The sequence below is a fragment of the Copadichromis virginalis genome, linkage group LG15 (genome assembly GCF_057382275.1).
Source record: "Copadichromis virginalis isolate Kocher_CV1m ecotype Utaka linkage group LG15, C_Virginalis_male_GT1.1, whole genome shotgun sequence".
NCBI classification, from domain to species: domain Eukaryota; kingdom Metazoa; phylum Chordata; class Actinopteri; order Cichliformes; family Cichlidae; genus Copadichromis; species Copadichromis virginalis.
The window spans coordinates 31,094,715-31,238,893 of NC_140632.1; the positions used below are offsets into that span (position 1 = coordinate 31,094,715).

The following is a 144,179-nucleotide window of genomic DNA, read 5'->3' on the forward strand; positions in this document are numbered from 1 at the left end:
CTTTTGAGTCTCCTACATCATCAGTGTGATTTTTTCCCCCCAGATATTGCAAATATTTTACAAATTTAAACTCACATATTTAGTCATTTTTTTGTCAGGAGATTCAACAGCCAATCAATTTGGGGGAAAAAAAAGAATGTTCTGATTAAACTTACTATTTGAATATATATCCACGTTTTTCTTGCAGTTTACAGCAGCTCTGGTTTGGGGCTTTTCGTTCAGCCACAGTTCATTAGGTCCTCTTAAAGCTTCTCTTCCTGCGGCCCCTCCTCATTCGCCAGCATGACGCTGGCTCCGCACTCACACATACCTCCCTCCTCTCTCTGTGTTTCCTCTTGAAAAAAAGGGATTATTAAATTCTGCCTTTCAGCCGTATCAATCATCTTTTTGAAACCTGCTGCTGTGAGATGACAGCTGGAAGAAGTGACATACGGATTGTGAGCGCCTCTTCTGACAGGTAACGACTCTCCCCCCCACACACATTTGAGAGGTCCTTAAATCTTTTTGGTGGGCTACGCACGAACAAGGCGACTTTGTGCGTGGCTCTGGATTATCAGTACCACCGAAAACGAATATTTCCGCGAGTGTCGGTGCTATTGTGTTGATGGGGGGTGTTTCCTGAAAGCACAGCTGCTTGTGTCGGCTGGTTTTGGGGTTTAATGAAACGCAGAAACTCTTTGAGCGAGAAGTTAGCTTAAAAATTTTAACGTTACTTTTACCGTACCTTATTACCTTACAAACATGAACCAGAGGAGGCAGCTCAGCTTCATACCTGAGCGTGACCGTGGAAAAATACGGAATAAAAGTTATGACTGTTTTCTAATAATTTATTAAACAGCACGTCATTCTTGGCGTACTTCACACTGGAATTAGCTAGTGTTGATAACGAGCTAACGTCCAGGACTTTGTCTTATTACGGCTGTAAAGATGTGCTAAGGTAACATAAAAACAAACCCGAAAAAAAACCAACGTAATAAATATGAGAAAATGCCAAAGGTATCAGCCGGTGGAAAATTACTGAGCGGAGTAAAATGCTGCCAAAATACAAATGTGAGCAATTACATGAGAAGTACAAGCCCAACACTCAGGCCATGCCTAGTTTTCCTGTAAATTGGGGAAATTGTTAATAACACTGGAAAATATCTGTTAAGATGAAAGGTCTGGTATAATTTAAAAAACCTTCTTACTTTTCTTAAAATAGATCACTGTTACCTGGCTAGGTTTTTAATATGATCAGTGCAAATTCAGCTATATAACTTAGTTATATAACTTAACCTTTAAATAAGTCAATAAAAAATCTAAAATTATATTTATATTTTCGGTTGGAGACACCACAGGTGGCACTTCCTTTTGGCTTTACTCAGCCCTGGTGCTCTTCTGTTAGATGAACCTAGCCAATTCAGATGGCTTTAAAGCAGTGAAGCCTTCAGTTCAGAGCTCAGATTCATTTCATATATTCAGGTATTATCACCTGATTTATCCATTGTTTTCTTAATGGAGAAATGTTTTTCTTAATTAAGTAAATCTACAGTAGTGATGTGTCGGTCGCGAACGAAATGGCTCTTTCGAGCCTGTGTTGTGCCAAAAAGTGATTGTCTGCCAAAAACTGAGTCCCAGTGTTTCTGTGTATTTTTTATGTGTAATATCTTTAGGTATGTTCGTAAATAGACTTCGGTGAACAGGGTTTACAAAGGGGTTATATAGAGAATTAAAAAATTATCAGTTTTTCAAGTATCTTTACAACTCTGTGTTATTGTACTTACATTATAACCAATCCGGTCCTTTATCCCCACTTAAAATATTTTTACAGAACTATTGTAATATTTGCTGCCATTTCTGCTGTCCTCTTGGCCAACTTACTCTTACAAAAGACTTTTTAATGTTAATGAGATTTTTTTTAACTGCATAAATAAAGGTTATATAAAAGTCACTGCCAAAAACTGATTGCGGCTTCTACCTTGTTACACGAATGTTGTTTGTGGCTTAAGATGACTTTGTCATCCATAAGGGATGCATTTGACATATGTTTCACATAGTATAGCCCAACAAGTTACTTATAGCAGTTTAAATACGAGCAATCAGTTTTTGGCAAATACCGGAAATCACTTTTTGGCACAACACCGGCTCCTTATCTTTTTTTCACTTCACTCCGCACTGGGGCCGTGTGCTTGCGCTGGGAAGAGTGGGGAGGGCCGGTAGTTACACTCAGTAGTACAGGAACAGAGCAGGAGGGAGAGACAGAGAAAGAGAGCCAGGGACAACAACGTCACATTAGAAAGGTATAGTAGTCATCCGCAACAGAAAGTAGTTGTGGATGATTAAAGGATACAGAAAGTTTATTCATGCAGGCCTATATGACAGAGAATATGCATGTTCTTTTTGTTTTCATATTTTAATTTATATTTAATTGTGTTGTGGTTTGCAGTGTTTTGTGTTGTTTCACTTTAAATTTGTTTAAAAGGAAAAAGCTGAAAAATTAAATAGTTAAAAGTTGAAATGTGAATAGTTTGTTTTTGTATTATATGATTTATTTATTACATTTTATGTGGAGTGAATAAATAAAAGTATATTTACGGTGGACCTAGAAACAAAGCATGTACAAACATGTACAAACTCCAAGCAAGTACCAACGACCGGATTTGGTGTGTGATAGTAACAGGTAAATGAACAATTTTAAAAAAATTATTTGAATATATATGAGTGCTTGTGTATAAATACACAAACAATACACATATGCTTTCAATTGTGTAATTTAAGTGATCTAGGTAGCTCTGTTTTGGAAGTTCAGTTAACGCTAGAAATGTGTTTTGGAGTTTGTAGTGCTTTGTCTCTAGGGGCCACTGCATATATTTATATATAAACATATATAAATAAAAACACATTTTTTACATTAGTAATTCCTTTTGTGCATAATTTTATATTGTTGTTAATAATAAATTAATTAAAGCAACAAAACAACCTGAAGAGCCGGTTCGGAGCCGAAAGAGCCGGTTCTCTAAAAAGAGCTGGAAATCCCATCACTAATCTACAGTGATGTTAAATGGAGAGGGAAGGCAATCATCTCTGAAAAGCTGCAACCATGACATACACACCCCTCACCAAGGAATGATTATCCGTTAAAACAGAGGAAATAAAATATCTTAATCACTGTGTTCAATACACATTTTGCAGATTATGTTTTTACATTCAGTTACAGTAGGATATCTTAACTATCACATGCTTTTTATCCTTTTACAAAATAAAAAAAAAGTCATGTTGTAAAGCAGTGATAAAACATAGAAGTCAGAGCTCAGCTGCAGTCCCAGCCAATCAGCTCGTTTCATTCTAAGGTCATCCCGTACTAGTCGATGGCTCGGCTCATACTTTTCTACACATTCAATTGGCAAATATCATACGGGGCACGCTAGTTAACCTGCTCTAGACTGTACACATCAGCTGAGCAAGCCGCTTTGCAACCCACCTCTGCCCTCCTCTTTTCATCCTTTTTTTGACCTAATTTATATGAGAACTGTTGTCACTGATGCCAGCTGTGCTCTGTGCTTTGCTGCTGCCAAAAAGAAATAGACAGAAATAGCAGTGTTTAAACCTTAAATATCAACATAAAAGCATTATCATAACTATGTAATATTTTTTTTGTATAATATGCCAATTGTAAACAAACATATAAAAGAATCTGCCAAATAACAATATAAATAATATTATTATCATTTTTTATTCTGGTAGCTGAATTTAATGAAAACCATAAGATAGAGAGCTTAAGAAAAAAAAAAGTTTTCTGTTCTGCTTGGTCCTTGGTATAAATCTTCCACCTTCGTGTTCACCACAGAGGAATGTGACGCCTCCTGAGGTCAAATGTCAGAATTAATTCCAGGAGGAGACTCAGTTTTACATTCCGGCTTGAATTTTCTTTCTTTATAAGATGCACGTCCACTTTCAGCCTGTTAGAACGGACTCCAGTCTAGACGTCTTTTAAATCACTACCAAATGCTTTTCCACTGGGGCTTTGCCAAAAGCTCCTCTAAGGTCATGGAATTTACGCTCATGTTTGGAGCACAGTCTCACTGTAAAGCACACCATTTTGGTTTAAAGCGTGTTTCAGTGAACCAGACTAATGTTACTGCAGTAATGGGCCATTTATGACCTCTAGGGCCTGCTCCTCTGGCCTGGCCTGGGTGTGCATGGCAAGACTTGTCTGACAATAGCAACGCCGACTTAAATCCTGTGGGTTTAAGAGAAGGTAAGGCGGTGTTTCATGGAAATTTTAGGCTATTCTTAAATTCTTGGAAACGATAAAGTCCTACTCTATCAGACAGTGCTGATCGTTTCTAAACACTGCTGCCTCTCCATCAGTATGGAAAGGCCGGATCATCAGGCCTACAGCTGTATCTAATTATTCAAGGAATGCAGGGCTTTTGCGAGAAAAAAAACTCTGCAGAATATGGGCCGGCTTTCTCAAATCTTTCTCCCCCTTCCCCTTCTCAGCTGAGCTCCTTCGGCAATGCCACAGCCCAGTCTCCGATGAGAGGATGAGAACCTACACCCGCGGGGCGCCCACTGTCTTCTTCATAAGTCTTCTGTGGCCCCTGCTCTCTCTGGCAGCTGTAGCCGAGGTGGACCCCAGCGGAGGAATCCCCTTCATGGGGGGCAACTACAATGGTCATCCCATGCTGTACTTCAGCCGTGGGGATGTGGAACAGCTGCAGTACGCAGCTGCAGGGACTCACCAAGAGATGGCGAGACGAATCCGTGAGGCCGGGGAGACCATGCTAGAGCACCCCGAGGAGTACCTGCCCCCCTGGAGCCCGGCCGAGTTCAGCGCCCGCTGGAATGAGGTTTATGGAAACAACCTGGGCGTCCTGTCCATGTTCTGCCTGCTGTACCCACACAGGGCCGGGGCCCTCGATCTGGTCAAGGACTACATGGAGAGGATGGCAGCCCAGCCTAGTTGGTATATTTTCTGTTGTTTTTTACTTGTGACTGTGACTGTGACTGAAACTTTTTGTTTACAGTTTACAGATGTTACTCGATATCTCTGCCCCACCCCTACATCTTCATCAATGCAGCTTTAATGCTAAACCACTGCTGTCAGTGGCTTTTTAGTCAGTCCCCTCTCTGGAGTGTTCCGGTCCTTCTCTGTGGGAAGACTCGTGGTAAAGATGCATTGTGGGCCGATAAGTCTGTAGTCCAGGAAATATGTTTAGCAGCTGTTTGCCCAAACAACCCCCACCCTCACCCCAAGTGAGAGGAAATGAAATATTCAGATGTGGGCTGAATAGTTCAGGCCTGGGTTGTGACTGAAGCTCAGGGTCCAGGTGACCTGACAGGGACTGCCTCTAGTTGTGGTTAGTTCTCCTCTGTATTGCATATCATCAGGCTAAGCTACAGTCATTTCCCTAACCAATCTTTCTTGTATTTCCCATGTTTTCAACTTGGTAATCCAGCTGTGGGAGCTCTTGCTTTAGTATGATGTACACTTCATCCTAGAGAATATGTTTCCATCATATGTTTGCTTCAGTTTACACAAGGCTAAGTAATTCTCAGGGAGTTTTGACACGACATTTGCCACCTTTGTATGGAACTTATGATTGTGTGGTTATGACATATGCAACCTCAGTGTTTGAGTGGCTGAACAGAGCTGCAGAGTATACACAATCAGTGCCATAGGGCTCATTATTATCGTTGGTTTGAACATGGCAGAGGGATTTTAGCTTTGCTGCATATCAGCACTTTGATGTCAAATTAGGTAAGAATGTATGATGATGACTATTTTGGATGTGCAAAGGAAACCACAGCAATGAGCTGTTTATATCAACTCTGAACACAGCATATATTATCTTAGGTGACGATAGGTTGCTACGTTCTTCAGGCTTTGAAGTTTCTCTAAGTATCAATTCAGTGCTTTTCACAGAGTTACATTCTGTTTGTTGCAGGAGCATTTTGTTTGAGGGTGAACAAAGCCAAATTCATCCATACTTCCCCAAACTAATAATTAAATATACATATTACTGTCAGTTTTTCAGGTAGAGGTATCCAGGTAGAGTTGAATAGCATTTTTCCCTTAATAAATAAAAAACGACATTTCATATTTACTCTAAGATCATCAACAAAGACAACTAAACGAGTGTGGCAAATTGCAAAAAATGAGAAACTAGGAGAGGGGAAATACTTTTCCACAGCAGTGTATCTGTGTTAATTTAATTCAGGAAGAAAACAAACAGAAACTATTTGGTCACAAACAGTTTTTAAGAATGATAACACAGCTAAATGGAAAAAGTACTCAAAACCTCTAAAATCCAGTCATCTGAATTTAGGCTTTAAATGGTTTTCTTAGCAAACTTAACTGTTTACTGCAGTCAGCATCTTCTTTGGACACTCCACTGCCTTCCTGCTACTGATAAACTATGTGACTGGGTCATAGCATTTATTTTTTATTCATTCGTATTATGATTCAACAGAAAGTGTGTGGGTTTTTTTTAAAAATGTCCTGTCACTCACCCTAAACCTGTTGTGGCAGATGGCTGCCTCTACCTGAGCCTTGATCTGTCAGAGGCTTCCTTCCTTCTCACTGTCACCAAGTACTTGCTCAGAGAGGGTCGCATGATTGTTGGAGTTTCTTCTGTGTCTGCTTTCTAATTTACAGTATTATCCGGCTCAAGCTCGAGGTGGTTGCTGTTGTGATTTAGCGCTATATAAACAAATTTTAACTAAATTGAACTTAATTTAAAATGTGAAAACAAAGTGATCTAAACTAATGTTCTGCTTAGTCCCAAAGTCGTTGTACAAAGCTATATTTCTTTAGCTCCAAAACCTCTTTCAAGTTTAATTATAACAGTCAAGACTTATTGGCAACCAAAATTCTCAGGGGTAAATTTAGACTAGCCACTCGGAAATGTGTCAGTCTAAAATCGAAATGATATAAACACATGCATGTCTATGTTTTTATTTTCCACCTCGCCACATTTCCTACTGTGAGAAAAACATTAGCAAGTCAGCTGAATTCATCCATTCAGCCAATGCCTGGACAATCCTCAGGCTTTTCACAGTCAGCCATGACTGAACTTCATGCCAGTAGCCGTGCTTCCTTATTTCCCTAACAATTCGATTGAGTTCAATGGCCATCAGTTCTGGCTGGCAAATGCAAAAAGGCTGAAAAGTGGATTAAAGTCATTCACCGCTTCCAATTCTACACACATTCTGTTTGAAAGACTAAAACCAATCAGAAGTGGTGCTTAAATACTTTCATATATGGAAATAGTGGCTTCACAATCTTGCAGGAGTCAGGCTCTCTACCTGTATAATATTTGTTAATCATCACCATCTCAGTGCTTGCTTCTCTTACATTTTCAAACAGTTTGCTCAACCTCTGCAGTTTTTGACTATTAATGGTGTAAACAGTGTTAATAAGCAAGATTTAAATCAGCAGGTCCTGCAGGAATGTTGGGAAATTCTTGTGTATAGTTTGAGTTTCCTTTTTTTTTACCAGTGGTTGGGGCGTGTCAAGTTATGTATTTCGGTAAACCAAAGAAGCTGGGGAAAAAGAAGACTTAGACTCGTTTTTCAGAGCCAATTAAATTGTTTGTAATGTTGCTGCAGATCACTTTGTCGATACTTGTGAGATAGTCCTCAGTAAATATAGGGTGAATGGAATAGAACCATGTACTTTTTTTTCTAGGGTTTTTAATTTATTCTAATGTATTCTAATTAGCCAAAAAGGTTTAGCAGGACTTAGACATGCAAAAGTTAGCAAAAGAGCACAGTTAAATCAAAGTCTCCTCTACTGGTGATTTTTATGTTATCGTACTGTGTCACCGTGCCAGTTAAAATGCCCTCTCTGGATCATCATTAGGATGGAAACAGACACCATAGATGTTTTACACCTGGTTCACTTCACAAACAATACATTTGCAATAAAAAGTTTTCCAAATTAATATTATACAAATACAAAACAAGCTATAGCAATATTGCAAGTCCTAGTGACCGACGAGTGTTTTTTGACTGCTCCAGTTTCTTAGAAATTTCAAAGCAGGTTTTGTGCACCACCCATGATTTTCTTCCCTGCATCATTTCCTCCCCAAAGGACTTCAGATGTGGAGAATAAGTCCATATTTCTAAGCCTAATTTGTCTTTCTTTTTCATTTATTGAAAGCAGCATTCAATATTAAAGATGTCAAAATTGATAAATGTGATAATTAACTGTCTTCATCGCGCTACTATACAAACGCTGCTCAAGATTCTTGGCAGTACATGTTCCCAGTGGTGGAACATCATTATCTGTTGTGTCACTCACAGCAGAATTATGTTTCTCCCTTATCTAAACTTGTCAGTTTGTGTGTTATAAAGCATTCCTGTTGTTTCATAGGTGCTCAGTTTTACAAGAACAGAAAGAGAATCTCAGGTGAATTCTTCTTTAAAGGGACAGTTTAATCCTTCTTATTCCACTGCACGGTTGCCATGTTCCCTCCAACCACTGAACAGGGCCAGGGGGATTTTCCAGATTGGCATTAGTGCAATTTACAGGGCATTTTTCACAACATTAGGATGTGTGCCACAGTGCAGAAAAGAAAAGCCACTGAGCATGTGTTTTCACGTCTTAAGAGCACACTGTGAGTTTTCTACTTGGCCGCACTTTTATTGTGGTCACTGAACCTCTCGGGGCCTCTGCAGAGTGGCTCCAGGAATCAGTCAGCTGTGGTATTCATGACCTTCAATTACGCCTGCAACAACCATGTTCCAATGAAGAGCTTCTACTTTGTGGCAGAATGGTGCCTGCCTCTCTGGTGCGTGTGTGTGTGTTTTTTTTTTTTTATTGTCATTGTACATGTGTGCCGGAATAAAATAAAAATAGTGGAATAAAAAGCAAACAAGAGAAATATATAAAATCAAAACTAGTGTGTTTTGGCATAATTTAATATCAAGTCCAACTCTAAGTTTGCAGTAACTTTTATTCTCTTTTCTTTTTTGTCCTTTGGCCAGATTTCAAAAATAAAAAAAGCTCTGATTTTCAAATGAATGAATATAAATTTAAGGATCCAGCTGAAGGAAGAATACCATTAATGCATTTTATCAAGTGTGTAATTGGGGCAGCTGGGGGTTTCTGCGAAGGCTCAATAGTGTGTGTCCATAGACCACAAAGCAGAGCTACCTATACATACATAACCACAAAGTTTAGAAGTTTTAATGGGAATTTTTGATCATTTTTGCACAAGTGCATTTCTGAGGTTAGAGACTACCGGTAATGTGAAGGCCTGGATCGAAGTCTCTGCTCTAGTTGATCCCAGTGGTGTTCTGTCAGGGTTGAGGTAAGGACTCTGTGCAGGCCAGTCAAGTTTTCCACACCAAACTCACTCATTCATGTATGTATGGACTTTACTTTGGTGCACAGTGATGTTGGAACAGGAAGTGGCCATCCCCAAACTGTTTCCCCAAAGTTGGTACTCTTATGCTGAAGCATTAAGAGCACTATGCACCTCAGCAGCTGCTGACTGATTTTATGTGGCCTACCACATAAAATCAGTCGCTTTCACTTTGTTATGACGCCACCAACAGTTGACTGTGGAATATTTAATAGTGAGGAGATTTCACAACTGGACTTGTTGCACAGGTGGCATTTTATCACTGTACCACACTGGAATTCCCAGTGATTTTATACACTTTTGTCCATGGAAGTGATTGGAAAACCTCAATTCAGTATAGCAATATAGTGTGTTACGATAGTAGTGAAATTGTCTAATGCACAACGGGCTGCAGGACAGGGGATACCCCACTACTCATGTGCCATTTTCAGTCAATGCAAAGAAAAGTATGCTTTCATGGCGTGCACTTGCAGCAGATTGGACTCTTTGTAGCCTGGTTGCTGACGTTGCTCCAACTAGTACTGGATGTTTTTGTAGACTGCAGATGCCAAAGCTTGAAAAATGAAATTATAGCAGCATTATAAATTTCTGTGAAAGGTAGTACAACTACAGTGAAAGTCAACAAACTAGGCTTGATGGTTAGTCAAATTACCCAAAATGACAGTATTTAGGATGCTACACCCTGTGCTTACTTTGTGTTGCACTGAAGTGGAATGCTGCCTACTGTCCTCTTTTGACCCACTCTCTACAACAGAGGTGCAAACTGATTCTTAGTTACCACAATTCAAATTTACACAGGAGGTTTTTTCAGTTGAGATGAACAGATTTCTATTATTTGTTGTTGTTGTTGCTTTAGTGTTTAGTGATTTATCCTTGCAGCTAGACTGGAGGTGATAACAGGACTCTAGTCCGGTTTAGATCTTAAGACAGCCTTTGTGTAGATCTCAGCACAATCCATGATGTCAATTATTGGCTGTTAAAATGCAGTCCACACATCTGTAGTTCAGTTCCCTTTAATTAACCTGAACAGAATGGTTGCTTTCACTTTTTTTCTCAAAAGTAACACTTTGCAGTTCACACGTCAGCAGTCTTAGATCCAACCTGGAGAGAATCTACCCACGCTGCATTTCTAATGTCTCGTTTTGTTGGTACACTTGTAATTTTGCTGATAAATCCTATTTAGCGTCTTTATTTTGCTTTCAAAGAGACCAGCCCTTTTACAGCTGCTATGTTAATTAAAAGCCTTTGCAAAGGAAGGCTTTCTCGTTCATTAGAAGCCATTTGCCAGGATTTCGTTGAAAAGAGTGAAAATTTCATACTTGCAATTTCTTTCCACTTGCTGATGCTTTCCCTTCTGTTTGTCTGATCTATGTATTGCAGGCTTGTTAAAGACGCTCCCTGGGATGAAGTTCCTCTTGCACACTCTTTAGTTGGATTTGCCACTGCCTACGACTTCCTGTATGAGTACTTGAACAAGGGCCAGCAGGAACGTTTCCTGCAGGTGATCGGCAACGCATCACGCCTGATGTATGAGAAGTCCTACGTCCGAGGGTGGGGGTTTCAGTACCTACACAACCATCAGCCTACCAACTGTGTGGCTCTGCTCACAGGAAGTCTGGTTTACATGATGCAGGGTAAGTGTGTGATGGTTACGTTTCTGGCTTCGCAGATCCGTTTCTTGAGTTTGTTGCTGTATGTTATTCTCAGTCTGCTGTGCCAGCACACCACAGAATCATAAAACATTGAGATATTAAAGAACTTCTCAGGAAAAATAAATCGTTTGGGGTTTTTTAGGCCTTCTGTGTTTTGTCCAGTTTATTGTCAGTGTTCAGACCAAGGTATTTATAATCCTCCACTGTGTCCACACAGACCCCATGAATGGGTTTTTTTGCCATGTTCACATGCAAGTTTTTCTGTCCATGGTGTAAAAGGTGGAGACAAACAGGGAGAAACAGCTCCTGAAGAAACACACTAACAATAAATGGTCTATAGCAAACATTTATCTACAGTCTTCTGCCGAATTGTGTGATTAAAACACACATTATCTTGATTCCTTTTCTCCTTCGTAACACAGACGATGCCTCTGAAGCGTGTTTCAGTGCAATCCTTGGTGTGTTTTGGTTTCTGTTACTTCCACAGTTGTTCCATCACATTAGTTTCTCCCCAAAATATTTCTGTTGTGTTTTGTATGATTTTTGTATTTCCGTTGGTGCTTTGTGTGCTTTTGCAGCCTTTTCTCTAATCGCTGGTGTTTTCTGCACACATTCACCACAGAAAGTTCGCACTAATTAACAGATTTAGGTAGAATCTATTTACTGAACACCAATGATGCTGTCCATTTGTACTTTATTGCTCACACTGGTGATCATTTTGAATTGTGGAAAAAGCCACAAAAAATTCTGTTTTGTTTTCTGTTTGTGTGCCTCAAATGTTTTTATGAAGAAATATTTTTCCACAAATAGTTTGGAAGTTGGAGAGAAATCCTGGAAACAAAGCAAAATGCAGCCTGACTAGACGATTATCATTTGTCTGGATTTCGTTGAAGGGATTTAGTTAAACATGGTCCAAAGTCTGATTCCGGGAATTCTTTAGGGGGATGGGTTACACTAACACATGATCAATTGTTTTGTTTTTTTACACGACTGTGAGATATTGAGACATTTCATGCTGTCATGTCTTCAACTTAATCTGCTTCCATGATGTTTTTCTCTCAGTCTGAGCCTCTGATCATGTAGGTAAACTTCACTTCCACCGTCTTGGAAGGCAGATGGAAAATGTATGCATTGAATTCTTGTTCTGCACAACTTTGTAGTAGCACATAAAGCAGTACTAGACCTGCTGCAGGTTCCTGTTAGAGTAGAAGGACTGCCATATAGTCAGAGTCAATGTGGAATCTATCCAGCAGCTGGACAAAATCACCTTTGGGTAAGCAACTGAATGACATGCACAACCCTAACCTGACTGGGTGGTAGGGAGAACACAAGACTGAAAGCAGCATACTAGCTAGTTAGCTCCTGCTGACTGTTCAAAATATGAGTGAGGGGATTGCCCTCAAGTAAAATTATTGTTTTTGCTAAAACAGTGTCAGAATCTGTAGTTTTAGTTTTGGTTTTACACTTTATATGTTAGACAGCTGCCCCTTTTCTGGTTTCCTCCTCAGACTTTGGACACCGTGTTTTTAAGTTTCTCCAGTTTTGCTTTTTCCTTTCTTTCTGTCCTAGCAGTACAGGATTCTCTCTTACGACATTGTCGCCACTTTCTCCACTTAAACCCCGCATGAGCAAGTGCTTGGTGAGAGTGGGAAGGCAAAGCTCACTTTCAACAAGAAGAAACTTCTGGCAGAACCAGGCTCAATAAGCGGAAGATAGGATAAAGACACACTGTGGAAGAGACCCAGTGATTAAGAGATTAATAATTACTAATGATTATATGCAGAGAGGTGCATAAACACATAGTGAGTGAAACCTCACTATGTGTTGTAATGTAAAAGGAATTGTTCCTCGCACAGAATCCTGTGGAATTCCATATTTAACCTAAGTTTACATTTACAACAACAAACTGGATTCTGTTAGATAGGTATGATTCAAACCACCGCACTGCAGTACCTTTAACACCTACGGCATGCTGTAATCGCTCTAATAAAATATTATAGCTTATAATTAACTAAGAAAGCTGGGTCAAGTGATGGCTTTTCATGTAAGAATTTAACTACTAATTTAACTGCCAGCTTGAAGGCCTGTGGTACATAGCCGATACATTGAAGCATTAATTAATGGTAGAACTTCTCAGAGCAGTCTTGTAGGAATAGGGTCTAAAAGACATGTTGATGGTTTGGAGGAAGAACTACTGAAGTCAACTCAGAAAGATCAATTGAAGAGAAAGAGTCTCCAACCGATCAATGCTACTGAAAGTAGCTGTAGATAATGTTACGTATGTGAGATGGTTATGAGTAACTTCTTATCTAGTGGTTTAAATTTTAGCTTTGAAGAGATTCACGGTTCATTAGTTCATTAGTTCAGGTTAAAGGGATACTTGGCCCAACTATTTTTTTATCGGCCTGGCTACAGTGCTGCAGAGAAACCTAGGGTTCTTTTTATTTTCTTCAGTGCAAATGTACACTGAACAAAAATATAAACGCAACACTTTTGTTACTGCTCCCATTCCCCATGGGATGGACGTAGAGACCTAAAATTCATTCCAGATACACAATATAACCATCCCTCCCAAACAGTGGTCACAAATCAGTCCAAATGTGTGGTAGTGGGCACATCTGCTATATTGAGATAATCCATCCCACCTCACAGGTGTGCCACATCAGGATGCTGATCTGACATCATGAGTAGTGCACAGGTGTACCTCAGACTGCCCACAACAAAAGGCCACCCTGGAATGTGCATTTTTTTGCGCTATTGGGGGTCTGGGGACCCAGAACCGGTCAGTATCTGGTGTGACCACCATTTGCCTCATGCAGTGCAACACATCGTCGCATGGAGTCTATCAGATTGTCAATTGTGGCCTGTGGAATGTTGGTCCACTCCACTTCAATGGCTGTGCGAGGTTGTTGGATAGTCGTGGGAACTGATACACGCTGTCGTATACGCCGGTCAAGCACATCCCGAACATGCTCAATGGGTGACATGTCCGGTGAGTATGCTGGCCATGCAAGAACTGGGACATTCTCAGCTGCCATCTGCCCTGAACAATGTGAACCATGATTCATCCGTGAAGCGCACACCTCTCCAACGTGCCAGACGCCATCGAATGTGAGCATTTGCCCACACAAGTCTGTTACGGCGACGAGCTGGAGTCAGGTCAAGACCCCGATGAGGACGACGGGCATGCAGTTGAGCGTCCCTGAGACGGTTTCTGACAGTTTGTGCAGAAATTGTTTGGTTGTGCAAACCAATTGTTCCAGCAGCTGTCTGGGTGGCTGGTCTCAGACGATCTTGGAGGTGAACCTGCTGGATGTGGAGGTCCTGGGCTGGTGTGGTTACACGAGGTCTGCGGTTGTGAGGCCGGTTGGATGTGCTGCCATATTCTCTGAAACGCCTGTGGAGACGGCTTATGGTTGAGAAATGAACATTCAATGCACGGGCGACAGATCTGGTTGACATTCCTGCTGTCAGCATGCCAATTGCACGCTCCCTCATTGCTTGTGGCATCTGTGGCATTTTGCTGTGAGACAAAACTGCACATTCCAGGGTGGCCTTTTGTTGTGGGCAGTCTGAGGTACACCTGTGCACTACTCATGATGTCAGATCAGCATCCTGATGTGGCACACCTGTGAGGTGGGATGGATTATCTCAATATAGCAGATGTGCCCACTACCACACATTTGGACTGATTTGTGACCACTGTTTGGGAGGGATGGTTATATTGTGTATCTGGAATGAATTTTAGGTCTCTGCGTCCATCCCATGGGGAATGGGAGCAAAAACAAAAGTGTTGCGTTTATATTTTTGTTCAGTGTATTTCCTTTTATAGCTATCCTTTTTAGAGAAATGGGCTGTGGTTGATTTGGAATGAGTCCTGTTCCCTATCATACGCAAATCATACAGTAAGAACACACTTGTCCTGTGTGTTTGTGTCATACATCTGATGGTGATTTTGCGTAAACTCTTTGCGCAGTTCTTTTGTGTTGCACATGTTAGTAAATGGGGCCCGCTATCTTGAGCATGTCCTTTGCAGAATCTGCCATGATTACTCCAGTTCACTATCTCAACACCATCGACTAAATATGTATGTGAAGCAGAAGAGGAAGGAAATCAAGATGTTCTCAAATTGTTTTCTGGCGTTTAAGATTTAGTACTGATGTAAACTAAATTTAAGCTCAATTGCCGAGAACCACTGTGGTCACAGTGGTTTTATTTCTGCTCATTTTTCATAAAGGTTACCAACAAGCACACAGTTCTGTGACATCTCAGGAAAGTTGCAACCTGACCTTGTCTTGCTTGGTTTCATTTTACTCCCCAAAAATGACTTTGCTCCTGCTCTGCATTACTGAGGAAATACACTGTGTTTTCCTCAGCTTGGTTGCTTTGTTTATGACATATTTATTTTTGCTTAAATGGTAAATGGTCTGTATTTGTATAGCGCTTTACTTGGTCCTAAGAACCCCAAAGCGCTTTACACTATACACAATCATCCACCCATTCACACACACATTCACACACTCAAGTGTGATTTACAAGCAACCTCATGCAAAGAGGTGAGTTTAAAAACTAACTAGGGTGAAGAACTTTGCTTCCTAATAGTTTGGCAACACATGATCGATTTTAAGTGATCCAAAAAACAAAAATCTGCTTTATTTAAGATTCTTTTTTAGCAGCTTCATTCAGGCGTCATGTCTAACGCTGCGCTTAATTCAAGCTTAATTTAGGCATGGCATTAAATTCAGTCCTGGCTCTGAATAACTGAAAGCTTTCCATTTATCGCTGCCAAAAACTACGTACTATATTTTTTCTTCATAGGTTATCTGACAAAAGCTTTTTGCACACTGCTGCCAGTTTGAGAATGAGTTAAAGATGTTTTCATCGTAGCAGTGTACGCCCATTCCTACAGGTCAGATGTCAAAACTGGCCAAAAGTCATTTTATTATTTATTTGACACACAGGGTCAAAGAATTTTAATCAGTATAACAAGAGGCAGATCTGCTTACATAGACATTTTTTCAAAATAAACATGTAACAACAGAAGAGTGGCTTGAGTTATACTGAGTTTATTTATAGACATTTGAGCTTTTATGTGAAAAACATGGAACAATAATCTCTTCTTTGCTTAAACTTTGTTTAAGGACTGGAACTACTTCATTTGTTCAGTAGCTACACAGCTCTGTTAAAAAACTGCAACCAAATCAATTTTATTTTCATTCAAGTGTCGCAGCTTAAAGGCTGAGTTATGTTTATTTTTTTGTCTTCTGAACGTTGATGCATGAAGTGATGCACTCAAGATTGTGAGCGATAATCACCTACACACAAATATTTGATAGTGTTACTGTAAGTGCTAATGTCTGCCTTTTTGATCTTTAAGGGGATTTTTCTCGTGTTTCTTCCACTTCCCTCTTCAGATTCAAAAAAGCCACCAGGCTGAAAAAAAGAAAAGCGTTGCTACGAGGCGACTACCATTCTGTCGCTTGCTTTTAGACGAGTATTTATTGATCCATCCGTTCAAAAAGAACATGTCCTTGTGACATCTCACATATTGTTGTCAGGGATAAGATCGTTTTTGTGTCAAGATGTTAATTTTGGTCCGTATTGCCTGAAACTAACCGGCTGTCCAGACAGACTGAAGGATTGCTCGGCGAGTCCAGGAGCATTAGTGGAAAGTTGCTGTTTCACATTCCTCTGGAGTGCAGAGTGAAAGTGCTCTGAAGGCTGAGCTGGCAGTTGTGGTTCCTAGCACTTAGAGCTTCGTGCCCTCTGTCGGTCAGCTGTCCACAGCGTTAGACTCTGTGATAACAGCTACTCTATGTACATGCGTATGAGCTCACATGCTCATAGAGCCTTTTTTCCCTTTTTGTAAATGTTGGTGTACGAGTACAGTGACTTGTGTGGTGTGCCATCTTTTCGATTTCTGGATGTTCTGTGGACAACATTTAACTGTCACATCATACATGAATGGTGATTATTAATACCTCTGTACCTCACTGTAGTAAAAAGAAGCCTGATTCTTCCCTGAGAAGTTGGGGTGGAAGTAGGTTGCAAAACAGAATACAGATGTACAGTGACTGTTGGAAAACTTAAGCGGCTTAAACTCTGTTTCCTGTATGAAATTTGCCAACTGGATGTGTAGAAGGATATCAGCTGATGTGGGATGGGACAGACATCAGCTGATCTGCCAGGATTGTGGTAGAGTCTGACTTAATGGCTTGCCTGAACTAACGCTATATATTTTTTCTTTCTTTCTTCATTTCACAGCAAAATCAAATCAAAAATGTATCTATGTTCTTTTCTATATCGCAGTTTCCTTTTAAATGTGTGAAATGACGGGATGTGGACATTAATTATATTAAAGTGACAGACAGCTCTGAAGTTGGCTCCTGGACTTTTGTAAGCACTGTTTAAGCCCTGTTTGTGTAAATGTAGTCTTTGTGTCTCTGTTTGATGACTTGTAAATACCTGCTCTGTGCACAAAAGCCAACCAAACCAAACCCATTCAGGGATGGCTCCAGTGGGTGGACCATGTCTCAGAGAAGGGGGGTGTTGTGGGGAGCGTGTCAACCAGAGTTTGCTGACAGCCCGTGATTCCTCAGTGAACTGTGGCTACAGTGTTTATGTGGCTGCATGTTCTCATAGTAGATTCTGTGTGTGTGATCTGGTCTGTGTTTATGTCTAAAGGAGTATATATAGTACAGTGTAGCATAGCTGTGTGATGTAGCCACAGCTAAATATGGAAGCTTTCTTTAGATGGCACCCTCAGATCCATCAACAGGCAGAGTCAACTCTGAAATTGTTTCATGAACTGAAATTTAGATTTAGTTTTGGATTTTTTTGACACCATCTGAACTTCCTGTGTTCCAGGTTACCTTCAGGAGGCCTACCTGTGGACCAAGCAAGTCCTGTCCATCATGGAGAAGTCCATGGTTCTCCTGCAGGATGTGACCGACGGTTCCCTGTATGAAGGAGTAGCATATGGGACTTACACCACCCGCTCTCTCTTCCAGTACATGTTCCTGGTGCAACGCCACTTTGCCATCGGCCACTTCGACCACTCTTGGCTACTTAAACACTTTGCCTTTCTGTACAGGACCATCCTGCCCGGTAAAAGTGACACCACATACTGCCAGCAAAATTAATTATGTGATTTTTTTGTATTTTTTACTGTAATGGTTATATTTAGGCAAGCACATAAAAAGTCAGTAACCTGTGAGGAAGTGTTTATTCAGCTATGAGTGGCCTAGACATCTGGCTTATGCCTACTAGAACGCTTCCAGCCAAAGGCCTCATTATGTTAGCTTAGGCATGAAAATTACCTCAGGCTGCCCCACTGGAGAGCACCCTCTCCTCTGAACTGATATGGGGCATGCATGCGTGTAGTTATTACCTTTCTGGATGTCTGACAAAGCTGTGCTGAAGCATGCGGGGATCTGTGGTGTCCTGGGGGTTTGTCTGGAGGTCAGGGCGAGGGTAGCAGTGGGAGGAGGGGCCCCCAGGTCAAACTCAGGCATTTTGCAGCCAATTGCTGACAGTTTCTATATTGTAGCTGAGCAGCAATTCTGCACCCAGAAAGCACCTCTAATTGCACTGACCAGGAGAGCCTGAGCTTCAGAGCCACAATAGCAGCTTTCTCCTCCTACCAGACAGGAAGACAAGGCCAGATTATCCCAAACTGGCCTCGGAGCACCCTGAATGATCGCTGTCCACTAACTGTCTGTGTTTTTCTTTTGGGATCTTGTGAGATCTTAATGAAATAATAAGAGGTTTAATGTTACTTAATTGTTCACTGTTTTTAATGTTGTGTTCTGTTGTTGGTGTGTATTGGAACAATAGCTCAAGCTGAAGCTTCACAGTTTAAAGAAGCTAAAGTGTCAGAAGACAGCTGGAAAAAAGGAAGTAACTGTCAGTTTAAGTTCCAGTATTAGTCTGAGTCTTGAATGCAAATGAAGAGATGCCAAGTGCTGTAATGTAAATTGCATGTCCATATGCTATTTTATATAAATGGCAGATTTACTTACCAAAGCTACTTTTCCAGACAGATTTTGAAATAGATAACAACCTTCTAATAAGTCAGTAGCATTTTGACATGTAATTTAATGACATGCGATTTTTAAATGACTAAATCCAAAATTTCAGAGTAGTGTTTTTTTGTCTTTCCTCTCATTAACTCATATGACGTATAAGATTTATGTGATCACACTTAAATCCAGGTTGGAGATGGTTGGTGTGGGTAGTTTTGCGTAGTATATTACCATGTTGTATGGAGATGCAGTGTTTATGTTATTTAATCAGGTTTTTTTTATCATGTGTTGCATGAAAATGCCACCAGAGCACAGAGTCTACTGGTGGATGAGAGCAGCTGAGCTCAGAGAGCTATTAAAAAAAGCTCTAAATAGTAACTTTTTGGGCTGTTGAGTTTCCATATATCTATGACAGGCATTATCCAAGGAGATGATTTTTGTGACATCATGCCATATATTCCAGTTACCTGGATTGATACTTGTGTAAAACCTCTGTGTTTACCTGAGCACTCGAAACGCTTACTGTAGTGTACACACGCTTTCATCCCTTTAAGCCCTGTCCATCACACCTACTCCAATGCATGCATTTGGCATTGCCAGGGATTGACCCATGCTATCTCCTGAGTTGGGATAGACCTTCTTATCATCCTGACAAACATGACATTATGAGTTGTCTGTGTCAAGAAAGTGTGAGTGCACCTAAAAACAGATGCCACCCAAGCAAAATGAAGGCTAGGCTGAAGTACAAGCTGGAGGGTGAATAATGAAAAAAGGTGGAAGGTCAGTTGTAGTGGGTGTTGCTGAAAGACTATGGAGGATTGTTGTGTATCTTTGTATTTTGTATGGTTGCTTGTATGTTCTAAAACTGTTGACAGGATTAGAGAGTCAGTCAGTTGAAATATAAATGACCAACGTTCTCATAGATGTTATTGTCAGTTCATTTGCAGTGTTTACTTAAAGTTAAATGAAGAAAGGTTAATTTCTATACAGATACAAGAAATATAATTCTACCCATGGTCCAATGTAAAACTAATCTAAGTACTGCTGTGCAAAGGATAAAATGAAGACATTAACTTTGGTTTCAGTGTAGATTACACTGAAAGCAGGGGCTTTATAAGTCTGAAGAGACTTACCTTGACAGTGTTTGTGCTATAAGTTCCCGAGTGTTTGGGTTTGACAAATGATTTACTGTGATAACATGTTGTAGTTACTATAACGGGTTTCTAAGAATCCTCTCAACAACAGAGAGCAAGAGTTTCCTTATGTAATTATAGACAACAAAACTGTGTGAACAATTTGCACTTAGTGTGGAGCTGAGCTGGGCCACAGAGGTTTAAGATGGGGAATGCTCTTTTGTTACACATTTGTGATCACAAGCCAGATCCTTTCATAATGAGTTTTGCATGGTTGAGTTTTGTAATTTGCAAAGAATTCATAGTGTTTAAAGTGCTATTTTTGCACATTTTTTGGCTCTACAAACCTCAAACTCACTCAGTACAACATTTTATTTGTCATGTGTACCCTTTACAAATGAAATATGGTGTTTTTATCTTCTTTGTGTTTTCACCATCTCACCAGGATTTCAGCGAACTGTAGCAATTGCAGATTCCAACTATAACTGGTTCTACGGGCCAGAGAGCCAGCTGGTATTTTTGGACCGCTATGTGTTGCGTAATGGCAGTGGAAACTGGCTGGCAGATCTAATTCATCAAAACAGGGTAATGGAAGGGCCGGGGCAAGCTGGAAAAGGCCAGCGATGGTGTACTCTCCATACAGAGTTCATTTGGTAAGCTGCTCAGGTTAATTTCATCGTTTTTTTGTTAGTGACAGTACTTTAACATACACTTCTGCACATCTTGTCAGGGGTCACTTTTTGGTCATTTGGTCAATTTTTCATGTAAATTTAAATGGATAATATGATAAATTGTTGCCTTTTTTTACACTTGCCAATGTTGGGCTGGAAGATCATCCATTTAACAGGACAGATGGCCATGAGAGTCTCTTGGCAATGAGCATGAGACAGGCACCCACTAATTATTCTTGCACCAACTGCGGCTGCATGGCATTAGCTGAGAGAAATGCAAGGCAGCACTCGATCCTGACATCCTGATTGTCAAAGTTTTGCTGTCAGCTGTTTCTCACTGCAACGTTTCAGCTACTGGAAGGCCTTGGTCACCGACCTTTGGGTGCTAACCAACACCTAACAAGTGTATTGAGGCTTTCTCCCTTGAAAGCAGAGGCTTGCAGATTTTTCTATACTTGGATAATTAGTTGACATGCGGCCCTACTCAGATGCAGACTGTCTTAGACATAAAAACTCTTCTTGTGTTTGTTCAGTTGCTGGGGAAACTGACAGAAGTCGTGGAAGCCACTGGGGCTTCTTTCTTGGGGCCCCCTGCAGGTTTGTATCAACAGCTTGGGCCTTGACCCCCAGAAGGACCAAAACAGGCCAGTGGTAGTGTTGAAGTATTGCCTTCAGTCTCTGGACACCTGGAGGAACTGGACTTTTTTTGACCCGTGGTATTCCTTTGGATCATTTCCCTTCCACGGGGAAGTGGTGGTTATAGATTCCTCCCTCTAAGGCTGTAGTGCTGTGTGAGACCACAAGATAACATGTATCATGATAACCAATGGGGCACCAGATCAGGTCAGTTCCTGGAGGCTCAGCAGCTCTTAACATGAGCTTCTCCTCACCTTGTGAGAATGAGTCAGACATCATTTCTGACTAAAAGTCCCCTGGTGTATGAGAGGAGGCTGAAGCCAGTGGTAGATCTAGCAAAGGCATGGCCCCAAGAAGGGATGGGTATTGATAAGATTTTCACGATTCCGATTCCATTTTCGATTCTGTTTAGCGATTCGATTCTTTATCGATTCTCTTATCGATTCTTTTTAAAAAAGGAGAACACTAAGGTCGAATAGCTTAGAACTTTGTTTTATATCTTCTCTTTGAACAAGATAGAAATTTAGGAGTAACATGGCCTTACAAACCCAACAGTGAGATCTCAAGAGATCCAGCCTACGGCTCTTCAATGGGGTGTCACAGGGTCCCCAGGAAAAAAAATTGTAAATGTAAAATAATAAAATAAATATTCTTCTGTAGCAATAACAAAGTATAACATAAATTATTCTGTAGCAATTACACAAGAATATCCAGTAATGTCCCTGCCTACAATTAAACACATTCACTTACCAAAAATTGGGGGCATCTGCTGTGGCAAATGGGTGCAAGCCTTTTACCACAAACTGAGTCACTGCTCGGTGACATTCGTCTATCCTGGCCTGAAAGGAGACGCTACCGGTAGATTGCAGTGAGAACTGCCAGCATCTGAGCCAGACTCTGTCTGTCTCTCTCATCATGGTCACCTAAATGCACAGTAATGGCAGGTTTTGTAATAAGGCAGATCGCGCTAACATAATATGCACTGTTAGTTGATTATTTACCTGCGGCATTAACGGGAGAGGACGTGCAAACGTTACCGCTGCTGCTGGGTTGAGATTCACGAGTCTGGAGCGGAATTAAAAACACGACATTCATTTAAGGTTATCGCGTGTTTTGTGAGCAAATGCTTTTGCATATTCGTAGTGTTTCCTCCCTTAAATGAAATATCCACTTTGCAAGTATTACCATACCATACCAACTTTATTTCTAAAGCACTTTAACATAAAACCAGAGTTTCACAAAGTGCTGTACATGTTAATAGCATACGTAAAGAAAATTAAAATGAGATACGATAAAATAAATAAATACAATAAATTGAAACATGTTAAAACAAATTGAGTCAACCCCTCTAATCAATGCCAAAGGCTTCAGCGAATAAATATGTTTTAAGAAGACTTTTAAATTCAGAGAGAGAAGAGGCCTGCCTAACATGCAAGGGCAGATCATTCCACAACTTTGCAGTGTTTACTGCAAAGTTGCAAAGATGACAACAGGCAAGTTGCCCTGTTGTCATCCGTTCTCGTAAAGTATAACCAAACTTTTGAGCGTTTGAGCCGCTTACGCGCTGTGTAAATGACGCTCCGCAATGTGGTGACATCCTTCAGGGCGACTGGAATCGATAAGGGAATCGTTTACAAAAATGGCAAACAATTCCAAGGAATTGAAACAGTGGGAACCGGTTCTCAACAAGAACCAGTTTTCGATACCCATCCCTAGCGGCAAGTGATCTGTTTGCTTTGGAAACATCAACGCACTCACATACTTGACATACTTTGCCCTGTTCAGGCTCTAAGACATTGACATGACTCCTGGCTTCTGTAAGATAGATGCAGTCTTGGTCTATCATGAGAGGCACAAACAGAGGCTTTTAAACTGGGTTGTTGATACCATTTCAGAAGTGTAGAGACTTCAGGGCCTCCAAGTTCCACCTGTGAAATGTCCTTCCACCAGGAGTGGAGCTGTGGAGAGATGTTTCCCTCAGTGACATCTGTGCCACAGTTCTTGAGCTTCTTCCTGTACCTTTGCCTGCTTCTGCAGGGTTAATGTGGTCAACCCTCATCCTGTGGTGACAGCAGTTGTGCAGGGCCCTTTGGTCTGCGACTGAGTTGTAGTCTGAATCTCTTGTGACTTTGTTGGCGTGAGTCATCCAGGTACTTAATGTCTTCTCTGGCGGTCAGCATTAAGTAGAACAGTGCCAGTCTCTGCATTTACATGTGCTCAATTAACCTTGATTAACATTTTAATACTATTAATTAATATTTTAATATTTTTTTAAAATAAAAATGACTGCTCTAGGATAATAACACCAGCAACAGCCCAGTCCATGATGGTTCTTTTAAATGGTGTAATGAGTCTGATACTCAGTTAAACATATTTAAGATGAAATATAGACATAGTCATTGATTTTAGAAAATCCACTCATATACATAATGGATGTGGTTTCGCATTGTCTTGCTCAAATTTTCAGACAATTTCTTTTTCCTTGAAAGGTTTGAAAATTTGCAAATATTTTTCCTGATTTCAGGAAATATTTTTCCTGAATTGGTACATTTATTTACATTTTAGATAGCATCCCAACGTTTTGGATTTGGGGTCAATAATATCTGTCCTCTGGTTCTGCAGGTATGACCCAGGCCTGGTCCCCAAACCCCCATCAGATTTTGGAACACCCAAGCTCCACTACTTTGAGGACTGGGGCGTGGTAACATATGGAAGCGCTTTACCCGTCAAAGCCAACAGCTCTTTTCTGTCCTTCAAGTCAGGGAAGCTGGGGGGACGTGCCATCTTCGACATTGTTCATAAGAACAAGTACAAAGAGTGGATTAAAGGGTGGAGGAACTTTAATGCCGGCCACGAACACCCTGATCAGAACTCTTTCACGTTTGCGCCCAACGGTGTCCCGTTCGTCACTGAGGCACTCTATGGACCAAAGTATACCTTGTTGAACAATGCGGTTTTGTTTAGCTCAGCCTTCTCAGGGAGTTGCTTTAAGCCATGGGCTGGACAGGTTACAGAAGCCTGTGATTCCAAGTGGTTAAAGTACAAGGTGGGGCCAGCTGCTGATGCTCAGGGGAGAGTGGAAGCTGCTATAGAGAGGAAGGGCATGATCTTTATCCGAGGAGAAGGACGTTCTGCTTACAATCCAGAACTGAAGATCAGGAATGTCCAGAGGAACCTGCTCCTTCTTCATCCACAGCTCCTGCTTGTTGTCGACCACATCCACCTGGATCCTGACAGCCCTGTCCGTGCCATGAGTGCCTTCTTTCACAACACAGAGCTGCCATTCCAAGGTACAAAGGTAGATGGTGTTCATGGAGCGTTTATATCACACGGGGAGGATAAATATAAGATGTTCTGGATGGATGACACAAACTACAGTAACAAAGGGGTGGTAGGCTACTGGAATTACCCTCGAGGATACCCTTATAATGGCTCCAACTATGTGAATGTCACAATGCCATTGAGGTACCCTCACACTAGGATGGCCTACATTTTCTTTGGACCAGGTGTGGATGTGCAGAGCTTTAGCCTGCGTGGGGATAATGAGAGGGTCGATATCTACCTGGCCACCAAGAAACACATCTACACAATTTACCTGTTGACTGCAGAGGTCACCAGCAAGGCACTTTTTGCCATGGTGCTATTGGACAACAAGAAGATCGTATTTGAGAAGGAAGCAGCTGAGGTTAGCAGCTTTCCGGAGGAAGTGGAGGAATATGTCAGCCTAATGGAGGACAACCTCCAACACGTCAAGCCCGTCTTCCAGCAGATGGAGAGGCACATCCTTGGACGGGTCCTCAACACCGTCAGCTTCCGAAAGACAGCAGAGCGCCTCCTCCAGTTCACTGACAAGAAGAAGACGGAGGAAGCCATTGAGAAGATGTTCGCTATGTCCAGAAAACAGAGCAAAGGTAAGGGGGGGAAGAGAGTGAACCTCGGAGATAAGCTCTCAGAGACTCTACCTGACATTTTTGCACAGATTGAGGTGAACGAAAAGAAAGCGAGACAGAGAACTTCAAAGCGCACATATGATGACAGTCCAGAAGAGGGCGATGCAGATACGCGGGCCTTTGTGGATTACGCAGACAGCCGCAAGAACAGAAAGGGGGGCTTTTTCAAGGGTCGCAAATTCAAGGAAGTTCACATGGTCGCCACAGCAGGAAGCGACAGTTTACCCAGCACGGCTTCCTACATACGCCTGTTCCTCCTCCTGAACATGGCCACCTTCTTTTCACTGCTGGCTGTACTGCTGACTCGCTTTAAGAGGGGTCGGAGTCTGTACACACAGAGATGTTTCTACAGCATCCTTCTGATCGACTGCTTCATCCTGCTGTACCTGTACTCCTCCTGCTCTCACACGCAGTGCTGACATCACGAGTGTACTGAGCACGCCAGCTGATCCGTGTGCAGTTTGAATGACCTCACACCTCACTCTGAGCCAGGTCTTATGACAGGATAGTAAGGCCACTGTTCCATAAAACAGAACTGAGATTTCAAGAAAAAAATGGGAAAAAGGTGGAAGGTTCAAAGATTAATTTTACAAGAAAAGTGTTGATGGTGTGAGACAAAGTTAAATCACAAATCCAGCTTCCATCACATAGTATGAGCATCTTGTAACATTACAGATGGTATCAGTCAGGCAAGTTTTGCTCCTAATCTCATGATTTGTAGCGCATCTTATTATCACCTGTATTGTTGTAATATCACAACTTTTGCTTTTATTCTCACGGGTGTGTAATAATTCCAAAGCCAAGAATGAAATCATGGTACAAACATTGACCATAACATCTTCTCGTACTGCGATACCCACATGGAGCTGTAAACGCCAAGTTAAAGAGTGCTAGGCTGATGAAAGCTGTAATGATGTCAGACTGCTCAGGTAAATAATGAACTTGAAATACAGAATCAGAATAATAGAGAGTTTGTTTGTGGTGTGTTTATTTTTCATTTCAAGCACAAAGAGGAAGCAGCATATATGTGCCAGTGGGAGGGCACTAAAGGTATCCACGGTGTACTTTCAGCTCCTCCCTTATTTCCGCAGTGGATGGATCCATGTTTTGATTAGGCACAGAATTTATACCAGATTTTACTCTTATTTTCTAATTGTTATATGTATAAAAAACAGTAAATGGTAATGTTAGATAATTAATTTGCATGAGCTAATTTAATGTTTGTTGCTTTTGTCTGAGAAACATTCCCTGACTCAGGATTGGCAGAGAGTCAGCTTTGTGAAACACTGGCAGAAACTTTAAACCCCGCCCCCACCCACATATACTTCTAATAATTTGTTTTATTTGAATAAAAACAACTTTTTAGCATTTGAAGATTTTTATTTGAACTTTTTTGTGTACAAAACAATCTTGGAATGTTGACTTTAATATTGTGATATAAATTTTAAAGTTCTGTACTGCCCAAAATCACACACTTACCTCAGGGCTACTTATTGATTACTGATCTATAGATCAGGACTGCATTCTGGTAATGAGTGTACACTTATGGGAAAAAACAGTAGTCTTTTTTTGTCATCTCACAGAAAAATCATAGTATGAGACATGCAGTATACATAAACATTTACTGTAAGAGTTTTGTCTTTTCCATGTGGGTATTCTTGAAGTCTCTGGCTGTTTCTAACAGTGGCTTTAATTCTGTGGGATGTAATGAGTGTCTGTTTAGGAAAAGCAGTGATTCCAAGTAGGAATGTTTGAATTGCCAAGATAAGAGGAGACCACCTCTAATGTAATAAGCTTCTGTGGAGCTTTAGAGATCTGTGTGAAGGTGTTCTCAACTACAATGCCATCTCCACATTTGTACTTGAGATTTGTCTTGCTCTACAGAATTGATAGCAACACTTGTAAATGTATATATTTTATGTTAAAGCGAAAATATATTTTTTGGTCTCTCTTTTTTTTTTACCATTTGTAAATAAAGTTAGAACATGCAGAAGTTTCAATTCGCTGTGTGTTGTGTCCTGTAAGCGTGTTACAGTATGAGCAGTACTATGGCCACTGCGCCATTACAGCTGTGGAATCAAATGCTGATCAACACTTCAGTGTGTTACATCACTTATTTTTTCATGTACTGTTGGCTGACAGGGTTGTAATTTGGTGTAACATTAGAGTTTGGCCCAGTGAAGTGACCATACACAGTGCTAAGTTCTCAACTAACACATCATAGCTTAGCTAGCAAAGCTGTATTTATAAACTATACAGATGTAATGCACAGACACATTCATCTGATAATTATTGTTAGGTAACAGACTTCTTGGACCATCTCTAGCACACAATGCACAATATTATTTGTCAGATAGTCCTATTAAAAGTTTATTTTCCAAAAGATACTAAAAGTACAAACAGTCTGTGTGGTCTAATTCAGGGATGCTAGTTAGTAGAGGTGTGGACTAACATGTCAATAAAGCAGCCACACCCCTAACCTTGAGCCTTTCCTGAAAATATACAGTTGCTATGAAAGGAGAAATTAACCACAAAGGCCAAAACTGATGTTTTCTATCAGGCTGTGAAATGTTTGTGTGTTTAAAAATGGGTGGTTGACTTTCTTTTTTGGACATTAGAGGAACTGCTGTTTTTTGGCACCTTGTTTGCGTTATTGTTCAGCTCCAGATGAACACATGTGGAATGACCCCGGCACCCCCTGAAATATGCCTGTTCTGCCTCATTCGTAGTCTCCACAATGCCATTCCATTGCACACATCATGAGCGCAGCTTGTCTCTAAACACTGTAGCAGAAAGTGGTGGAGGAGGAAATATTTGGAGTTGTCACATTATCTGCTGAGTCCACACAGACAACAATGATAAGCAGTCTTCAGCAGCTCTCATATTCCAGCTGCACTGTTTTGTTGTTGTTTTGGAATAAAACCTACCTCAAGACAGTAGCTGATGTAACTGAAACATCACTGGCTGGCCTTTTATTGACTTCCATCAGCTCCCAGTTTGGGAGCTGATTCCTCCACTCCTCACAAAAATACTGTGAGCTGTTTCTTTATGATTGAGTAGATAATTACCTCCAGATGTGTTCCCAGCATCTTGCCTTACATGAAGACCGGCTTCTGTTGACCTGTTTAAATGCTTATTTATTTCCTTTACTTCAATAACAAATAAAGCCTCCCTGTGCCAGGCCTGACGGGTCAGTTCAGTTCATGTTTGAAAAACATGTCTGATGAGCTTGAACCTCAAAAAGAGGCCAGCCATATAACCCCACTTAGAATGTGATAGAGTATTAAATGCTGCCCTCTGCTGGACATTTTAGGGTTATAACTGATCTATACAAAGTGATCAATGACACCATAAGCTCAGGCTGTCTGAAGCTTTTTTCTTACTAAATCTCCTAGATCCTTTCTTGGGTTTACTCTGCTGTGTATATAAAGATGGATAGTTTTGGGAATTAAATAGTGGAAAAGAAAAGTGTCTGGAAACAGAAGATTCTTTCATGGCCATATGGAAAACCACCCTTGGATCTCGACCTCAATAAACACTGTCCTAGTGAGTTTATTGTTTTGAATTTTAATGAGTACAAAGTGAGATAAGTTTATCTTATTGGATAAAACAAAGTTTAGGACACCCCAACTGGTCGCAGCAGATGGCCGCTCCTCCCTGAGCCTGGTTCTGCCGGAGGTTTCTTCCTGTTAAAAGGGAGTTTTTCCTTCCCACTGTTGCCAAAGTGCTTGCTCATAGGGGGTCATATGATTGTTGGGTTTTTCTCTGTATCTATGAAGCGCCTTGAGGCGACTTATGTTGTGATTTGGCGCTATATAAATAAAATGGAATTGAATTGAATATGGCCTTGCATCTTCAGTAGGGCTCCTTGGAGACATAGCTGGCTTCTCACCCTAATTGTTAAGTATGTTTTGTAACAAACAAACATACACATACACTTACGCTGTGTCCTTTGTATTTAGATTTTCTCCTATTTATTTTTCTTTCTCTCTTCTTTCTTCTCTCTGTCACTCTCCTTTCTTCTGTTTTACACTGACTGTTAAACAGCACAAATGGTAATGTGAACAATTCTTTTTTAAAATAATACAATAACTCTTAAAAGGAGCCTATAAAGAGTTTATCACGTGGCAAAGCAAGTGTGTTTGACACAACAGTGCATTCAGATCACGATTCTTCTTGTTAAAACTGGCAGTCAGGTTTTTACAACAAAACAAAAAGATATGTTTTATTAAAAACACTCAATTAAATTATGAGACTAATTATTTATTTCTTAATTTATTGAGTTAACTAAGACCTGTATCCAGCATCCTTACGTTTGGCAATTGAAAAAAAGACACGGGGAACAATAAACTCATCCAACCACACGGTGTCGCTGCTGCTTCCTCTGCGCTTTTCACATTTCCGCCTGTAAAAAGAACCTTCTCGCTCGCCGTCGGCAGTTTGAATCAACTTTATTCATAGCGGGCTTTGACAATTTGTTAAACATGGGTGCACGGGTTACGCGTGTGTTCAGGAATTACAACTTGGAAAACCGAGTGCACCGAGAACTTTCCAAGGACAAGCCGCGAGCGGCGCCCCGGCACTCGGTTAAGCTTCCACCGACAGCCTCCAGCCCGCAGGGTAAGTGAGTGAGTGCTAGCTGGCTTGTGTAACAGTTAACCCGGGGTCATGGTAGGCTCACCGTTCATCCGTGTGTCCTCAGAAAGCTCGGGGACGATTCTCACGTCGGTTTGTGTTTTTCAGAAGTGGATTCGTTGAACCAGAATAACGCGCCGCTGCTGGACCACCTCAGGTCCGTGTACGTGGAGTCCAGAGATCCAGCACCGGCTGCAGCAGAGGTCAGACTGACACTGCCTGAGTGTTTGAATGCTGTTACATCAGCTCTGCTCAATCATTCATTGTTTGTCAGTGTTTTTGCTCTCAGTTTGGGTCATTCAGACGTTTACAGGTCGAATCTTTGCAAAGTTGAGACATTCATGTATTCTATGTTATGAAGAATAAAGAAAGACATTATTGATTAACACTGGCTGTTAAAAGGGAACTATCATTATCATCGCCAGCTACATATGTTTCATGCTTGGACTCTGCTTTGCATGAACACAGTTCAAAAATAGTCTTTGCTCTGTTCAGCTGCTGTCTGGAAACAAGCTGCCTAATCTCCTGCTGCTCCCTTTAAGACTGTTTTCTTCTAATTGGCTGGTCCTCGTAAACAATAGGTCGAGCTTTTGTGCTCACAAGTAAAAAAAAATAATTTTTTTTAAATTGTTTTAGAATTATCCATCAAAGTCTTTGTAATCAGGTGACAGAAATTTAAAAACCTAATCAACACTCATCAAACAAACCATGTTGATGGTAGTGAGCCACCAGTGATAAATCACCTGCAGCTCCCATGATTCTAGGCTTGGCTGTGTTGTAATGAATCAGTTTTATTCTCAGTTTTTAATTTTTAATTTGAAAAAGAAGAGTTGAATCCTCTGTAGCTCTGCCAGACCAATTTATAGCACCATGGCTGTCCATAGCTGGATGATGGCAGGAGGACAGCTGTGACTGTGCTTCTATTTCTTAATCAGAATAGTCAAATATTCATGTGCATCCACATTACTTGAATTTGACCTTTTATCTGTTCATAGCTGTTCATATCTCATCCATATGTGGTCCAGAGGACAAGACATTTCAAAGGGAACAACTGAATATGTAGATTCATGTTAGGCATGCACTAATCCAGTTTTGTCCAGTTATGTTAAAGTTCCAATAAGAGTGTTAGAATAATAAGCTTAATATTGCTGACGCTGAGACTGGAAGTCATTTTTTTTCATATTTAAGATAGCATCAGAGAGTACATATTCTTTCCTGACTCTGTAAAATAAAATCTAACTAATGCATGCATCTAAGAGTATAAATGATGGACTCAGTATCTGTTAGATTAATAATTAAAAAAATCTGTTAGCATTATTTGTTACATTTATGATTGCAAATGTAATTATGTTACCTTTATGCCACAAATTATCATAAAGGTAAGGTGGACGTCCTTGCTGTGTTGCGATAGGGGACTTTTTGAACTTGTGAATGACAGATTGGCTAATTTCCTAACTTCAAACCTGACTTTCCTGTGTGGGATTTGCATGTGCACTGGCCAAAAGTTTTTAAATGTTGATTTTTGTTATTCATAATAGTTATTCTTCACTGCTTGTTCTTCCCTCAGGTATCGAAGGACGTGACGGCGGGGAGAGAACAGCGACGACTTCTTAAGTTCAGTGTCCCAGCATCTCCGTTGGGCCTGGTGGAGCTCACAGATGTTCCCATTGGTAAACTGACCATTGCCGAAGCTCTGAAGGCTGTGGGCAGCCACCAGCATCAGCCTCAGACGTGGAGTCCCGAAAAGATCGCACAAGAGTATTCTCTGGACTTGAAAGAAACAAAAGCTCTTTTAGATTTCTTTGTCCCCTTCAAGGTTGAGATCATACCACCCAAGACTAAAAAGACCAAGCAGATAAAGGCTTCGTAGGACTAGAGTCTCTGACATCTCTGTGGAAAATGACAGCGTATTTAATTTATTTATGCTTTTCAGTGTTTGTCACTGCAAGAATGAGCTGATTGAAAGCTTGGACATTACATATTGCTGACATGGAGATGAGATCATAGGAAATTTCATGGGACATACTGCGAGATACAAAACACCCCTACAATAAACATGAGAATAATTGTAGATATTTAATCTTCTTTGCAATCCTATTGGTTAGTTATCTGATGAAAATAAAACAATCTAAAACTGGGTGATGTCATTATGCAGGTGGATACATCAAAAGGAGTCATTCAGCTCATTCAGTTTGGAAAGTATATTTACTAGATTTTCTTCATAGAGTGACATTCAGATGGACAGGCTCATATTTGAGTTATATGAGAGTCAGGATGTGATTAGCCTAGTTTAGCATAAAGACAGTAAGCAAATGGAAAAGGCTAGCACAGTTAGCGCTGGGATTCCCATAACTTGCATAACTATAAGTCCCCTGGGCATCTCAGTCAGGAAACCTGATCCAAAGATACAATTAGCAGGAGGAACTTCTCTAATTAGCATCTCTTCCTGTGACCTGGGGGGTGCACCAAAAGCCCAGCTTGACGTAACCAAGCTTGCCTGACAAAAGCCTTGGCAAAACCAAGAACTTCAGGGATAAATGCTGTTTTGTGTGTGGTTATCAGCTTTCTTTGTTAATCCAGTTTTATGTTTTGTTTTTTTTTTGTCCTTGTGTCATCATCAGTCAGTATTGAAGTTCATGTGATTACAGTTTTACAGTTACCTGCTTCTGGTGCACAGCTGAACTTGTTAAGGTATATAGAACTCCTCTCCTGGGTAGAAAACACATGTCACTTTTATAGAAAATTAGTAATTCTGTGACATTTTTAACATCAATACTGAGCGTCATTGAAAACAGACGTTAGCCTTAACAGACCTCGTTAACAAAACTGGGTGTAGCCAACTGTGATGTTGCCAGTTGATAGTAAAGTCATGTTTTGAACCCTTGAATATTTTAGCAAACACCATCTTGATGTTGTCAAATACATATTGAGTGAGGGGTGGATTTGTATGTGAGTCAAACATGAACTAAAGTCTGATGTTCTTAGTAAAAAAGTAACCATAATTTATGAGGAAATAGGTCAAGGGAGCTAAAAAGTCTTTTTTCTCATATTTTGCTAATCAGATACAGAATTTATTTTTGACTTCAGCTTCCATCTTTTATATATAGTCTGTGGAGGCATTGAACTAAATCGCATATCTAAACGCAGGTCAGTAGTAGATGAAAATACAAAAGATCATAGGTCAGGTTTTATTTTTCAACAATGCAGATCACATGATAAAACGGTGCAAATTTAGTGTTATTATTGTTTTAAGCTAATGGCTAACTCCACCTCTATACCTCTGCATACAATTCACTATCTGTGGTAATAAATACATATTTCTATTTTAGACCACTTTAAGATTCTACTGTTTAACTTTTGACTTGAGTTCACATAAGGAGTCAAATGTAGCTCTAGTTTGTCCTGTTTCAGAGTTATTATCCAATAATGAAAGCTATAACCTTGGAATGAAAGTGCAGTTCCTCTAATACTGTCACTTGTAGTAGTTAAAGACCTGTTTGCTGATACTGTGCTTGTATACAGGCTTGTATGATGAGAGTAATTCCACTGTACAAACCACACACAAAAGACAACAAACAGCAGCAGTCTGTTTCTAACTTGCTGAAATGTTCTTTTAAAGATGTCAGACAGTGTCGTGTCTAAAACGTAGCTGTTTATTACTACATATGAACTCACTGACATTTGTTCTGTTTACTTTTTTTTTGACTCCGTCCACCCCATCCACCACTGTCACAGATCTGGATTACTCAGCATTCCAGGTAAGACAGTGATGCTCGGAAATGTTGTTTTGCTGACAAAGGAGATGAGTGTTGTCTAACACGTGGGTCCAAAGTTCCATGGATGGGGCTGTTTTTAATGCATTTTAATGTAGAATTCATGGAGCCACATCATGGAGTATATTTATGAGTGAAAACAATCCTGTGCCATTTATACCATCTGCTGCATATACGCACAATTTTTCAAATAAAAGGAAAAAAAAATCTTCAAATAATTGAATTTCTTGTACCGTCCAGCCACACTGCACAATATCCTGAAAACACCGTGATTACTTTAGAGCTAATGTACTGTCTTTGTTATCTTTACCACCCACTGCATGCATCCGCACATGCCCCAAAAAGCACTTCCGCTAAAACAAGCCACGCCCCACTTGCACAGTCTATCTTTTAGGAATATCCACTTTTGCCCATGACATTCTGTGTATGTCAGTTATCAAGGAACGCAAACCTTACCGGAAACTGTGTAGCCTTATCTTCAAAATAATGCAGATAATTGATTTATAAATCAAAAATGCAGAAACAACAATTTAGCCATACGCCATGAAATTTATTTTTGAGTTAAAGCTTAGCTATTTATTTTTCAACACAATCTTTAAAAAAAACCCTATTCATTTAATTTTTTTAAAGATATGTGACAAAATTTGCAATTACAAATAAAGTGGGACTTTTACAAGAAAAACTTGTTTTTGAAAAATCCTCATCAGATGATTTTCAGCGCGAGGCAGCAAACTGTTTATACCATGCGGAAGGTTGAGGTGGGACAACTGCAACAGCATTTAAGAGCTTTTTGTACTGTTTATAACATAAACCACATGAAAACAACCAAAATCAACTTTACATCCACTCAAAAACACTATTTAAAAAAACACAACTAGTTCTTTATTTTGAAAGGCAATATAGGAAGTAGTGGGTGTCTGCGCCTTCCCGCAGGCAGCAGCCAGTGAGAGTAGTTTAGAACCGTATGAGGAAAATCTGGGCTCCGTACAGTAGACGCTCACATACAGTGACACTGGTACATTTGTCAGTGGAGGATGGGCCGTTCACACCTCACATATGGACGAAGGAAAACAAAGATTCGAGCAGGAAACCTTCCGTTTTCCCGCCGCGGATAAGCAGCTGTTGCTGGAAACAAAGCCGTTCTGACCAAACACAGATTTCACTTTTTTTTTCTTCTGAGGCTTCATTTGTGGAGGAGGTGGCATCACCGGCCGTCGCGCTGTTGCCAATATATATATATATATATATATTTAAAAAAAAAAAAAAAAGCTAAAACAGGGTTTTTCTCGGGCACATCAGCAGTTATGTGTCTTTCTCTACACCGACGACCATGAAGATTTTTGGAGGTGAGATGCTCCATTTTCCGGACTGAGCTTCTGTACTTGAGCTGCTCCTGAGCTCTAGCATGGGAGAATGAAGCAGGTAATAATATTAGCGAGTATACTTTAAATCCGACCAGCGGCGGTGTAATAATGACATTCATGTTTTGTGTTAAAACATGAATTAGGCCGTTTGTTCAGAACACCCACTGTTCTCGTCGCTTACAGTAATGTGAAGTGTCTGTTTATTTTCTCGGTCTCTGAGCTTGAGTGGATGGCTCCAAATCACCGAATCCTGTCGAAACAAGCGGTTTCATGCTCTGTGAAACAGCGTTCGGCGAGCTGCTTCGGCCTGGCGTAAATAGCTGTGAGTTGGGGTGGATGAAGGGAAGGCCTGGTCTGTACTAGGCACTAATATTCCATTAAGGTCGTTGTTCATCTGTCTTTGAGGGGTATCTACCGGTGCCAAGTACCAATCCAGTACCAGTGTTCAATAAGCTTCAGTCAGTGCGTGGAAGAGACTGGAAGCCATCCAGGGAACATCAGCCTTCACTGAAACATTCTTTTTCTGAGTTTATAAAATAAATGTAGCAAGTAAATGCATACAGCAATCTAATTTTACAGTTTTTTTTTTAAATTAATACATTTTATTTTACAAAAGGCTAACAGTGAAACAAATTAAAGTAGGTATTCAGTAGGGGTGGTGGAAAAAATCGATACTGTGTAGTATCGTGATATTTTGTTTGCTAATAATGTATCGATAACAGGGACAGCAGAAATCGATATTTTGTTACAAAAAACGTTTTTGTGGACTGGAACTCTGACTTCAGAGCATGTTGATCAGCTCCTTTTTCTGAGCAAGAATCCTGACATTCCTTCACTGTCCAAATGTGTTTAACTTTTTTTTTTGGTAGCAATAAACATGACAGTTTACGTATTTTAATTTAAGACATGTTTTATTTTAATTAAGTTTAAAACTTTTTTTATTTAATGTAAAATTATATTTTGTTTTAATTAACTTTCAAATTCTTCAGTTGCTGAATGGGCTGCATAGTTTTCATAAATTGCATAGTTCAGAATAGCTATAATTGTACCAGATGGTTGCATTCAGTTAAGTTGGACTAGACTGTAATACAAACCGTTCAGTTTGTCAACAATAAAACTGACTGAAATGAGAGAAAGACTGAGTGCGAGACTTTGATATTAGATAAAATGAATATTGATAAAGTTTACCTTTATGTACAGAATCTGAATATCGCAAAATATTTTTAAAAAATCGCAATAATATCGTATCGTGCGTTAAGTATTGTGATAATATCGTATCGTGGGATGTATCGTGATTCCCACCTCTAATATTCAGTGTAATTTCAGCTTGGTGTGAGGGTTGTATGGTTAAGCATAAAGTGGTTGAACCAGTTAGTAAAGTTGGAGCAACCCTCACCAACCCTGACTTGATAATCTGGCTGTAATGCACGAAAAAGCAGTAAAACTGTTAAACTTGCTGCAACATCTGACTTGTGAGGCAAATATAACGCAACAGTATACTGCTGTCATTTACAGTTGCATTTCTTCCACTCAGTCTGACAGTGAAATTATACTTTGTTAAAACTAGGTTATAGGTACAGCGTAGCCACAAACCCTTCTGAACCCCTTTGCTGTAACTGATGCTGTAGCCTAACATGCACTGCCCCCAAAATGTAACTACATGATGGATGATGCGGTCTGCAGCGGTTGTGATAGGCTGTTCAGTGGTGTTCATTTCTTCCATGTCTATATTTTGCTACGTTTTCTGCGGCTGCTATTTTTCAAAATGTCTGGAAGAGAAAGGATTAACTCAATCAGTTGACAAGAGGCAGGTAAAACCTATTATTGTTAGGCCAGTATTATGGTCTCCAGTTATGGCAGATGGCCACCCCGGTTCTGCTGGAAGTTTCTTCCTGTTAAAAGGGAGTTTTTCCTTCCCACTGTCGCCAAAGTGCTTGCATCTTGAGGCTATTGTTGTTGTGATTTGGCGCTGTATAAATAAAATAAAATTGAATTGAATTGAATATTACTGACTTCAGTTGTGGTCAGAAGTTTACATTCACTCATCATGTATTTTTGGGGGGATTTCATGTAATCCTCACAGGTTAAAAAGTATACATACAGTGTCAAACATAATCTTTTAATAGATGGTGCAGTATGTTTTAACTTGACACGGTCTGTTGTTGATTAGCGATCATGATTGACTACTCTTTCGTAATTTCTCTGTGACAGCATTCATTGCAGTGACCCACACTCAGAATAATGGGAAAATCAAGTAAACTTAGTGAAGTTCTAAGGAGAATTGGGAATTTATACAAGTTAATAATTCTTAATAGGAACATCATCCCATGTACACATCAAAACTGGTGTTGGAATTGATAAAACCTTTGGAATAGCTTTCCTAACAATCCAACCCCAGACCTGTTAAAAATCTGTGGAATAGTTTTAAAAACCCCATGCCAATCATTTAAATTGAACGCTTAATATTCTGCCAAGAAAAGTGGTCAAATATCCATCCAGAATTATGTCAGACTTTTCTTTATGGCTACCAGAAGTGTCCAGTCAATTTGTAACATCCAAAGGGACATTCAACCAAATCTTATATCGTATATTTATACTTTTAGCGCTGTGTGGATGAAAGAAAATCCAAAACAAATGTGAATTTTCTTTTTGTTTTCTTTAATAAGTCATTAAAGATGTATGCACAATGATTCCACCCTGGGAAAAGAACAGCTCAATAAAATAAGTGGATGCTAACGTCTAACTGAAACTGTATTGGCATAGGATTCATTTGACTTCTTGACCCCCAGCTTGCAGTAGGGCTGCTGAGTGTAAAGCGAATTGGCACCTCCAAATCTGAGATCATAGACCCACAAACTCTGTGTAGTGACAACAAGATTGAGGTTGTGGATAATCTTTCTTCACCCTTAAAGATAAGGTGAGGAGCGCGATTATTTGGAAAGAGCTTGAAGTAGAGCTGTTACTCTTCATCTACATCAAAAGGAGCCTGTTGATGTGGTTTGAACATTTGACAAGGATACCTCCCAGACACCACCTATATAGGGTGTTTCATGTCCCACCAGTAGGACTACCTGGTGAAGATCCAAGACACACTAGAGAGATTATATCTCTTGGCTGGCTTGGGAATGCGTTAAAGTCTCCCAGAATAAACTGAATGGAAGAAGCAGCTGGGTAGATGTAAATCTGGGCATCTTTGCTTAGACTTGAATCTGGATGGATGAACGAAACTCATCTTTTTTTATATCAGATAAATGAACATTTTAAAAAGTAAAGAAGAGATTGGAACAACCTTCAACACCATTCAGCCTTGTTGCTGGTGTTCCAAATGCATTTTTTTAAGAAAACCAGAAACAATAAACGGCTGCTCTAGGTATAGTCAGGCAGTGCATAAATGTGTAATTAAAATAACTACACATAGTAAATCATAGGGAAATGTGTTTTTTCACCGATATATCAGAACATCCCATTTTTTAGATCGCCAGAAATCGGTATTAGCATTGCTAACTAATGCTAAATAAACACGAGCAAAACCAACCAAATCTTTATTCTTCCAGAACATTTGAATGCAGACAATAAGGACACTCGGATAAGATAAGATAAGATAAAACTTTATTAATCCCTCAGGTGGGTTCCTCTGGGAAATTCGGTTTCCAAAAGCACAGCACCGACAGAAGTTAGAGTTACAGAATATTATATATACACACACACACACACACACACACACACACACACACACACACACACACACATAAATAAATACAGAGACATATATAAATAAAATATACGAAGGGGATAAATAGAATAAATAGGAATAAAAATACAAGTGAATTGCACATTTCAAGTATTGAGGTCTATTGCACCATTGACTATTGACAACATTGATATCTTGTGAATCACAACATCTCTGCTAGATCCTCGGAAAACTAATGTACTAAATGGATCTGTGGTAACATTCCTTCCACTTGTGCTTTCACTACTGTGCAAGAGCTCTTTAAGTTAGAGTCCCTGCTCTCCACAGTCTGTAGTTTTTATTTTAAAAGTAATATCTCATACGACTACTTTAAAGTGCTCCCTGTAACCGTTTCACACCGTTGTGTACAATCTGCTGCAAAGTCTATGCTTAGTTACAAATAAGCAAAGGTAGATGGTATGGGAAATTAAAGCCATGAGTCATTTGTATCAAGGCATGATATCACTGGGAAAAAATCAGTGTGAAATGTTCAAAGGTACCTAAAAACAAGGTTATACACGAGAGCCCTGGGTCGCAGGTTTCTGTCTACCCTCCTCTCTGTAGCTGCTTCATTTCAAGGACATCGGAGCAACATTTATAAGACTGCAGAGATTACCAACTGTTAGAGTACAGGCAGGAGGGAAGCATGACACAGGGAAGGGCAGGAGCTAACTGGCAAGCAGCAACTGAACTTTGAAATAATAGCAAGGGATTGTCCTCTACTTAATCCAGCACACGTTGCATTATCTCTAGATTTGAATTTTTAAGTAACTCTTCAAACATACACGGGTGGGTGATCGTATAACTCAGCAGCCTGTCCAAATAATGCTATGTGAGGGGAAACACTGGTATTTCTCTCACAGACACACCAGTGTTTAACAGTCTATTTGAAATAAACACGGTATTTGAACTAGCTATTATTGCGTTAAAACTGGCACCTCCCAGTAACATCACGAGCACCATCGTGAGCTCACTGGGCAGCTTCCCAACAAATCTTTTTCCCTCTGAGCGATTCAAGGTTACAAGATGTGTGAAAAGCTGTAAGCATATTCTCATTACATAATTGCAGGGCCTCTGCAGTTATTTAAACATTTCCCTGTCGTTCAGAACACCAAGTACCTGATCATTCATTTCCTATGCAGGATCACTTGACTGCTGGGAGACTGGAGTGGCTCTTTTAACATTGTAGGTCATTGCACCCAAAAGCAGCGAACACTACCCTACCTGTTGAGGCCGACATGCTGCAGGCTACCTCACTGAATGCAGAGTTAATGAAGTGGGAACTGGGCCAAGAAGACTAAACCGGCTGCTCCTTGCTCTCCTTGTGGAAATTGTGGTAGACAATAAGCTTGTCATCAGCATATGAACAAAGCAAACTCTGCCCGATTTCACTGCCGTTTATTTTTGCATTGTAGGTTTTTGTCCCCTCCGGTGTGCTGAAGAGATGGCGCTATCTGTCAAATGGCTGCATATCCTAGTATCACAGCAGCACAGCTAAAGTACAGATCCCTCTAACAGGCTTAAATGCAGTGTTGTCACAGTAATTGCTCATAATTACACTGGTTTGATATTTATTTATTTTTTTACACCCACACAGGACTAAAATACTAAAAAGCTTAATTTGTGTGGAAAGTTATCCTATTAACAAATGGACTCTCTGGTGCTGCCCATTTATTATATCTGAAATTTGCTGCCTATTGTAATAATACCAGCTGGCCTGCCTGCAATGCCTCCAGTGTTTATACTAGTGATAAGGGTTTTTATTGCAGTATTTGCCTTGTGTCCGGTTGAGCACTAGCTTTCTGTCACTCTCAGGGGTAAAAAAAAAAAATTCGAATAGGATTTCTTATCACAGCTTAGCCAAACACACCAGACAATGTGTTTCTGTTTGGAGACAGATTTGTCTTTCTGTATTCCACTTTTAAATGTGGCTTAATTCTGTATACTGAAAAATAAACTTTATGCTATTTATTTCAAAGATGTAATTAGTTTAATAGGTATATGGTTGGGGGCAAGATACAATCAGACACACTTAACAAAATGATGAAAAAGAAAACAGTTGCTCATTGAATTTTATTTTTGTCTAGTAAACTTTGACATTTTAGTTTCAGTTTTGTAAAAAGGTCTTTGTGAGAAATTCATCCTCTGTTTTGTAAAGATTTCCGTCATGGTGTTGGTCTGTTGTTCTAAAACAGTAAGGCTCTGTGTTTTTGATTGCTTAAAAAAACTGAAATGAGTCATATTTTATTCAGGCACCAATCTTTTGGCAGAAACATCCTATTTTATTACCCCAATTTACAATATCATGAAATCTTTCGGGACTCTGTGTTCTTGGAGCTTTGTTCAAATTTTTCATATTATTTCAAAATACTTTTGGATTTTTCAGCTTGTTCAAACTATGTGGGAGCACTTGCCATTAATTTTTTACAGCCAAATTTTGTCCACTTCCTTAAACTTGTAAAAGTGTGTAACTCATACACACTTATACCCACGAGTCCTGCTCAACTTTTTAATTATTTGTTGCTGGAAATCAATGCATTTGTCCACCCCACGCCTCAGTTGATTGTAGTTTTCCAGTCGTGAAGGATCATTATCGTACCAAACATGGCAACCTTGTTTCTGTTTCAGCGTCCTTTCTGACACATCATACATTGACGGAAGTGTTGTTAAGTGTGTTTTTAAATAGAAAATGAATAGGCGTCTCGTGCTAAGACAGAATAGTTATATCCTGTACCTTTATGGTGTAATATGCAAATAGGAAAATTGGTGTTCTCTAAACCATTGACCCTCTGCATCGGTCAAGTTGTGTTTAGTCTGGTAGTGACAACTCAAATTGTTATCCTTAAACACGGAAATCTGCTCTACACAAACTGATTGTAAGGTAGACCCTACAATAATACATAATGGAATTCTAACATATTTTTATTTTTGTCTTAGGGTCTTGCTACCATGAAGATGGTGCTGTGTGGCCTTGGGGAGATGATATCCGCATGTCTGCCATCAGATTTTATGTGAACTCTCCTGCAATGATGCCTGCTCACCCTGGAGAAGCATGGTTCTCTCCACTACTGTTCCCCTCCTGGATACAGGGGACATTAACAGCCGTTTCTGCTGCGTCGTTACGAGGTTGCTGAACCTTTCTGAGAGGCTACCAATGGAAGACCTCTCTGTGGCAAACATTTCCCTGGGCTCCGGGTCTCCCTCGGAGTCGGTCACCCCAACAGCAAATGCTCTGGAAATCCAGCAAGGCATTGGCCTACCTCTGCAGATCTTCTTCTGCTTTGTCATGGCAGCCATCCTTTTAGTGGCGCTGTCAGGAAACATAGTGGTGTGCCTGATGGTGTACCAGAGATCTGCCATGCGTTCAGCCATCAACATTCTGCTGGCTAGTCTGGCATTTGCGGACATGATGCTGGCCATCTTGAACATGCCCTTTGCTCTGGTTACTGTGGTGACCACCAACTGGATTTTTGGAGATGTTTTCTGTCGCGTTTCCGCCATGCTCTTTTGGTTTTTTGTTATGGAAGGAGCAGCTGTACTGCTTATAATAAGCATTGATCGTTTTCTTATTATTGTCCAGAAGCAAGATAAGCTGAGCCCACAGAGAGCCAAGCTGCTCATAGTGGTCACATGGGGACTCTCGTTCATTTTCACTTTCCCTCTAGCTGTTGGCTCACCTCCCTTACAGATCCCACCCAGAGCTCCTCAGTGTATATTTGGCTACAGCAGTGATCCTGGTTACCACGCCTATGTGTTGATATTAACACTAGTTTTTTTCTTCTTGCCTTTCACAGTCATGCTATACACATTCATGGGCATCCTCAACACCATCCGCCACAATGCCATTCGCATCCGTAGCCACACAGACAGCGTCTGTCTGAGCCAGGCCAGCAAACTGGGCCTCCTCAGCCTTCAGAAGCCCTTCAAGATGAACATAGACATGAGCTTCAAGACCCGTGCCTTCACCACCATCCTCATCCTCTTCTCCGTGTTTACAGCGTGCTGGGCACCCTTCACTGCCTTCAGCTTGGTAACTACCTTCAGTGACAGGTTCTACCGCAAAGACAGCTTTTTTCAAATCAGCACATGGGTCTTGTGGTTGTGCTACCTCAAGTCAGCCCTCAACCCTCTTATTTACTACTGGCGGATCAAGAAGTTCCGCGACGCCTGCCTCGATCTGATGCCCAAATATTTCAAGTTTCTTCCTCAGCTGCCAGGCAACACAAAGAGGCGCATACAGCCGAGCGCTGTGTATATATGTGGAGAGCATCGCTCTGTGGTATAAGGCATAACTCCTCTCTGAAACACTGTTAAAATGCATCTTATCTCACTAGGGTTTTCTCATGGTTTACTTCTCTTAGCAGGCTATAAGACTGAGGTTAGCACTGCATTAAAAATATAAGGGGGCTGAGGTGGAATGGGTTATTGCTACAGTAGCCAGACTGAAGATCCAATCCGGGAGGTACACGGTGAGTCCAACATGCCAGAGATTTAAAGGTTGTCAGGTGAGAAATCGCAAAATTTCCAATATAAGACCTGACTGTTAGTACTGAAACTGTACTTTATAAGTTTTATTTTTAAAACATCATATGTGAATGTGAGGATTCTTCATCAACAAAGATTTGGTTGAGCTTTAGTTTCCACAAGAAGTAGCAACAGTCAGTCATGAACAGACAGAATGGCATTTGCATTTAGTGGTTAGAAGTTACGCATGTTGGGCAGGAAATTCAGAGTGAGGTGATCCTTTTGAAAGGCAAAAAGGTCATTTGTGCACCATGGCTTAAGTCAGGGGTGTCCAACTCGGCTGGTGTCCGGCAGGTTTTAGATGTGTCCTTGATCCAACACAGTAGATTTAAATGGCTAAATTACCTCCTCAGCATGTCTTGAAGATATCCAGAGGCCTGGCTGGTAATAAACTAATCATTTGATTCGGGTGTGTTGGCCCAGGCTGATATCTAAAACCTGCAGGACACCTGCCCTCAAGGCCTGGAGTTGGATGCCCGTGGCTTAAGTAAACATAAATAGCCATTCAGGATGACCTCTTGTGGCAACAGTTAGTAGACATACCTTTAGAATCATTGCTGGCTTCACAGCAGCTTGCTTTGTGCATATGCATACACTTAAGGATTGTTGTGGTAGTTTTTCTGGTTAATGTAGTCTAGTATTAAACACAATGCTACTTAATGGGCTTCTTTGTCATTCCTAAGACTCAAACCACTTAAAAACAAAAAACAAGAAAAAGAGACTTGATGTAAGGATCAAATCAAAGATTGACCAACAGTGAGCCCACAATTCATTCCATCTGTTTGCTTTTACATTAGAAAAGAAAGAAATTTCATCTAAAAGCAAATAATAAATACCTGGGGGGCTTTTAACTAAACTGGGTAGAGTTCAGGGATTATTGGGTGATCTAAGCTCAGGACCTGTCATTTGACGTGCTGTCTATATGATGGCGACCGTAGAACAGGAGGTTGGGAAGTGCATCTGTAACCGGAAGGTCACCGGTTCGATCCCCGGGCTCTCTGTCCTGGTCGTTGTGTCCTTGGGCAAGACACTTCACCTGCCACCTACTGGTATTGGCCAGAGGGGCCGATGGCGCAATATGGCAGCCTCGCTTCTGTCAGTCTGCCCCAGGGCAGCTGTGGCTACAACTGTAGCCACTGTAAAATTGTTTTATTTGTTTGCACTTTAGGATACGCTCAAAATATTTGATGACAAATTTGTGGTCCAAAGATTAAAAATTTTACAAGACTCAGTAGATTCAATATCAGCTTCTGATACTTGATAGTTCAAGTATCAGTAGTAGTAGTTGGTGGAATATAACAGGCTCGACTGAGACCCTGTACCCAACAACCCAGAACAAACATTTTAAATAAGCACGATTCTGTTGCTGATAGTCAAGAATGACCTACCGGTGTGCGTGCAGTCTACCTGCTCAGTCTGTCCAGTGTGTTGGGATATGATGTTCTATTGTTGGCAAATGTTGGGTTGGATCAACTGGATGTGTTTGCAGTATCAGCCTCAAACCCCCACAGTGGTTCAATGCAGTGTTAATGTCAGTCTGACTTTAAATGGTCAGGGAGTGTATGAAGGTTCTCAGAAAGTTGTGAGGCTTCCAACAGGTCGATGGCAACTGGACTACCATACCAAACCCTACAATTTGACCTATACAACAGGTAATGGGAATCTTTAGGTTCTGTGTTCATCTTTATATACAATATATATATCTTTATATTCAAATCTATATCTGCTGTATCTGCCAAATTTGAATCTTGAGCACATCTTTTGAAACACACTGGAAGTCCATTTGGCATTTGAGCCTGTAGAGCAGGGGTGTCAAACTTCAGTCCTCGAGGGCCAGTATCTTGCTTGTTTTTGAGGTATCCCTGCCCTACCTGCTGCTGATTACCTGGATCAGGTGTGCTTTGCCAATAAGAAGCTACGCACGATCTGATATCCTCGTGTTGGTGTTGTTCCCACATCATCATAATAAATGTTGTTCCAGGTTCAACATTGCAAGTGACCAATCACATTGGTGTGATGTCATACTTTTGCAACTTTGGAAAAAAACGCCTTAAAAAAATCTACTTAACTTGCGAGAAACCGCCTCTGTCCGCCAATCCAGCAATTTGAATTTGTTGCATTTCAGGATACTGTTCTTTAATAAACGGTAAGCACTATACATATTGTCCTTGCAACATTCGAATTTCATAAATGAATGAATGGCTTGGCTTGCAAAAGTATTACGTCACAACAATGTGATTGCTCACTTGCAATGTTGAACCTGGAACAACATTTATTATGATGATGTGGGAACAACACCGACACGATATCAGATCATCCAAGAAGGCACAAGGGCAGGTTAGTTGGAAAACAAACAGGACAGCAGCCCTCAAGGCCTGGAGTTCGACACCTGTGCTGTGAGTCTCGACCATTCAGGAAATAACAAGTGAAATGCAAAAAGTTTTGTTTTGTCAAAAATAATAAGATAAGAGACCAAAAAAAGGTACATTTGTTTTTGACAAGTGGCTGCACATTACAGGTGAAGACACTGATCTCCACCTGCAGCAGCTTCAGAGTCTAAGCTAGTTCTAGGTCAGCTCAGGCAGTTTACAGCTGGGATTTCACCTCACTTTTTAGTGCCAAAGTTCTCTGTTTTTTTTTTTTTTTTGTCTTTTTTTGTGCTTAAAATCAGCCTACATTTGGCAAAAATATCACCTGAAATCAAGAAGTAATATCATATAAACCTCGCCGTACTTCAGAGACCAGCTCATCCAAAACCGCAGCATTAGATAAACCTGCTCAAAAGCCATCACTGCTGCATTTACTGAGCCCACAATCACCCATTCCTCCAAAGGTGAGACAGTGTCATTCAGGTTTTTTTAAATTAATTAATTTTTCTTTTAAAGACATTATCTTAAGTGAAGAAGTTGTCTGAAGGAAACCATAAAAATACACGAAAAGGCTTTATAACTCCTGAAATGCACTGATTGGCACATGTTGTGCAAGAGAAAAGATTTTTTGTTGTTGTTTCTTTTGTGTTATTTTGAGAAGATAATCTGGGCTTGGCCTGACCTTACATGTTTTGTTGCCACTGGAGTTGCAGGTAGAAGACAGTGTGTTTAGCTGTATAGAATTTGTTTTACCAGGCATGTACATTAACAGCTAAGTGGAATCTGTGTGTGGTCAGAAAATGGCCATGACACATTTGAACGTGTGTATTTGTATTTAAATGTCTTGATTGTGCCTAATAATTAGTCCATTTGCCAGTCAGAATGCTGCTATATCTGGTGAAAATGTGCAATTTCAGTGTACTGTACTGTTGAATGTAATAAAGAAATAGACATTTCTTACCTTGGTAAACTGTCTTAAGTGGAGTTTTAATTTAAAGCGTAGTTTTGGACCCATGATGGTAGAGTGGCAGGATGTAGCCAACAAGCTTCTTTGCCACAGAGGTGAGAAACCAGGGACCCAACATATAAGACTGCAGTCCCTCTAATTGCCACTTGAGGCTAGCTTGCATGTTAAAATGTCTTCCACCTCTCACCCCCACCGGTCGCCGCAGATGGCTGCCCCTCCATTAGCCTGGTTCTGCTGCAGGTTTCTTTCTGCTTAAAGGGAGTTTTTCCTTCCCACTGTCGCCAAAGTGCTCATAGGGGGTCACATGATTGTTGGGTTTTTCTCTGTATGTGTTATTGTAGGGTCTACCTTACAATATAAAGCACCTTGTTTACAGCCTCATAAAATAACTGAATATGGTTTTGGTCTCTATAACCAATTCACCTTTCAGGATAACTTTATGTGGAGTAATGTATCACATAGCCTACTCTGTGACCTGACGCGCACCTCCCTAGAAATGTAATTACACGTCATCTCTGTGAAGCTTACACACACACATGAGTGTGTGGCTGCTGATACCGTTTGATACTGAAAATGCAGCTGTATTATTAATTCTTTTATTCATCTTTCTCTTTCGAACGCTGTATGTTTAAGGCATCACATATGGGAACCATGTGTTTATGTGACGATGCCTGTTTGCAAACTCTGCCTTCATTACCCTCCTTCCGATGCGTCATCTGTGTCTTCTCTTTCCACCCAGGGACTCCACTTCCTGTCATCATCTCCACTGAGTGCTTATTCATCCAGTACTCCTCATATACTCCTCATATGTGGCCCATTTAGATAAAAGTATGCATCATTTTCTCAGTAACGTTTTCTGATATACCAAGTCCTACATCATGGTCAAATTCACCAACACCAACATCTCTTTCCTGAAATGGTGTCCTTGTTGCTGTGTGTGTCAGCTCTGTGCATAATTCATGCATTGATGAGATATAGTCTACTCCTTTTCACCAGGTTCACGTCTGAACCAGGAACTCTGCTTTAGTGACTGTTCAGTTCATTGAGTTTGACTCTTCGATATATTCTTGTTTACCTTGTATAATTACTCAGAAAGCTAACTGAGTAACTACCACCCCCATATGCCCTTTGCAAAAATGACATCACAATCTACTTTTAATAACTGTGAAGAGCATCTTCATTAGCAAGTATCACAAGGTTAAAACGGCAAATGTGATCACTTCTGTCAAGTGTTTTAACTTTATTTTTCCTGCTACCGCTACATGTGTAATATCAATCTTTTTCTGTGAGAATCATCAACATGAAGTTTAACCCTACCTTGAATTTGGGCAAAACCCTAACCCCAAAACTGGACCAGTGAGTGAAATAATAAATATGAAAGAAACATCAAAAGAATCACTGAGTAAGTCGGCACGAGACACATGCCAGCCTCCTGGCTGTTAAACCTGTAGCTATTGCCACCACCGCTCTAAACTCCAGATGTGGAAGTTGTAGGCCTGGGACTGGCTACAGAGAAGACTTGACAGACAGCCCCAGGATGAGAATGTGTTGGTTGACTGCTCTACGCCTGATGCTTTCATCCTGAGACTGAAGCATAGTGGTGGTAGCATCATGCTGTTTGGGTTCTCTGCAGGGTGAATGACTGTAACTAAGGGAGTTCATATACAATACAGTGAAGAGGGCTAAAAGTGAAGGATTTTCAAAGGTTGTTATGATGTTGTGGAAAGTCATCCTTTGGTTTGTGTGTGTGTGTGTGTGTGTGTGTGTGTGTGTGTGTGTGTGTGTGTATCCTGTGACTGTAAAATAAAAATAAATGACACCTGCTGTCTGATAACGTCCCATATCACAGTGAGTATGAACTACATATGGATGTTAGTAATCTGAATTTTTTTTCAGAACAGTCCGCCTTTAATGTCAGCCCAAAGTACATATCAAAGACAAATGTATCTGTGCAGACTGTGAGACATGAAAGCCAGGCAAATGAGATCCTGGCTGCTTGTAGCATCATGCAGAGAACACCAACCATCCACAAAAAGGTCAGCAGGTTGTTTTTCTTAGATTGCTGACTGGCCATTTCTCTAGTGACCTCATTGACCTGCTACGGATGGATGAGGCACAGATAGACCGAACACTAAGACAAATTTGATCCCCACCACACTCTTGATTACAAAGGATGCTGTTCTTAATCATCTTCCTCCCAGGGATTCATTATGCAGGCTGCTGTGAGTAATGAGTGTGTCCAGAGCTTTGAAGCTCACTTTAATCATAGCACTGAAGACTATTACTAAGCAACAGGAACCTGCAGATGTCTCATGAGGAGGCATGGTGACAGCGGATGGATGTAGACGGGGATGTTCACCTAAGCAGATGAGAAGTCAAGGGGCCACTTGTGAATATCCTTCTGTGTGTACTGCTCTGGCATTATTTCAGCTGAGTGTCACTCTGTTGACGAACTAAACAGACTCCAGTTAAGTTGTGTGTTTTTTTGCATTGAGGCAACTGTCATTGTGATTTGGCACTTTATAAATAAAATTGAATAAATTGTTTGTTAATCATTAAATAAAATCCTATTTCCAAACAAAGGGGAATGCCAGAGTGCAGTCTTCTGCTTATTTCCATCTGGCAACCTCAAGAACTGTGACTGTAAAGAATAAAGCTGCAGTTCCTCTAAAATACACATGAGGCATATTAAGTCCTCAGGGACTCGCAGGTTCATTGAAACAGCATTAAAAAGCATCTCTATGGTATCTATACATGATATGCATATATATCAGGAAAACAAGCTGCGAATAATGATAAAATTGTAATGTTTTTTTCTAGAGAAAATGGCTCAAATTGACACAACTTGAATATAATTTGACAAATATGCAATGCTATTAAATTCGAGTTTTACATAGCAAATGCATATTTAAAAACTGTTGCAATTAAAAAAAATGAAACTTATCAGTAATTCCGTAGATATCAGTAAACATCTGCTGTGTTTGCAGTGCAACATCAACCACAGCTAGGCTAGCTTTCAAATCTGCAAGGATGTAGGAAGAAAACAGACTGTAGATGGAGAGGCCATTGTGGAGTCTAGATACTATTAAGGGAGCAGTGTGGAACTTTCAACACCAAAGACTTTTATCAAGCAGCTAGCTCCATAAGAAAAATTTAGGGAAGGAAAATGGACAATTTATAAGATAAGCAATGCGGATGCAAGAACATTCTGAAACTGTTATGTTATGTTTTCTTGATAATGTTTATATGCCATGGTGCACTTCAACAGTACAATACAAGATTTTTTTTTTTAAATTACATGGTAAAACCCATATTACAATTACTATAATCAAAAATTAGGATTTTGTTGTAATTATAAAGTCTGTTACTAGTTGTACAACAAGATTTTGACTTTCTTAAATGGCTGGTATTTAATCATATTAAATATTAGAAAAATCACATCAAGTTGTTTTTACACATGTACTTATGCTACCTAACTTTTCATTTAGCATAAAGAATCTGTAAAAATGTATGAAATCTCAGGTGAATTAAAGTTACAAAACTATATTTTAATTATGGAGAAATTCTGTATTTTTATGTGATGTATTCTATTATTTTACAGCATTTATCTGGTGGCACAGCTACTAGGTTGTTGTATATTAATAGTTATTATTATTATTTTTACACATTTCATTCTTTCTTTTGTTTCTTTTTCTTTTTTTCTAAAACTGTGTCAGCAACCTGCTAATCAAATTTGCAGGCGTTAGCTCTTATGATATTATCTTTTCAGGGGTCAAAGTGCATATAATGAGGCATTAAAATGTGGTCCAAAAACAGCTGGAATGACTGATGTTCAATTTTTTATATACAGTCTATGATTTTTTTTTTTTAACAATCACAAGTTTATTAATAGTTGAAATGTTGCATTTCTTCATTTTGTGTGTTTACATAAAGGCTATTGATTGAATTGGAAAGTGAATTTGAAAGTGACCCAAGCTCCTTTCTCACAGCCAATGTAAATACTTTAACATAAGGTAAAGCTGCTAATGGCTGTTGCTCACACCCACTAGTGTCCTATGAATCCTATTGGGAAAACGCCCTGAGATTATCTTCTGGGAATCCTTTGCATGCTATATCCTCTTTGAAACACTGACACCTTAAATTAAAAATTCAGCGTTGGAAGGCTCAAGTCCTTCTCTTGTTGCCCTTGGTGACAGTCATGCAGCAAATCATCCTGCAAAGGCAGAGCTGAAAGTTTATAAAAATAAAAGCCTGAACTGCTTAAGCAGTGATCTGTCAGCTCATGAATCAATATGTTAACTGAGATTGGTCGGTTGTATATTTGCTTGTGCATTGCTTTAGCAAACAGTTGTTGCTATGCACTGTCAGAGCTGCCTAGTGTTATAATCATCAGCACACGATGTACAAAGGTGTATTTGAGAGAGGCTTTTAGGGCTTTATGTAAACAACAACATTGATTTTATTGACAAGATAAACATGGATTACATGGACACTACGAGCAATTTACCCTATGAAACTGTGTGGGACTAACTGCTGTCATTTGAGGCAGTCCCACTGGGGCCAAATGTGATTAAAATTGATGCATTATGTTATTTTAAAAAATATTGAATTTTGCATTTACACGAATCACCTCCATGAATCACTGTCTTATTGTGGAGAAGTTTTGTTGTTTAGGTTTTTGCCCATGACAGGATCTCCCAAAGCAAGGTTGTCCTAGTTGATGGGCCAGATTAACTGCAACTGGGAAGACCCGTATCATAGAACTACTGATGCCATCTTGCCAAGATTGGGGTTACTGGGGCAAGGCTCCAGAGAGGAGCACATTTTTAAATTCAGTTCTTTTTCAGTTCAATGTAATTTTATTTATATAGCACCAAAGTGTCATACAGCTCATATGTAAGGAATGTGGCAGGAGATATGCTAAATATAATGCCAAGTATGAAGTGTGAGCAACTCATTCATTCACATTCTCAACCAATTATCCAACTAGGGTTGCAGGAGTGGCTTGACTTGGCTTCGCTATGAAGCGCCTTGAGGCAGTTGTTAATGTGATTTGGTGCTATATAGATAAAACTAAAAAAAAAATTGAATTGAATTAACCTCTTTTCACTTCCAATGAGTTTATACACAACTCTTACTATTAATCTCTGGCTCTCTTCCACAGTTTGTATTTTGTCTTGTTTCTAACTAACTAACTTGTTTCTAACTATTAAAGGGAGTTTTTCCCTCCCATTGTCACTGACTCTTTGCTCATAGGTGTTCGCCTGATGGTTGGGGGTTTCTCTCTATTATTATTTTGTCTTTACCTTCCAATATAAAATGTTGCTTTGATTTTGTGCTATATATTGAATTGAATTGTTTGGCTCATATCAGTCTTCATTAAAGCTCACCTTTTCTTAGTATCTGTGGTGACTGAATTTTAACAGTTATATGCAGCCACTAATTGTTAATGGGATCCATTCATTGTCTATTTGGTCATTTAGTAACATTTGTTTACATTAAAAGTATAGTAAGGAAAGCATGAAATGGAAAAGATGTCTTTCCCTTCAATGAAACATAAACACCTGATTATTTTTCTATTTAATTGGCTAATTAAGCATGAATACACAATCCATCCACCTATTAAGCCATCTTAGAAAGGGGTTGGATAGCGTGGGATTCTCTTATTTTAGAATAAAATTCCTCACTTGACATCTCTCCCTTGCCAAGCCCAGAGGCCTCCTTTCTCAGAAGATGTGTTTCCATGGCAATGTGGAGCATGTGCTTGTGTGTATGATGAGCTCACACATCCATGTCCTGCTCAGCAAACTCTTCTTCTGGCAAAACGGTGTGTCTGCCTCCACAAACTACAGATGGTGCAGCCACATGCCAGGCTTCCACTTTTTCTGTGGTGTTGCAAACATGAGAAAGTCAACAGCTCCACCTTTATGAGGATAAGCATCATCCCAACCTCCATATTGTCTTTAAATAGAGAGGAACGTTTTTTACATAAACTAGATTGAAAGAAAAAGAAATGCTCATCATATACAACAGGCAGACACTAGATGCCTTTCTTGATGTAATCCAGAAGGGGATTTGGATCTCTGGCTGGATTGAAAATCAGGCAGAATCAGGCTTAGGGAGGTGTAGCTGTTCACCACAACTAGTTGGTGGTGAGGGGAAAGAGAAGAGAGCGGAGAGCTCACCTTAATCTTAGACTTGGAGGCACTATTTTTTTTATCCCTTCTGCTTTGCAACTGGGTGCAAACTGCTGCAGTGTGACTCAAAAGTCACCCCTAGATGCATGCATGATCACAAGATCACTGAATCAGAAACCTCTTGCCTGGCTACACTAATAATGATATAAAAATTCACAAATTAGTGACAGAAGTCAGCCCTGGCGTAATACAATGCTATCCAGTACAGACTCTGATTTAGAAGCAGATTTATGAAGCATGCTCTGTTGTATAGTGACCAAAAAGAGACTATAACTCCTTATAGTCTTATAGTCAACATAGCCTTAACATTTAAGGAAAGCTCTTTTGATAACTGGGTGAAGGATGTGGAGTGGTGTGAACACATATGTTCAGCTTTTTTATGGTCTGGGTTAGTAATGGTTCTAATAAATTTCACTTCAGTTTTATTTCAATGGTGCCAAATCAAACCACCTGTCACCTCAAGGTGGGATGAAGGGAAAAAACATGTATATGCTGATTTTTTTTACACTGAAAAAAAAAGAGCAGATTTGTTCAACCTCAAGTACAAAGGGAGCTCCAGGAAACTGCTTTATGTGTTTGGCCTGCAGAGAGCTCTGACCTTAACACCTCTGAGATGAAGTAGAATATAAGAAGCAAATGCCAGCAAGCAGATTTAAAATCCTGGGGTTAAGCTTGAAACCACTGGGATGGAGACTGTGACATCTGTGTGTGTAGTGTACTCAGTTTGGTTCCTGCAGTGCTCTTCCTTTCTTTTATAACTGCATCAATATCACTCAAACGACTGTTTGCTGTTGGTGCCCCCAAGTGTTGAAACGCAGTATCATGCACTTTAGTGTAAGTTCACATAATGGTCACAAGACGGAGACAAACACACCTAATGCATCACTCTCAGACTCATCATGCAGACGTGGTACTGTCTTCATTGGCCAGTTATGCCCACATGTAATTTAAGCAGTTCAAAGCTCAGTTATGTTACATTTATGAAGCATGAAGAATGAGAACCAGGAATTTGCAGTACACGAGTACAAGCATTTAGTTCATTTACACCACTGTATTATCTGATGTTAAAAAAGGTCAGTAATAAAGTGTGAAGCCGAATGTTCTGCATTTGTGCTGATCACAGAAGAAGCAACTCACTTGAGGAGGAGAGCATTTAATACGCAAGTTAATCAGAACCTCACTGAGGACAATTGTGTTAAATTCATCATACACAGTGATTTCCTTCAATAATTTAAAATGATGCCCACATAGAGAAATCATAGAAAAATACAGCTGATCTAGAAGCAGCACAGGTCTTTAACCCTGTGACATTCCTTCCTCTTTATTCAACTGTTCAGTCAGTCCTCATTAACAGACGTCTTCCTCTGAGACAGCACCAGGTCCTTCACCTGAGGTGTAAGGGTCTGGACCTGAGCACGTGCGCTCCTCGCCTCCTCGTCCTGCTCCTCGTCATCCTCCTGCTTCTTGCTCTGGCTCACCAGCTGCTTCACCACCAGGCTCTGGTAGGTAGACAGCAGCTGCTGCTGCTCCTGCAACAAAATGCACACATTTCAGCTGCTTCACTCTCCTTGCAGCAGATGGAGACCACCGACAGCTGCTTCGCCTCAACACTACTTCAAGCGATCCTGAGATGAAGCTTTCAGACAGCACAATCACACGACGGGCATCGTAAAGCTAAACATTTACAGTGTTAATGGATTATGCACCTGTTTCTATATCCAATGAGAATCATATCAACTCCGGGAGGGATGGCTGTGTAACATAATATAACTGGACTGTGTTTCCCCTACACCAGGGGTCAGCAACCTTTAACACCCAAAGAGCCATTTGGACCCGGTTTCCACGCAAAAGAAAACACTGGGAGCCGCGAATACTTTTTGACATCTAAAATGAAGATAACACTGTATATATTGTTTTTTACCTTGATGCTTTGTGTGAACAACTAAGGTGTGTTGCTTATGAAATCCATGAAGTGCTACAGAGAAAATTACATTTTATTTATGTAATTAACACATTTTGAACTCTTAAAGAAACATAACAAAAGGACAGACACCAACCTGAACTAAAGTGATCCATGTAGCAAACAGAAACTGTTGTGAGCCGCCACTCTTATATCGCCTTTGGGCTTTTGAAGCCTTGACCTGACTTTTAAAAAAAATAATTGGAAAAAAGCACTATGCTGCTGAAAAATAGATATTTACAAAATTCTGCCTAAATATGTATTTTACCAGGTTAATGTGTGTGGCGGGGCGTGGTCTGCAGCACTGCTGCAGGGGAGGCGGACGCACCTGAGCGGCACCCGTAATCACGCCTCGCCGCCTTAACGTCTGCGCCATCTATGCTGTTGTTGGTATGTGTCGGGCTGTGAGCTGAAAAGCTACAGCCGGCTGTATACGTACAGCAACCGTGTGTGAAAAGTGGTCAATAAAGAGATGCTGAAAAGCGTGTTCATGGAAACATCGTCGGGTCTGCTGTGATATGTTTACAATGGGACTTCTGCTCCTGAACCTCTGCGCACAGCGTCTGCAAATCGGGGCTTTATGAAGTCACTTTCATCTTTATGCAGGACTGTAAGCTGTCATCTGTGAGGCGCGAGCGGTGTTTGTTTTTAACATAGTTCACGGTGGAGAATAGCTGCTGACATAATGTGGATCCGAAGATCCATAACTGGCCTACCTGGGGTTGAAAGTCTCGATAAATACACAGCGTTTCGGCGGGTACACCGACTTCTGCGAGTGTGACGCTTATTTTGAGCAATGAAAAAAATAATAGAATATAATTTTATTTTTATATTTCAATATTACAATAATCTTCCAATTTAGAACTACAAGTTAAAAAAAATAACTAACATAAATAAAATACACTTCAGCTAAATACTACTAATTTATTTTCTCAAACCGCACGGAGCCGCACTATAAGGACTAAAGAGCCGCAGGTTGCCGACCTCTACCCTACACAGACGTGATGAAGGAGTGAGCAGACTGGTATATCTGATGATCCAGTTTATCATTTTTTAAAACTGATGGATTGTGATGCAACACTTTTCCTTCCCATTCAAATCACGTTCAATCAGCTGTACATACTGCAGATATTCTCCCCGTGAGTGTGCTGATGATCTGAGGCACACAGCGGCCCGGGGCGTGCAGCATACAGTGCGTGCTGGCCTGAAACAGCAGCACGCTGGTCAGGTGGAGGACCAGAGCGGGATCCTCGGTGTCCTTCAGCTGCTCAGTCAGGGCCTGGCGGTGCAGGAACAGGGCTTGTCTGCAAGACACGCATTCACACACTTCTAGACTCCATAAGTGGATCAGGGTGAAAGGTTTTGTGGCTCGAATGTGCTTCCACTACCTCTCTTTTTTCTTGTCTCCTTTCTTTAGCATGAATCCACAAACCTCAGCACAGGTATCCAAGTTAGTCACAAAGTCTTCAATGGACTGTAAACACAGAAAGCAAATCCACCTTACTTAAAATGTTATCCCTCAACCTTTCCCCAGATTAGCGATTTTTAAATTTCAAGGTATTAGCTGTCATTTTGCAGTCACCCACAGTGCAACACTATTTTAGACAGGCATACTACTTACTTTGCCGTTCAGGGAGTTGTGCAGCTTCAAAAGAGGCCCTTTGGTCTCCTCTGACAGTTTGCCTAAAATCTTTAGTCTGACCTGCAGTACCAAATCGCATATTCAGTGTGAACCATTGAATTCAGCTCCACAGATAATCGTAACACAGTTTGAGTTTCAGGTTGCCGAGAGGAGCGACAGACACAGACCTCGTTGGTGATGGTGCTGGGATTCTCCACGGACATCATCAGGTCAGCAGCCAGGAAGTTAACCAGGATGTTACTGACATCAGTGCACACGGTCTTCAGGATGTGCTTAGCGATGTGGGCCTGGGTATCATCTGCATGCATAAAAAACAAACATACAAATATTGCATGTAAAGCCTTTGAAATTTTGGATGATTCTACTCAGCCCTCACCATTTTTACAGTCATTTTCACCATGATACACACGTTTTATAGCCTAATCTCTCCAGTGAATTATGTCGGAGAGCTCCAACTTTAGCAGTTGTTCAGCTGCTTCTATTTTCTTTGCATTTAAGTGCACAATTCTCAATAAATAACTCACTACTCTTGCTGGGTGTAAAGCAAGGTCAATACACAAAACCTGTTATATTTCTTTTATGTTCCTCTAGAAATCCTGGAGATTTGGACAGTTTTGGATTGAAGTTCCCTTACATACTTAAATGTATTGGCTCTATTTTGAAGTAACAGATGAGTGTGTCATCACGTTTTCACATTCTAATTAAATTACCCCGATGTTGTGGCTGCCACTTAGTTTTGGATGTTTGTTCTTGTTTTTCATCTGTTAATATCACAATATTGTGTCTCACTATGAGGTTTTTATCAGAGCTTTACTAAAAAACAACATTTGCTCATTTGTCACTGTTTAATCCAAAAGTGGAAATTCAACCCAATATGTGTGATGTTCAAAGAGGAGGTAATATCTGGTATTAGTTACAGGGTTTAATACTACAATGCCAGATATTTTTTTCAAAATAATCCTTATGTATCTTACATTGGGCCTCGGTGCCGCTTTTGACTTCACTCTCTTCTAACCTTTAACATCCACTAGCCCATCTGTGGTCTGTTGTGGGTTTAGGGCTGGTGCTTTTAGCCACACACTATATAAACTGACTTTGAGAAACTAGAAGATATTGTTTGTGTTGTAACTTAGCCATTACAATTTTTCTCTTAAAAGCTTTTTGACAGCTTAGCTGTTGATGCAGCAACGAGCTCCTTCTTCTGAAGGACTGCCCTCCAGGTGGGTGGAGCTTCTGTGCTCACAGTCAGAGCTGTGCTCCTGAGACTTTCACATCATCACTTTCTTTGGCATCACAGAGCCAAGAGTACAAAAACTGTCTCTGAGCATTGGGTACGCTCTGAAGCCTAATGCTCGTTTCCCTCGACATATATACGAAAATAAAGCAAAGGATGCTAGCTTTCCCGAGTATGACTTGTCTTTCACGGCTAAACATTTGATTCATACAGAAGAACAAATATCAGAACATGAACCCTGACATGATCAGTTAATCCAGTGTAACAGATCTATTACAAATACAGTGATCTGCCAAACAGTAAGGGTAAAATCTGGACCTTGTGAACCCCGCCTCCTCTCTCGTCTCCTGTCAGGATGCGAGAGATGAAGATGGTCCTGCTTCTGATTTCCAATACATGGAACATGACTTACCTGAGAAGAACTTGGTGCCTTTTTCAAATAGTCGGATATTGTTGTACAGGTTGGTGATCTCTTCCTGCAGATCCTTCATGCTCTTCTTCTTGTTGGCCCCTGATGGAGAGCTGGTGGAGGACATGAACACTGTCCGCAGCACCTCCTGGTAGGCTTTAGTCAGAGGCCTGTAGGGACATTAACAGAAGGTGAATGAAGGGATTGTTGGCAGCTCTGAGAAAAGGGAACTTCAGAAAGAGATGTGTCTGTTACCTGACTAACTGCTCTGCCAACTCAGACAGGATTTCTTCAGGGCAGTCACTCACTCGTTCCTCTAAAACGGCTACGATCGCCTCCTGGGCCATAAAGGGGGTTTCAGTCTGTCTGCTGCGATCTTGGCAAAGGTAAAACACAAGCTAATTAGTCTCCCTGGAATCCTACAGTTACCTTTGTCTTCCATGTAGAAAAAAAAAAAAAAAAAAGAAGCTTAATGACCCAGGAGATTCCTCGTAAAGCAGCCATTAAGCTCTTATTACAGTAAAAAGCCTCAGTGAGCAGGCTTAATGTGCAGATGGAGACCATATTTCCCTGAGAACATAAAATGTCTTTGTGACGGCTGACATACTTTGTTGAGAAGGTCCAGTTTCCTCATCGCTGTCTTCATCTTTCCGCCCTTTCTTCTTGGTTTTACGAATCCGGATCTCTCTGGCATTGCCTCCTCCACCTGCTTTCACACTGCCACTGCCCTCTGGAAGACAAACAGTTAACAGATCCCAGTCAGTCTGAGAAAACTCAACTTCTTAAAGTCAGCAAACACTGACTTGCCACATTGCAGATGTCTTTATTTTCACTGCTCTAGTATCACTTTAAGATAACCAGTCTATTATTTTTCCTGTCTTTGTCCTACGGGTCATTGTAGGGTAGATGTTGGCAGGTGGCGATGCCGTCTACTCCAAACGTTACAGAGCTGGTATAAAAATAGCACAAGCAACATTTGCATAAAGCTGTGTTGGACAACAAAACACACATTGGGCCTCATTCATTAATATGCATGCAGAAATGATCCTGCTCGCTACCTACAATCTGCAATCTGCCACACCCCCATTTCACTGGGACATGTTTTATTGGTGAGGATGTTCTAAGAGAGACAACTGCAATACAAAAGCAAACATCAGGAGAATCTCTATAAGAATGACGGTTAACTGTGACACAAATCTTTCAAGTAAAAAAAACAAAACAAAAAACATATACGTCACATTTTAGATTTCAGAATTTCAGATGAACAAACAAAGATTAACATTAGACAAAACCTGCGTAAACGGAAACTACAGGTTTTTACTGATGACGTCATTCATTAAGAAGCTATCCACACCTGCTTGTCCCTGTGTGAAAAACTGCTGCCTTAGACTAATAACTGGTTGTACCATCCTTGGCAGCAAGATCTGCAATCGAGTGTTTGTAATAACTGGCAATGAGTCTCTCGCATCGCTGTGGAGGAAATTTGGCCCACTCTTCTTTGCAGAATTATTTCAATTCAGTTCCACTGAAGGGGTTTTGAGCATGAGCAGCCGTTTAAGGTCATGGCAAAGCATCTCAATCAGTTCTGGGTCCACTCCAAAAAATAATCTGATGATATTTGATGATTGTTTAAGTCCAAGTTTGTAAAAAAAAGAAAAAAGAAAAAGAAATATTGGTGAGTTTTCTTGTAGATTTATTACTACGGGCACCTTATTGAATCCCTCTCGTCTCATCGTTCTGGTTTCTGGAAGCAGCTCTGACTGCTTTACATAAATAAAGGAGTCGCTTTACTCTTTGCTGCGCCGTCATTACACAAGAAGCCACTGACAGTATTGTCCTAAACAATAGGTGACACGGCAACCATAAAAATGGCCTAAAACCCACATCTCTGAGCTTTGGGCCATTCTAATTGTTGCAAAGGCAAAGTGAAAAAAGTCTTTACTTGATCAAAAGAAATGAACAGATATTCCTCTCATTCAATATCCATTTACCCACTTTCAGCTTTTTGCAAACAGAAACTGAAACATTTTTCTGCAAATTAAAACAGAAAAAATGATTTCATGTAAGACATCACTCATTAGACTCACTCATACATCATTACCTTAGAGAGCTTTGAGGACACATGTTGGACACTAAGAACCAAAATAAAATCCTGGGATTTCTCACCATTGTCAGTCTCCCTCACAAAATGCCAAAGGGACTAAAAACTATATGAATAAAAATAATAAAACAAAAACAGTGGGAGTTTGTGAGATAGGTTTCACAAACCTGCTGCCTTCTTCCTGCGCTCCGCTTCTCTCTTCTCCTTCTTAGAAGGTGCGGTGCTCTCAGTCAGGATAGATGCTTGCTTCAGATCCTCTTCAGTTATCAAAAACACTGGATTGCTCTTAACTTCCTGAAAAGCACACAAAATCTAGTTCCACCCTTTGGACAGAGCATATACATATACATGTAAAACCGGGTGTCAAAGGAATCTCTACCTTCTGAGCTTTCTGCTGCATGGCCTCATCAAATAAAGAGAGGCAGTTGCTGATGAACTTCTCACTGACAACCACGGTGCCCCCCAAGATTCTGGCAGACGATTGGATGTTAGTGTTTCTCATAGCTTGGTTAATCAGTATCCCAATGTCCTCAGTCGACAGGCAGCTGGGCAGAACTGGCTAAAGCAGCCCAGACAGAAGAGGATAAGAAACAGAAATCTAAAAACAAAAAAAACAAACAAAAACGATGCAACTCCTCTAATATCATCAATTTAAAGGTTAAAGAGCTGACCTGGAGGTCAGTCCAAGTGGCGGAATTGACAGCTTCCTCCACAGAGGCCTCCACCTGGTCGACCAGAGCTTGGCCCACACAGGCCGCTCTGAGGAACAGCAGCTTATTAGACTTGAAGCGCTTCTTTATGTAGCTGGATGGGTCGGGAATCCCCAGTCTAACCAATGCATCAAACTCTGTGGGATAACGATGTCATCAGTTCATATAGTATAGCAGTTTATTTAATAACCCTGAGCGTAGGGCTGCTCGATTATGGCAAAAATGAGAATCACGATTATTTTCACTGAAATTGAGATCTCGATTATTTGACGATATTTATTTAACCCTTACGACCTACTATAGAACCAAGTCCGCCAGAGCTTATATTATTTTTTTTATATGTTGTAGTGCCATTTGTGGGAGCATTTCAAGTTGCTATACAACTGTTATAGCCCATATTTTAATAATATGTGTGCATTAAGTCCATAGTAACTACATTAATTGCAAAAAAGTGCAATAAACTACAAAACAATTGAAAATCGTTTTTTTACATATACTTCTACTTGGATAAATTTAAGAGGTTTATCCCTCGAAATTTATTTTGAAATTATGAAATGTTCATAAAGATGATTTTTCTATGGTTGATGTCATCTCTTCTGCTTAGGTTTCTACAAAACTCACAGCATGTGACTGATGTAAAGTAACTGAAATCAGCTGAACCCCAAAAATATAGTAAAATGCAACATAAACATGAATGCAGCAGGAATGTTAATCGAGACCACAGTCCCATATCTGTAACACTCTGACTTGGGAAAGTAATTTTTTACTGTTCCCTTTAGCAGTTACCACACCAACCCTCTACATGTCCACCACTGTTTATTCTTAGTTAACCCCCTTTGCCATGTGTGGGTAGCAGCTCTGCTTGCCTTTCTGTAACAGTTCTTGCATGCCACTGCTGCAAAGTGCCAGGTGTCGCTGAAAAGCAAATGTTACTACCTTTTCATGATTACTGAGGGCACAAATGGGAACCTCAGTGTCCTATTTCACAGTTTTGCATGATGCGGATCTGCACCAAAACACGACTGCGTCTTCCTTTACCCATGGTCCACTGAGGCACTGAGTTCTTTGAAATTCATTGTTTTTTTTCCTCCTTGTTTTTAGAAATGTAACCTTGCTTACAAAATGACAGAACCGACAAACACATTGATCACCTGCCTCTACAATGGCTCTTGCCTCAGAGGAAAAATTGAGTTTTTAATCATTGTCATTTTTCATCTAGTACACACAAGATAATAACTTCTGTGCCCAAGATAAAAGAAAATATTTTTGAGACAGTCACAGCTCAGTATAACTGCTTATCTCAAGTCCCCAAAGTAGGAAGTAGGAGAAACTAACAACAGTAATAAAGAAAATTTAAAAACAAACACAAAACACATCTCACTGTTTTTAGGGTAATAACTGTGCAACGACCAAATAACCAACAACTCCCTAAAATTTTTAAACTGAAAGAGTTTCAAATATTTCAGCCCTGCTGTCAAAGAGCCTCAAAAACTCAGTCTTACACTGAATCTCTTGCCATTTTTAACAAACATAGGAAATACTGTCTTTCCCCTCAATCCCCAACCATCTGCATAGACGGCTACTACTCTCTGAGCCTGGGTCTGCTGAATGATCTACCTGTTAAAGGGCACTCCTGCCAATCCATCACCAAGTGTTTGCTTGCAGGGACTGCCTGATTCTTTGAGTTCTCTCTCTAACATTGTAGAGTCTAAACCTTACCGCAGAATGTGCTTCGAGGTAATTGTTATTGTGAATGGATGCCAGTAACACTGAAACCGAAACTGGAGTTGATCTGAGGTTTTAGGAATTTAAAAAAATAAATCATTTTTCTAGTCATCTTCTCATGAGTGATCAAAGTAGTCTTGTGGGTATACCTCTACTCCAAGTATGGCTGACAGGACTTTGAAATTAGACGGCAAAACAGCCACTTTTTTTTTTCTTCTTTTCTTTCTTGTGGATCAGAAGATAAAAAAGCTCAAACATTCTGAATGAGACAGCTAGCTAACTAGAAAAAGCCTTAGGGTATTTTTGATCACCGACATCAAGTTTAACAACACCTACCTAAATATCCATTTTGCTGGAGAAAAGAATCCACCCAGGCATTTTGTGTTTTGGTGTAGATATCAGGGATATACACAGCCTTGTCCTGCCGCCCCCCAACCACGCTTCCTTTCAGGCGCCCGATATTCACCAACTCCTCCAAGACAGCTGAACCACAAAAAATACAATATCATAATACGCCCTCTAAAGTATTAAACAATGACAATAGAGGACTGTTTGTCTAATGTTTAACATTAGACAAAGTTGAAAACGATTAAAAACAAACATAAATATCATACAAGTTTTAAAAAAAAAGAAGAAAAAAAAAAAGAAGACTAGTACACACATGAAACCAAAGAGCTTAACAGGTTAACTTAAATGATGTAGCAGCTGGTCCTTACAGTACAGAAGGTGTTCCTGAAATCCAAATGCTCCAATCATACTGCTGACAGGTGTTGGCCTATAGAAAAAGCAAAACAGCAGGAATTATAAGAAAGTGCCAACGAATGCAGCTGTTGAAGACAGCGGGGTCTCATGTGAGAACATTTATTTTTTCACATCTGTTAGACGTGAAGACCAGTTATTATTAATCTTTGACTTTCTCTTATGTATGTCTTTTATCACGTCTCCCTACACCTTACCTCCAACCGGTCACAGCAGATAGCTGCCCCTCCCTGAGCCTGATTCTGGTGGAGGTTTCTTCCTGTTAAATGGGAGTTTTTCATTCCCACTGTCGTCAGGTGCTTAGCAGGTGGTCTAATTGATGGCGTTTTCTCTCTATTAACATAGGGTCTTTACTTTACAATATAAAGCACCAGTACTGAGGTGACAGTACTTGTAATTTACACTGAATATAGTTATATGGTAGCACTTATATCCTTAAACAGCCATATAGGCTAGCTTTATGGCTCTCTCTGTGGCAAACACTAGCTTCCAAAAATGCTAAAAACCTGTAGCAGAGAACAAAACACTGAACAGTGAAAGTGTTTTTACTAAATCACAGATGGCTTTCACAGTTCCATGAAAGTCATGGAGATTGTTAAAGCCAATGTGGTATTACAGAGTCAGGGTGTTCACTTTGTGTTCCTTGCTCTTTTAAAGTACATGTTCATCCTTCTCACACAATCTGCTGTTATCTGTCCTCGTTTCTCTCCATAGCAACACAAGTAGCCTACACCTCATCACCTCTGTTTCCTTCACCTACATGTCTATGGGGACATTCTCTATCACTTCATCCAACCCAATCAAGAATTCCTCTCCCTTTTCTATCTGATGCCCAACCTGTGGGGATGCACTGACAACATTCAGCACCATGCCTTTAGTCTTTATTAGCTTTAGATTAGCGAATGTAGTAAAATTAGGAAAACTTCACGCGTTTTAATTTCTCAGCTATATTGCACTGGTGCAGCCTTATGGGTTTCATATCTGCCTGATTATATATCATCATTAGAAACACAACTGTTGTAGATGCTGCTTGTGACCAATAGGTTACACAGTAATTTAAATGAGAAAAATAATCATAGTGTGCATAAAATATTTGCACTATTGCACAGTGAGGAGTCTCTAACAAGGTTAAATGTATGTATATTTGATTTTATGAACTTCTCAAATGTTCATGGGATATTTTGCCTCGGTACCCTGTTCTCTGGATTGCCCATTAATCTTTAAATTTAACCGAAGGGCTTCGTTTAAGAACCAAGCAGTGAAAGAGAAACAGATACCATTTTCTTAATACTATTCATGTAAAGTCTTACTTTAACAACAAACTGAACATTACTATGAATTCACTCACTATCACCAACACTGGAATGATCTTTAAAGCAGCTACCCACTCACTGCATTTTTTGGTGTCAAAGCTTCACTAAGTATACACAGGGGAACCATAATGTAAAAAAACTCAATATGACAGAACATGCAAAACATTTTAGCTACCATCTGTCAACCTGCTGGGATGCTGCAACACAAACACAGCTCAAAATAATGTCCTGCAGACAGAAATCCTTCATAGCATCTTGAGCTATCCCACACAAACAGCTTAACCTTGCTTAGCATCAAAGAACTGTTTCTATAGTTTCTTTAATAACCTTGTTTCATTTAGTTACATTTTTTAACTGACTTGCTTTTCGATACACACAAGAAATGTTGAGACAGGTATGGACATATCAAAATCTGTACATCTGCAGAAGAAAAACAAAAAACAAGCCATAATAAATATTTAGCCTTTTTGCAATATTTACCTTGTGACTGCACTGAAGAGCCCTTGTATTCTAGCTTTGTGGCGAGCAACAAAAGCCGGGGTAAATATGACACCTCTGTTGTACTGGTCCATTTCTCCTTGGATAATCTTCCCAAGACGCTTCGACAACTCCTAAAATATGGATCAGAAACCCACGGGGTTTTTTTTACTAACAAAGAAACAACGTGTCAAAACAAGCTGAGACCACAAAGAAGACTAAACCATTTAAAAACACAGACGGCACAACACATTGCTTAATTTAATGACCAGATTTCTTATTGGATTAAAAGGCACGTAAAAACTGGCTCACCTCAGTTAAGAAATCTCCTGGGAGGTCATAGCTTTTACACAGCTCTGCAATACTGATCATACCAGCCTCCTGCAGTTTGTCATTCACCTCCTCGGCCAAATGGTCCAGGTATGTGCTGCAGATGACAAAACATGAGCAGTATAATCACAACACCTCACTCTCATTTAACCTGTTCAGACTTGACCCTTATATACTATACTTTTGTAAATACTTCTGTGCAGAAATGAGACTTAACTAAACCTTTAATGTGGAAAAAAATATATTTAATTTATTGAATAAGACTTTGAATAGAATATAAAATTTAATAAGATAAAAATTTTACCCTCTTTGAAGTCATATAAGGAGTTTCCCTTCAAATCTGATTGATTTGCTTTTATGTAGAAATGAACTAAGAATGAAATTTGGTGACAGGCAATATTTCATTATTTATGGGCCCTATGTTCCTACAGGGATACAAATGAATTAGAATAGAATAGAATAGAATTCAACTTTATTGTCATTGCACATGCACAGGTACAGGGCAACGAAATGCAGTTTGCATCCATCCAGAAGTGCTTAGTGATTAGAGCTGGGCGATAGAACGATAACGATATGTATCGCGATATAACTTTTACTCGATAGAGAAATTAAGCTATCGCGATAGACCTCGCTGCTCTTGTCCTCTTAAAATAAAATAAAATAAAAAAAAGGTCAGCCAATCCAAACTAAGTAGCGCAGAGCCGAACCAATCACAGCCGCAGCGTCACGTCGCGTGACTTGTTACGTACAGCACAAGTGCCAAGCCGCACGTGTGTTTGTTTGCGAAGCAGCCAGCGGGTAATGGAGCCAGCGCGTAATGGAGGAAATGAGTGTGCCGACTAGAAAAATCAACCGAGCGTGACCGAAGAGAAAACAGATGATGGTTCCAATGCCGGAGAGATTGTCGAACGGAAGAGCCAAAGAAGTTCCGTAGTGTGACGGTATTTCGGCTATTTCAAGTCTGACAAAAAACAGAGTAGCGTGCACTGTAAATTGTGCGGAAAGCAAGTCTGGAAATACAATAAACTGGTGCATGCGTCACACTGTGCACCACGTTATTGTTTCGGTGAAATGAATTTCTACAATACTGTTAATTCTACTCTCTGCAGTGTTTAAATGCTTACATATACACACAGTTACTGTCCGTCCATACATACGACTCGGTTCTGCTTCTATGCCCCAGCTTTGTTTACTTTTTCCCACCGAGGCTTCTAGACTTCTGATTGGCCAACATTTCGGCACGGTTAGGAATCTAGCGCCACCTGCTGCTTTGGCATGTTCATAGCAGCGTTTTCCTTCATTTCTGCCTTTATGTGTGGACGGGATTATTTTTTAAAACGAAAACGGAAAATCTCAGTTTTCAAAAATACCCGTGTACGTGTGGACGTAGCCTCAGTCTCTGACTGGAAGCGCTAATTCGTCATTCGGCTTTTGTCAGACTAAAGTAACTGTTAAAACTGTTTGAAAAGCTAAGCTATACAACAAGGAGAGATTGAGAATTTCCTTTTAGTTCTCAGTTTATTTGATATTGACAAAAGTTAGTCAGTTTTGTCTGTTCTTCTGTAAAACAAACTAAGATTTATTTTTAGAATTAATATTTTGTTTCTAAGTGGAATTGACAATTTAGTCTGTTTCGTTTGTTCTATTTTGAAACTTAAACGCTTTAGCGGCTGCCTTTTGTGTAGTTTGCAATATTTGCCTTTATTTATCTGAAAAAGTCTCATGTTCCTTAAGTACATCTACCCTGTTGAACTTATTATGGGAAATAAATATTTAAATAAAAACAAGCTGCTGATTATTTCACATTTTACTTGTGAGCAACGGCACATTTAAATCTTACAAATATAGTTATTTGGCTTATATCGTGATAGATATCGTTATCGCCTGAAATGAAAAAAACATATCGTGATATGAAAAAATCTCATATCGCCCAGCTCTATTAGTGATATAGATATATTACAATATATATTAGCAATAATATAGATATGTAAGTATATTACAGAAATGGGTCTATAATGTTATAATGTACACGGTATGAAGTATGTTGTGAATATTCTATAACTATAAGTATGTACAGGCTGTAGTGAGTACAAGCTATGTACAGGATATGGACAGGATATAAATATGAAAAACTATACAGAATATGAAATAAATAACTTTACAGGAATCTGAGATATACAGCTATACAGAAATGGGAACTATGCAAGTTGTAAACAGTTGTAGGGTTAAAAATTATCGTATGTACAGAATGATTGTTTACACAGGGCTATACAGTAGTGCAGTTAAGGTAAGTGAGGGTGTGGATAATTTCTACAGAGGCTATATAAAGTGCTAGTGGTTGTGAGTGGTGGTTCAGTCCATGTTATTATTGTGTGTTTGAGGGTACAGTTGTCCATTGTGTGTGTGTGTGTGTGTGTGTGTGTGTGTGTGTGTGTGTGTGTGTGTGTATGTTCAGTCCATGAGTTAACGTGGGTCAGATGTCAGGAGGCAGAGTTCAGGAGTCTGACAGCTGTGGGGAAGAAGCTGTTCCGGTACCTGGTGGTCTTAGTCCGGAGGCTCCTGTAGCGCCTCCCAGAGGGCAGGAGGGTGAAAATTCCAAAGTGCTGCTAAAACAGCCAAAGCGTCCTTCTTGTCCAAAATCATCCTGGCCAATGACCATAACCCCCGTACCTTATTTAAAATTTTTAACTCTGTGGTTAACCCTTCCCCGGACATGCCTTTAATTCATTCTCAGGGTCTTTGTGAGCGATTTCAAACTCACTTTTTAAAAAAGGTCTCATCTCTTAAGTCCTCCCTTCCCCCTGCTTTATATCCTCTCCCCATTCCTGAGTGCATTTCAACTTTCCACCAGTTTGCGCCTGTGTCACTTTTGACTCTTAAGCGGCTAGTTGCTCAAATGAATAACACCAATACTGTGCTTGACATTCTTCCATCTCGTTTAGCTAAGGACTGTTTTGATGTAATCGGACCTAGTATCCTATTTCTTATGAACTTTTCCTTGCTCTCAGGCTGTGTTCCTTTGTCCTTTAAGCATGCTGTAGTCCACCCGATTCTTAAAAAAAGAAATTCTGACTGTTATGACCTTTCAAACTATAGACCGATCTCTAAGCTTTCGTTCTTGTCCAAGATCCTGGAGAGACTAGTTCTCTCCCAACTCCAGGCGTACTTGGACACGAACAATATTGCTGAGAAATTTCAATCTGCCTTTAAGCCATTGCATAGCACTGAAACAGCGTTGGTTAGAGTTCTTAATGATATTCTTGTAATCACTGATACTGGACGCTCTATGGTCCTAGTTTTACTGGACCTCTCTTCGGCCTTTGATATGGTAGACCATAACATTTTATTACTAAGACTTGAGCACACTGTGGGTATTAGAGGCACTGCCCTCGACTGGTTTAAATCATACCTCGCTGATAGATCCTTATCAGTTCACTTAGGCACCTTCTCCTCTTCCTCCGCTCCGGTCTGTTGTGGTGTGCCTCAAGGATCAGTTTTAGGCCCTATTCTCTTCTCATTGTATTTGCTCCCTCTAGGCACAATCTTTGAAAAATACAATATCGCCTTCCACTGTTATGCCGATGACATACAGATCTATTTTGAACTTACTGACGACCTTGCTGTGTCCCTGCACTACTTTCAAGAATGCATGCGGGAGGTCAAAGAATGGTTCCTGAGTAATTCCCTCGTTTTAAATGATAAGAAGACTGAGATTGTGGTGTTCAACAGTAAAATCCCTCGTGCCCAACTCTGTGCTGCCCTGGGTTCCTTTGCTAGTTTTTCTTGTGACTATGTCAGTAACTTGGGTGTACTGCTGGATAGCTCGCTCAAACTCGATAAGCAAGTGTCTGCTGTAGTGAGATCTAGCTTCCACCAACTGCGCCTTATCTCTAAGGCTAGGCATTATATTCCGCATGAGGACCTGGAGAAGCTTATTCACGCTTTTGTGACCTCCAGGTTGGATTATTGTAACTCCTTGTACTATGGTCTTCCCTCTTCTCTTCTTCTTAAACTGCAAACAGTCCAAAATGCAGCAGCCCGCCTTTTGACTGGTACCAGGAAATTTTGCCATATTACCCCTGTCCTAGCTAGCCTGCATTGGCTGCCCATAAAGTACCGTATTCAATTTAAAATATTACTCCTTACTTTCAAAACTATTAATAAATTAGCGCCAAGTTATCTTAGTGAACTTCTCAAACCACATACTCCTGCTAGAACACTCAGATCTGCCACTCAACTACTTCTGACCCAACCCAGATCTCGACTGAAGTCCCGGGGTGACCGTGCGTTTGCTCTGGCTGCTCCGGTACTGTGGAATACCCTTCCTCTCGACCTCCGCGCATCTGACTCCATTGCACTGTTCAAATCACGATTAAAAACCCACTTATTCAATCTTGCCTTTCCCTCTAGTTAATATTTCTTTTATGATTTTATATCATGCACTTCTATGCTCATTTAAATTCTTGTTTGCTCTGTACCTGTTGCTTTCCTATGTATTAGTGACAGTTATCTGTTTGCATATTTAGTACTTGCTTTGGTCCTATTTCTATTATCCTCCTCCTATACTCTATTTTACTTGTTAAGCACCTTGGCATACCCTTGGTTTTTAAGTGTGCTTTATAAATAAAGTTTATTATTATTATTATAAGAGTCCATGTGATGGGTGACTGGGGTCTCTGATGATTTTCCCAGCCCTTTTCAGACACCGCTTCCTGTAGATGTCTTTTATGGCAGGAAGTGGTTCTCCGGCGATGCGCTGGGCAGTTTTCACGACCCTCTGCAACGCCTTCCGGTCCGAGGCAGAGCAGTTCCCATACCAGACTGTTATACAGTTGGTCAGGATGCTCTCGATGGTGCAGCGATAGAAGTTCACCAGGATGTCTGAGGACAGGTGGTTCTTCCTCAGAGTCCTCAAGAAGAAGAGGCGCTGGTGAGCCTTCTTGACCAGCTTGGAGCAGTTGGTCGTCCAGGTGAGATCCTCGGAGATGTGGACTCCCAGGAACTTGAAGCTGCTCACACGCTCCACAGCCGTCCCCTTAATGTGGATGGGTGGATGTGGGTCAGCATTCCTCCTGTAGTCCACGATGAGCTCCTTGGTCTTCTCGGTGTTAAGCAGCAGGTTGTTTGTGTCGCACCACTCAGCCAGACGATCCACCTCCTCCCTGTAGGCGGCCTCATCGTTGTCACTGATGAGGCCAATCACCGTGGTGTCATCTGCAAACTTAATGATGGTGTTGGAACCATCAGCAGGTCTGCAGTCGTGGGTGAAGAGGGAGTAGAGGAAAGGGCTCATCACACAGCCTTGTGGTACACCGGTGTTCATTGTGATGGTAGATGAGCAGCGGTTATCCAGCCGGACATGTTGGGGGCGGTTGGTCAGGAAGTCCAGTAACCATTTGCAGATGAGGGAACTGATGCCCAGGTCTGTCAGTTTCCTGATGAGTTGTGAGGGGTGGATTGTATTGAATGCTGAACTGAAGTCTATAAACAGCATTCTGGCATAGGTGTTGTTGTTGTCCAGGTGTGAGAGGAGAGTGAGAGAGTGCAGTGCGATGGAGACTGCATCCTCTGTGCTCCTGTTCTGGCGGTATGCGAATTGGTGGGGGTCCAGGGTGGGGGGGAGACAGGATTTGAAGTGTGCTAATCTGAATTATCCGAATCCGAATTATAAAAATAACTGAACTGTTTTAAAGTCTTTTGGTTCTTAATCAAATTAATTGTGAACCTTTAGCTAGCACAAAACTGATGTGCACAAGTAAACACAGGTCAGCATCAACTTATTTGCAGACAGCCCAATAACAGTTAAAGCTTCCTTTATTGCCTCCTTCAGCAGAAGACAAACTGGAGCATTCTTTATGAAAGGAAAGGACATAATGCCATCCCACAATTCACAGCGAAGCACCATCTGGGCAATCACGAAAACGATCAACATAATAGACGAGTGACACAGATTGTGTCAATATTAATTATACGTTTGTTTTCCGTGCCATACCCTGCTGATGTGTTTTGAACCTTCAGCAACAGCCTAAGTTAAACCCACAGTCAAATTATGAACATTAATTTGTTATAGAAAAACTGGCTCTCTAAAGCTCACTAAAGCTCTCTAAATCAAGATCATCCTACACTGAAATGACAAAAGTCTAAAGTTTATCAAAATAAAGTTTGCATCGTTTATGTCTGTAGCTGCACTGTTGGCCTTTAGAATTATCATTAATTTTACCTCAAAAGCTTCAGTTTTGTAAAAAGAGTTAACAAGTGCAATAGGCTAATGAGATGGAGCTTAACTATTATAATTAGCTAACTTAAGTGTTATAGCTTTTTCTCTGGATCCTATAGACCTAAATATCTTGTAGCATATATCGAGAAACACTGGGCATGTGTGAAATGAGCCCATAGAGTCTAAAGTGTTGGCTGATAACTTAGGATTTTGCTCTTTCATGCAAATATGCAACTTGGCTCACAAAACCCATTATAGTGCTGTCCATAGTGTGACTTTATGGTAGCCATTTTTATACAGTATAGACCTAATACTCACTCATCAATCAGCTGTCCCAGTACAAGCTGAACCCCTTTATCAGACTTTGCAATTTCATTTGCTCTGTTTTCAACATGGACCCAGTCCACATTGATAATCTGAAAGGAACAACATCATGAAAACATTCATAAAACATCTGACCCAAATTTGAATGAACAAACTGTATATCTCATCTAGAGGACGCAGGACGAAACACAGTGTTAACACACACCTGCTGGAGGTCCACAATGTTGATTCTCCCTGTAATACAGAATGAAAGCACTTAGTTTCTGTCACAATCTACAATTCTGAAAATGTCACAGGGACAATGTGACAATGCTGCATCTCATTTCTTAAACTTCTGTATCACACCTCCGTGCACGTAGAGTTCATCTCGGATCTCCCTGCTGATCTGAGCTGGGGTGACATACTCTTTACCATCCAGTGTGTGCACCACATCCAGCTTCTTGTCTTGGACTAGTTTTGCAATTATTTCAATGCAATTTCTTTCCGACAGCCTGCGGAAAAGTTTACACAAGTGCCGTAAAGGACAGTGTAGTATACATTTATTATTGTGTTTGTTTTAGTCACAACAGTTGTTACAAGAGAAGCCACAATCTTCATCTAATAGCGTTACTTTTAAATCAACTTTAATGACAGCTGGGATTAGCTTTGATGCTATCACCCGTTTAGTTGCGTTTACCTTTGCACTGTGTCAGCAAACTGCGCTCTCTGGAAGTCTGCGGCAAGCCGGCGAATCTCTTCCCAGTCATCCGCCATTACTGTGAGTTTTTGAGTTCGCAAAACCAGCCTGTAAAACAGCTACTTTCAGTGTTCAGTGTCTGCTAGCTGTTTGTTAGCTAACGGAACAGCTCAGACACACGTCAACATACAATAACCCGCTACAGCGAGCCAGAAGGGACAAAGCTTCTCCTCCGACTTTTCGCCCACAAGTCACGTAGAGCAAGAACAAGCAGAGCGTCTGCTTTATGTTGAGAGAAAACCGTCGATATGATTCAAACTAAGATTTAGAAATGTGTACAATAATTTGTGTCTAATTATACAGACAAATTTTTTCCAATTCACACACAAATACAAATAGATTAGAACATACAAAGACTTATAAAAGCATTTTATAAAAGCTATACTTCAAAATAACAACAACAACAGCAACAAAAAAAACCCCGTGATCGTTTAACAGACATTTTTATATTTAAAGTCAACAGAATGATATTTTTCACTTTCAAAGAGCTTACGCCCACATAGAGCTTCCTGTGCGTATAAATGTTTAAAGATATTTGTGACATTTTTACAGATCCTGGAGAATCTCCCAGAAATCACGGGTTGTGTGCACTGGCCCTATCGGGACATCTCGCATAGTCCAGAACTACCTCCTACAGAAGGTTGTATTAGATTTTTAAGTTGTAATACATCAACATGTATAGAGTCACCCCTCCCACCCCGAAAACCCCAACCCACCCAACAGCATCGTATTCTCAGCACATATGTATATCAGTTACACCATAGTTCTCTGTACAAACAATCCCGTTATAAATTGTAAAAAGTGTGTCCAGATCCGGTAGAAGTCTTTTCTTTAGCTAAGAACGTCAACTTTCCCATTGCAAGCCTGTCATTTCTTTGATCCATTAATTAGGGGTGGGTCCATGTATGTCCTTCCATCTTAAAGAAATTTGGCTTTCATTTCTTTCCATGTAGTTGGAACTGTCCAGAGAGAATGTGGAAAATGCACAATTTTGCGTCAACTGGGATAACATGTTCTATTAACCTGGAAATTAAGTCAAGAATTCCTTTCCATAAGGGTTGCAATACTTTATAGTCCCACATACAATGAAATAAGGTTTCCTTCTATTTACTACACTTAATACAGTCATTGCGAATACTGGGATTAAAACAGCCATTTGTACTTTAAAATCCTGAACCTTGTGTCAATGGTTTGGGTTTGAGCCACAAGACAGGTCTATCTCCAATCTTCTACAGGAAGCTCAATTTGGAGGTCATTTTTCCATGCAGTCAAATAGAAAGGCTTTCCTTAGAAACGAATACGAATGATATTATCACCCCATTGCCTGAGGAGTCTCGGGGACTGCTCCCTTACACTCCTCCTTTATTAACTGGAATACTTGCTGATTAATACAACTCTATTCTACTCATTTGTTTTTTATGTCGTGTTCTTCAGGAAAAATCTGGATTTTGTTTTTAACTGAAACATGGCAGCTAATTATGGAATGCTTTCCCTTTATTAAACTTTGCCCCGTACGTAGACAGTGCCTTTCTGATCTCACCGTGACCTTTAGATGTGGAGATGAGCTGGCTGTACTTCCAGCTGGTACTTTCAGCTAGTGAATACTACTTTTAACTCCTTTCAGATACATATCATGAAGACTGGTGAGATTAATCTATTTTCTAGACCACTGGGGTGAGCCTGAAGTTTCTTAGCAAACTTCTGTAACTTATTATAACCACCATTAGGTTGGAAATAATCTTTCTGCCTTCTACAACTAGAACATATTTCCCGAGTTTCTTTCTTATCCACTGTAAAAACTAAGGTGTGGAATCTTAGGCTAAATTTTGGTCATTCTTTGGACTTGATGCTCACATTAATTCTATGGCCTTAGATTTCGGTTTAAAAGCTTGGTTTTTACTTTTATGGCCTTAGGCGATAAGGTGACTTATATTACATATTCCACCCCTATTCTCAAAACTTGATTCTTAGGTCCGCAGATGGAAGTTTTCTTGTGATGCCATGAACTGATCTGAAAGCAAAGGGTGTTATGGCCCTGTCCATAATCTGTTTTGGTGGCTGTTGTTGTCTGTGCCTTTAAGTCTTTGCAGGTCCCGGAGTGGATGAGCTGACGGCTGCTGATTGGTCCCCTGGCCATGTGATCTTCTTCAAATCCCTCACCAGCAGTTGTCCTGGGGCAGCCACTGACAGCAGCAGCAGACCTGACCCTGGCCTCCAAAACCTGAGACTTTTGTGCCTGTGATTTTTGCGGCCTTTCTGAGTTTTGTATATAGTGTGTACATTAGTTTTCATTGTAAATAGCACTGCAACAGAAGGGGTGAGCTGCCGTATTGTTTTTCCTTGCACTGTTTTCTCCTGTTTATTTCAGTTAGGGAGTTAGGTGTAGCGCTTGTCTTTTGTTTGATGTTTGATTTCACATAGGGTTCTAGATAGCACCTCCTCCTGACTTAGCTTTTTTTGTTTGTTATTTTGGCCTTTGTTCACCCTGGAGCTTCATTTTTGCAGTGTAGAGAATAAATCACAATTCATTAAGAAATTGGTTTTCCCTCTGTGTATGGTTTTGGGGACCAGGGCGGGGCAGTCTTTTCAAACTTATGTTGCGTTCCTGTACCCCTAGACTGGGGCGTAACAAAGGGGAATTCTGCATTCCAAACCTTCAGTCCAAAATGCTGGAACAGATAACCACTCTCTATTAACACTTTAAAAAAACAGCTTAAAATTCATGAGCTTTGATACATGTTTGGGCAGCATTTTGTGTTTCCTGTTGTCTTACTTGTGTTTATTTGATTTTTATTGTAAATCAATTTGTGGTTTTTTTTCTTGAAAAGAGATTAATTTGAATTATAGAAGTATCCAGATGTTTAGAAACCTCTCTAATAGGTATTAGGTGTTAAGTTCAGGAAGTGTTGTTGGTGTGTGTGTTTTCCTTTTTCTGTGACCATTAGAAGCCAAAGTGAAAAATCACACACACACACAGGAGCACTTGGGATATGTATATTTTCAAGACTTTGGTTTCTACAACTTTCATCAGATGGATCACAGCAGCTGCTGCATACGTTATACAATCTGTGCACCACAGAAATGAGATCATGTGATTAATAATAAACACATGAAAACACACACATCCTGCCTCATCAGAGGCCTGGGGCCCGTTCTTCGTACCTCGCTAAGTAGGTTAGCCGGATTAGATTGTTGACGATTTCGCGTGATCCTGGATCAGTCGGTTCCCCGAAGCTCATCCAGGACTTGCTGTCATAGCAACAGAGCCGTAAGCGTAAACCTGCTCGGGAGCAGGTTTACTTTATGTAAACAGGATTAGATCGCGGCCACGCAGGTATGTCCGCTTCATTTATACGAAAGCAACAGCGATATTTTTCCACTGTTTCACCATAAATAAATATTATCAATGTAACTAAAGATAATGCAGCACTTGATCCTTTTATTGATGTCACACAGATACATACAGGTCATTTCCTAAAAAAGGGAAATGTACTATTAACATTCTATTACATGTATGTGATTATTACAGATGTAATTCATATTTCAGAGTAGTAATTGTAAATTACTTCGTGTAATCAAGATGAGAGACCATGGCTATAAAAGCGAAGGTGGATTTGGGAAGCCTGTCGCAGCCATGTCCTGTCCGTATACGCGACCAACCCATTGCGGAAGGTGCAAGATTGATAAGGAGAGTCCTCAGAATTCAGCGTATATTGCGGGACAGACAGGATCCTTTAGCTCAGCGCGACAGTGTGCTCATAGAGAGATATCGATATTCCCGTGAGGGTATTATTTACTTAACCAACTTGTTGACGAGGGGGTGCAGGACCACCACCTGTCTTTTGTTGCTCTGCCCTTTTCTTGGTTGCTGTTATGAACAAACTAACAGAGTATTACAGGCCAGTATTACCTTGCCAAGAGACGCAAAGCAATCTAAGAGATAAATATTACCATTCTGTAGAATACTCCTGTATTCCACTTTTACTTGTTCCCATGTTCTTGTGGGTCCTGTTGTGGCTCTAATGTGAAAGGGGATATAATATAACATATTATAATATAATATAATGCCATATGATATTGGACAACATAGTGTCATATGATAGATCTACCCTACCGCCTACTGGTGTTGGCCAGAGGGGCCGATGGCGCGATATGGCAGCCTGGCTACAACCGTAGCTGCCTCCACCAGTGTGTGAATGTGGGAGTGAATGAATAGTGGTATCGTAAAGCGCTTTGGGTGCCTTGGAAAGCGCTATATAAACCCAATCCATTATTATTATTATTATTAAATTACCTACGAGTTTGATTTGTCAGCAACTTTCTGCCAGCCCTCTCTCCTTGCTTTTGCAGCCTTTGCAGTGTTCTCTTGCGTTTTAATTAAACTCTGAAACTCCTGAAATCCCTCACTCATGAGTTCTTGCTCTGCTGCCGGAAAATACCGAGCACGCCCCTTGGACATTTTCGCCGACCAATCAGCGGGTTGCCGATCAATGTTTCTACTATCGATGCGTAGCCCCTTTTACGACACCCAGTGATGTCACATTCCTGCGTCCAGCTGTAGTAATCGTCAACAGCAGGTGTGTTCGGGGAACCGGATTAGCGAGCTCACGGTTAGCGCGATGATTTGATCTTGGATGTGTCATTTGATCTTGGATGTAGTAAGCGACGTACGAAGAACGGACCCCTGTACTATGAGGGAGGATTTATTTCTTATCTGGATAACTTCAGGGTCAACCGTGGGTTTTCTGTACTACAAACATGGTTTACTTCTCACTGGAGTATGTTGCCGTGGTAACTTGCACAGTCAATATAACCTGCTCAGGTCAGATTCCAGATTAGTGATGAACAGGTGTGAAATCAACACATACTGAACAATCAGTTCTCTGGAAAGCAATGCCTTTTTTGATATAGAGTATTTGTATTTCTATGATATGCATTTGCAACAAATAAGGATTCTTAGACACAAATTTAGTCTTTAATTATTTTCCTGGTGGCTGTTTTTAACAGTTTTACAGCTATTTTATTTTTCAGTAAGCATTAATATAGCACATGAAAGTAGGGCACCTATTTGCTCTGTATGTCAAATTTGCACGTGGACTAACCCTACTTTTGAATTTTGTATTTAGATTTATTCTTTAGTTGTTCTCAGACCCTTAAACCCCACCGAGGCCACAGCTGAAAGAATAAAGACTAAAACTGTCTTTTAAACATTAATTTAAAAGACAAAATCTGATAGAGTGGAGTAGATTATAGTGTCCATCAGATTCTTGTGTCTTAGTGATAGAGCTGTAATACTGATAAATCTGTTAACTTACACACACTTTGGAATTTCATCAGAAAGTAGATATATCTGTGCAAATGCTGCTCATCTCATCCAACCACACTTTTCTCTGCCCCCTCACTTCTGTTCTGCTGGGCTTTGTTGTTGTGCAGTTATGAACTCAGCTGCACTGAGCAGATGCACGTAGGTTGCTGTAAAGAGGGACATCATGTGGAGGTATTATATGGCTGTAAATTAAAAACCTCACAAACAGCAAGGTGTTTTGGAAGAAAATTCTCTACTTTGGCAACAAATTATATAAACACTCGAAAAAACAGGAAACGAGAACTTTTCTCATGGAACAAGAAGCTTAAAAAAAACTGAGCGAGTAGGAGGGAAATCCTTCAGACAGACCCAGGCCCAGTCCTTCCAGAGAGGCAAGGGCAAATATATGAGGCTATTATTGTAGCAAAACCATTAGTGTGTGTATCCCAAGCTGCACTTTGGTTTTTTTAATCTGTTTGGAGTTTCCTGTGTGCATATTGAAATTTATGTGTGCATCTTCAGATCCGTGTTTGTTTAATCTGGTTTGGTAATCTCTACATAGATTTGTAAAAGAGTACAAGAATGTGCAAATGTGTATTCCGAATGTGTGTGTAAGATTTCTAAATGTATAAATAAATGTAAGTGTGCATTCATATTAATTTATGGAACGTCTTAAAGTTTACCCAAAGCCCTGCTTGTTATTCCCATACAGACTATGTCAGCAAAATGTGATTTAAACATAAAAAAACCCACAAAAAAGTCTTATGTCCTGTTAGTAAATTATGTAATAATTGATTAAAAAGCTAGGAAATGTTATTATTTCTCAATTATTGGGGAAAATAACAACCCAGGGTTTCTCTTCAGCACTACAGCTAGGCTGACAAAGAATCAAAGCTCTGCTGAGTCGAATATTCCTTCAACGTTAACTAGTAATGACTCCATGAATTTCTTTATAAATAAAATAACATTACAATTAAAAAAATAATTACTCATAACAATCTCACAGATATATAATTATGTACAGTTACTTTCAGTATGATTGATATTTAGAGACTTTCTATCCTATTGATCCATCCATCTTATTCAATACCTCATTCCAAGACTGCCCAAAGAAGTCCTACCATTAATAGATACTTCAATCATGAATATGATTAATCTCTATTAATGGGCTGTGTACCACAGGCAGAGGTGGCAAAAGTACACACATTCTGTACTTAAGTAGAAGTAGAGATGTAGAGATACTAGTGTAAAAACAAAAATCCAGTAAAGGTTGAAGTTGTCACGTCTGCCGAGGCGAGCAGTGTGGTGTTGGAGGGAGAAAGGACCCAAAATGCAGGCGGTGGATGATAATGCTAGTGATGTTTATTTACAAAGTGGCGTAGTGGCAAAACGGGCAATGAGAGATGACATATAACTAAAGAAACCTAAACTGGGAAAACTAAATAACAAACCTGAGATGATACCAAATGGGGTGAGAGACAGAGAGACGCAGACAAGGAACAGGACACCGTGGAACACAGACAAACCGGCAACAGAACACACAGGGCTTAAATACACACAGCAGTAATCAGGGGATGAGAAACAGGAGGGCACAGGTGTGGGAGAAATCCCACACCTGGGAGAAATCAGAGCTGACGGGACAGGGGAAACGTAAACTGAACACACTCACATGAGACGGGGACCTTCAGAATAAAACAGGAAACTCAGACACAGAGACCCAGACAAGACACTGAACTAAACAGACAGATTCACAAACAGACAGTATGACACCATGGACAGACAGGACACAGAAGTGGGACCAGGGCAGGCACAGAACAGAAACCTAACAAATGGCAAATCATAACAGAATACATACTCAGAATAAACAAAAGCATAAAGAAACACAAAAAACTGAGTCGGCAGACTCAGGACCATGACGGTACCCCCATGACAGCCCAACAGAAACACAAAAAACGTTCAAAAAACAGAAAACAACCCGACCAGGTCTGGCAGTGCTGGTCCAGGAAGGAGGGACCGAGTCCAAAAACAACCAAAAAAAAAAAAAAAACCCGAAGCACAGAGAGCAGATCCAAAACAATTCAGGAGGCCGACCCGGAGGACGGCGGCACAGCAGTCCAGAACAGTTTATCTCCGGAGGCCGATCGCATGGAAGGCAGTGGCGGCGACAGAGCAGATCCGGAGGCCGGCCACGCAGAAGGCAGCGGCGGCGTTCAGCAGGTCGTCCACAGTGGTGACGATGCCCAACAAGCGGCCTGGCAGATGACCGACGATGGTGAGGCCGCGGGCTGGGCCAGGCGAGGCAGAAGAGGCAGAGGCTGCTGGCTGGGCCAGGCGAGGCGGAAGAGGCAGAGGCTGCTGGCTGGGCCAGGCGAGGCGGAAGAGGCTGCTGCTGCTGCAGGCGCGGATGAAGACACGGAGGCTGTACCAGATGAAGATAAAGACACTGTAGGCAACAGCGTGGAAGCCGCAGGTGGTGGCACTGCAGGCGATGGCGTAGAAGCGCAGGCGGTGGCGCTGCAGGCGATGGTAATGGCTGGACGGGCTCCTCGGACCCTCCAGCAGGGGCAGTCACAGAACCAGTGGGCACAGGGGCCCCTGGAACACACAGGGCAGAACCAGCAGGCACGGTGGCCTCTGGTAGACACAGAACGGAACCAGCAAGCGCGAACACCTCTGGCAGGGACAAAACAGAACCAGCAGGTGCGCAGACCTCTGGCAGGGTTGATGCTGACTGGAGTTGAGGAGCACATAGGTTCGGGTCGGGTAATGAGATCATGGGTGTAGGGTGCAGTTCCCGGCTGACTTCTTAGCCTCCAGGCGACTCTGGGGAGGCCCTGGAGAGAGTTACGGTCTCTAAACGGGCCAGCTTTTGAGGAACGATTACATTATTTATTGGATTGTCTCTGTGCTTACAATGGATGGATGAAAAACAATTCCCTTTGGATAGAATTGATTTAGCTTGTTGTACTGGAGGAGCAGGTGAAATAGGGCACAGCATAGCTGGACTGGCCATCGGGCATAGCGGGCATTTGCCCGGTGGGCCGCTGGCGATTTTTTGTTTTTATGGGCCGATGGATTTTTTTTTTTAGGAAGGGTATATATAATGAAAGGTGTTGGATTGGCCAATTGGTCATGATCGACTCTGGGCTGGACCAATTACAGCCGAATGCACCCGCCCCCTTGTTTAGCAATCACGTGATTTTCGCGCATTGCATGCCGGGAACTTGTGGCAAAACAATCCAAGTACCGCATCAAATGCAAGCATTTGCAGCACCGCAAAACGTTCATTCTCCGGTTCCAATACCTTCTTGTTTTTTCTTTACAGTTTACCGACGGATGGGTGCAGGACCTTGAAATGCACCGTGTAGAACGAAAGACCATCGTACGAACAAAGGTAAGTTTACCAGTCTCACAAATCGTCGTCATAAATACACATTCGTTAACCGTTTATTAATATAACCTTTGAGCTCAACGGTAATTAATTAGTAGTGGAAATAATTTCTGGTAGAATTACAGAAATGTAGCAGTGACAATAATATTGTATGCTGTAATCGCACTGGACAATTAGTGATACAAAACAACTGTTTTATCCTGTGAATAAAAGTATATGTTTTTGTCAATGTACCATGGTAATAACAGAAGCGAAACGCAATATTGTGTCAGGACAATTCACTATTTATGCACAATAAATAAAGGAGCATAGCGCGACAATTTCTGTTCAGCGCCAGACTTGCTTGTAACCTATATCACCAATTATGTTAAGAAAAATGACGTATTAACGACTAAAAAACTCTGACCTTTGTGGGAATGCTTGGAGCAGACTAACATGTGAGCTGGAGTGTTCTGGGACGTTATATTTGGTATATCCAGACCATCCGTCGGCTCTTACTTCGGAAACATGGCTTAAAACATTTCTCTTCAAGGACGTAATCCGATTTAAAAAAAAAACGATCGGTTACCCGTGGCTGTCATGCGACCGGCTATTGCAGTTAATAATACAACAGCTTCTTGCCATTTTTTGTGTTTCTTTTTATCGCTGTGTAACTGAGTTCAATTGAAAGCCTGCGTGCGCTAGTACCTCTTGCCACAAGTTCCCAGAATCCTTTGCGGTTTTACCCCTGAATGACGTCACATTTTCAATCTTTATCCTGGTGGGCCGGTCTCTAGTCAAAATGCCCGGGCTGATTTTTTGTCCCAGTCCAGCCTTGGGGCACAGGGTGAGTGGCTGCTGAACAGGGGGCTGAACTGAGGGCAACTGAAGTGAAGTAAAGTGTAACCACTGACTCATTTTAAATAGTTTAGGACAGCCAAACTACGGACCAGTTGCTAGGTTCGGCAGGGCTACAATAGAAAGCGAGGCGAATGCAGAATGAAATGGCTGGATATGACTTGGTTGTATCATTCCCCACACATCGCGTGTATACGCTTGCAAGAGACTGTATTCTATACTTAACCCCGCTATCGGATATGTGGTTGTAAGGTAACGGCTCAAGAGCATCAACAGCAGTACCTGAATTGTACTCAACAACAACACTCGAGATAAACTCAGATTTACCATCATCTACCTTTAAGACTCTTGAGATTGACCCATACTGTTTTAGGAATTCAGTCACCTCATCAATTTGCTCATCTCCAGCTATTTCGCTCACGATCACCGAATTTGGGACTTTAACAGATTCACGTTCAACAAGACGGTCCATTTGGGGTGCGTTATATACTTGTAATCACATGAGAAAAAGCCTCCTGGCTGGCTCGCCAAGACTTACTGTAACCACTGACTCATTTTAAATAGTTTAGGACAGCCAAACTACGGACCAGTTGCTAGGTTCGGCAGGGCTACAATAGAAAGCGAGGCGAATGCAGAATGAAATGGCTGGAGACAGGAATTTGAGCAGCAACAGTTATTATTTTGCACAAAAATGAAATAAACAAGACACAAATTCCACATTGACAGTAGTAGTGATAATAACCATAACAATAATAAGAAGAAGCCGGCAAAACAAAAATAACCCCAAAAATAGTCGTTTGAGCTCAATATTCAATTGTCTTTTTGTCTTTGGTCATTTGTCAAGTCAAAAATTCTTAGTCTAGTTCTTGTTCTCTTTCGTTTGTGGTTTGTGTGTTACCACTTGGGAGTCTCCGTCGAGGAAGAAGAGTAAGTTCCTCTGCAAAGTTCAGTCTGGGCTCAGGCTCGCCATCTCCATCCGGAGAGAATCCATTGGAATCCAAAATCTTAGTTCCTTCCACACGGACAAGGGAAAAAAACCTAGCCTGCACAACAATATTAACATTATTGTACACAGCCAGCTCCGTTTCTTCTCTTGTATCACAGCTATAGCTTTAGTTCTTTATCTCTTTTCACATTTCTTTCACATTACCACAGTAATACATTACATGCATGCTTTGAATATATCTCTCGTTATACATGAAATTATTTTAACCATGTAAACAACAAATGAATTTCTTGTTCTCTTTTTAACCATGAAATTATGATTAATAGGTATAACCAGCAAGATAATACATTTTTCCAATCATCCTTCGAGTATGCTAAACAAATCCTACCACAACAGCATTTCAACCGTTTTTAAACAGCAAATTACCACTCGCGAATCGGTATGAACAGAAGAAACAACTTTTAGCAACAGACTAACACATTATTAACTTTTCAAACCCATGGGCTAAACTCACCAAAATGTTAGAAAATTCCGCACGAGCTATCCGTGACCTGTCTCATCTATTTCCACGTGCGAAAAGATCTAGCTCATGTGAAATGATGGTCTGGTGTTTCGGAAGACGGGGCTAAAACCACCTTCAACCAATGAAAAAGGCATTTATCCCTTGTGATCCAGCAACAGAAAATAAAGTTTGCTAGAGGATCACACTTCCTTTTTTCAAAATAAATGTTTCTTTTCAAAATAAAATAATGAAAATACATTTATACAATCAAAACGAAAACAAGAAAAAAATAACAAAAGGTAGTTTTCTCTACTGGGTTACAAAAGGTTGAAATGAAATGATGGTGGAGTTGGAGACTGAGCTTGAGGCCGGGCGGCTAACTGAGCTTGAGGCCGGTGTTGTGCCAAAAAGTGATTTCCAATGTTTGTGTGCATTTTTTTTAATGTGTAATATCATTACGTATGTTGCTAAATAGACTTTGGTGAACAGGTATTACAAAGGGGTTATATATAAAATGCAAGTTTTGATTTGGCACTGTATAAATAAAATTGAACTGAATTGAATTGAAATACAGACAAGTGATCAGTTACAAGTCACCAGCTTTTCAATTGGCTGTCTTTTTAAATGTTACTTTTCCTGCACTTCTACTATGGCAGATCTGTGAAGCAGCTCTCTGTAAGTCAGGGGTTCATTAATGCTGAGCTCAGGCTCACAGGCTCACATCGCCTCTCTAGCTCACAATCTGGGAGCATATTACTCAGTCTTTAAGCATGACATTTGTCAGCTGGTAGTGGTGGTTGTCCCCAAGGCAGGCTCAGATGGACATACCACAATGGATTTACCATATGTTTGCTGCAAGTACATGTTCATGTTTTTTTCAGTAGCTGTCATAAGTGGCTCATATTGGAGCTGTGTAAAAAATAAAATGTTATCTGTGACTGGAAACAGCTGTGATTGCTCAGCTTATTGCTCACCTTACAGCTTCCATCCACTGGTAGAAAGGAGTTACCTGAAGCAGGTAGCCAAAAAACTCACTGTGTGAGAGTTACTGGAGTATATGGTATCTAACTAGAAGCCAGAGCGATGTCACAATCTTTTATTTATTCATAAGTATCCTACTGTGCCAAGCCAAAATTTATACTGTGAACATCACCTTTAGTGCCACAGCACTAAATCACAAGTGATTTATGGAATCCCGAAAACAAATGGTGAGAGAAAATAATGAAAACTTTATTTTCAGGGGCCCACCGTCATGTTAAATAAGCCATTGATTCAGACAGAAATACAATTTTAAAGCACATTTTAGAGTACATTCAAGGTATTGTAATTCAATTCAATTCAATTTTATTTATACAGCGTCAAATCACAACAACATTTGCCTCAAGGCGCTGTAGCTCCCGTTAGCCACCACGCGGACAAGTTCTTGTTTACAGATGATTTATTCAATGTTCGGCGACAAGATCACTCAGCGTCGTCATCATCATCATCATCGTGAGAACTACCCAAAGAAAACAATTGCAATAAGCAACATGTTTACAATAACTCTTATCACAGTAAATCCAAACAATAAAGGTATAGACACATAAATGCCCTTTTATGGCACTTTCATTGAAACTGAAATTAACAGAGGCACCCTGAACACACCTCATTGCCTGCTGTAGCCAAACGGGAGAAAGTCCGTTCTTCGCGCGAGCCGCTACTCCTCTCAACGGTGAGTCCACAATTGGGTTTAATTTAACTTAACTTAACTTATGTGTTCTTTAAAACTTAAGTCCAGTTTAAAGCAGTAGGACGATGCAGCTGAACTCACAGAGCGCCATGCTTCTCTGCTCTAGTGTCACCACAAACTCAGTCCGTGCTGCACGTTACTTCCGCTACCACCAATTACAAAACAAAGTTCCACAATTAAAGGAAACTTACAAATATAAACACAAGAAAAACATTGGAACACTTCACTGTTAGTTACACTCCCACCAAATCACCTGTGATTTTCCCATAAAACGTAACATGTATGGATATAACAAGAAATCACATTTAACATTAATTGAACTTGTGGATTGGCAAAGTGACTCTTCAATTAGCCTCCAGTAGAGTTACAGTCTTTTGAATAGGTCTCTCCAGATAGGTTGGTTTTGTGGTGCGCCTTCCTCTAGCATCTAGAGTTGAGTCACTGATCAACAACCTCACACTTCTCACCTTTCCATCCTGTCCCAGATAGACATCTATGATCCTTCCCATCTTCCATTGACTACGTGGAGCAGAATCATCCTTGAGAAGCACAATATCATTGACTTTTGCATTTCGTCTTGCTCTGTTCCATTTTTGTCTGCTCTGAAGATTCAACAGATATTCCCTTTTCCACCGTTCCCAGAAGCTGTTGGCTAAGAACTGTACTCTGCGCCATCGTTTTTGCAGGTACACATCTTCCTTGATAAACTTTCCAGGAGGTGGGGGAATAATGCTTGACTTCATTGTCAGAATGTGGTTAGGTGTCAAGGGTTCTGGACCAGATGGATTGTGCAAATGCTCTGATGTTAATGGCCTGCTATTCACAATTGCCATAACTTCGTAGAGGAAGGTTCTTAACGAACTGCTGTCGAGCCTTTTAACTGCTTGGTCGAGAACGGATGCCAGAACATTACGCACAGTGCGTATTTGGCGTTCCCAAACCCCACCTTTATGACTTGCAGATGGTGTGTTCATAACAAACTCACATCCAATTTTCTTGAGGTTCTCTCCATCCATCTCCTTCATGGCTTCAGCGAACTCGTGCCTTGCACCAATGAAATTGCTGCCTTGATCACATCGAATTTGCCTGACACTTCCACGCAATGCAATAAACGAACGCAAGGCATTGATGAATGCATCAGTTGTTAAGTCCTCAAGCATCTCAATATGTATGGCTCTTGAGCACATGCATGTGAGTAAAAGCCCATAACGCTTAAGCTCCTTTCTGCCATCCTTGACATAGATAGGCCCGAAGCAGTCCATCCCACAATATGTGAAGGGTGGAGACAACTCCGTGCGTTCTTGTGGGAGGTTCGCCATCCTTTGTCCTTCAGTGTTCCGTCTAAACTTCCTGCATTTTGTGCAGTTGTAAATATGAGAGGAGACTGCCTTACTGCATCCAAGAATCCAAACACCATTGGCTCGCAGCTCGTTAACAGTCATACCTCGACCTTGGTGCTGCACCTTTTCATGATGATGCTTGATGAGCAGTGTTGCCAAATGGCTTCCTTTAGGAAGGATAGCTGGGTGTTTCACATGGGGGTGAAGACTGGACATTGTTAAGCGCCCTCCAACCCTGAGTACACCCTGCTCATCAAGGAATGGGTTTAATTTGTGCAATTTATTTGCCTTGTCAATTGCCTTGATTTGCCCATTAAGCTTGAGACTCTTCATGGTTTCAGCAAGGTGTGTTGCTTGAACCAGTTTGATGAGAAAAACTTCTGCCTCCTTATGCTCCTGCAAAGTGGTGGGTTCACTAAACCTTGGTTTGTGGCCTTTAGCTGCCCTTGCTCTGCGTTTCAGTATGGCTACAGCTTGTACTGCTCTTGCCCAATCTGAAAACCTTTCAAGACGATCTAGCAGTGACCTCTCTTCCCTTGAGTGAATTTTGTGGACATGAGTCTTTCGTAACTCTGGGTCATCTTCTGATATTTCTCCCACTGTGAACACACTACTTGGGAGGTTTAGCTGCCACAGAAAATTTGGACCTCTAAACCAGTTAGATGCCTTGAGCTGTTCTGCTGTCTGTCCCCTAGAAGAGTGGTCAGCGGGGTTGTCTTCTGAAGCAATGTAGTTCCATTGGTCAGGATGTGTGCTCTGCTTGATACGTTGGACACGGTTTGCTACAAAAACATGAAATCTCCTTGCATCATTGTTGATGTAGCCAAGGACAACCCTTGAATCAGTCCAAAAGTATTCCTGCAGGCCTTCCATTTCAAGCTCTCTCTCGAGCATGTCACTTGTGCGCACTGCCACCACTGCTGCAGAGAGCTCAAGTCTTGGTATAGTTGTTACCTTTGAAGGAGCTACCCTTGCTTTCCCCATCACGAGGGAACAGTGCACTTCTCCCGATGCGCTTATTACTCTCAGGTATGAGCACTCTCCATAACCTGAGGCACTGGCATCTGAAAAATGATGCAGCTCGTATTTCACAACTTTGCCAAAGCTTCCTGGTAGGTAGCATCGTTGTACCTTTATGGTTGCTAGATCTTGCAGTCCTCTCAACCAGGATTCCCACTGGGGCAGCAGATGGTCTGGAAGAGGATCATCCCAACTAACTCTCTCGAGACACATTTCTTTCCTAAAAGGATGAAAGGTGCGACAAAGCCAAGCGGATCAAACACCGAGGCCACGGTGGACAATACCCCTCTTCTGCTCATGGGTTTTTCTTTCACCACCACTCTAAACTGGAAATCATCTGATGTGACACACCATTGTACACCAAGGGCTCTCTCCATGTGTGGTTCATGAAGAGCCATATCCAAGTTGTTGGCTCCTCCAGCACACTCTTCCTTTGGGATTGATGACAACACCTGCTTACTGTTGGAAATGAACTTATGCAACCTTAAGTTGCCAGTGTTGCAAAGCTCCCTTGCTTCATTCACTAGCTGGATTCCCTTTGCTTCGGTGGATACACTAGTCAAACCGTCATCAACATAAAAGTTTCTTTCTATGAAGCGGACGGATGCTTCGCTGAAATTCCCCCTTGCCATTGCAGCAAGATGTTTGAGGCCATAATTAGCACAGCCTGGAGACGAAGCAGCTCCAAACAAATGGACTCTCATGCGATAGACTGCTGGCTGTGCTTCTAAATCTCCATTCTCCCACCAGAGAAAGCGGAGGTAATCTTGGTCTTCTGCCCTCACGTGAAATTGGTGGAACATACGTTCTATGTCACACATGATTGCAACCTTTTCCTTGCGAAACCGACACAAGACACCAACAAGGGAATTTGTCAGCTCTGGACCAGTCAATAGATGATCATTTAAAGATGTCCCCTGAAACCGGGCTGAACAGTCAAAACCAATGCGGATTTTCCCAGGCTTTTGCGGGTGATAAACACCATGGTGTGGGATGTACCACACTGGGTGTTTGTGGAGATCAGCCTTGGGGATCTTCTCAGCATCTCCACGCGCTATGGTCTCTTCCATGAAGGTTTTGTAGTCCTGGTAATATCTGCTGTTTCCCCTTAATTTCCTTTCTAGGTGCTTAAGGCGATGGATAGCACACACCATATTGTCTGGCAAGCTCGGCCTTTCTCGTTTAAATGGAAGAGGCATCTCAATATGACCATCTTCTTTGTGTTTGATTCCTTGTTTCAATTTTGACAAAAACTGGAGGTCATCTTGAGAGAAGTGATTGTCCTCAGCAACTCTCTCATTAAAGTCACATTCAAGCGCTTTAATTATGTCAGATGAGATGACTTCCTTGATCTGTGTTCTGCTTACATAGTGAACTTCCTGTTTGGGACTTGATGGAAGCTGAAGTTCCGGTGTCACTTGCCTTGTGATGACTTGATGATTCACTCCAATAGTGTCTCCACAGTCTACGTATGGGCTGCCATGTCCAATAATGCTCCATCCCAAGTCTGTTCTCTGTGCAAATGGTTGATTTTCTTCACCGCACACCACCTCTCTAGGAAGAAGTGCCTGAGAACAGTTGTAGCCAATTAGTAGACCAACATCACACCCTTGACGAGGAGCAATCCTATCTGCAATCTGCTCAAGATGGGGCCATGCCATTGCTGTCTCTGGTGTGGGTATGTGGTCTCTGTTCGCCGGAATGAACTTTCTTGTGTAGGTTGTAGGAAGAGTTATTTTCTTCTCTGAGTTGAATCCTCTAACTTGCAACCCAGAGATCCTTTGGCAAGCTACAACTTTGTTTGTAGAGGCCATAGTAGATAACTTTAGCTTGACCTGTTCCCCCTTTGCATTTAGAGAATCTGCTGCCTCCTCAAGAATGAAAGTTGTGTCACTTTGCGTATCAAGGAGAGCATACACAAGTGTTTCTCTGTCAGGCTCTTTCATCATTGAAACCCACACAGGAATGATTGTAGATGTCTGAATGTTGGTGTTGTCATGCTGAACTCTGTTGGATGTTGCTTCACTTATTGCTATAGCTTCTCTTTCTTCTAGCTGTTCATTGCTTTGTTCTCTGTGTCTAGCTTCCTGCCTTATTCCTTCAGTCTTTCGTGTCTTTTGTTCTCTTTGATCATCGTGTAAGCAAGTTGGATGCCTTTTCTGGCATGTACTGCAAGTGCTTCTGTACTTACAGTCTCTCGAGTGATGTCCAGGCTTTAAGCAACCAAAGCATAGCTTATTATCTTGAACAAACCTGTGTCGTTCCAATATTGGTCGTTCCAAAAATTTTCTACATTTGTACAGACTGTGGCCTGGTCTTTCACAAAACAGACAACTGCTGGCAGCAATCTTCTCATCAGTGTTTGTTGTTAGAACTTTAGCTGCAGGAGTCTGGTTTCGTTGTGGCTTGACCTTTTCTCCATCGCACTGTTTCAAGGCATGGAGTGAAGTCACAGGATTGCATGCGATCCTGGCTTCCCTTATGAGAAACTGCACAAACTGGCTAAAGCTTGGAAATCTGCCAGTCTCCTCCTCTATCGTCAACACTTTCCTATTCCACCTTGATGTCAACCAATCGGGGAGCTTGGAGAGGATTTTTTGATTCTCATTGCAATCATTAAGAACCTCTAGACCTTTAATCTGGCTTTCCGCAGCTTCACAGCTCCGTAGAAAGTCCACAAATTCCTGAAGTTCCAGACTGTCCTTGGAGCCAATTCTGGGCCATGCACTGAGTTTGTCTCTGAAGGCTTTGGCAATAAGGAAGGAGTTTCCAAATCTCTCATCTAATACTTCCCATGCTGCCTTATAAGCAGCCTCAGTGCCTAACAGGAAATAGTTTTCAACAGCCTTCTTAGCTGGTCCACTAACGTACTTGCACAAATAGTAGATTTTCTCAGAGGCTGGTATGTTTTTTCTTTCGATTAAAGTTTGAAAGGCAGCCTTCCAGTTCTTATATTTTAGCGGGTCACCACTGAATGTTGTCGGCTCTGGCATAGGAAGACGACTGGCACTAATAGAATCTGCTAATAACATGGCAAGTGCTGCGATGCCACCATCATGCTGTGGATGTATAACAGCTTGTTGTGGTAAGTGTAACTCTGGTGAGTTATGTATGTGACTTGTGTGCTGAAATCGGTCCCCTTCCCTTTGGCTTTCAGTTTTACATCCATGCAGTAACTGCTTAATTTCTTCTTCTGAATCTTCATCTTGCTCTTGCTCATACACTTGCATGGTTGCCTTAGCCACCCTTAACTGTTTGAGTGCTTCCAATCATTCCAGTTCCTTGCGTTTGTCTTCCAAAAGCTTTCGCCTGGCAGCATTTTCAACCTCAAGTTTTGCTTGTAACTGTGCTTCTTCTTCCTCCATTCTTAAACGTCGTCTGCAGGCTTCAGCTGTTTGTTCTGCAATCTGTCTTTTATCTTCAGCCTCCAGCTGCAGAAGCTCTGCTTGCTGACACTGTTGTTCATGAAGGATTTCCAGTGTTGCTTGGGCTGCAGCCATTTTAGCAGCAGCTTCTTGTCTGCTCATGGATGACGCACTGGAGGACTTAGAAGCGACTCTTGATGCAACGTGTGACTGTTTGTATTGACTGGAAACCTGTGAGTGCTTACTGACGCCATATGATTTCTCAGACATTAAAAAAGATTCATCTACATTAAACTGTGGTTTGACTGGTGCCTTTCCTCTCAAACGTCTTTGTGCAGTCTTAATAACAGTTCTTGTTACCTCCTCGCAAGTATCAATTCTGCGGCGTGCATTGTTATCAGGAATGTCCACCTGACGCCAGTTTTCATATGCTGTGTTTAGTTCGCTGGAAGCAGTATTAATGTTGTTTATTATTGCTTGCAGCTCTTCATCTGAACAATTGTCAGAAATTGAATGGTTAGCATCCTTTGCTAGAACCTTCCACTTTTCGTACTTGATCTTAAAACTTTGCTCCAACTCCTTAATCCTTTGGTTTAACATTCCTCTTCCCTTTTCAGTTAAGGTTCTTGACCTCTGGCTTTTACGAGGTGGGTTTTGAATTTTTTGTTGCGCACACTTACTTGTTGATGGATGAACATCTGATGTTACTCGAACTTCTTGTGGACCATCTGTATTTTGCAGAGGAGAACTGCACAGTGGAGGGTTTTGCTGAGGCCTGGTCACAGTCTCTGCCTCAGGATTGTCACTCAGTTTAGAGAGATTTGTGACTGACATGTTAGGCTAAGTAAAGGAGTCTGATAACATAAAATAACACTGCTTATAGCTTGTAACAAACTTGGTTACTTCCTTTGAATAAAACCTTGCATAAAATCCAGGACTGCTTTAGTAGCTTATTCTTATAACCCTTAAACACATGTCTGAAATCACTAACAACCCTTAAAGACACATATTTTTCAAACTCATGATCAATTGTAAACTTGAACCTTCTTGCTTGCAGCTACAATGAAGCCACTTCAGGACACCCTTATTAACACTTTAAAGCATCCAAACTTGCAAATGGTCTTCAGGTTAATTTTCTGCAGCACACTTGAGAAGATCAATATGTCCTTTCTTTGAATTGTTAGGATGAGCAAACCCGTTCTTGGCTTCTGGCAGGAGCTTGGGGACCCTTGTAGACACGCTAGAGATGACTTATGTTCCTTTCTTTCTCGCCCACTCACAAGGAGCAGATGAGTTCTCACTGTAGCTCCCGTTAGCCACCACGCGGACAAGTTCTTGTTTACAGATGATTTATTCAATGTTCGGCGACAAGATCACTCAGCGTCGTCATCATCATCATCATCATCGTGAGAACTACCCAAAGAAAACAATTGCAATAAGCAACATGTTTACAATAACTCTTATCACAGTAAATCCAAACAATAAAGGTATAGACACATAAATGCCCTTTTATGGCACTTTCATTGAAACTGAAATTAACAGAGGCACCCTGAACACACCTCATTGCCTGCTGTAGCCAAACGGGAGAAAGTCCGTTCTTCGCGCGAGCCGCTACTCCTCTCAACGGTGAGTCCACAATTGGGTTTAATTTAACTTAACTTAACTTATGTGTTCTTTAAAACTTAAGTCCAGTTTAAAGCAGTAGGACGATGCAGCTGAACTCACAGAGCGCCATGCTTCTCTGCTCTAGTGTCACCACAAACTCAGTCCGTGCTGCACGTTACTTCCGCTACCACCAATTACAAAACAAAGTTCCACAATTAAAGGAAACTTACAAATATAAACACAAGAAAAACATTGGAACACTTCACTGTTAGTTACAGGCGCTTTAGATCCTACAATAATACATACAAAGAAAAACCCAACAATCATATGACCCCCTATGAGCACTGGCCATCTACTGCGACCGGCTTTGGGTGAGAGAAGGAACACGGGACAAAAGACATGCTGTGGAAGAGAGCCAGAGATGAATAATAAGTAATGATTCAATGCAGAGAGGTCTATTAACACATAGTGAGTGAAGAAACACTCAATGCATCATGGGAATCACCCAGCAGGCTACACCTACTGCAGCATAACTAAGGGAGGATTCAGGGTCACCTGATCCAGCCCTAACTATATGCTTTAGCACAAAGGAAAGTTTGAAGCCTAATTTTAAAAGTAGAGATAGTGTCTGTCTCCCAAATCCAAACTGGAAGCTGGTTCCATAGAAGAGGAGCATGAAAACTAAAGACTCTGCCTCCAATTCTACTTTTAAATATTCTAGAAACAACAAATAAGCCTGCAGTGCAAGAGTGAAGTGTTCTAATGGGGTGATATGGTACTATAAGGTCATTAAGATGGGGCCTGATTATTTAAGACCTTTTATGTGAGGGGCAGGATTTTGAATTCAATTCTGGATTTAACAGGGAGCCAATGAAGGGAAGCCAAAACAGGAGAAATATGCTCTTTCTTTCCAGTCCCTGTCAGTACTCTTGCTGCAGCATTTTGGATTAACTAAAGACTGTTCAGGGAGTTTTTAGGACATCCTGATAATAACACATTGCAGTCGTCCAGCCTAGAAGTAATAAATGCATGAACTAGTTTTTCAGCATCACTCTGAGACAGGATATTTCTAATTTTAGAGATATTGTGCAAATTGAAGAAAGCAGTTCTACATATTTGTTTAATATGTGCATTGAAGGACATATCCTGGTCAAAAATGAGTCCAAGGTTCCTCACAGTGTTACTGGGGTAATGCCATGCAGAGTAAGAATCTGGTTAGATACCATATTTCTAAGATTTTCAGGGCCGAGTACAATAACCTCAGTTTTATCTGAATTAAGAAGCAGAAAGTTAGAGGTAATCAAGGTCTTTATGTGTCAAGAGATGTATTCTAAGACACTTCTTCAGCTGAGAATCAGAGAGGAGAAACACACATTTTTACTTGCTGTAAGGGCAGTCACAGAGCACCCGCATGAGAGTGAGAGCTCAGAGACTTGCGCTCTGCCACTGCCCTGGTCTTTATTTATAGACATCAGTCGTTGTTTGTTCCTCATATTGGAATGTGGATGTTCATATGTGTGTGCGCGTGTGTGGGGTCAGAGTGTGACCCCATAAAGACTTCCCTAAACCTGCTGGTCTGGAAGTCCAGCAGTTCATCTAAACAAAAAGGCACTTGGCTTAAAACAGACATAGATACATTTATCCTACCACAAAACAATAAGAGAAGGTACAACCTCTCCCATGCTCCAAGGATGTGGGTGTGAATGCCAGAGCACTCTGGAATGCACACAAAGTCTTGTAGTGAACAACAGCCTAAGTCATCAAAAGATCAACATGCAGTATTCTACCATATGCAAACCTATATCACTAAAAGCTTATACTGACTACTAAGTACAATTTTCCATTAACATTATGTCTTTAAGATATTCCTTTAGTTAACTTATTGGTGTGTGTTATATGGCTTCATGGATAGATAGAGTTGGGTGTCATCTGCATAACCGTGAAAATGTATGCAATGCCTTCTGATGATAATGCCTAAGGGAAGCATGTTTCATGTAAACAGAATTGGTCCTAGCACTGAATCCTGTGGAACTCCATAATTAACCTTAGTGTGTAAAGAGGACTCTCCATTTCCATGAACACATTGGAGTTTATTAGTCAGATATGATACAAACCACTGCAGTGCAGTACCTGTATTACCTACAGCGTGCTCTAATCGCTCTATTAGGATATTATCCGACATAGCAAACTTGGTATGGCCTGGATCTGGCCCACACGTGCTTACAGATGGCCCACATACCGCAAAGAATGACGGCCCTTTGGTGGCTCGTAGCTGGTCTGCCAGCACAAGGCCAGTTGCAGACACACTGCTGGTCCTGTGCTGGCCCAGAACAGTTTCAACTCTGGCCCCAGATGTCAGCCTAATGTGTACCATAATCAAGCCATGTAATGACAACATGTGCCGGAACATAACAGTGCAAAAGTAACATGACAAAACTCTGTTCGGACAGTGAATGGACAGATTTGTATATAGCGCTTTTCTACTCTCGCAGATTACTCTAAACATGCCACATTCACCCAGTCAGTTTCTCTAAACCAAGTGCTTCCTAACTACATTCATACACATTCACACTCTTGACACAGAGACTGGAGGAGCCAGGGATTGAACCACTAACCTTCCGATCAATAGGTGACCTGCTCTACCTCCTGAGCTACAGCAACCAAGTGGCAAACATAATAAAGTGTACACTCACAAACCTGTCAAACCTGCATTTGAAACATTGGCTACCATAGCAGTATAGTATTGCAACATGGCAATTGGGTCTTCTAACTAAAACAGGAAAATAGGAACATAAACATAGAGGCCAAGTACAGGTTCACTAAAGAAGTGGACATTGCTAAACATCAGCACTCTGAGAAGATGCAGCAGCAGATCTCAGAGAATGACTCGGCCTCTGTGTGGAAAGGTTTTAGGAATATCACAAACTACAAGCCTAAAACCCCCCACTCCACTGATGACTTGCTCTTAGCCAACATCCTAAACGACTTCTACTGCCGTTTTGACGAGCCATCAGGCAGCCTTCACACCTCCAACGGCCCCAACAATAGAGACACTTTGGACACTAATTCCCCCACCTCTCCCCCCTCCATAGAGCCATCACCACCTTCAAACCGTTCACCTACAACACCCCCCTCCTCACCCCACACAAAAGAGGATTTCACACCACCTGCTCCCACCACAACTCTTCATATTCATGAAGCAGATGTGAGGAGGCAGTTTAAGAGTCTGAATGCTCGAAAAGCTCCCGGCCCAGACGGCGTGTCTCCTGCCACCCTCAGACACTGTGCAAACGAGCTGGCCCCAGTGTTTTCTGGCATTTTCAACTCCTCACTGCAGGCATGTCATGTGCCTGCCTGCTTCAAGTCCTCCACCATAATCCCTGTCCCCAAGAAACCTAGGATCACTGGACTAAATGACTACAGACCCGTGGCTCTGACATCTGTGGTCATGAAGTCTTTTGAGCGCCTAGTTCTCTCCCATCTCAGGACCCTCACAGCCCCCCTCCTGGACCCCCTGCAGTTTGCATATAGAGCCAACAGGTCTATAGACGACGCCATCAACATGGCCCTACACTTCATCCTGCAGCATCTGGACTCCCCAGGAACCTACGCCAGGATCCTGTTTGTGGACTTCAGCTCTGCCTTCAACACCATCCTTCCAGACCATCTCCGAGACAAGCTTTCCCAGATGAATGTGCCTGATCCCATCTGCCGGTGGATCACTGACTTCCTGACGGACAGGAAGCAGCATGTGAGGCTGGGAAAGAATGTCTCGGACTCCCGGACCATCAGCACCGGCTCCCCTCAGGGCTGTGTTCTTTCTCCTCTGCTCTTCTCCCTGTACACCAACTGCTGCACCTCCACCCACCAGTCTGTCAAGCTAATCAAGTTTGCAGATGACACCACCATTATTGGACTCATCTCGGACGGGGACGAGTCTGCCTACAGGAGGGAGGTTGAACGTCTGGTGTCCTGGTGCAGCCACAACAACCTGGTGCTGAATGCCCAGAAGACAGTGGAGATTATTGTGGACTTCAGGAAGCACACAGCCCCACTCCCCCCCATCATCCTGACTGACACCCCCATCACCTCTGTGGACTCATTCCGCTTCCTGGGTACCACCATCACCCAGGACCTGAAGTGGGAGCCCACCATCACCTCCGTCATCAAGAAAGCCCAGCAGAGGATGTACTTCCTGAGGCAGCTGAAGAAATTCAACCTGCCAACACGGACGATGATGCAGTTCTACACTGCAATCATCGAGTCCATCCTCACCTCCTCCATCACCGTGTGGTACGCTGGAGCCACTATCAGGGACAAACAGAGACTGCAGCGTGTTGTGCGCTCTGCTGAGAAGGTGATTGGCTGCAGACTCCCATCTTTGCAGGACCTGTACACCTCCAGGACATTGCGGCGTGCAGCTCGGATCTCAGCTGACCCTTCTCACCCTGGACACAGTCTGTTTGACCTGCTCCCCTCAGGCAGGAGGCTCCGGTCCATTCGCACCAGAACCTCTCGCCATAAGAACAGTTTCTTCCCCTCTGCTGTTGGACACATGAACAATAACCATATGACTGTTCCCACCACTAACACATGACCCTACGCTGTGTTCACTGCATCATTCCATGTTTGGCACTGATCACCACCTGCACTCATGTTAAAATGGAGAGAATGTTGTCTCCGGGAGTTTAGCTGATTTGATTTAGAGCGGCAAGGTATTGTGGGTGTGTTCCGGTTAAAGAACACGGAGGCAGCTTCCAAGTTTAGGAGATTTATTCAGCTGTGGTCTGTAGTAACGATACATAAAGCAACTATCAGTACAGCACACATAAAACATTCAACATGCCCAGACATTATTCTAGCACAGAGATAGCACAAGGAACTGTATTAAACACTCACATCTATAACAACTTCAATAATCACACCGGATTTATGATTAGCATTAACTAGCTTAGTAGCTTACATAGCATGTTAGCGTATTAGCATAAAATAACATTAGCATAGTCAAGAGGGAACAAATACACACAATAGCATCTGGCATACACAACATCATGTAAACAGAACCCACCTTCTGGCATTCACACACAGCAATAAACCAAAACCCACGAAATGCTGATGAGAGGACACAAGGAGCAATGCTGGCTATCAGCAGCTACAAGGCAGACTAGCAGCACACGGCACAGAGTGGTGCATTCAAGGAACGTCAGCATAGACATGGTGAGTTCAATGACGTAGGACATATCAATTTCCACAGTGCAAACACTATCTATAAACAAACCACTACACTTCAACCAAGCAAATAATGTGTAAACAGTGGGCTTTCTAACACAGCCGCCCCCGACTGTCTGCACAGACAGTCGAATCCAAGGTAGAAAGCCACTCAGGTACGTGGATCCTTATCATCTTCAAGCATAGGGAGTGAGACCAAGCGGGCTACCGGTCGAATATACGTTCGATCTTCGACCTTAACGGCAGCAGTCCGGATGCGTCCATCAGCTCCAGGGTAAGTAGTCGCTACCTTACCAACAGGCCATAAAGCTCTTGGGAGCTGAGGATCAACTATGAGCACCACTTGGTCCGGTTTGAGGCACTCCGAATCCTTCTGCCACTTCTGTCTCTCTTGCAAGTTAGGCAGGTAGTGACGGATGAATCGGGACCAGAAATGGTCGACAAGAACTTGACTATGTCTCCATCTCCGACTCCCAATAAGGTTACTGGGATCGTAAACCACTTGAGGGAGTGATGCATCATAGCGTCCCATCAGCAGGATGTTAGGTGTGATGGGGTCTGGATCTGCTATGTCTGATGAGACGTAGCCGAGAGGCTTAGCATTTACGATGCCTTCCACTTCCACAAAGACCGTACGAAGCACAGTTTCAGGGACCGTCTGCTCCTTGAGTACGACCTTAAGAGCGGATTTTACGGACCTGACCTCTCTCTCCCAGGCACCACCGAAGTGAGGAGCACTGGGAGGGTTGAAACGGAAAGCAATCTGCTGCTCTGCCAAATGCTCCTTCAACTGAGGCGCCATGGTCTCAAAGGCCTCATGGAGCTCTCGGGCTCCACCGACAAAATTTGTCCCATTGTCACACAGGAGCTCAAAGGGTTTGCCTCTTCTGGCAATAAAGCGCCTTAACGACATCAGAAAGGAGTCAGTGTCAAGGCTCTCGAGGAGGTCTAGATGCACACAGCGGGTCGTCATACATTTGAAGACTATGCCCCAACGCTTCTCTGTTCGACGTCCAATTTTCACGGTAAAGGGTCCAAAACAATCGACTCCAGTCGAGTAAAAGGGTGGTTTATACAGACGCAGACGAGCTGGTGGCAGATCTGCCATCTTTGGGATGGATGGATTGGCACGCCAAGCCTGACACTGCCTGCAGTCCCTCTGATACCGTCTGACTGCTTCCCTCCCCCGGAGGATCCAGAACCGGCGACGTAGTTCAGCCAACACTCTTTCTGGTCCAGGATGAAGGAGGGTCTCATCAAAATCTTGGATGATGAGCTTAGTCAGAGGATGTTTTGGGTCCAGTATGATCGGGTGGATCGTGTCTAGCTCCAGCTGCTCAACTCTTCGTAACCTTCCACCAACTCTGATGAGTTCTGTATCCTTATCATATTCGGGTGATAAGGAGTTCAAACGGCTGTTGGTTGGCAATGGTCTGCCAGACCTGAGTGCATTGGCCTCATCTGGGAATGACTCTGACTGGGCCTTCATCAGGAGGAGTTTCTCAGCTTTGATGTAATCATCTGCTTCACTGTGCGAGCTTGAATTTGGGTCAGCCGCCCCATGTAGGGACCGCGCTGTTGTCTTCATGAGATCCTTCCAGGTAGAGAACATGCTGATTTCAGGAAGTTGAGGGCAGGAGTTAACCCTAACCTGTCCACAGAAATATGATTTCTTCAGCTCACCATTCTCTGGCTCTGGATATACTGGTGGGCTGGTCGGCCAATGTTCCTCGGATTGACGTAAAAACTCAGGGCCTTGGTGCCACCGGTGTGGTCGTGACAGCTCCTTTAAGGTCTTGCCCCGGGTAATGTCATCGGCAGGGTTATTCGCGCTATCCACATATCTCCAGGTACTCCCATCTGTAAGACTCTGGATCTCTGCTACCCGCGTGCCCACAAAAACTTTATAGCTGCAAGATTCTGACTTGATCCAGTGGAGGACGGTAGTAGAGTCCGACCAGAGAACAACCTTCCGAATGGGCAGCGTGAGCTCAGCTTGAAGGAGACCAGCTGGTTGTGCACCAGTGAGAGCGGCACTTAGCTCCAACCGTGGCATGGACAACTGTTTCTTTGGGGCCACTCGGGATCTAGCCGTTACAAAGGCAATATAGACTTCCTTCTGAGCAGTTTCTGTCCGTAGGTAAGCGACAGACCCATACGCTCTCTCGGAAGCGTCGCAAAAGATGTGGAGATCTCTGCTCGAGGCAGATGAATCAGCAGACGCTGGTGCATAACATCTGGGGATTTCCATTTGGATAAGATCAGGAATCTCCTTTTCCCAGGCAAGCCATCTGTCACGAAGGCTAGGTGGCTGGATCGGGTCGTCCCAGCCGAGCTGGTCCTTCCAAAGATCCTGTACCAGAATCTTGGCCCGTGTGGTGAACGGTACTATATAACCTAGCGGATCATACTGACACGCAAGTTTTTTGTAGACGTTCCTCAGTATGGGTTCAGTTCTCTCCCCCAGTCGATGTCTGTATTTGAAGGAGTCACGAAGGCAATCCCATGTCAATCCCAGAGTTGGCTCCCAAAGGTCCGTGCTAGACTGAGAGAGCCATAGGTCACTACTCTCAGATCTGACATTGGATGGAAGATGTTCAATGACAGCAGGGATGTTGCTGGCCCATTGACGTATCTCAAAGCCCCCGGTGTGGAGCAGCTGGCGCAGACTGTCGACTAGGGCCTTAGCCTCCTCTTGGGAGTGGGTGCTGCGGAGACAGTTATCCACGTAGAACGACTGCTCTACACAATGGACGAGGTCATGATTGGACCCACAAGTGTCCCGGACGTGCTGCTGCAGTGCATAGATGGCGCAGCAAGGACTGCATGTAGTGCCAAATGGTAGCACTTGCCATTCATAGATCTTCGGCTCTTCATTCCTCTTCATGTCCCGCCAGAGGAAGCGCAGCACTGGTTTGTCTGCTGGCAACAGGCGTATCTGGTGGAACATACCTTTGATGTCGCCACTCACAGCAACTGGATACTGTCGAAACCGAAGAAGAACTCCTAGCAAAGATGGACCTAGGGCAGGTCCAGGGAGGAGAATAGAGTTGAGAGACTTCCCTTCGTACTGGAAAGAGCAGTTAAAGACGATCCTGTCCTTGTTATTGTGTCGCACCATGTGGTGAGGTATGAACCAGGATTCTGCAGTGGTTCTAGCTATCTCATGTGGCACCACAGCTACATAGCCCAACTTCTCTAGTTTCTGAATCTCCTGACAATACACTTCGGCACGTTGTGGGTCTTTGACAAGTCTCCTCTCTGTACTGCGCAGACTTGGCAAGACTGCTTCCATAGGAGCTTGAAGCGTGGCGGAGTTGGCGCGACGAAGCAGTGGTGTGGCATACCTCTGTGTCCCATCGACAGTGACCCTGATAGTGGATGTCTGGAGTAGGTTCAGAGCTTGCTGATCTTGCTTTGATCGGGTTACCTGCTTCTCGCTCACATAAGGGAGCGTATCAATCTGCCAGAGACGCTCAACATTCCTGAAAAGCTCACTGGTTGGCACAACAGTTGTTGTGAACAGGCACTGCTGCTCAGTTGCAGGAGTCTGGTCGATACTGATGGGACCTTGGAGCGACCAACCAAGCTTGGTATGGACAGCGATGGGTCCCCCTGTCGGGCCCAGATGAACTGGTTCTGTAGGGGCCAGGAGATGAGGCATGTCAGAGCCGATAAGCAGCAGAGGTTGAACATGGTCTACCAAAGGCAGAGGTAAGTCACGCAGGTGTTTATAGCGGCGTTGGAGAATCCTCACCGGATAGGAATGTTCTGAGAGACCAAGGGCATCGGCGGTGAATGCCCTTTGTATATGATACTTCTCCCCAGGTTTGTAGGGGGAAGACACTTGGAAGGAGACTGAGGCGCCACGAAGCTGCACTACCTCTTGGTGGACAGTCCGCAGGGTAAGCGTCTCGGGCTCTGGGGTGAGTTTTAAGCGTCGAACAGCTTGTGGTAAAATGATGCTTCGTTCTGAGCCATCATCAAGTATTGCATGAGTCTCCAGTGTTTGGTCCCTGTTGTACAGCAAGACCTTTACAACCTTCAGCATCACCTTGGGGGAACGGTTCGGCCTATCCAAGTACACTGTTGTAGTCGGAGCAGTCATCATGAGCACACTCTTCTGGATCTGCTGGACAGCATCTTGCAGTACAGTCAGGTGTTGTTCTCTGCAGGTATTACAAGGTCGTTTGAGGGTGCAAACCTCCGGCTGGTGAGTTCTTCCACATTTCCAGCACCGCTGTTCATCAGTTAACCACCTCACCATCTGGTCGGTGGTCAGTTTCTTAAACTCTACACAAGCGTTCAGGAAATGCTCCTTATTCTCGCAGCGCGGGCAATATGGTTTTGGTCTGGATGAGGTCTTTGGTCGGAAAGAACTCCCTTCTGCGCTGGGGGTTTCCTGGGAAGTCAGGAAGAAGGCTGTAGATTTCTCCTTTGGTTTATTGGGAAGACGCTGGTCTTTCTTTGTCAGCTTATAAGCTTCAGGACTATAGAGTGAAGCAGCTCTACCTGCGATGCGCTTCGCTTGGGATTTCATCTGCAGCCAGGAACTCAGATCAGGCAGGGTATAGGTTTGGTCAGTACCTGTCCGAAGAATGCCTTGGTTCAGGCAATGCTCTACAAACCCATCGCGATAACTGGGTGGCATCTTACTCAGTAGTCGGTCGACATGAGACCCACATCTTAGCTCAAAGCCGTTCTGGCCCTCCAGTGTCCTAAGCATCCCTACTAGAGATTGGATAGACAAGGCAAATGCATGAAAGGCTTCTGCGTCGCCGAATTTGATAGCTGGAGCATTCAGAATTATGCCCAATTCGCTTTGGACGAGCTGACGGGGTTGCCCATACTTGTCCTGCAGGGCGTGCATGGCTGTGGTGTACGGCGTTGGGTCGTGCATGTATGCCTTAGCTAGCTGGATTGCACTAGGTAGCCGTAGGTGCCCAAGCAGCACTTGATATTTATACTGCTCATTCAGGTGTGGATGACTGTTCAACAGGTTGTCAAGGGCCATTTTCAATAAGGCAAAATCACTTTCACCGCCACTCTCAAAGGAGGGAATCATAGGTTTGGGAATGCCATGACCTGTGGCGAGGAAAGGGTAGGCATTAGCTGTCGGTAGTTGATGTAGCTCGGACTTAGTCCGGGTGGGAGTGCAAGATAACTCTGCTTTGGCAGGGTTAGTGCAGGCTGCATGAGCGTACTGCGATGGCTGAACTGAGAATGGAGTAGATGCCTGGTAAGAGATATCAGGTGCAAAGGTAGTAGACCGAGGTCCAGCTGGAACAGTTGGGTGCAGCACTTGGGGCATGCATTGAGAATGCAATGGATGCGAGGCCATGGTTACTGGAGGTGGAGCTACCACGGACGCTGGAGGCTGAGCCACAGTAAGTGTTGAGGGTGGAGCGATTAGCGGTACAGGAGGATGACCCACGGGGCCGACTGAAGGTAGAGCTGCATGGGTGCTCGAATTACTATTCTCCGATGGGCATGATGAGACTCTGGAACCACTGGGTTCTTGTGCCTTCTCTTTAAGGAGAGAAGTAACCATCTTGGCAATCTCCAACTCGTTTACCCTCTTCTTTAGCTGTCGTCGCCTCTCCAGCTGTCTGCTCAATGACTCTTGGGTTCTAATGGCTTCTTCCTGTAGCTGCTGGGCCTCTCTGGCTTGAGCTTGAAGTCGTTGACACTCATATTCGACTTGTTGATCCTCTTCTAGGTGCTGTTGGAATTCCTCAAGTTCCATCTGCTTCACTCGCTCTTCGAGCTGGGCTGTTTCCAGGTCTGATAAGGCGTGGGAAGGGAATCTGCCTATCGACGAGCGTGATGCCCTTGTGGATCTGGAGCTGGAGCTCCTCTGGGATGAGCGTGTTTTACCACTATGTGAACACTGGGAAGCAGTAGCCGGTTGCTTGGTTTGAGTTTGTCCCTCAGGAGGGAGTGTTGAAACCTCATAATCGGTCAGGTAAGCAGGTGGCCGTCGCTCTCTCTGCGAAACACGTGGGGGTGCTGAGTCAGCCTGGACATCTGTCTGTTCCATACCTTAATCAGTACTCTACTCCGGCTCGAAGGACCATAAAATGGAGAGAATGTTGTCTCTGGGAGTTTAGCTGATTTGATTTAAAGCGGCAAGGTATGGTGGGTGTGTTCCGGTTAAAGAACACGGAGGCAGCTTCCAAGTTTAGGAGATTTATTCAGCTGTGGTCTGTAGTAACGATACATAAAGCAACTATCAGTACAGCACACATAAAACATTCAACATGCCCAGACATTATTCTAGCACAGAGATAGCACAAGGAACTGTATTAAACACTCACATCTATAACAACTTCAATAATCACACCGGATTTATGATTAGCATTAACTAGCTTAGTAGCTTACATAGCATGTTAGCGTATTAGCATAAAATAACATTAGCATAGTCAAGAGGGAACAAATACACACAATAGCATCTGGCATACACAACATCATGTAAACAGAACCCACCTTCTGGCATTCACACACAGCAATAAACCAAAACCCACGAAATGCTGATGAGAGGACACAAGGAGCAATGCTGGCTATCAGCAGCTACAAGAGTGGTGCATTCAAGGAACGTCAGCATAGACATGGTGAGTTGAATGACGTAGGACATATCAATTTCCACAGTGCAAACACTATCTATAAACAAACCACTACACTTCAACCAAGCAAATAATGTGTAAACAGTGGGCTTTCTAACACATGTATATATCTTTCAACGTAGCACTCTTAATTCTTATTCTCATGTATATATCTCATGTATATCTCATGCACATATCTTCCCACGTAGCACTTTTAATTCTTATCCCTACTTTTATTTTTTTCCATGTCTATTTAAGTGCTATTTATGACACTATGTTTGCACTGAAGCACCGCAGCAATTTCCTAATGTTGTAAACCTGCTCAACATTTGGCAATAAACCCCATTCTGATTCTGATTCTGATTCTAAACAGTGTCATCATTGCCAGACCTGGTCCCCATCTGGTTGACATACACCCTGCCATGACACCAGTCAGTCAGAAGTGCCAGCTTGATGCCGGATCTGGGCCAGACCTGTTTTCTATGAGCCTGGGCCACATAAACCAAACCACAATCGGGCCAAATGTGGCATGCCATCACATAAACAGTGCCATCTATGCCAGGCCTGGCCCCTATGTGGATGACATAACACTTACCATGCCAGAAGTCAGCCAGCAGTGCTTGACACCAGATCCGGGCCAGACCTGTCTGCTATGTGGGTATGGTCGACAGTATCAAACGCTGCACTGAGGTCTAGCAGAACAAGCACAGAGATGAGTCCACTGTCAGAAGCCATAAGAAGATCATTTGTAACCTTCACTAAAGCTGTTTCTGTGCTGTGATGAGCTCTGAAACCTGACTGAAACTCTTAAAATAAGCCATTGCTCTGCAGGTGATCTGTTAGCTGTTTGACAACTACTCTTTCAAGAATTTTTGATATGAAATGAAGGTTAGAGATTGGTTTATAATTAACTAAGACCGCTGGGTTAAGAGATGGCTATTTAAGTAAAGGTTTAACTACTGCCAGCTTGAAGGCCTATGGTACAAGTGGTACTGATTATTAGAGATAGGTTGATCATATTAAAGATTGAAGCATTAATCAATGGCAGGACTTCTTTGAGCACTTTTGTAGGATTGGGGTCTAAAAGACATGTTGAAGTTTGGAGGAAGTAATTATTTAAGTTAACTCAGAAAGATGAATTGGAGAAAAAAACTCTAAATAGATATCAGTGCTACTGAAAGTAGCTTTAGATAATGTTTCCTCTGTGAGATGATTATGAATATTTTTTTTCTCTAATGGTTAAAAATATTATTTGTGAAGAAGTTCATGAAATCATTACTAGTTAACATTAAAGGAATGGTTGGCTCAACAGTAGCACACACCAGCTTATTAATTAACCAAAGACCCAGACAGACTTTAAATTGTACTGCTTCATGCTAGCATAACACCCTCTTCTACAAGAACTGCAGAAAACTGAGAAATTCAGTCTCACGGAATTCATGCTGACCGCAGACCTGGAATCAAAATTTGTTTGTAAAGTCCTTCTCCTAAGAGAATATACTCTATTACTTATAGATATTATGCAATTCTACTTAATAACATAAGCAGTACTGTCCAAATTGTGCTACATGTAGTAATAATACTAACTAAGCTAACTCTAAGTTCTGCAATGATCAAGCAGCTTGATATATTTTAAAACAAGAACCTGAGAAGAAGACAGTTTTCACAATCAGCTCGTCGAGGGTAACTGCAGCGTGTTCTCCAGATACTCTTCATAGTTTGATGCCTGAGTATGGAGGACCTGTCCCACAGGTTTGGACTGTTTTTCAGCACACTTAACATTTAAAAATGTTATTTATACAAAATGAAAAGAAAGAGGAACAAAGAGCAAGAAGAAATGAAGAAAAGACAGAAGCCACATAGATAGAAATAAAGGAAACGTTATTAATGGAAGTCACACAGGTTTAATAACTTTAACTTACTATCTTACTATCTGTCTTACTTGTCTGGCTTCTTAACTCCCTCATTTTGTTAGTTCTTTATTAATCCACTGTTAAAGTCACTCTTAGATTTTTACAAAATCAACCTAGCAGCAAGAAACCTGGAATGATGAACACAATCTAGGACTTTCACTGCAGACGTTTGTACTTTAAGTACTTAAAATTCCAAGGACATGGCCTCCTCAAACAATCTGCAGTACAATAAAAGTTGCTAAACATCCTTTAGATTGTTTCTTGAATTTCCAAATCAGGACAGTGATGGTGGCTGTGGGAGTATCTAAAACCTGCTATCACCCATGATAGCAGGTTTTAGAGCAGGGCTGCCAGACACACTGTTTGAATCATAAAGACATAAAATACTCCTGTTGTTTGCTTACGTGATGGTTTTGTGCATCAGCTTTGATCTGTTATCAATTGATTGTAATGTACTTAACAATAGACTTAGAAAAAATTATATCTGCTACTGAATTATACTATTATTCATAAATCATGACACAATGATCTCCCGCACATAAGCTGCATTTAAAAATTAAAAACATCACTTCCTGGTATTAGCAATACTGCCCCTGCTTTTACTTGGTATTAGATCGATACCAGATTTCACAATATCGCACACAACTAGTTTGTGGTTGGTCAGAGTCTACCTGTGACACCACTTTCATATGAATGCACAGGAGAAAAAAAGAGGTTAACTTAATGAACTGATAACCAGCTTTGTGTGGCTGCTTATCCTGACTGCTGATACTTTGTAAGTGAATTCCCCAGCTATTTCTATCGGAAGATTTATCCCTTATATTAAATATATTTTGATTGTCCTTCATTTATCAGAACTGTTGAATGCTCTGACTCAGGTAAAATTCCCTCTATACATCATTTATTTCAGCTGAACTGAAGTAAAAATTAATTTATAGCCCATGATCTTGATTTAGTTATATAAATATATGTTCCTCATGCAAGGCAATAATTGACAAGAATCTGATTTTATTATAGCAGTGCGATGTTCATAGTTCATCTGTGTGTTTAAAAGGCTGTTAAAAACCTCAAAATATATGAATATTATATGGCATGAAATGCAAAATTTACTTATACTTAACATTTACATGATCTACACCTCTTTGTCAATTATGATGATTATTGCTGTGAATAGTCAGGTGGGGTGTCACTGTGAATTATGCAATAGCATTTACTGTTCTCCATTCATAAAAGATGGTCCAATGTATCCTTTGCTAAAGGAGGCCATAGAGGAAGCACTGAAGCTCCTTTCATAAGCATTTGAGAATTTGAACAGTTCTCATTAGGACCACTTTATAAAAACTAAAACATATTATTGTAACAAATATTAACAAAAAATGTGACATAGATTCAAAAAGAAACATGGAAACTTTCCTTAGTGATTTTGATCCTTATTGACATGATAACATCACACTGTAGCTGCAGATTTGTAAGCTGCACATGCATGTTGTGACTATACTGTCCAACCACATCCTATGAAAGTCTACTGTTATGCACAGACAATATGCTGAGTTTATTACCAGTAAGTGCCAACCCTCCTATCTTCTGAGGGAATTTATGTCCATTATGCTCATCGCTGTTTACATCCTCCCAACCGTCCAGCGTCAAAGATAGGAGTGAGGCACTCAATGAAATGTGGCAGGACATCACAGCCAAATGGATTCCTCATCACTTTAGTCACACAAATTTAAAGTTTTATAACTTAAACTGCACTGACATGTGGACTTTGTAATAACATGAGTTGACATGATTTCGTGTACACAACCTGTAAGGGTGCAGACAAGGCCTCCTACCTCCACCACTTTTGGACTCTCTGATCACACCACCATCATGTTGAGACCTTCATACAGACCTAGAGTGAGAGCCATCAGGCACACGCAAAAGCAGGCATGTGTGTCTCCTGTTCCCTGAAGAACTGCTTCAGCATCTCAAACAAGCAGCCACCTACACAGACACAGAGGAATACACTGAGCGTATGTCACAAAATGCACTGATGATGTCACTCACTGCAAAACTATCACTGTCTAGAAGTCATGGTCGACAGGGGAGGTTCACACCCCAAAGACACTGCAGGACTAGTAATAACCAGAGCCAACCTGTCCTGTGGTATCAGGAAAGCAAAACAACAGTAGAGTAAGAAAATATCTAGACACTTCAGTAACACCAGCGACTCTACCACAGACCTGTGAGAGTGACATCACATTACTTAACTTCTTGACTTCTTTTGACCACTTTGAAACACAATACAACACACCAGCACAGAAGACTACTCCCTCACTCCCAGACAAGCTCCAGCCAGCAGCTAATACAAAAACTTGGACACTTTGTTCTCAAAACCTCTCCTTACCCGGGCACTGGACTTTCTCACGGGAGGTCCACAAATGTGCTGGTTGGAAGTAACCTGCAAGGTCATCATACTGAGCACTGGGGCCCCACAATAGTGTGAAGAGCAGGTCAGCTCACATCTCTTTGATCGGCTGACCCACAGCTGTGTACCAACCTATAGCACCAACCACATTGTTAAGTATGCAAATGAGATGACTGTGATAGGCCAATGCTAACAATCATGAAGCCAACTCCAAGAACAAGGTGAGCCATCTGGTCAGAGGTGAAAAAAACAATTTCTTCCTGAATATGAAGAAAATTAAAGAGATTTTGGTAGCTGATCGTCAACCGTGCTGCTGTGGAGAGAATGAGTAGCACCAAGTTCCTGGAGGTACACATCTCTGAGGACCTCTCCCTCTGATAGTCTGATAATACCGCATTGCAAAATCTGCATCTGTATATTGAGGAGAGTACGATTCCCCCATCCCATCATGTGCAGATGGGGGCATCATTGTGTGGTAAAGAGGTTACCACAACACAAGATGTTCATTGGTGTTCATCCTGCTCTCCCTCATGGACATTTTCAGCCTCCGCCTTATCTGCAAAGCCATCAGCAGCTCACCAGACTGTCAGAAGGCAGTTGATTCAAGCAAACAGCTCTGCTTCCAGCTTTGAGAGCAGCTTTTATACTCACCCCTTATTTTCTGTCACACAAAGATGTGTAATGAAATTGATGTCACATCTACTGCAGTGAGCCCTGTTTTGTTATCGGCCGTGCCACAGCTGCCACAGTGGGTTAAAGATGAGTGTACCACTTTTCATTGCCATTTTAATGATATATCAGTACAGAAACTCAGAGATTCACAGATTATACAGAGTTAGATGTTGCAACAGTTTGAAAAGATGAAACTTTATGGGGGAAAAAACTTAGCAATGTCTTTGCTTTCAGCTTTGCCTTTTTGTCTTCCTCTTTCAGGACTGACATGGTGGTATTGTCTGAATGAGAATTTTAACATTAAAGACTGGTACTGGTACACTGCTGTGATGGGTTTTTTTTTTGTCTCAGTACAGTGTGTAATATGCCAAGACTTAAGATAATTAAGTCTTGGCATATTATAATTAAGATTGTATAATTAAGATGCAGTTGAATATGTGATATTTTCTGTTTCTCTCTACAGGCCAGGGCCTACTATGTTACAGAGTATAGCATGGTGGAAAAGGATGGAGAGAATCCCCCACTAAGCTTTTGGGTTGGCATTACTTTAGATTTTGTTTTGTATTAATTGCATGCTTTGGTGTTTCTTTGTGTTTGATGTGAGGTGTGGGCCACACCCATGTGGGAGTGGAGATTCTACTCTAGTCCAGCTGCCAGCTATTTGGAGTTGAATACAGGGAGCAGCTGATTGGGGAGGATTGGAGCCCTTCTCTATAAAGGGGAGAGGAAACAGGAAGTAGGGGTTGTCGTTGTTTTTTTTTAGTAGGACACTGGTGTAGCAGGGAAGCCTCGAAGATCCAGGATGAAGTGTGCACATTTTAACGGAAAAGATTTTTAACCTGGCCTGGTTTTGCTTTTAAAATAAACTGAGGATGTTGGAGGGAGGACTCATTCTTATTGGGATGTGAGTGGATGTGCTGGAAGGCAGGAAAGCAAACACTGGACTGGAGACTCTCTGTGCCCCTGACAAGGAAACTGGACCAGTTTTGGGGAAGTTCCAGCTCCCAGGATGTGATGTGGAGACCCAGCCTCGAACGAAGTCAGGCCTGAAAAGGTGGGTGGCAAGCCTTTTTGAGGAAGATGCAGGATTGATACGTTTTGGCTGCTTGTTCTTCCAAGTGACCACCTTTTCCCTGTTTGTAACCAGGCTAACAACCCTGACCGCGGTGGCTTTGGGCCTTGGATTCCTGGCTAGAGTTGTCTAGTTTTACCCAGAGAAAGAACAAATAAATCTTGTGTAACCCATTACAGTGTGAGTGTGGTGGTTCGTTACTGGTCAATATTAGAGCTACTACTTTCTTGTACGGAGGCCATTTTGGGCCTTACGTAACAACTAAATACTGCATCCAGGCGGGGTGATTGCCAGCCTACTATGTGCAGGTTGGTGGGTCTGGGAGGACGACTGCTGTTTCCTGCCAAAGCTGTCAGTGTGTGAAGTGTGACTGATTTGTGGCCCCGACCTTGAACGTGTTTTACCCTTTTTGCAAGTATGATACTGGACTGGTTTATGCCTCCTTCTTCATTTGATGTCTTATGTAGCTGAGATTGTTTCCTATTGATCCCAGCAACTTCACTAATAAATTATATTTAAGGATTTATTGACTGCCATCTTTTGCCCATGGCTGAAACTGTTGGTCAGACCTAGAATCTGTGTGTGTGCTACTGAATACTGCAGTGGCTCCCTGTGTCTTAATTTTGAGCATAAATAGAGGGGACTGTGTGCTGATGTTTTGGCAGTGCACAGAGTGACCAATGTGCAGGGTATACTGGTGCTTTTACCTGCAAGAACATGAATCTGTTGACGGACTCACAAAGCAAACACTTGCATATGTGATGGGTTTGGAGTTCTGTGTGCAGGTTTTTTCTCACATGTGACTTTTGGCATAAATATAATTCCATCAAGCAGAGTGTTGAATTGTGGTTAAACTTTATGGAGCAATTGGTGCCTTTTGTGCATTCATGTTGGAAAAGAAACACAGATTTGCACGAAGGCTAAGGTATTTAAAGTATTTAATGTCCTGTAGATACTAACATGTAATTGTATTTCCTCATTTCACATTATCCCTGCTGAGTCTAAATTGCTTTGAGGAAGCAGCCTCTTTTCTATGCATGATTGTCAGGAATCATTTTCATCTCAGCTATGTCTGGCAGAAAGCTGGAGGGTTGACAGCAGTGCCATAAGATTAGTTATCAAATGACTGTAACTTCAAGGAGTAAAACAGCTTTTTAACAATTTATTGGAGTTTAAAATCTGCAAATCTTTTAAGGATTTTCCCTCAGATTTTACTAGTGACTTCATTCAAATACAGTTTTTATTTTATTATCGTTGTTTGTCATGAACATTTGAATCAATGTTAATTTTAAGAAATGCTTCAAAATGATTGCCTGCTGACTTGGTCCTAGAAGGATATCGCTGTCTTTTAAAGCTTATTCTTCCAGTGCAATGATATGAATGATGTCGTGCATATTTTTTTCCACCTCTACTTTATTCATACAAAATGTGGAGTCCCTGACAAATGAGCATATCCATAGTCATATTTTACATACTGTAAAGTTATTAATATTCCATATTAATATTAGTCACCGCTATCTATATTGTTGTTTAATTTTATGTCAGAATAAATGTGAGTGTATATTAGCAGTAGATTGTTATCAGGATTGCAGTGCTCCTCCCCCCATCTCTACACCAACGGTCTGTCAGAAGCTTGACGACTACTGCCAAAAGTCTGGAGACGACTATCATAGAGTGCAGCGCTATTAAAAAAAACAGCAACAATGAAACAGATATTTGCTCTAATATTTGCGCTAACTGGTTACATCTCACTAGAATAAAGAGAAAGATTAATGTCTATTTTTGTCCTTAAAGCTATTGTTGGTGACTCTCATGTGTATACTTATTGTCATTAATATTTATATTATTTCCTAAAACTTTAAATAAGTGTCCAAACTTATTTGCTTTTGAAATGACTTGAAATAATTTTGATGTTGACAGCGCTCACTGACATAGCTGAAGTAGACCAACAAGTATGCAAGGGGTCCAGTGTTGTCAGACCACTGACTTCTGTTCACATCTGGAAAAGAATTTGAAAGATAGCACAGCAGTAACTTCAAACAGTGCAAAAAGACATGTCAAACATTCACTTCACATTTATACAGCACTCCATCCATCCATCCATCCATTCGCTTCCGCTTATCCTTTTCAGGGTCACGGGGGGCGCTGGAGCCTATCCCAGCTGTCATAGGGCGAGCACTCATAAAGACTAAAACTATTAGAAACTAATAGTTCAGGGAGCAGGTATATGCCAAGGAAGAAGGCAATTCCTTCCTTCTGAGGCTCAAATGGCAGTGGAACATACAGAGATTTGCCCTGAAAGATGACATCAGTAAACTGACTGAAAATTTGGCATTACTTGGCATTCCTGAGACAGATGTAAAAGGGTGTTAAAACAATGATAAAGTGGATGTATCCACGCATTAGGTGTGATCTTTTTTTGATAGTGTTGTCCTTTGAATTAGTTTTATGAATAAACCATCTGATCAAAGTTGAGAAACAGTTACTTATGTGGAGCTCAAGAGAAGAATAAATTAGCTAGGGTACCATGGCAAATATGTACCTCACAATCCATATGAGAAGTCCTAGAAGTGATAAACCTGGAGGGCATGCTGTTCACACCTGGTGTTTCCTACGATTCCCACCAGAGTGATTAGAGACAAGATAAAGAATTCAACTGACAATGATCCCTGTCAGCTGAGACAGATTGTGTAGTTCATTTAGGCACTTGTCATTTGTTTTGGACAGGTTACCTTTTAAAAAATAATGAAAGAGGACGGCTTGTATTTAAAAAAAAAAAAAAAAAAAAAGAAACTCTTTCCTGATCTTCCTCTGAGGCCAAAACACCATTAATTATTACCCAGAGCATTTTGGACCAGTTTTATCTGTAGATATTTCAATTTGAGAGCAAGTACGCATATTTAAAAGTACGTTCAACTAAGTGCTACAACTCAAAAAGCTGGTTCTCTACCCTTGCTGAAAGACATCGGCTCCTCGAAGCCCCTTCAATAGCTCAGTTGGAGTGGAAAACTGTAGAGGAATGCAACACCTCTCCTTAATTGCTGGTTCAAATCTGGCTTGAAGAAGATGCCTTTTGAGGTACAGTAGCTGTGGTGCAAGAGTTAGGTTATCTTCTAACCTAGGGTTGTGGTTTGATCCCTGGCTGCTCTAGTCTGCATGTCAAAGTATCCTTGGGCTGAACCCTGAGTGTGTGAATGAGACATATTGTATAAAAAGCACCTTGAGTGATAAAGAATTGTAGTAGAGCACCATATATAGTTTACCTTCTAACTGTCAGTCAGACCTCCACATTTAAAATGAAGCTAAAAGGGACTGCATAAACACACATACACACAAAGTTTCTAATGCTTGATCAAAGTAATGAGGGTATTGTATTTGGAAAAAAATCAAGGTGATGTTGTACACTTTATCTTAGAGAGCTATAAGTTCGTATTGCGGATTCTTTAATTAAAATAATATTCCATGCATCCATACATACATACATTTTCTTCTGCTCATCTGGGGTCAGGTTGTGGGGATAACAACCTAAACAGAAAAGCCCAGACCTCCCTCCTCTTCCAGCTTATCTGGGGAAACACTGAAGTATTTCCAGCCCAGCCAAGAGATATAATCTCTCCAGAATGTCCTGGGTTTGCCTCCCAGTGGCCTCCACTTGGGGGAGGAACTCATCCCTGAAACAAACTTGTTTATCCTGCACTAACCTGCTGAGAAGCGCTTAAAAATAATGGAACGCAGGATATGTTTGTAATACCATATATTCTCAATTTTTATCATTCATCATATGATGATATTGATAATCAATATTTAGATGAGTCTGAAGCATTTTAATCAAAATAGCTTTAACATGACAATCAAATGAATGCATGTGTTTTGTTTTATGAAAACAGCCAACTTAGCCTTTCCCAGAATGCAATTCAGCAAAACGTTTTTGACTGTGCTTTTCTGCCTGTACCTAAAACCCCAGGATGAAGTTTTGCTGGGAAAAAAAAAAAACTTCCCAAAAAGATGGAGCAGGAGCCCAAACACTGACTTTAGCCTGCTGTAGTCCAGGAAACATTGGAACAATATCCCTCAGAGAACAGAATGAACATTTTTCATCAACAAAGGGATTTAAAGCAGAAATAAACGCATTTACAGGTGGCATTTACTGTACCATGTAAAGCCCACGTTGTAGATTTGCAACCTTTTTCATTAACTTGGTTTGTAAAATGCTCCCTGTGCAGATCTTGCGTGTCTCCGTGGAGTGTCAACACCACCATTCAGTTTACCTTTATTTAAGATCTTTACCAGTAGTTTATATATTCTTTTACCTAAAAACTTATGCAGTCAAATGAATTCTGAAACTAAAAATACACTTGAATAATTCTTAAGCTTGTACCAGGAAATCATATATGTATGTATATGTATGTATATGTATGTATATGTATGTATATGTGTGTATATGTGTGTGTGTGTGTGTATATGTGTGTGTGTGTGTGTATATGTGTGTGTGTGTGTATATGTGTGTGTGTGTGTGTATATGTGTGTGTGTGTGTGTATATGTGTGTGTGTGTATATGTGTGTGTGTGTATATGTGTGTGTGTGTGTGTGTGTGTATATGTACATACATACCTGAAAGGGTGCCCCAGATCTAGTCCAGTGGATGGAGCAGTGCCAGGTGGTGTTCGTGTAGATGAAGAAAGCTCTCATTGGGGAGCCCCTGCTCTACACGCCAAACGTTTTCCTCCCTTTTAGAGACTGACGCCTTGAACAGAGGGCTGTCCAGCATGTAAGGAGGGTTGAATGCCCGATCGTTTATATCAGCACGAAACTACTGAAGCAGGGGGTCAGGTACAGCACAAAAGAAAAAGACTGCCTGGTTATCCGATGGGTGGTCAACTCTCTTTTTGTATTACCCCCTGGGCTGCCCTTTCATCCTCAGTTCACATCATGGCCTGCTGTGGTGGAACTATTGCATAATGGATGCCAACACCCAGTTTGTCCGGTGGTATCTGGCTCTCCAGCCTTTAAGGTTCAATCATGTTATAGTGTCTCAGATGCCCCATCCCACTATTTACCATTTTTCATTGAACTATTTATTTCAGTCATCTGTAAAAATACCCACATCAAAATAATCCAGACATTAAAAATACATCATAATATGCATCAGTCTTCAGGGTGGCTTGAACTCTGTTAGAGAGGAAGCTCCTAGGTGCAGAAAAAAGTGCTTTTATGTGTAGGTGTGAATGGGTGAACGGGAATTAAAAAGGAGATCATTGTTATATTAGAAGAGGTAAAAAAATCAAAGAAGGAAGAAAACGCTGAGATAACAGAGCCTCTGCCTTATACAAGTGTGAGAGGAAGACTGAGTTAAAACAAACATTAAAGGAGAAAGATTCATGCTTACTGTAGGGGACTTTATATAAAATGGTCAAAGTTAACATCTTAAATGAAGAAGTATGTTCTGCAGTGTGAGTAGGGTCAGATACATGTTTAACAAAATGATGATAATAATAATAATATTGATGAGCAGGAGTTTTTGATGGATTCTGAGGAAGTTCCTGACTATGATAATCTGACCTAATTTAATAGTAGGAGGTAAAGTGTTGAAAGTCAGATAGAAAAAATGCAGCAGATCCATGTGGGCAGAATATCACAAGAGGTGAACTTTTGATAATAGTGATATCAAAGATAAGTTGTTTGACATAAAAATGTATTTTCGAAAAAACAAAACAAAACGAACAAATAAACAGCTCTTCCACCTCCGCAGCCAGAAATCTGGTACACAGAAAAATAAAGAGAAAGAGAAATAATAGATACACAGGTGTGACAGAGACAGAATGAGGGGATGGATCATTGAGATGAATAACTGAGAGACAGAGGGATGGCAGAAAGAATGAGTGGATAGAGCGACGGGGATGATAAAAAGATGATAGAAAGACAGAATAAGAAGATACTTCACTAAATTCTGTTTCTAACATTTGACAGCACTGATTTTAGAAACCAGTGTTTTCTTACAGTTAGGATATACACATATAAAAATATGTACACACACACACAGACAGACATACAGTCAGCAGGTTGACCTGGCTACAGAGCAGCCTCCAGCATGGTGTGAAGTAGTTCTGAGGTCAGGCAGCTGATGAGGGGGAGGCCAACAGTTCAGGGGGTCTGCCAGGGCTCGGGCCAAAACCAGCCCTGGTTGGCTGGAGGCTGAACAGGGCACTAGCTGTAGTAATAATGACAGGGCCCCTCAGAACGATGAAAAGGAGGACCATGGTGATGTGGCAGGATGAATGGTTGTTTCGGGTGAGGTGTAGTTCTGCTGATGAATGGGCAAGAGGCCGGCAGTGATGTACAATGATGGGATTCAGGTGGGTGAAGACAATGGGTGGTCTAGCAGGGTGCTGGTGATAAAGGAGGAGGTAAACCACCAAGTTAGACGCAGGAACTGGCGACAGAGAACCCTCTGGTACAGGCGCAGGCAGCATGGAGTCTGCATGTGGTGTGGAGTCCACAGGTGGCGTCCGCTGCTGAAGTGTCAAGGTAGGAGTCGTGTGCCGTTGAAGCAACGCGAAGAAAGTGAAGGAGAGAGCCAAGTCACGGGCCTGGACCTGCTTCCTCTATGTAACAAAAGACAAAAAACAACTTTTTTTTTCTGGATTATTTTGAGTATTCTGTTAAATTTGACTGACTTAGTTTTAATATCACAGGACTTAATAGGAAGTCTCTCTGTGTGTGGGAAGTGGATGGAAGGCATGATAACAAAAACATATACAATGAAAATTATGTTGTCCAAGTCAACACACACACACACACACTGACAGAAGGATAAGAAATTATATTGTGAATTTGTACAGATGACTTATTAGGGAAAGTCTTAAGTTATCTGATAAATCTGCTGGTTGTAGATATGCCAGTATAATTAATGAGTCTTACCATACAATTATACTTTAATACGTCACCCATCTGTATATCTGGAAATACACCATCTATGCTCAGCATTTTTAATTGAACCTCGATCAATTGAAGCTACCGTTATCAATATATCAAAGGTAATGGGAGATACAAGTTGCAGTGTAGATGTGTAACCTCTGGGGAGCAGCACACTACAATCCATTAAACACTTTCTTGGGCACATAACAGATGGTACTGGATTGTATGAACCACTCCATCATGCTGGCAAATACCTGGCAGAACTGAAGCACTATAATTATATGTCATGCACATATTCACTGCAGGCTTATATGTAATTAATCGGAAGTTTAATATTAAAAAAAGCACAATCTCAATGAGAAAACTGTCCCTTTGTGTCTGGCAAAAGTGAACTATGTCTTACAGCCACATGCTCTCTAATAGGCTGCTGCCACAAAGAACTACTTCAAATACCCTCTTCATAACTCTAATGCTTCCATGCGACTACAGTCTGGTCCTGCCAGTTTGCTGAAACTCACACTTTGTAAGTGAGTAAAGAAGAAACTCATCAGTAGCCTTGAGCTAAGTTTTAGAATCAGGAGAAAAGTTGTAACTAGATTTGTTCAAACTTTAGGACATATTATACGATCCCTCTGTCATATAATTCTGCCTTCAAGCTTTGATTTAAATGACCAGTCATAGTAAAAGAAAAATTAGATCTTTTTTCAGCAGGATTCAGAGGAGTGTGTGGGTGGGGATACATTTCCTTGGAAATGGATAAAATGCAGCTTAGAAGCGTCCTTGCCTGAACCATCTGAATGTTTAATTATTTGCAAAGAGCATTTGTTAAAGTCTTCTCAGTTTGGGCCTTTAAATGGTACATTCCAAATATGTGTGAGTGTGTTTCACCGAGCGTGCACAGGAAATGATTAAGAATCTCCAAACATATAAAGGCCTGGTCTTTTAGCGAGGCAGCAGACCTAACACAGAAAAGATGAATGTGTTCAGATAATTACAATAAAAGCAACAGGAAAAAAAGATGCTCGGGGGCACAAAGCTTATTTTTACATTATGAGTTTGTGGATGTATTCTTGGCGTTAATTCGTTGGCCAGCATCTTTCATCTGACGGGAGTGTGGGAGATTTAGTGTAACTCCTGCCAAGCAGTTTGGGCTTCTTTAAAAATGTGAGAAATCTCTAAACAAATGTGCCATGATTATGCATCACTGCATACTGTAGCTTAATTAAGCAACAATAGCTTATTGTCTTAGGGAAATCATGCTTGTTTTACCTTCTAATATGTAGTGACTGTGCATTTGTTCAGAAATCCTCAACTAACTTAAATTCATTAATAAATGAAAAATATTGCCATGAAAGCTGAAATTAAAAAAAATGACAAACAAGTAAAAAGCTGAGGTAAAACCAGTTGGTGCTTGCAGTCAGAAACTGAAAGTTAATTAAATTTACCTACTTTTCTTGTGGTGTGGAATAAAAAATGTACTTTTAACCAACCAGCATCTCAATTTTTTCTACACTTATTTCAAAGAAAAGCTTAATATTAAACTATTAAGCTGTTTACTAAAAGTAACCAAATTAGACAAAACCCAACTTTCAGTATTACAAAAACTGAGTTAAGTCTATAATCTGACATTAATGTCTTACCTTGGAGTGGGAAAAGTGGAAAACATGAAAAATTCACAATAATACACAGGAAAAAACAAGCTACACTGCAGTGACTGCTGCTAATACTGTGTACGTTAGGATGGCCCATAGTGGCTGATTTACAACAGGAGGTTTGAGGTGCAGAGCAACCATATGTATATTCACCAAAATCAGGGGTGTCTAACTCCACACCTTTAGAGCTATTGTCCTGCAGCTTTTCGATGGATGCTTGTTCAGACACACCTGAATCAAATGAATGGCTTGTTAGTAGGCGTTTGCCAAACTTGATGGCATGCTGAAGAGGTAATCCAATCATTTGATTCAGCTGTGTTGGAGTAGGGATGCATCTAAAAACTGCAGGACAGTACTCCTGAGGACTGGAGTTGGACACCCCTGACCAACATCAATGGGACGTGGTTCCAGCAATAGCCTCAAACGTTAACTGGAAGCCTTTTATAGACTGATGCTAGTCTTAGGTTTCATGCTACACTGAACTAATTAACTAAACACACAGCTTATCTAATAATTTTTATTAACATTAAATCAATACAGCAGAAATTATTACAACTATAAAATAAAATGTTTTCCAATTTGGCATACCACCTCAAATAAATAGTAAAGTCTCATATGGCTATTTAACCCCTTCTTCAATTACTTGCTGCTAGCTGGAACCTCAGAGAGTGGGACTCTTCTGGGTGGTACAACCTTGGGAGAAAAACACAGGTGAGAAGCAAATAATGAATAAAACTTGTGAGTCTTTTATACAAGCAGTCCTACAAAGTGAGAATTTTGTAACTGAAATTATCTCATAAGTTCCCTTTGAACTATCAAACTCTCTTGGCTCTTGAGGCGGTCGCACTTTCTCCTTCTCCCTCTCCTTTATTTTTCCTGCTTTTGTATAGTCTCACTTATTCTCTAACCCTAAGAGAGTCTCCCAGACTTGTTCTCTAAAAATTTGAATTATGGATTTGATCAACTGGTCCCTTAACGAAACTGACAACTCCTGGGCTTGGGAGAGCCTGATTGTCATGCAGAGACGTTGGCTGCTGGACAATCGATGGTCGGTTGCATCGTGCGTCTGGCTACACTCTCAATGGAGGGCATTGAATGAGATCTACCGATTCAGAACCATGATAACAGAGTTCTGGTTGATTGGAGCTGGTTCAGACCTGGCTTATCAAAGTACAAGAAGCGGCTACAGCTGTTCAAAATCCCACAAGGCTGGCCGATATGATAGATGATGGGCAGGACTGTGAGTACTCAGACTGTGTTTTTTTTTTTTTTTTAACGCAATATGGATAAGATCTTGGAGAAGCTCATGGCTCTGCTATATGGATGACATCTTGAAGAAGAACAATGGGAATTGAGAGACCTGGTGACCAGTGACGGACATTAGACCTACTGTAAAATTGGATGCAGTTTGTTTACACTAACCAAAACAACTACCATCTTCATCTCATACGGCCCCCTGGTGCCAGCTGGTTGCTTAAGGCAAAAGCTGACGAGAATAACAATTCTCCCTTAGATAACAAGACTGTGTTGTGACTTTCTCCCTCCTCAAAGTCGACCGAAGATTGTTGACTTTTGCCTAACCGAGTGAAGGAACACTTTCTCTCGGCTGAACACGGAACACAAACACACACTCACACCCACACATACGCATGTACACTGACACAGACCCACACTCACCCCCCAGCCCCTCCAAATGCCTTCGAAGCTTATGTGTTCTATGTTGTGAGATGTGATGATTCATGTGCTATGAGCTGAGGTGTTTTTTTTTTCTGTTCTCAAACTGATCTCCTTGTTGGAGCTCCGTCTGGGGGGAGTTCTTTTTTCTCCTCGTCTTTCCTCATGTTGTGCATTTTCTATTGTTATACCTCTCTGACCTGTCTTCCCCATGTGATGTTTTGTAATGTATGTATGGTTGGAAGAGTAAGATGGCGCTGGTAAAAGGTCAGTTGCCTTAACCCTTCGGGGTCAACCTTCGGTATCAATAAAGTTTTATTGAATTGAATTGAATGAAAATTAACACAAGCAAATAAAATCTGCTTTACTAGTTTGTGCAGTTTCCCAAAAAAACTGCACTTTCTACACCTAACATTCACACTCCGATGAATGCATTATTTACTTAAATGGACAATATCTTGCAGAGGATACTTTGATATACAGACTGGAGCAGTCAGAGATCGGACCACAACCTTCCAATTAGCAAATGACCTCCTGAGCTACAGTGTTTGACTGGTACTCTCTGTTTTTGTCATATTTAAATGTATCTAAACATAATGCAATTTGCATTAATACAAATGTAAACTGGAAAAACATTAACTAACAACTTCCCTAGTTTAAAATGCTTTTTTCAGAGTTTGCCTGTTGAGCACTGACTTCACTGTAGAGACTTGTTATGCTTTTTCTGAAAATATTGGCTGTTATAATTTCACAATAGGCCCTTTCTAGGTCTGTGGATGCGGATTCACATCTATTGGAGTTTTTGATTTACTTTGAAGTTTGAAGATTTATCAGTTGATTGGACAAATCTTTCTTTCTGCTATCCTGTGAAATGTATCTGTCTGATATACAGCAGGGAAACCGGAGCGTTCTCTGTAAAAGACTGAAATTATGCATGCACCCAGTAACCAGATGCTGCATGGTTTGTGTTGCTGTGAAATGGCACTGGGGTTCTGAATGATCTCACTCACAGAACTGTAATGCTTTACAAACATGTCATATACCTGAAATATGCTGCTGTGTGAAAAGATTCGAAGAGCCTGCTTATATCACAGCCCCATCTACGCTTCTACTCTCTGTGACTATCTATTAAACTAAGACTGAAGCAGCTTTGACAAGACCAGAGATGTGGCTAATTGAGTCTTCAAAAGCTTTGATATTAAGAATAAAAAAAACAAACAAACAACAAAACACGTTGTATACGATGCCTTTTTCTAAAAGAATGACTGAAGCTTCCCCAATCTCATTTCAAACTTCAAAGCAGAGTTTCCCTGACAAAATGTAGGTCAAATTTCCACAGACTGCCTCTTTGAATTGTAATCAAGCCGGGGTCTATGAGTAATCACGCTTTTCCTCACAGCAGCAAACATTTCTTTCCTATGTCTTTAAACAGGTGAACTTAAGATACTCTACAGCTGATTGTGTGGAAAATTTGCTTTGAAGATGTTCCTGAAGGAAAGTGAGATGTTTAGTTAACGCTAACGCTCTTTGTCTTCTTATGCAGTTGTGAGTGTTATATTAAATAGTTTTTTCACCACATGGACAAGATCTCATATGCTAAAATAACCAGGTGACTACACTACCCAGTCATCACATTAAATAAAGTCATCTTTCTCTTATTTCAGGTGCATTTCAGGTGCAGTGACCCTTCACTCAAAAGAAACAAGTAGGTCCAAATTAATGCTATCAAAGTGCTGCCCGCAGCATAACAGAGCCACTGCAAACACTTCACAAGGCTTCAGGTTTTTCCTTTCCTTTTTCATCTGTCTGTCTTCTAACTTTGAGAGGTTTTTGATTAGTTGGGGTTACACACCTTACACACAGGTCCATTAACAAAATCAACCTTCTACTTGTGAAGACACAGGATCAAACCACAGCCTTTTGATTGGTAAGATAAGATAAGATAAACATTTATAACTTGTACACGTGAGTACAAGTTAAGAGCAGAAAAAATTAAGAAAAACACAATAGAATAGGATAAGATAAAATAGGATAAAATGCTTTGTTATAGTAGGAAAAATTGCACTTGGTACTACTGCACATCAGGGCGAAAGTTACAATTGTGTATGCGATGTGTGTGCGTGTTTCTGTCTGCATGTGTGTGGTCATCTGCAGAGACCATGTTGTGGAGTCTGACAGCAGTGGGGAGGAAAGACCTGCAAATCTCTCCGTCCCTCATTGTGGGTGCCGCAGCCTTCCACTGAAGGAGCTGCTCAGTGCTGTCAGAGTCTCCTGCATGGGGTGGGAGATGTTGTCCAACAGGGATGACAGCTTAGCCATCATTCTCCTGTCACTCACCACCTCCACTGGGTCCAGAGTGCACCCTAGAACAGAGCTGGCCCTGCGGATCAGCCTATTCAGTCTCTTCCTGTCCCCAGCAGACATGCTGCCGTCCCAGCAGACCACACCGTAAAAGATGTCTGAAGCCACCACGAGTCATAGAAGGCCTTCAGGAGTGGCCCTTCACTCCAATAAACCTGAGTCTCTGCAGCAGGTACAGCCTGCTCTGCTATTTTCTATAGAGGGCGTCTGAATTGTGAGATTGCGTGTTCTACCTCCTGAACCACAGCCACATATGGTTTGGCTATTCAAGAACTTCCTCTCATATTTTTTGGTGGTTACATTAGGATATATTGGTAAGTGATCAGTCCCCATACTCTAGGTATTTAGGGTGAAGCTGCTTTCATGTTGACACTGAGGGTAACAAAAGGCTGCTTTTCAGCCAGAAACCATAAAGATAATAACCAAGTTGTTATCCAACACTAAATAAACCATAGTTTCTCTTTCAAGAAGCCATATGGGATAGTTAGTGGCAACTTGCAATGATTTGCAGATTGCAACCAGATGAATATGCCCCATCTCACCATCCTATTACAAATGTATAGAAGAAACAACACAAAAACCTTCTGTAGAGCTTGTGTTTGGCTTTTCAGGCAACTAATCATGTAGAGATTGTAATCCTTTAGATTGGGCACCCAAGTATTGCAGAAAAAGCTCTGACCTTCTATGAAAGGCAGACATAGCATCCTTAGAATCTCCCAGTGATTTGTCCCATTGTGAAGCCTTGAGCTGAACATTTCCACTCATGGCCTATTGGTGCTTTAAAACTAGACAAGAGCGTCTTACAACGAGAACAAGGCATGGTAGTGACTTATCAATCACAAGGAAGGCACACCAGAAGCACACAACATGACTCAATACTATTACTATTTAAGTCATTACTCAGTGAAGTCAAAATATGAAGCCTCAAGTGTTTTAAACAATATAATGAGCAAGGGGTGGATTGGACTGAAGAATAAATCAACACTGCATTCTAATTTGCTACTGACTTGTTAATCATACAGTAAATTATACACTTTGTATTTTCCTTTTTGACTCCAGTCCATAATTTACAAAATAAATATGCTTTTCTTTGTTTTTCCCCAATAAGTAGAGCTAGCCATAGGAAAGAATACCTCTTTTCAAATGTGGAAACTACCTCATTATTTAATGTGGTTAATGTTGCAAAGGACCAATTTTAGTGCAGAGTATGAGCCTTTAGACTTTAGATATTTGGACTTTCCTTTCAGTTTAGTAAGAAAATGTCTTCTATAGATGGCAGGATTTGATATAAATTGCTCATTGCAACAAAAACACGAATCATGTTTTCATACACGAATGAAAACATAATTTTGGCTATTATATTCCATTTCTGTTAATAGAGCCCGCTAAATCCTACACACTCAACTAGAAAGTGCACCTAAATGCACATATTTAATGTTGTTGTTCAGCCAAGTTCTGAAAGTTCAGCCAACCCAAATATGACTCACTGTTGCGCCCAGTCTTTTCAGACTAAAAATACAGCAGATACAGAAGCAACGCCAGCATGAGGTCTGGTACTGACACCAACAGCTCCAGGTGCCTTCTCTGACTTCTCCCTGCCTCCCAGTGGCGTTGACACCTCACTCCTCACTCCTCGTCTGACTCTCTAATTCCTCAAGGATGTGGGTGGTGTCGACAGTGATTATAGCAGTTGGTTGTGGTGGCCACATGCAGGGGAGTCTTATTTATTCAGGCCAAAAAGTGAGTCTGTTGCAGAACAGGTTCAAACTGCTTTCATTTGCGTTTTAAAGATGCAGAAAGAAACAAGTAGAAAAAACAAATAATTTTAAGTGTTCATTTCAAAGTGTTTTCATGAAAGGCTTAGTTGTTCGTCAAGTTAAAGTTCAGTCCTTTCATGCCCACTTCAAAAGACAGCAGTGCAAAATGTTTGATACCCCAGAGCTAAGAGCCTTAGTTAGGTCAGGTTTTTTTTTTAATTTTTTTTATTAAAAGAAGCTTCAGAGTACTTTTACCCTTTGGCTGATTTCACTGATTGCAATATAAAAAGGTGTGGTAAGGTCACAGCATATATAAACACAGCTATTTTACTTCACGCCTACCTAATTTAACAGTATTTCAATCTGCAACTCAGACAGAGAGGCAGCGCCAGCAGCAAGTGAAAGTGACACTACCAATCTGTGAGAGGGGAACTAGAAGAATGTGACAGCTGTCTGTATCAGAAGAGTTTGTCTGTCCACACTGATGCAGCAGGATGAACCATGTATAGGGTTACAATCTGATTCACATATACCTTTATATTGAATTTTCACCCACATGACATACAAAAAACACCTTAAATCTTCTAACAGAAGAAATGGAAATATGAGGAAAAAGTGAAGTCAAAGTAAACAATGTCTTCTTTCTGAAAGTACAAATCTTTCCCATAATGCTACAGTGACACCAGACAAAACACTGTGACACAACCAACATTATTGTGATTGTGTGCAACGAACCTGTCAAGTCAAACCAAGATCCATTTAGTGACTTAAAAACAATCAATAAAATCTTAAAATCTATTCCAAAATGTAGTGGAAACCAGTATAAAAAAGCAAGCCTGTCAGGAGTCGAGCTGCTGGAGTCTTGTAGATGAAAAAGCAGAGTTTTGCTGATTCCAAATTAAAAGCTAGTTATGATCAAGTATGGATGAAGTGAAGACATGAATTACTTTCTCAAAGTCAGCAGTTGAGAGCACGTTCTTAATCTTCTCAACGGCCCTCAGATGGAAGAAACTTTCTTTAACAGAAGAAATTATATTTTTTATTAAACTTGCAGTCGTGTTACTTTTGAAATGGCTGCTTTAAAGACAGGGACGAGGCAAGAGACCACTCACACTCAGTAGCCCTCTAGCCACGGCGAGACAGCAGTAATATGATGTAGTCCATCTGCTATTTGTTGCTCTCAGCAGTACACACTCATCAACATACTGCCACATCATATCTGTTTGCATTTATGAATTCATTTAATTCAGTTCAGTTTAGTTCAGTTGATTTATATAGGACTAATTCACAACAACAGTCGCCTCAAGATGCTTTATATTGTAATGTAAAGACCTCATGATATGAGACCCACCAATCAAACAATAGCCTTTTGTAAAGCGTTCCCACGTTTCTTGAAAGGCACTATACAAATCTAAGTTATTATTATTGTTATTACTCTGAATAAGCACTTGCCAACAGTGGGAAGGAAAAAATCCAGCAGGCTCAGGCAGGGGCAGCCATCTGCCACGACTGATCAGGGGTGAGGGGAGAGGGAGACAAGTCACACTATGAAGGAGAGACAGAGTTTAATACACCAACATTAATCATTAATGTTGGTGTATTAACACATGAGGTATGAAAAGGTAAATACAGTGGGGCAAAAAAGTATTTAGTCAGCCACCGATTGTGCAAGTTCCCCCACTTAAAATGATGACAGAGGTCAGTAATTTGCACCAGAGGTACACTTCAACTGTGAGAGACAGAATGTGAAAAAAAAATCCATGAATTCACATGGTAGGATTTGTAAAGAATTTATTCGTAAATCAGGGTGGAAAATAAGTATTTGGTCAATAACAAAAATACAACTCAATACTTTGTAACATAACCTTTGTTGGCAATAACAGAGGTCAAACGTTTACTATAGGTCTTTACCAGGTTTGCACACACAGTAGCTGGTATTTTGGCCCATTCCTCCATGCAGATCTTCTCTTCTCGAGAGCAGTGATGTTTTGGGGCTGTCGCCGAGCAACACGGACTTTCAACTCTCGCCACAGATTTTCTATGGGGTTGAGGTCTGGAGACTGGCTAGGCCACTCCAGGACTTTCAAATGCTTCTGACGGAGCCACTCCTTTGTTGCCCGGGCGGTGTGTTTTATAGGCAAGAGCCTATGAAATCGCCCACAGGTTCGAGCCAACGAAAAGGGCCACCAGGGCAGTCACGCAGCTTATGCAGCCAGGGGCACGAGTCTCTGCAGCACAGGGGGCCCGAACAGCTGCATTACGGGAGAATGTTCATATGCTAAGCTATGAACCACCAGAAAGAGCTCAAAGACCTATCCAGCGTGGGCGCCAAAGCTGGAGCACATTTAACAAGTCATGCAGGAAGGAGGCTGTTTGCCATAACTGCTCCGGCATAGGACATCTACAGAGGAACTGCCCCTCTCCTCGCTCACCTGCCCAGAAGCCTGTAAAAGCTGCTAGAGGCCCAGCCCCTGACCCAGGCACAGTGTTCCATAATGGAGGCCAAGATGTGATGTGTGTCCAGATAGTAATACAGGGACGGGAAATACGGGCCTTACTGGATTCTGGTGCACAGCGGCATGTGCTGCCCCTCCACTATTTTAACACCATCCCCGCGGAGTCAAGACCCCAGGTGTAGGCATCCATTGCTCAGACTGTACAAGGCATTGGTCCAGAGGGATTGGCCGTCCTGGGTGAGGTCATCCTGCCTGTACATGTGGGGAGCGGTGTTAAAAATGTAGACTTTCTTTTGGCCGACATGGCTGAGGGCACTGAAGTTATCCTGGGGCACCCTTTCCTGCAACAATCGTGCGCTTGCTTAGACTACGGCCACCAAGAGATAACCCTGTTTGATGAAAAGATACCATGCTTTGGCTTGTGCCCTCAACCCCAGGTGCTTGTTGTTAGGGTGGCACGCACTACGGTTTTGGAACCAGGCGAGTATGTGGTCCCGGGGTTTTCCAGCTTCCGTTGTGCCGCTCATAGAGACATGATGCTAAGCCCCACAAAGGGCTTTGTGGAGAAGCACCAAGTGCTGGTGGCTCACGCAGTTGTACAACCTCGTAAACCCTCTAGCATCCCAATCAGAGTCTTTAACCCTGGGGCTGCAGCTGTTACCTTAAAGCGGGCTGCCGTGGCGGGGGTTCTTCAGCCGGTGCAGGTCCTGGAGGGGTCGGGGAGTCACCCACCAAGGGTCTTGGCAGCCCTCGAGCTTAATGGTACTCCCCCTGCTTCTGTGCCAAGCCATTTGCAGGCCCTTTATGCTGAGAGCAGCCCCGGTTTGACTCATGTTTCCCGCTGCAAACTGGTAGGCCTGCTGCGGTCCTATGGTGATGTCTTCTCCACTGGCCCAAATGACCTTGGTCGCACTGGTGTTGTCCAGCATGACATCCTGACCACGCCAGGGCCACCAGTTAAGCACCCGCCGCGCAGGATGGCAGGGGACAAACAAATAGCGGCCGACCAGCAAGTACAGCATAGCCTGGAGGCTGGGCTAGCTCAACCTAGCAATAGCAGCTGGGCTGCTCCAATTGTGATGGTGAAGAAGAAAGACCAGAGTCCCAGACTATGTGTGGACTATAGACCACTAAATGAGCGAACCCTTAAAGACGCTTATCCCCTGCCACGCATCCAGGACACCCTTGACACGCTTTCCACTGCCAAGTACTTCAGTACACTAGACCTGACATCAGGGTACTGGCAGGTAGAGATGACCCCTAGCACTTAAACGAAAAGCAGCTGCATTTTGTACCCGTAAGGGATTGTTCGAGTGGAATGTGATGCCGTTTGGACTGTGCAATGCACCGGCCACATTCCAAAGGCTTATGGACAGAGTCCTGGCTGGGCTGCAGTGGGAGACGTGCTTAGTGTACCTAGATGACATCATTGTCCTGGGACAGGATAGCACCCAGATGCTGGAGCGGCTCGAGCAAGTGTTCATCAGATTGCGTCGAGCCAACCTAAAACTGAAGCCATCTAAATGCTGCCTGTTTCGGGAGCAGGTGGCCTATCTGGGCTATATCATCTCTGCTGGAGGTATTTCCACAGATCCCCAGAAAGTTCAGCAGGTGACGGACTGGCCTACACCGCAGACCATCACAGAAGTGCGTCAGTTTGTTGGCTTAGCCTCATACTACCGCCGCTTCGTGGAGGACTTTGCCACAATAACCAAACCCCTCCACGAACTCACTAAGAAGTATGCCCGTTTTAACTGGACTGCTGAGTGCCAGTAAGCATTCCAGGAATTAAAAAAACGACGTACAGCAGCCCCTGTCCTGGGTTACCCACTGGACCAGGGTGACTTGTTCCTTGACACTGATGCCAGCGATTGTGGGATCAGAGCAATTCTCTCCCAAGTGCAATGGGGCGAAGAGCGGGTCTTGGCTTATGGGAGCAGGCGGCTGTCAGCTACCGAACAAAACTATTGTACGACCAGACGAGAGCTTCTGGCGGTTGTGGCGTTCACTTCCTACTTCAGACAGTACCTGCTGGGTAGGCCGTTCACTGTCCGGACTGACCATAGCAACCTCTGCTGGCTGACAAGGCTAAGGGAGCCCGAGGGCCAGCTGGCCCGCTGGTTGGAGAAGCTGGCAGAGTATAACTTCCAGGTGCTGCACCGACCTGGGAAAAACCACCAGAATGCGGATGCACTTTCCAGGAGACCCTGCCGCGCTTCATGCCTGTGCACACTTCCAGAGCCCACCATCAACAGCGGCCAGTTCGAGCATAAAGGTGTGCAGTGTAACTTAGAGGACTATTGTACCAGCATAACCCCCCCAGGGCAGCCCCCAGTGGGGGTAGTGGGGCCTGATGGTAACAATGGGAAAAGCTGGGTACCAGGACCAGAGTGTGCACCCGTAGCAGCAGTGGACTGTTGTTCCGGTAGTAGCCACGACAGCCGCCCAAATATCAACTGGGTGGATGAGTCACATCACACTAGCTCGTGGCTAGCCAAAAGAACGACGTGGATATCTGCCCAGTTTGGGAATGGAAGGAAAAAGGGGGAGGTCGGCCAGTCTGGGCCGATGTAGCAGCATGCAGCCCATGTTACCGGCACCAGACCTATGGGAATCTGGACCGGCAGCAAGCAGCACACAGGCTGGAGAGCACTGCGTAGCCAAATATGAGCAAACTGTGGATTAATAGAGAGGACACTGAAGTTACCGTCTTGCTCAGGCCGGAGTTCATTTATTTCTGAGCTACGCATGCACAGACCCTATAGCTAGAGTCTCTCTGGTAGTTCCACAGCAGTGCAAGAGCACCATCTACTGGCATAATGAAATATAACCATGGTCTCGCAACACATAACAATGTCAAAATAAGTCACAATAATAAACAAAAAATAAGGGGGTAATTGGTTTTCTTACAAAAATAAACATGTAGCTTTTTCAACCTGCTACACTCGCAACCAAAGCCTACTGGGCGCAGTGGAAAAGACTGTACCTAAAAGATGGAGTACTGGTGAGGAAATTCCACTATACAGAAAGTAATGTGTTTTTCCCCCAAATCCTTCTGCCTCACGCCTATCGTTACTCCGTAATGCAGCAGATGCACGATGGCCCAGTGGGCGGCCACTTTGGGGCAGAAAGGACCCTGGCACGCCTGAAGAATAGGTACTACTGGAATAACATGAAAGATGATGCGACCCTGTGGTGCCGCACTTGCACCGGTTGTGCTGAAAGGGCCTGGCCCCTAAAAACCCCCCAGGCAGCGGTACGTGTTGGCGCCCCCATGGAGAGGATTGCAGTCGATCTGATGGGACCGTTGAACGAAACAGAGAGGCATAACCGGTTCATATTGGTGGTACAAGACTATTTCAGCAAGTGGGTGGAGGCTCATCCAGTCCCCAATGAACAAGCACCCACGGTGGCAGAAAAGGTTGTTGCGGAGTGGGTGTGTAGATATGGAGCCCCACAGTCTCTTCATAGTGACCAGGGCACCAACTTTGAGTCAGCTGTGTTCCAGGGGATGTGCGAACTGTTCGGAATCAAAAAGATGCGCATCACGCCGTTTCATCCACAGTCCGATGGCCAGGTAGAGCATTTTAATGCTACCCTTCAGAAGGCCTTAGCCACCACCGCGGAGCGCTGCCACTGGGACTGGGATATAATGATCCCATATGCTGTCATGGCTTATCGGGCAACTAAACACAGCTCCACAGGACCCCAAACATGATGCTACTGGGGCGAGAGATAACCGAGCCTATTGACCTGGTCGCGGCTATTCTTGCCAGTTGACGACACCCCCAACTGCACTGCACCACAGTATGTGGTGCAACTCAGGGAAAGGCTGGAGCTTTCCCACCAACTGGCATGGGAGGCTCTTTGGAAATCTGTTGAGCATGCTAAGAGACAGTACGATAAGAATGTCTGTCAAGTTCAGTATCAAGTCAGCGCTGCAGTGTGACATCTGATCAAAGGGACCAAGAGAGTGCGGCACAAGGGTCGCCAGTTTTTGCCTTCCTATGAGGGCCCCTACTTCGTAGTGGGCCTGCTGGATGATGTGGTCTACTGCATTAAAAAGGGGCCCAGAGCAAAGGCTAAAGTGGTTCATCACGACAGACTCAAGCCTTATCACTCAAGAACGCCGCTGGGCAACAGCTGGGTCTTCCAAGACTCCGACCAGGCTGCACCTATCGAGGTACCTCCTCCAGCGCTCGACGAAAGCGATTCTGACATCGATTTCGGTCCCTTCGACTTGTGGGAGGCCCCATCCGGGGCAGATCAACCAGATACTGGTGCTTCCCTGAGAACTGGCTCTCCGCCACCCGCTCTAGGAGACGGTAGCGGGTTGCCAGCCAGCCCTGTTCAGCCTTACGTGGATGAGGCTGAAGGACCAGGACATCACCCTTCCCTGCCCTACTTCTCTGACATCATCACTAAAAACAGCCATAATGCTTGGGTCTTATTTTCTACAGTTGACAGGCTAACAAACCCTCCTGTGCCAGTGGCAGCTGAACTTCATTCAACCACGGCCTGCAATGACTTTGCCAAATTCTTCACAGACAAAATCCAAAAGATTAGACAAGCAGTTGGTACATCAACAGCAGATCCAGGATATGTACTGTGTCCACCGAAAAACTGTTTAAACATCATCAAACAGTTTCACCCGATTAACAGCAAAGACCTGGAGGACATCTTAGGTCAACTGAACTCCTCCTCTTGCTGTTTAGATGTCCTGCCAACAAGTTTTTTCAAAAAGGTCTCAAAGACTTTAGAGTCAGACCTGTTACAGATCGTCAACTTTTCCTTAATGTCAGGTGTGTTTCCAGAATCACTAAAAACTGCTGTAATCAAACTTATACTGAAAAAGGACAATCTTGACAAGACACAAATGAAAAACTACAGGCCGATCTCAAATCTCCCATTTTTAAGTAAGATCATTGAAAAAGCAGTTTCTCAACAGCTCAATTACTTCTTAAAACAGAATAACTGCTACGATGCCTTCCAGTCAGGTTTTAGACAGAACCACAGCACTGAAACCGCTCTGACCAAAGTGTTTAATGACATATGTCTGAACACAGACAGTGGAAAAATGTCAGTCCTAGTTTTACTGGATCTCAGTGCAGCATTTGATACAGTTGACCACAACATATTACTCAAACGACTGGAGAACTGGGCAGGTCTTTCAGGAACTGTACTAAACTGGTTCAAAACATACTTAGAAAACAGGAAATACTTTGTATCAATAGGTAACTTCACATCCGAGCAGACAAGTATCACATGTGGAGTTCCCCAAGGTTCCATCTTGGGACCCCCTCTGTTTAACATTTACATGCTCCCACTGGCACAGATTATAAAGAACAACAAAATAAACTACCACAGCTATGCAGATGACACACAAATATATATCACAATGTCACCAGGAGACCGAGGCCCTGTACAGGCTCTTGGTAAATGCATTGAGGAAATTAATGACTGGTTGTGCCACAATTTTCTCCAACTAAACAAAAACAAAACTGAAGTAATAGTCTTTGGCGCCAAAGAAAAATGATTACAGGTCACCAGAGAACTTCAATCTATACATCTAAAAACCACAAACCAGGCGAGAAATTTGGGTGTAGTGATGGATGCAGACCTAAACTTAGAAAAACACATTAAGACAATAACAAAATCAGCTTACTATCACCTCAAGAATATTTCAAGGATAAAAGATCTGATGTCTCAACAGGACCTGGAAAAACTAGTCCATGCATTCATTTTTAGTAGGCTTGATTACTGTAACAGCATCTTTACAGGTCTACCTAAAAAATCAGTCAGACAACTACAGCTCATTCAGAACTCTGCTGCTTGAGTCCTCACTAAGACCAAAAAAGTGGACCACATCAGTCCAGCTCTGAGGTCTTTACACTGGCTGCCTGTCCGTCAGAGGATAGACTTTAAAGTTCTGATGCTGGCCTATAAAGCTCTGAATGGTTTAGGACCAAAATACATCAGTGACCTCCTGACCCAGTATGAACCTTCCAGATCCCTCAGGTCATCTGGATCCGGTCTTTTATCAGTTCCCAGAGTCAGAACCAGATACGGAGAAGCTGCATTCAGCTTTTATGCTCCTTATATCTGGAACAAACTCCCAGAAAGCCTCAGATCAGCTGAAACACTCAGTTTATTTAAATCCAGGTTGAAGACTCACCTATTCTCAGCTGCATTTGAATAAAGCACCAAATCCACACTTTTAAGCTTAAATTTCAAAACTTACACTAACTACTGATCTTATCTACTGTTCTGATTTTATCTGTTTTGATTTTATATACTGTTTTGTTTGTTTGTTAAGCTTAAATTTCAAAACTTACATTAACTACTGATTTTATCTACTGTTCTGATTTTATCTGTTTTGATTTTATATACTGTTTTGTTTGTTTGTTTGTTTGTTTGTTTGTTTGTTAAGTGGGTTTAGAGCTCTGGGTAGCTCCCCAGCTGGGTCTAGACTGGGTCTAGAGAGTATTTTAAATTCAGGGAATTTAAAATAGAAAGTAGCTCGTCCACAGAAGGACTGGTAGCTCCCCTTACGATAAGGGTTCAGATCGCGCGAACAGGTGTGGGATTAGAGCTCTGGGTAGCTCCCCAACTGGGTCTAGACTGGGTCTAGAGAGTATTTTAAATTCAGGGAATTTAAAATAGAAAGTAGCTCGTCCACAGAAGGACTGGTAGCTCCCCTTACGATAAGGGTTCAGATCGCGCGAACAGGTGTGGGATTAGAGCTCTGGGTAGCTCCCCAACTGGGTCTAGACTGGGTCTAGAGAGTATTTTAAATTCAGGGAATTTAAAATAGAAAGTAGCTCGTCCACAGAAGGACTGGTAGCTCCCCTTACGATAAGGGTTCAGATCGCGCGAACAGGTGTGAAATGTGTGTGTTTAGTTAGTTTGTTTGTTTGTTTGCTTGTTTTAATCAATTTTAAATCATGCTTTTTATTTGTTTTTGTTTCTAATGTCTCTGTAAAGCACTTTGAATCAACTTGTTGTTGAATTGTGCTATACAAATAAATTTGCCTTGCCTTGCCTTGCCTTCCTTCAGGTCCACACCCTGTTCCAGACCACAGCGTTTGCGGCGGGCGTCGGACATGTTTGGTGACTGGGTCAGTCACTAGGCTAGTATGTCCAAACTGAGTCAGGGTGTAGGCGGATCGCTGCCCTGCTTAGTCGTTCGAACATAAAAAAAATAAAAAATTGTTCATGTTACATATGTTAAGTGATATGACTGTTGTAGATTGAGTTGTTACAGGGGGCTATTCTTACGTGTACTGTTGGGCTTGTTTGTCTTGCTGTTTGCTGGTAATATGGCTGTCGACGGGCTCAAGTTATTGTTTGAACTGTTTATACTAATGAAGTAAAGCTGGATATAGGGGCAAATGGTATAAGAGAGGGGCAAACGTTCAGCTGTAGTGCCTTAATGTCGTAGCGCATCTTGAATAATATGGGCATCACCTCTAAAAGCTCATGGGATCGATGTAAATGCTGTTGTGTGTGTTTTTTTTTTTCTTTCTTTGTGAATACTATATATGTGAAGGACGGGATATGGACATTGACTTGCACCCTCCTCAAAGTGAACCCTGTACATTCTATGTTTTTTTTGTGTGCAAGATATGGACAGTTGTCTACTTCAAGACTGTTCCCTCCTAAGGATCGCCATTTATGGACTGTGGGCATGACTGCTGTCCCGCATAGAATGCTGTATATTTCCTTGTTAATGGGGGATTCATGTGCTGGAATGATGTTAAGGGTTTAATTATCATCCAGAGTGAGGGTAGTGTTACAGGCATAGTCCTTAAGGGTGAAGCCTGACGGGAAATGTATTCGGGATGTGTGTAGCGGGACTGCCTGGTGCAGGTGTGTAGAAAGAGAGCGGAGAAGGGGAAAAGTAACGGTTAGCTACAGAAGAGACGGAAAGAAAATAAATAAAAGGAATATAATAACTCCCTCGACAGCCAGAGTTGTGTCGGCGATGCTCGCTGTGAGTAAACGGTTTCAGCCATTCGTGCCTTGGAGAAGAAATAAAGTTCGGTGAAGCAGTTTCCTACGCCTCCTTTGATCTTTTTGCTAGCAGAGTTGACCTGTATAGTAAGCTGGTTGCCGGCTACGAGCCAGTTACGGAACCTTCAAGTAACTGCCAGAGGTTTCCTTACTACGGTTTGGGGCCGCGGATCTGGCGCGGTAACACAGAATTTTAATTTTTTTTGAGTCTTTATTTTTCAGACAACTTTTTACTTTTACTCCTTAAATCTTTACACAAATATCTGTAAATATCAGTCAAAACACACATTGTGAAATGCCATCCAAAGCTTAGCTTTTTGTACTATGGTGAATTTACAATAGCGCACTGTATTGCACTGGCACACAGTGGCTGTGGTGTGCACCAGTCTAACATAGTGCCAGAGTAAAGTAATTTGGTTTTACTATCAAATAGTTTTTAGGGTATTAGCATATGCTTCCCCTGGACCATCTCAATCCATGACCTCAGATCTTACAACCAAAATATCCACTGGTGTTACTGAAAAAATTGAAACATCACCTGGCTGGTTCAAAGTATCATTGTAACAACATAAATTATGCTGATATGTTGTTCAAAATGTGGGAACCAGCTTTTGCTGTTTGGGTATATGAGAGAACCTTGTATCAAGGGACCCAGGTAGTTTCAGGTGGATTTTCTTCAAAGACCCCTGATTGGACCATTTTTTCTTTTGGCAACCAATTAGATGTTCACATGTCAGGTACATTATCAGGTATGCTACAGCGAGCACCTTGTGAGCTTTCTGATCACTGATGGTCTTAAAATTAATTTTGTTGAGTTCAATTACATCAAAAGCTGTCACGGTCTCGAGTCAGTGACCTAGTGTTTTGATTTTTGATTTTGTCATTATTTATCATCTCTAGTCTTTTGGGTTCAATGTTAGAGTTTTTAATCTTCTGGTTTCTGTCTCTGTGTTCAATGGTTGCTCTGTCTCTCCTGTCAGCTGTATATTCTCTGGTGAAGTCTGCGTCTCTGTGCCATTCTTGCAAGGTTGTATTGTGTCATCTCAACAAGATTAAATGCAACAAGTTTTAAGTTGTTGAATTTTATGCAGATCGTTGATCATTTACTTATGTTCACCATAGAAACATAGAACCATTTTATTCAAATGACAACTTGTGAATGTAATAATGAACCAATTTCACTTTTTGGCTAAGTTTGGCTGGCAAGGTGTATTCAGAAATAGTGTGGGCATGATGCAGATACACATATTTACAAAGTAACTGTCATGGTCCTGGGTCATTTGACCCAGCGTTTTGTGTTTTCTATTATTATAATATATTCTGGTTGTGGTTTCTAGCTTGTTGGTTTTGGTTCGGTTCTTCCTCAGTTTAGTGTTAGTCATCCCTGCCTGTGTGTTCCCTCTGTGTAAAGTCCGTGTTTCTTTGTATGTGTGAGTTCCTATTTTATTTTGAAGGTCAGTGTCTCAGGTTATTGTATTCTGTTTTACTTCTCTCAGTCTCATCAGCTCCAATTTTCCCCAGCTGGGTCTCCTCCTGTTTCTCATTGCCTCTTTGTGTATATAAGCCCTGTGTTTTCCGGTGTGCATTGCTGGTTTGTCTGTGTGGTTCCCTTCATCTGTCTTCATCTCCCTGCATCTCTGTTTGTGTTTCAAGGTTTCAGGTTTGTTTTATTCTTAGTTTCCCAGTTTAGGTTTTGTCAGTTCTGTTCTCGCCACCCTTGCCTTTTGTTGTATTTCATCCTCCTCAATAAAAGCTCACTCATATCAGTAGTGCCTGCATCTTGGGTCCTTTAATAATTCCCACACAGTTTGCCCTGCTAACCATGGCAGTAACAGAATAACAAAAGCCTATAATTTCATTTCAAATTTCATTAAAACTGATGCACAAACTTCTAGGACATTCTGTATCACACAACAAACCATATTATTAGTCAGATAATTCCAATAAAAATTATCCAAAAGGTACCGGCAGTACAAACACAGTGGAGAAATCCAGTCCAGTTACTCAAATAAGTTTCAAGGTCTATATCCAAAAGGTAAAAAATGCAGTGGGCTGCTTTTAATGATGCAAATTTGGCTTGATTTTACAGCACCGATTCCGTGTGAAAGAATATTTTCCAAGAGTCGCACAAGTTTACAGAAAAAAATATGGATGAAAGTTTGTTACATATGAAGTATTCTACATATACTTCTCAGTAATGTGTTCTGACACCTTCCGCTTCCCACATTTACCCACTTAGCAAACACCATTATTATTTGTGACTCTTTACAGTACAGCAGAAAAAGACCAGGCTGTTGATATTAAACCTCCTGCTAATGATAAATTGGAATTAAAGGAGAAAACTTTGTGCATCCTCTCGCCTGTTCCCTGCGCTCCTGTAACAATTGATTTCCTCCTCCGTGATCAATAAACTCTTATCTTGGAGAACTGATCAACTTCTCTCATTAGTTGGAAAAACTCTGCATTTATATTGCTTAAGTAACACTGGGATAACAAAGGTTGTGTTAATAAATTAGCCAATTAAGATGTAAGCTATAGTACCTAAAATGATCTCTCTGTAAAAGTTTATATAAATTCAGAGCTGTGTAAGTTTTAAAGCGCTCCTCCAAAAGAGACCTATAACTGAGTTCTGGGCATTTTGTCTCAGTTTTTCATAGTTGCTAAGACACATTTCCTTTTTTTCTTTAAAAGAGTAGATATAATTTTACAAAACATCTGAGTCTGCAAAACCAAACAGTTACATTAAACTACATATAACAGTGCTGTATACATTTTAATAAAGTAAAAAGTAAACTGAAGTCACAATAAATGCAATAAGACTTGGATTACCACATGTTAGCTCTTTATAATGCTCATGCTTATAATGCTAATGCTCTTATAACAGAAATACATGCTCAAATTCTCAATCCAGCAAACTAATTCATTTGTTTGTTGCCTTTGGGGTGAGTTTTCATGTCTGGGAAATACTCCACCATTAACTCATTCCACTGTTGTATTTCCCACACAACCCAAACTCTGAACTACTACTTTAAAAAAAACAGGGAAAAAATGCTGCGAGGTTTCACCCCTAACAAACTCACAGATCTGTGGAGGACAGTCGGTCTGATAGCTGAAGGCTCTGCGACATTCACTTTTTATTAGTGTACAATTAACTGAGGGGCCAGGAATGAATTTGAGTGTCAGAACCAGACTGTACTGTAATTAGATCTCATTTTCAGGTATCTGTACTTCACTTGAATTTGATTTTTTTGACTACTTTTTACTATTGCCCCCTACATTTTTTACACAAATATACACTCAACAAAAATATAAACGCAACACTTTTGTTACTGCTCCCATTCCCCATGGGATGGACGTAGAGACCTAAAATTCATTCCAGATACACAATATAACCATCCCTCCCAAACAGTGGTCACAAATCAGTCCAAATGTGTGGTAGTGGGCACATCTGCCATATTGAGATAATCCATCCCACCTCACAGGTGTGCCACATCAGGATGCTGGTCTGACATCATGAGTAGTGCACAGGTGTACCTCAGACTGCCCACAACAAAAGGCCACCCTGGAATGTGCAGTTTTTTGCTTTATTGGGGGTCTGGGGACCCAGAACCGGTCAGTATCTGGTGTGACCACCATTTGCCTCATGCAGTGCAACACATCGTCGCATGGAGTCTATCAGATTGTCAATTGTGGCCTGTGGAATGTTGGTCCACTCCACTTCAATGGCTGTGTGAGGTTGTTGGATATATTCGTGGGAACTGGTACACGCTGTCGTATACGCCAGTCAAGCACATCCCGAACATGCTCAATGGGTGACATGTCCGGTGAGTATGCTGGCCATGCAAGAACTGGGACATTCTCAGCTGCCATCTGCCCTGAACAATGTGAACCATGATTCATCCGTGAAGCGCACACCTCTCCAACGTGCCAGACGCCATCGAATGTGAGCATTTGCCCACACAAGTCTGTTACGGCGACGAGCTGGAGTCAGGTCAAGACCCCGATGAGGACGACGGGCATGCAGTTGAGCGTCCCTGAGACAGTTTCTGACAGTTTTTGCAGAAATTGTTTGGTTGTGCAAACCAATTGTTCCAGCAGCTGTCTGGGTGGCTGGTCTCAGACGATCTTGGAGGTGAACCTGCTGGATGTGGAGGTCCTGGGCTGGTGTGGTTACACGAGGTCTGCGGTTGTGAGGCCGGTTGGATGTGCTGCCATATTCTCTGAAACGCCTGTGGAGACGGCTTATGGTTGAGAAATGAACATTCAATGCACGGGCGACAGATCTGGTTGACATTCCTGCTGTCAGCATGCCAATTGCACGCTCCCTCATTGCTTGTGGCATCTGTGGCATTTTGCTGTGAGACAAAACTGCACATTCCAGGGTGGCCTTTTGTTGTGGGCAGTCTGAGGTACACCTGTGCACTACTCATGATGTCAGATCAGCATCCTGATGTGGCACACCTGTGAGGTGGGATGGATTATCTCAATATGGCAGATGTGCCCACTACCACACATTTGGACTGATTTGTGACCACTGTTTGGGAGGGATGGTTATATTGTGTATCTGGAATGAATTTTAGGTCTCTACGTCCATCCCATGGGGAATGGGAGCAGTAACAAAGGTGTTGCGTTTATATTTTTGTTGAGTGTATATGCTTTTTACTTCTTACATTTCCAAAACAGGCTTGTGACTGACTTGAAACAATAACACATGAAACCCAGGCCTATTCCCATATTACTCACCAGGGGATGTCGCATACAAAGAGAGGGAAGATGCAAAGCCAACAAAAGAAGAAACTAAAAACAAACAAATGTCACACAGTGGAAATTTGTATTTATCTTGTATATTGTTTTTATTCTGATTTTTAGTGTTTATTTATGAGTGTTGTTTTGTTTGCATGGTTTTATTCTGTTTCTATTGCATGATTTTTAGTGTTTTATGTGACATGGTTTTTATCCACTGTGGACTGGCTGCACATGGGACAAATTAGCTGATAGGGACCACCTGCTGAGGCAGGGGTGTGTCCAGAGGTGGCCTATCAGCTGTGTAAAGACCTTTTAAATACAGGCTAGCTGAGCACTGAAGGAGAGAGGCTGGAAGGTTAATGCGAGATGGCCAGTGTGATGCGGCGACCAAGTCCTGACCTCATGGAACGGCAACAGTAAGAGACAACGCGTGTGATTGGCAGCAGGGCAGAGGTTTACCTCTGCCTGCATTTGTGAGTAGGGTCTCTACTGTTGTTTACTGGGTGCAGCTGGATTGGGAGAGGGTCACCATGGCCATGAGCCAGGGCCGCTTCTGGGACCATTGTTCTGGCCCCTATTTGTTATGTTGCAGGACACCGACGCAAGGGGAGCTGTGGCGGTGGTCGCATCATGGATTCGGGTGCAGAACGCAAGCCGGGCTGGGAAGTGATGGGCCAGCGGAAGGACAAGAAGATGGGTGGCTCTTTCTTGTCTGCTGAAGACGGGGCTGGCGTGGACTCTGCTCTAAAGGAGGAATTCCTGGCCTGCTGATGGACCCATAATGAACATGTGGCCTAATTATAGCAAGGGGGGGGGGGTTTAGTGAATGTAGAAAATGGTAGTTTTACGGGTTTTAGAATTGTTTTTAGTAGAGAGCAAACATTTTATTATGTACATTTTAAGGGTGTTTTATTTGTGCTTCCTGGCCTAGTAATAAACTGTTTCTGATCAGACCTGCTTCCTCTCTGTGCCCGTGGTATCTGACTTGCTTGCTCCCCCTTGTATTTTAAAGAATCTTTCTTTTTAGCGTGACATTCTGGCGCGACCGCTTTAGTGTCCGCCGCGCGTTACACAAACAAAACAAAAAATGCAAATGCAACATTTCAGCTATCAGCTCAACAAACATCAGGAAACATGTGTGCCATTTGTCTCACAGTGTGTTGCTAGCTAAAGGTTCAGCTGCTGTATTTCACAGGGAGAGAAAAGAAAAAGAGCTAACTTAATTTAGAGAAAGATAAGAAAGACAGGACAGGAGAGGAAGAAGACAGGTTAGATTTAAAGTTATGGACGGCTCAGTGGGATTTGATAAGCTGGAAATGTAAGTCCTCATGTTTTTAAATCTGATAATGGGTCTGTACATGTGACACTGCTGCAAAACAAACTGAGGTAGACTAATTGTTATTTAAAGGTTGCATGAAAATCATCTGCAGGTTAGTGCAGGGTAAACAGGTTAGTTTGCAAACCCCCCCTCTTCCCTACTCATTTTCATGTTTAGAGGCAAAGCCACCCACTACAATGTGGGCAACAGAAAACAGAGCTATTATTTTATTTTCCTTCTTTTCCCCTGCTCATGTTCTGTTTAACCGATTCAAGCTAAATACCTTTATTGGAATTAAAATTTAGACTAAAATTACATTTGTATTCCTGTCTACTAATATTATTTTATTATTAAATGAATATAGCACAAGGTTCAGTTAGCTTTGCATAAAAACAGCTGGTACAAATGTTCTTCAAGGAGCTACTTTTTACTTTCTTAATTGAAGTACGTTGCAGACCCTGTACTACTTCACTTTTACTTAAGTGAAGAAGTTGAATCAATTCCTTAACTTTTACAGGGAATTTTTAACACTGGTATCTGTACTACTACTACTTACTTAAGTACAAAATTTACTTTTATCATCTCTGCAAATAACATCCTGTTATTGTGTAGTTAGACCCTTGGAGAAACTTTTTTTTTTGTGTTTTTTTTTACATTGCTGTGAAAGCAGTATCAAGACATAACCCCCAAGAGCAACACAACCTAATGAAAACCAGAATGTGTTTCTTGCACGATATAAAATATTGCCTGTCAGCTTTTTTAAGAGTTCACTACTTCTTGTGTAGGACACTGTCTATGAACCACCACGGCCACAAGAATCGACTTTTTTTGGGAATTTACTGAAAACAAGTCCTTTCAGATGTTCCACTTGCATCCCCGGTGAAGACACAATTACCTCAGTCCTGGCATGTCATTGCTGTTCCTTAGCTACCTGCTGAAGGATTCTCTTGACTGACCATGTGGGCAGCTAGGACACTCTGCTTTCCTGACAGACATCCCTATTTTTACTCCTGTTAAGGTGGCAGAGCACAAGCTTAGCTTGCATGCAGAGTTTTTCATGTTTTAGTCAAATGGCTCTCTGGCACGATAACATGGATGGATTACTCAACAAGCAAACCACGCACAGACCCAGAGCCTTTTTGGGTCTCTGTGGAAAGTCAGTCAAATATCTACCAATATAAGCAAAATGGCCATCGCATAATGTCTGCATACATTAGGGATAGAATGTGATCACAGAAGACAAGGACACAGCAAATGAATGACTAAGAGAAATAAAAAAAATGTTAGGCGTTCCTGTAAACTGTTTTTTTTAACAGCTATTTTAAATTAAACTATATGACTCAATTTAACATACAGTTGTAGAAGTGTATCAGTAGAAGGCTGTGGGCGCTGAGGTGGCAGCATTATGGACAGACCTGCAACACCAAGACCCTTCTGTAACAGTGACCCTGGTGGGAACTGAACAGAAAATAAGTCACAACAACAATTTAGTTGTTGTTACAATAATTGTACCTGTAATCTTGGTACATGTAGAATATTTGACTTTTTCATTCATTGAGCTCAATCAGGGATTGTAACATCTAGTCCTTTTACTGAATCAATTGCAAACCTTTTGCACTTTGTTATTCTGGGCTATTGTGTAGAATTATGAGGTGAAAAATGAATTGTATCCATTTTGAAATAAGACTATAGTATGACAAAAGTACTACTACTCAGTAGAACTACACAAGACAAGTGAGGAAGAGAGTACAGCAAGTGTAAAGTGGGTGTAGATGAGTGTCAGGGTGATTTATGATAGAAGAGTAGCAGCAAGAGTGAAAGGGGCTGGTGATTATAGTGGATAAAGAATGTAGATATTAAGGAGGAGAAAAAGAGGAAGACTTCAGAGGATGTTCATAGATGTAGTGAAGGAGAACATGCAGAGGGTTGGTAAGTGTGAATGGAATGTGTGAGACAGTGTGAGATGTAAGCAGAAGATTCATGACCCCTAAGGGGAGCAGTTGAAGAAGACGAAGAAAAACTAAAACGACCCAAAATTGAAATGATAAAGAATTAACACATGTTGTTATGTGAAAACTGTTTTAGAGTGAGCTACTAGGCCATGCTAACCAGCTAGCACAGTAAGAAGCAGTGGTTAAGCCGTAATGGTCTGAAATAGCTTTCTAACACTTGGTCTGTAGGTTAATGTATATTACTGTCGAATGCTCAGTAATCAGAAAGTAATAACACTGCATGGGCCCTTGTACCTTGAACACGTCCCTTTTTTCTCTTTCATCCCTGTGATGTGTTCATAGTGCAGATGTAAATAAAGCTGACACTGTGGTACTTCAGCATCTAGCTGGCTGTAAAGAGCTGGAGATGTTTTTAAGTGGCAAGTAATTTCAAGTACGTTTGAATAGGTCAACAATATCACCAGTCACATGTGTAGTTTTCATGA

General features: G+C 41.6%; 4 protein-coding genes across 5 annotated transcripts; 3 read left to right on the forward strand and 1 right to left on the reverse strand.

The window, feature by feature from the left end:
- Positions 1 to 286: 286 nt before the first annotated feature.
- On the forward strand, positions 287 to 27,405 carry dse (dermatan sulfate epimerase). Its single transcript, XM_085432911.1, has 6 exons — positions 287 to 457; positions 4,483 to 4,948; positions 10,734 to 10,987; positions 17,873 to 18,112; positions 20,608 to 20,815; positions 24,092 to 27,405. The coding sequence occupies exons 2-6, from the start codon at positions 4,527 to 4,529 to the stop codon at positions 25,836 to 25,838; spliced, it is 2,871 nt and encodes a 956-aa protein (XP_085289037.1). The 5' UTR covers positions 287 to 457; positions 4,483 to 4,526; the 3' UTR covers positions 25,839 to 27,405.
- Positions 27,406 to 29,844: 2,439 nt separating this feature from the next.
- Positions 29,845 to 32,990, forward strand: ndufaf4 (NADH:ubiquinone oxidoreductase complex assembly factor 4). Its single transcript, XM_085432912.1, has 3 exons — positions 29,845 to 30,039; positions 30,163 to 30,257; positions 31,622 to 32,990. The coding sequence occupies exons 1-3, from the start codon at positions 29,904 to 29,906 to the stop codon at positions 31,922 to 31,924; spliced, it is 534 nt and encodes a 177-aa protein (XP_085289038.1). The 5' UTR covers positions 29,845 to 29,903; the 3' UTR covers positions 31,925 to 32,990.
- A 1,761-nt stretch (positions 32,991 to 34,751) lies between these two features.
- On the forward strand, positions 34,752 to 46,891 carry gpr63 (G protein-coupled receptor 63). Of its 2 annotated transcripts, none has more exons than XM_085432914.1 (2): positions 34,752 to 35,249; positions 41,859 to 46,891. In XM_085432914.1, the coding sequence occupies exon 2, from the start codon at positions 41,974 to 41,976 to the stop codon at positions 43,204 to 43,206; it is 1,233 nt and encodes a 410-aa protein (XP_085289040.1). In that variant the 5' UTR covers positions 34,752 to 35,249; positions 41,859 to 41,973; the 3' UTR covers positions 43,207 to 46,891. The 2 variants fall into 2 exon arrangements, with proteins under 2 accessions (XP_085289040.1, XP_085289041.1); XM_085432915.1 differs by having other exon boundaries at positions 34,752 to 35,173.
- Positions 46,892 to 54,010: 7,119 nt separating this feature from the next.
- ufl1 (UFM1-specific ligase 1) lies at positions 54,011 to 73,079 on the reverse strand. The gene is made up of 19 exons (XM_085432916.1): positions 72,856 to 73,079; positions 72,525 to 72,670; positions 72,385 to 72,413; positions 72,174 to 72,271; positions 65,621 to 65,735; positions 65,312 to 65,442; positions 63,476 to 63,534; positions 63,096 to 63,242; positions 60,996 to 61,171; positions 60,704 to 60,883; positions 60,492 to 60,618; positions 58,831 to 58,953; positions 58,479 to 58,599; positions 58,227 to 58,393; positions 56,748 to 56,878; positions 56,560 to 56,640; positions 56,327 to 56,412; positions 56,062 to 56,242; positions 54,011 to 54,507 (listed from the first exon to the last, which is right to left on the reverse strand). Exons 1-19 carry the CDS (start codon positions 72,930 to 72,932, stop codon positions 54,316 to 54,318), a joined length of 2,367 nt encoding a protein of 788 aa, XP_085289042.1. The 5' UTR covers positions 72,933 to 73,079; the 3' UTR covers positions 54,011 to 54,315.
- Between the last annotated feature and the right edge of the window lie 71,100 nt (positions 73,080 to 144,179).

Excerpts from the sequence above, each read along its gene's own strand:
- dse (XM_085432911.1), top strand. The coding sequence starts at position 4,527 with ATGAGAACCTACACCCGCGGGGCGCCCACTGTCTTCTTCATAAGTCTT. Across the intron at positions 10,988-17,872 it reads TCTGGTTTACATGATGCAGG|GTTACCTTCAGGAGGCCTAC; the intron begins GTAAGTGTGTGA and ends CCTGTGTTCCAG. Across the intron at positions 20,816-24,091 it reads CTCCATACAGAGTTCATTTG|GTATGACCCAGGCCTGGTCC; the intron begins GTAAGCTGCTCA and ends CTGGTTCTGCAG.
- ndufaf4 (XM_085432912.1), top strand. The coding sequence starts at position 29,904 with ATGGGTGCACGGGTTACGCGTGTGTTCAGGAATTACAACTTGGAAAAC. Across the intron at positions 30,040-30,162 it reads GACAGCCTCCAGCCCGCAGG|AAGTGGATTCGTTGAACCAG; the intron begins GTAAGTGAGTGA and ends TGTGTTTTTCAG. Across the intron at positions 30,258-31,621 it reads CAGCACCGGCTGCAGCAGAG|GTATCGAAGGACGTGACGGC; the intron begins GTCAGACTGACA and ends TTCTTCCCTCAG.
- gpr63 (XM_085432914.1), top strand. The coding sequence starts at position 41,974 with ATGGTTCTCTCCACTACTGTTCCCCTCCTGGATACAGGGGACATTAAC.
- ufl1 (XM_085432916.1), bottom strand. The coding sequence starts at position 72,932 with ATGGCGGATGACTGGGAAGAGATTCGCCGGCTTGCCGCAGACTTCCAG. Across the intron at positions 60,884-60,995 it reads CCACTTGGACTGACCTCCAG|CCAGTTCTGCCCAGCTGCCT; the intron begins GTCAGCTCTTTA and ends GGGCTGCTTTAG. Across the intron at positions 58,600-58,830 it reads AACTGGACCTTCTCAACAAA|ATCGCAGCAGACAGACTGAA; the intron begins GTATGTCAGCCG and ends ACCTTTGCCAAG.